The sequence below is a fragment of the Pollicipes pollicipes genome, unplaced genomic scaffold, assembly GCF_011947565.3.
Source record: "Pollicipes pollicipes isolate AB1234 unplaced genomic scaffold, Ppol_2.1 Scaffold_312;HRSCAF=349_pilon_pilon_pilon, whole genome shotgun sequence".
NCBI lineage: Eukaryota > Metazoa > Arthropoda > Thecostraca > Pollicipedomorpha > Pollicipedidae > Pollicipes > Pollicipes pollicipes.
In genome coordinates this window covers 1-126,021 of record NW_023596233.1, presented here as the reverse complement: position 1 = coordinate 126,021, position 126,021 = coordinate 1, and the positions used below count along the sequence as shown (strand labels likewise).

Sequence of the window (126,021 nt, the reverse complement as noted above, 5' to 3'; positions counted from 1 at the left end):
GCTGGTACCGATCGGCCATATGTGTCGTCGCAACACTCGCCAGTCGTCATATCCAGTATCCTGGCCATCAGGACGGAACCCACCGGGCCGGTAGATTCCCCTGAGCCTGTAGTGCAGTCCGTGCCGTTGGGCTGGGCCTGCGGCTGGGCCGGACGGCCCGGACTGTCGTCACCGCTGTACCGGCACCTCGGCGTCGCCGGTGCGGCCGGCTGACCCGGGCGCGACCTGGGGCGGCGCCTCTGCGGTCCTTGCCGCTGGGCTGAGCTGGCGGCGGAGCCGGACGGCCCGGGCTGTCGTCACCGCTGTACCGGCACCTCGGCGCCGCCGGTGCGGCCGGCTGACCCGGGCGCGACCTGGGGCGGCGCCTCTGCGGTCCTTGCCGCTGGGCTGGGCTGGCGGCGGAGCCGGACGGCCCGGGCTGTCGTCACCGCTGTGCCGGCACCTCGGCGCGCCGGTGCGGCGGCTGACCCGGGCGCGACCTGGGGCGGCACCTCTGCGGCCGCCGCGCCGCCGGGTCACCGCTCGGCCGACGTCGCTTTCGCCGCGCCGCAGAGCTCGGCCGCCGGGGTCGGCGGGGCTGCCCAGCGGCGGCAGCTGGCGCTCGGCGTCCTGCAGCCAGCGACGGCCTGTTGGGAGCGGCGCGGTGTGGCGCCGCCCTCTTGATGCGTCTGGACCGGCCGCCAGCCGCGTCCTCATTCGGGATGAATTGGAAACCATCCGGTTTGTTTACCGGGCCTGTTGTTGCGTGAGAGTTCTTGCTGAGAATAAGTGCTCGAAGCGGGTGGCATTCATGCGATGCCGCCGTACCTATTGTGCTGTCAGAAACGATAATTGCCTTGTGTGAGACAAAAAGTGGAGCGTTCGGAAAATCTTGGGCCTCCAGTGCAATGACAAGCTCGAGCGTGTTGGTGCCGCACTGCTAACGTCGCGAGCACTTCATGGCTGGCGGTGCATTCTCTCCTCCCTCACCAGCCCGAACGGAGCGCCTGCATCGTGCTGGCGTGCGCCACCCCCCGGTCGTGATTTCCCACCCCGTGTCTGAGCGCTCTGCAAGTTTTCCGGCGTGCACCGGCAGCCCTGCCGCTGCACGCCGCGGCTCGCTGGGTCCCGGGTGTGACCTGCAGCGGCTTATGGTGTGCGGCACGGCTGTATGGTCGCCATGGGGGTAGCAGCTTCTCACGTTGTGATTGCCAAGGAGGTTCACAGGTCACCGGATGCTGCGAATTTCCGGTTTTGCAGATGCTGGCACGAAGGGACATGTCCGATTACGGTAGCCATGAGCATTTGTCTCCGTGAATGGTGCCTCCGTGAATAATGCTTCCTCCTGCTGCTTTGAAACGGCTTCCACCTGTGAATACAGGTTCAGTCTTATTGCCTGAATTATGCATAAATGTTGCCTGTCTGTGGACGAGAAGTTGTCGTGTGATGAAAGGTTGACTGATGGCTGCAGCATAGTGACCGCATCGAACGGTGCCAGCCTTCCTGTACTGGTGGCAGGCATTCCTTTTCCGACCGATCGGTACGGCCGCTGTGGGCGTGGTCGGGGGGAGAGGCTGACCTTTCACACTCAGCAGGGGTGTGCCTCTGCCAGGCGTTGGCGAGGATCCGATGAATGGAGCGTGGCCGTGCGGCCGTCACACGGCGAGGCGGGCCGCCGCGGCCGGTGTGGAGCGTGCTGGCCGGCGGGGGCGCCGACTACACCAGCCCACACGGGTGCCGACGCAGCACTCGGTCGAAACCGTGCTTTGGCTAGCGCACACGGCAGGTCGCGGTTTGCCGTGTGCCCGCTGCGTCCAGGCGCTAGGTGAACCACACTGAATTTGAGTGCTGTGTCGGCACCCGGTCCATGTGCTGGCAGGCAGGGAAAGCATGCTGGGCCCCGCGTGTTGCGGAAGTGTGCGCATAACAAATTACGGCTATGAAGGATCTTTTAGCACTTCTGCGTAACTGGTCAGAAAACGGTTAGAACAGAAGGCGCCGCCCTCGTTCGTATGGGATGCAGGGTAAAGATGAGGTGAGCTGTGTACCTGAAAGCGAGTTAGTACTGGATTCCTTGTTCCGGTGGCGGCGGCTGGCCGTGGGCCGGGTTGGTCTCCCTGACGGAGAGCTGACAACACGCCCGGCTCGGTCCGTCCCGAGAAACCAGGGCAGCATGCTCTCAGTGTGCTTCTCTGTAAGCGTTCGTTTTGGATGTGCGCATCTTTATGGACACGTAACAATGTTTAAAGGTCACTTGATTTCAGGACATTCATTCCTCTCCCCCCCCCCCCCCCCTGCTAATCTTTTACGCTCACTAAGTATGCAGTTTGTGGCAGCTGGTGGGCGGAAAACAAGACCGGCTCAGTAAAAGATGCCTTCAAATGTGTCAGTGGTGACAGGATATTGTCAAAAAAGCATGTTCTTAGATAAGCCGAGCTGACCTGTATTGTTTGACGCCTGACTTTTGTGCTTAATTACCCGTGCAGTCTGCATTGTCCGGACGGTGCGCTACCGTGTTCGTGCGATGCGACCGCCGGCGGGGAAGGGGAGGGTGTGAGTCCTGTGACGCTGCTGCCTGGTGTCGGACCCGGCTGGCAGGCCGTGAGGGGGGGGGGGGGGGGCGCTGCGCTGGTGCCCTGCCCGGGGTTTCGAGATGCGCTGGTAGGGAAGGGGCATGTCAGCTGTGAACACTCGGAACTTTGCAGCTGGGTAGGGTTGGCTATCAATAACAAGAATCACGCAAAAGGGAATTGGCTTCGCTTCCGCCCATGGAGCTGTGCAAGTGGGCGCTCGTGCGGTGGTCAGCCGATGACACCTGGTGCCCGGCTGAGGACGACCGATGAGGGGCGCCAGGTCCGTTTCCTCCGCTGCACCAGTGGCATCAGTCTCACCCTTCCGGTACCATTAGCAGCTGACTGAGAGAGCTGTTAAATCTTGGGAAGCGTCAGTGTAGGTCTCATGAATGTTCTCGCTCCACACGCAATCACGGTGCGCAAACCCCGCGCTATATCCGTGAGAAACGGACCGGATTCTCTCGGAATCTCCTTGGATGTACGCAAGTATTGCTAGCGCTCTGTGAGCTCCGTCAGTCAGCGGCGTTCTCAGCGGTTGTTGTATCTGCGAGACCGTCCGGTTTGGCCGCGCTTGTCCCGGCCGTCCCGATGGAGACCGACCTGCCCACTGTGGCCCGATGGCGGACCAGTCTCAGTCGGTGGTCGTCGGATGGGGCGTTCCGGCGGTATTTGACGGCGACGACCTTTTGTGGTGGAGCTCGGTCCAGAATGATAAGGTCGGGGTCGACCGGAGGTATTTCCAGAGCCGTAAAAGTGAGCTGCAGGGTGGACCGTGTTCATTATTTAAAAGGAGTGTCCCACATTGGTTTGAGGTTTTGGACTGAAATAACGGTCTTGAACACCTTTCGGTGCTGTTCACAATCCTGCCATTTTTTAAATCTAAGCCCTTCTAGTTTCTGTGCTACAGGCTCACGAAAAAGGGGAAAGGCATGTCGGGGATTGTATTTCAGTCACCTCGTCATTCATGACGTCATAATGCGTCATCCAAATCCTGCCATTCGATAAACCATGCGACTACCAAGGCCAAGAAAACTTTAATTGTCGAGGCGTTCGTATCTGGCGTTCGTGAGCGCGATTTCCAGATATAACGGCCGTCAATGAGCTCTCAATCAATGATGTGCAGGGCACGATGACGTGATCAAACCATGACGCATTGAGAAGCATGTTTACTAAACGGAAAATGGTGCTGTCTAGAGCAGTCTTTTCCACTTAAAAAGTAGATCAATAGTCATAAGTGAGCTTGTTTCAGCATATCTGATGCTTCATTATCTTCAAATGTGGAACATTGCCTTTAGCAGAACGCTTGTATGAAACGATCGGTTCGTTAAAATAAGTCCGCAGTTGTTTCTCCTCGTGTCTCCATGCCCGATCTCTACCGTCTGCCTGCTGTCACGGTCACGGCGCGTACCTGGCGGCTGGCTGACGCCATTGCCGACACAGGTTTCCCCGTGCGCCGGCCCTGGGTGGGCCGGCCGATGCCGAGCGCCGCGGCCTGTCTGTGAACGCGGGACCGGGTCCCGGCGCCTGCTCAGTGGGACGACAGGGCTGGGTGTGCTCGGCCGGGGCGTACGTCTCCGGAGCCGGCCAGCCCTGCTCGGCTGTCGCTGGAGAGCGCCCGGTGGGCCGTGTGGAGGGCCCGCCGTGTACGCGACGCTGGCGTCCGGCGGGCCCGCCTCGCCGCCGTCGCTCTCTGCCGACACGCCCCGGACGAGTGGGCCACGCCGGGCGTGACGCTCGTGCGCCCCATGCGCCAGAGCGTCCCGCCCGCTCACCTCCGTGTTAACGGGCGACAGAGCCATTCCACAACAGAGCCGGTCAGGGGCCGCGGCACGCGCACGCGCCTGGGCGGCCCACGCCGGCCCGGCAGCACCCTGGGCTGGACTGCGTGCTCTGCCGCCCTGACGTGACCACAGCCTCCAGCCCCGAGGCTGTCTGGAGCCGCTCCTCCGGCGGTCGTGTCGAAGGCACTGTGTGATCATCTCGTCCACCGCCGTGCTGAGGGGACACCTGACCCAGGGCGGTGACATACCGCCGTCTCTCCTCGACCCGTCGTGCGGTGCCACGCATCGGGCATCAGATGGCCCCGTCCGCTATGCAAACAGCGTTGTTGGCACGGACGCCGAGCGATTGTACGTCCAATGCCGGTTGGGCGGCGGTCCGGTCCTGCCCGAGCGGGGAGTCGGGCCGCTCAGCGGCTGGGCGTGACGAGCTGCGCCCGGTGGTGTCAACGGCGCGCCTTCACGCGCCGGCCTGCCGTGCCGTCTGCCATGTGGAGGCCCGCGACATGATCCGAGATGGGAGAAATGCGAATGCTCGCTCTTTCCTGCTCGCTTTCCTCTCGCTTTTCCTCTCATGTCTTCCCTTTCTGTTTCCCACGCCTTTCTTTTGTCGTCACTGCTCGTTGGCTTAAGTCCGTTTTGACCTCACAGCCCTACACTCGTTTACTAAATCAGCTCCATGCTTTTAACCGTGATGGCAAGGCGGGCCCTTTTGACCTTTCTGTGACATTGGTTTCCCTTTGTTATGCTCTAGTCGAATGGTCACCACCGATGAGTCACTGTGGTCGATACCCCCGGCGCGTGTCGTCCAATCCCCAGTACTGTAAGTGGAGAGGGACGGGCCGTAATTGCGTGCATCGGCCACTGACGGGTCGTATCTCTGACCCCGGCCGCCGCTGCCGCCGACCCTGGCCGCGGCGGCTCGGCCGGTCTCACCGTCGGAGGCCTGAAACAATGCGCTGATCGTGGGCCGGCAGCGTCGCCGCGCGCCGGCCCGGTCCGGGCCGGCGGCTACTGCGGGCCGCCGCGCGCCCGCTACTGACGGCTAGCTACTGCGTGCTTTAGCGCGCGCGGCTACTGACGGGCCGCACTGGTGCGGCGGCTCGCCTCCGTTGACACGAGTCAGGCTTGCTCGTCTGCTGTGGCCACGCAGATCGGGTATATCTGGAGACGAATGGGTCGGCAGAGCCGGCTTGGCTGATGACGGGTTTGGCTGATGCAGGTGGCGTGCCGTCGGCTCGGCCGTCCGGCCACACTTTCCGACGGGCCCGTACTGTGGGCTCGTCTGGCCAGTGACACTCTCCGGCCGGGCCCGCACTGTTGGCTCGGCTGGCCAGGAACACTCTCCGGCCGGGCCCGTACTGTGGGCTTGGCTGGCCAGGGACACTCTCCGGCCGGGCCCGCACCGTTGGCTCGGTTGGCCAGTGACACTCTCCGGCCGGGCCCGTACTGTGGGCTTGGCTGGCCAGGGACACTCTCCGGCCGGGCCCGTACTGTTGGCTCGGTTGGCCAGTGCACTCTCCGGCCGGGCCCGTACTGTTGGCTCGGCTGGCCAGTGACACTCTCCGGCCGGGCCCGCACTGTTGGCTCGGTTGGCCAGTGACACTCTCCGGCCGGGCCCGTACCGTTGGCTCGGCTGGCCAGTGACACTCTCCGGCCGGGCCCGCACTGTTGGCTCGGTTGGCCAGTGCACTCTCCGGCCGGGCCCGCACTGTGGGCTTGGCTGGCCAGTGACACTCTCCGGCCGGGCCCGCACTGTCGGTTCGGCTGGCCAGGGACACTCTCCGGCCGGGCCCGTACTGTGGGCTTGGCTGGCCAGGGACACTCTCCGGCCGGGCCCGTACTGTGGGCTCGGCTGGCCAGTGACACTCTCCGGCCGGGCCCGCACTGTTGGCTCGGCTGGCCAGGGACACTCTCCGGCCGGGCCCGCACTGTTGGCTCGGTTGGCCAGTGACACTCTCTGGCTGGGCCCGTGCTGTCGGCTCGGCTGGCCGGTGACACTTTCCGGCCGGCCCGTACTGTGGGATTGGCTGGCCAGTGATACTCCCCGGCCGGCCCGTACTGTGGGCTTGGCTGGCCAGTGATACTCCCCGGCCGGCCCGTACTGTGGGCTCGGCTGGCCAGTGATACTCCCCGGCCGGCCCGTACTGTGGGCTCGGCTGGTCAGTGACACTCCCCGGCCGGGCCCGCACTGTCGGTTCGGCTGGCCAGGGACACTCTCCGGCCGGCCCGTACTGTGGGCTCGGCTGGCCAGTGATACTCCCCGGCCGGCCCGTACTGTGGGCTCGGCTGGTCAGTGACACTCCCCGGCCGGGCCCGCACTGTCGGTTCGGCTGGCCAGGGACACTCTCTGGCCGGGCCCGTACTGTGGGCTCGGCTGGCCAGTGATTCTCCCCGGCCGGCCCGCACTGTGGGCTCGGCTGGCCAGTGACACTCCCCGGCCGGGCCCGTACTGTGGGCTCGGCTGGCCGATGACACTCCGTACCGTGGGCTCGGCTGGCCAGTGACACTCCCCGGCCGGGCCCGTACTGTGGGCTCGGCTGGCCAGGGACACTCTCTGGCCGGGCCCGCACTGTCGGCCCGGCCGTCCGTCGAGACGCCCCAGCCGGGCCCGATTGACCGACACTAGTATTCGCCGACAGCTGACAGAGGTCCCTCTGGTGCGGCGCATCGGGCCGTTCAAACGCGCCACTGGGTCAATGTAATGGGTGTGTCTGAGCAGCACATGGGCGCAGCACAGCCGGCTTCAATAGCAAGCAACTGACGCTTTATTGTGCGACACCACCCATCCTGCGTGCTCGCAAGATCACGTGATAATATCGCGAACCGTCGAGCGTCACGCCACTCATGCTGTGCGCCTCCTGCGGCGGGAAATTTGAAGCTAGCACAGGAAAACGACCGTTTGAGAGCCGTTGAATCCGACACCGGGTGCAACGGTGTGCCGTTGAGACTTTTAAACGTACGCCCACTTTGGTGCTGAGGGACAGGGTACGTTGATCAAGTCCGACCGGACAGCGTCCGGACACGGGTGTCAAGCGCGTCGTTTGCAAGGAACTGGTTGGTCGAAAGAGTCTCATGTCCTGAAGAGCCTGCGGCCAGACTTGACGCTGGTCAGGGACCGGTCGAACCAGGGAAACCCGCCTGGAGATCAGGGACCGGTCGGACCAGAGGGCCTCTGCTGGGAGAGCAGGGACCGGTCGGACTAGATTGCGTCCGCTTGGAGATCAGGGACCAGTCGGACCAGAGGGCTTCTGCTGGGAGATCAGGGACAGGTCGGACCAGATTGCGCCCGCTTGGAGAATCAGGGACCGGTCGGACCGGATTGCGCCCGCTTGGAGATCAGGGACCGGCCGGACCGGATTGCGCCCCGCTTGGAGATCAGGGACCGGTCGGACCAGATTGCGCCCGCTTGGAGATCAGGGACCGGTCGGACCAGATTGCGCCGCTTGGAGATCAGGGATCGGTCGGACCAGAGGGCTTCTGCTGGGAGATCAGGGACCGGTCGGACCAGATTGCGTCCGCTTGGAGATCAGGGACCGGTCGGACCAGATTGCGTCCGCTTGGAGATCAGGGACCGGTCGGACCCGATTGCGCCCGCTTGGAGATCAGGGACCGGTCGGACCAGAGGGCTTCTGCTGGGAGACCAGGGACCGGTCGGACCAAAGGGCACCCGTTGGGAAATCTTGGGTCTGCCTCAGATCTTCGACCGCCCCGGGTGCCTGCATTGATTCGACGCCCCCCCCCCCCCCTCCGCCTCCCCCGCTCATCCCTGTTAGCCCGTGCCGGCGCTGGTAGGTCTTAGGCGAGCTGTTAATTGGACCGTGTTCGCGGCGCCGGCCGTGCCGTCTGGGCCCGCCCGCGTGCGTGCTCATGCAGTGCCGAGCCGCTGGCGTCGGATGTGAAATCCAGCCGACGTTGGTCGTGTTTGTCCGGAAGTCGCCCTGTGTCGAAATGTGACCTACGGCTGTATGAGTACGCCTTCAGCATTATGTCACGTCACCGGCTGTTGTAATAAACTGATTATATTTCTTACTTTCCCGAGGGATCAATGTTTAAATGAGTTGACCAAAGACGGCAAGGTTCGCATGTCTTTCCACGCCACACGTCCGGCCCGGACGTTGGTCTGAGCTGATTCCGGCCGCGGTCGCTCTGTCGCGCCGCTGGACGCCGCCTGGTTGGCGTCCGGACCGGACTGCGGCGACTTGGTGTGGAGATGTGGCGGCGGCTGCGCTGCTAACGGGCCGCCGGGGGCCCATTGACGCCCGCCATCCCGCTGGCGGCGGAGGACCACTGACCGCATCGGCACCGGCGGCACTGTGCTGACCCGGTGCGGGCGACGGCCGGCCGGCGGCGCGGGCCCGGCCGTGCGGTGCGGAGGAGCGCGGCGGTCGGCCGCGCCGCCTCCGGATCGATAGCCTTGACCTTGCGGTGTCAGCGCTTCAGCCGCGGGCCAGCTGGCGGCCTGGGGCAGCGGGGCCGGCAGAGCAGACGGCGCGCCTGATGGTCCGCTAAACTGCCGGGCAGCCGGGCGACGTGATCAGCTGTTTATAGCGCCGGGAGCGAGTGGCCGTCGTAAAATGGGCGTTTCAGGTGATGCGATGCGCTCGGCTCGGGTCGCTGGAATGTAACCACTGGGTAACGAAGCCAGCCTGTTGCAGCGGGTTTCGGTGTCACAGACCGTTGGAACGTGGGCATCACGCATTGATCTCGTGCCTTTGAGCCGTCTTTTTCGGGGTGACAAAGAACATCGGTGGGTGCGCGGTCTGCGGGGGTGCCGGGTGGGGGAGGGGTCGCCGGCCGACGGACTCCGGTCTCGCCGTTAATGGGATTGAGTGCTGGCGCCTGGAATTACTGTCGTGTCGGCCCAGAGGCCGTCAGCGAGTGGGGGAGCCGTCACGGCGCCGGCTCGGGACGCCCGTCACGCCTCTGATGGCGGTGCTCACGAGTTTGCAGTGCCTGAGCGCCGGCTGAGCGTGCCCCACGCGATGTCTCCGATCACTCCCCGTTCACCTTTTGGGGGCGCTCTGGGTCGGTCGGTCGGACCAAGGGCGCCGTCGCTCGGCCGACACGGTCCGTACGGCGGTCGCGGCGGCGGCGGCGGCGGCGGCGGCTAACCCGGCTCGAAGAGGAGCGTGGCACACTACGGGGGGGGGGGGGGGGCGGCAGCCGGCCGCGGACAGACGGCCGGGCAGCCGAGCCATCTGCACCGGGTTCAGGGGCCACGCCAGGACTGAGTCGGTGATCAGACAGACCCATGGCTGCGCATGCAGAAATTGTGCGGCAATGACATAATCGAACATGCGGGAATGTTCTGGCTCGATTGGACCGTGGCCGTTTGAGCCAATTGCCGTGACCGGGGAGTCAATTAACTGAGTTCCATGACGGACGTGTGAGTTATGTCGGTGCTGGTATCATGATGTCTGGTTTGTGGAAACGTATCAAAATGGCTCAAGAATGCAGATGAGAAATGTCTTCATATGTGATTTAGGCGCTCGCTAAGCATCTGCAGGATCCGCAACAGCCCAGAAATGCATGGACGCTATATGACTGCGCAGTTGAAGAGCCTCGAAGCCCCTATTATGACTACAGGCTGTATAATCAGTGTGCGGAATAGCCTAGGATAGAGGGCTTCAGTCTAGACCGACATTTTGTGGACGGCTTGCCAGCCCTGCGTGGTGGCGACGGTGCCGTACCGTGCTTCTGATGCTGCTGGTCCGGCCCGGCCTGGCCCAGTGTTTGACACTGACCCTCCGCCCTTACGGCGTCCGCGTCTGCTGGTGCCGCTGGCTTGGTCTGGTCCGGCCCGGTGTGTGACACTGACGCTCCGCCCCGCAGGGCGCCCGCGTCTGGGTGCGGGACGCCACCACCGTGTGGAAGGCGGCCACTCTCAAGGCCGACTATGTGAAGGACCGGCTGACACTGGAGCTGGAGGACTCCGGGGAGGTGAGTGGGGCGGTGGCGGTGGACTGCCGACTGCGGCAGACTGCGGTGGCGGCGGTGGACCGTCCCGTCACACCCCGCCGCTCGGCCCAGAGCTGCACTAGATGACTCAGACTTGTGGTTTGACGTGTGCGGTACGTCAACATGGGCAAAAGCATATAGTGCTGTTTTTTGGCTAGAGTGTTCGTGCGATTTATGCCGTGATTTTCATGCGTTCAATTCATGGACTGTTGTTGCGATTTATTTACTTCTTTCTGCGTTGTTTTGGACGCGGTGTTGCGTCGAGTGGGCCGAGGGTCCACTACGTCCACTACAGAGGCGCCCGTGCCCCACTGCGTCCACGACTTGATGTGACCAGCATCGTAGCCCTGACCTGTGCGGCCGTGACCCCTCACCTGTCCCGCTTCGAATCGCCAGGAGCTGGAGCTGACCGTCAAGGACGACTCTGAACTGCCGCCGCTGCGGAATCCGGAGATCCTGATCGGCGAGAACGACCTGACCAGCCTGTCGTACCTGCACGAGCCGGCTGTGCTCTACAACCTGCGCGTGCGCTTCTGCGACCACGGCGCCATCTACACCTACTGCGGTCAGTTGGCGTGGCCTGTGAGGGCTGGAAGCGGGGCAGCAGACGGGCGGGCCCTGCGATCATCGCACCGGCAGCGCCCTCGGCCGGGTCTCTGTCCAGAGCGAGGCTGCGGAGACAGGTCCTCTCTGGTTGTGTTTGTCATCGGCTGTGGACGGCCAGCGCAGGTCGCTGAGATGACCCGAAAGCCCGCTGAGGTTGGGGATGCGCAGGCTGTTCCTCTGCCCCAGCCCTTGGTGGACAGTTTTCGTTAGCGAACCAGGATTCCCGCCGACGGTGTATGTGCCACGGCACTGCGGGGTATTTGGCTGGACTGCTTAGCTGGCTCTTTGTGATTACATGTGACGATTGTCCAGCAGACATTTAACATAGCAGCGGATTGTGTTCCGTCCCCGTCCCCGTCCCCCCCCCCTCTCCTCTCCAGGCGATGGCGCTTGACCATTGCTAATTCGTCTCATTGCTGTGGTAGCGCCCCACCCCTCTCGCCCAGCTGCCGGTCGCGGTGTCAGCGTTGGCTGCCGTTATCTGGCGGGATCGGAGAGGTCTGATTAGGCTGCTGCCGCCGCGACCCTGGTCAGCGAGCCGGCGAATGGCCGCCAGCGGCTGCCGTCGAGCCGCGAGGGCGTGGCGGCCTGCGGGACGAGTGGGTTTCCGGCTGTGGGTCCCCCTCCTCCCCTCCCTACCGGTCATTAGTATGCCGGAATGCCGGCCAGTCGGGGCGGTGGAGCTCCCGCCCGCCACGCCCTGACTTAAGAATGCTGCAGACACCGGGTCAGACGCGCTGCGCAGGCGGCGAGGAGATGGTCTGACGAGTCCCAAATGTTATGTGTTTTGTCCTCTGAATCACCCAACCGCGTTTTGTTTTGGCACGTGGTGATCACGTGACCGCGTTGCTTCTGTGGCACTCGCCACCGTGGCATTGCGTCAATATTGTGGGCTGTTTAGGCGACATTTAACCATGCATCATGCTTTTGATTCCCGGAGAGGTTTTGTTGTGATGAAGATGTGGTCTCCTTTTGAACAACTGTGCCTTGTTCTCTCACCTTTACACGTGCTCACAGAAAGGAAAGGTTGTGTGCCTTGTGCGCTGATAAAGGGTGGGCGAGCAATGGCACGCTTCTAATCTTGTGTTCACACGAGTATGAATCATTTCACCCGCAGCCCCCTATGAGTTGCTGTCGGTAGAATGTACAGAAGATTGTGGCACTGATATCGTAGTTGCTGGTCTTGGCCATTATCAGTCTATTTTAAACGTGGCTTGTGGGCGTCTGTGAGGCAAATGTGGCTACATAGGACGTTATGACCTCATAATAAAACAACAGCACAGACGACACTCACACAAAAAAGACGCGTTGTGGCCGCCCAACAAAGCCCGTGCCACGACCGGCGGGAGTCAGTAGACCAAGTCCCAGCTGGATGTCACGGGGCCGGATGATCCTGAATGGTGTGTGGCCCGCCGTGCTGCCGCCGTGGACGACTCTCGTGTGGCTGTGGCGCCACACTGGCGATGCAAACTGTTCCCCGCAACATGGAGATATTAAGGCCCAATGTCTGCACTGCGACTGCAACTGTGCGCGAAGCAGTCGGCCTTCGCGACATCCATAGCGGTGATGACTCTTAACGTGAGGCAGTAATTCGGAGCTGTAAACACCGCTTGTGAAAGCTTTTACGGGGCTCTTCTTTGTCGTGTAATTCATAAATCACGGGCTTTCACGCGTTTCCTCTTTGTTGTCTGATTCATAAATCTACATGAGCACGACCGGCTGCCTTGAGTTTGCGATGTCGTAGGATTTGGCAATAACCGACGTGCTTATTGTTGCCATCTGCGCGATATGAGCTCGGGATCAATGGCAGCAGGTCTGTGTTTGAATGACCGCGGTACCCTATGCTGGCGCGGCATTCTTACTGACCCAGCGACTGACCAAGGTCAGTTGCTGAAGTCTTACGCGACGCTCCTGAAATATCACGTATGCTGCTCCCGACCCCCCCCCCCCCCCTCCCCACATAGAATGATGCCGTGTGCGTTATCTTTGCCTGGCATTGATACGTTATGCAGACCATGCCAACGGTGTGGTACAGGCTTCGCCTGTTCTTTGCGGGTGGCGGTGCGACCGTGTGTTCAGTGATGCGTGGACTGTCGACGTTCGTCCGCGTGTGCGGGTGCGCGTCCCAGCTGTGCCGAGTGGGTGTGGGGGCGTTATGTGGCGGTTTATGTCGCTGTGTGCCCGATGCTGACCGACCTGTCGACGTTCGTCCGCGTGTGCGGGTGCGCGTCCCAGCTGTGCCGAGTGGGTGTGGGGGCGTTATGTGGCGGTTTATGTCGCTGTGTGCCCGATGCTGACCGGCCTGTCGGCGTTCGTCCGCGTGTGCGGGTGCGCGTCCCAGCTGTCTGCGAGTGGGCATGGGGGCGTTATGTGGCGGTTTATGTCGCTATGCGCCCGGTGCTGACCGGCCTGTCGGCGTCCGCAGGCATCGTGCTGGTGGCGATCAACCCGTACGAGGAGCTGCCGATCTACGGCCCAGAGACGATATGGACGTATCGCGGCAAGGCCATGGGTGACCTCGACCCGCACATATTCGCCGTCGCCGAGGAGGCCTACACCAAGATGGAGAGGTGAGCGGTGCCCTCGGGCCGCGCTTCGGTGCTGCATTGGCTGTCGGAATCTCACTTTGCTGGTTGTGTGCCATATGCACCGATCTACGCGAATTACAAAGGGTTTACGTTTTCAGTCGTTAAGCTGTTGAGCTGGGGAGCATTATGTATTCATGCGAAGGCGTAGTGACCTCTGTTGGCTCCTTGCACGATGGATGACGCCATAAACACGTTATCCCTCGGCAAGTAGGCTTTAAATCACACCATTGCTGTTCATTGCTATTCTTGACAGAGTTGTTACCATAAAGAGACGTTAAGTTGCCTTTCCTGTCCCGTGATGAATGCCCTGCTATAAACAACACAGCAGTAGTGTTTCTGTCTGTGGTATTGGCGCCCTTTTAACTAGCGTTGCAGCAATTGTACTTCTATGCGTTTCGTATGGTCTCGAGAAGCGTGTTTCCCGTCTTAAAACACGTACTTGAACACGTACGCACGTGTTTCTAGAAGCCATACTACATGCACACGGTTGGGCCTCTTTTCACCCGGAGCGGATGACATGTTGTTGGACTACGTGTCGGTCACCGGCGGTGGTGTTGACCCGCTGCCCGAGCCTGCTCTCCTTGCCCGCGGCTGTGCTCCCCCGGCGTGACTTGGGCGTGCCGTGGCCAGGGTGAACACGAACCAGGCCATCATCGTGTCCGGAGAGTCGGGCGCCGGCAAGACGGTGTCGGCCAAGTACGCCATGCGCTACTTCGCCACCGTGGGCGGGTCGGCCGTCGAAGAGACCCAGATCGAGCGCAAGGTGCTGGCCAGCAACCCCGTCATGGAGGCGATCGGCAACGCCAAGACCATCCGCAACGACAACAGCTCCCGCTTCGGTCAGCAGGCGCCTCCTCCCTCCCCCTCCCCTGGCGCCGAGGGCGGCTGTCCTCGTGCGCTCTAAATGATGAGAGCAACGACAACAGCTCCCGCTTCGGTCAGCAGGCGCCCCCCCCCCCCCCCTCCCCCTCCCCTGGCGCCGAGGGCGGCTGTCCTCGTGCGCTCTAAATGATGAGAGCAACGACAACAGCTCCCGCTTCGGTCAGCAGGCGCCCCCCCCCCATCCCCCCTCCCCCCCCCCCCCCTGGCGCCGCGGGCGGCTGTTCTCGTGCGCTCTAAATGATGAGAGCGACAACATCTCCCGCTTCGGTCAGCAGGCGCCCCCCCCCATCCCCCCTCCCCCCCCTGGCGCCGAGGGCGGCTGTTCTCGTGCGCTCTAAATGATGAGAGCAACGACAACATCTCCCGCTTCGGTCAGCAGGCGCCCCCCCCCCATCCCCCCTCCCCCCTCCCCTGGCGCCGAGGGCGGCTGTTCTCGTGCGCTCTAAATGATGAGAGCAACGACAACAGCTCCCGCTTCGGTCAGCAGGCGCCCCCCCCCCCATCCCCCCTCCCCCCCCCCCCCACTGGCGCCGCGGGCGGCTGTTCTCGTGCGCTCTAAATGATGAGAGCAACGACAACATCTCCCGCTTTGGTCAGCAGGCGCCCCCTGGCGCCGCGGGCGGCGGTCCTCGTGCGCTCTAAATGATGAGAGCAACGACAACAGCTCCCGCTTCGGTCAGCAGGCGCCCCCCCCCCCCATCCCCCCTCCCCCCCCCTGGCGCCGCGGTCGGCTGTTCTCGTGCGCTCTAAATGATGAGAGCAACGCGCGAACGCGAAGGAGGCTATTTTGGTGGGACGTGATGTTTTCGTGCTAGGATTTCGAATATTTGTTTGTATCAAATTGGCTGTGACTAATTCGCATCTGAAACAGCGCCAAGAAGCTCGGAATAGGATAGCCCGAATAACGTCATTTGGGGTCGATGCAATCGAATTTCAAGCTCTTGCATTAGTTGTATAACTGTTGTTATGTCCTGTTGTGTTGTTTAGAAATGTTGTAATGACAGCGCGAGCATTGCTCTGTTGATGTTTGTTGTCCTTGCAGGCAAGTTCATCGAGATTGACTTCAACAAGAACTTCAACATCCTAGCGGCCAACATGCGAACGTACTTGCTGGAGAAGTCGCGGGTTGTGTTCCAGGCGCAAGACGAGCGCAATTACCACGTCTTCTACCAGCTGTGCGCAGTGTCGGGCCGCGAGGAGTTCCAGGAGTTGGAGCTCGGTGCGTATCTCGGTCACGGCCAGCCGGGCTGGCTAGGGCTAGCGGTGCGGCTCATGTCTGGCGCCCGAGCCGCTGCCAGTGTGTCCAGTGTGGTGTGGGGACAGGTCGTTGGGAGGTGGCGTGCGGTGCGGGGGGATGGGCGGCAGGGAGACAGAGCTGCGTTGTCGGCCGCTGGTCTGAGACGAGTCGGTGGTGTCAGCGGCGACGGGCGGCCGGTTGGATCGCACGTGAAGCCGGCGGTCGTGAAGCCCGCTGTACCTCCAGCCTTTGGGGGACCTGGCTCCACCCGGGCCGGGCCGCATCTCTTACCGCACCGCCGCTGCGTCGCTGCGTGCTGATGCGGACCCGGCCCGACCCGACCAGACCCGACTTGATCCGACCTAACCCAACCCAACCTGACCTGGCTCTACGCGGGCCGGGCCGCGTCTCCGACCGCGCTGTCGCTGCGTGCTGATGCGGACCCGACCCGACCCGACCCGACCCGACCCGACCCGACCCACCCGACCCACCCGACCCGACCCGACCCGACCCGACCCGACCCGACCCGACCCAACCCGACCAGACCAGACCAGACCAGATCAGACCCGACCAGACCCGACCTGATCCGGCCCAGCCCAACCTGACCTGGCTCCACGCGGGCCGGGCCGCGTCTCTTTCCGCGCCGCCGCCGTGTGCTGATGCGGACTCGACCCGACCCGACCCGACCCAACCCAACCCAACCCAACCCAACCTGATCTTGCTCCACCCGGGCGAGGCCGCGTCTGTTTCCGCGCCGCCGCCGTGTGCTGACAAGGACCCGAACCGCGCTCCGGCAGGTCACCAGGATGGCTTCTTCTACCTGAACCAGGGCGAGTCGCCCACCATCAGCGGCGTAGACGACGCGCAGTGTTTTGAGCAGACGCGTGAGGCCCTGACGCTGCTGGCGCTGGACCGGCGGACGCAGACGGCCCTCTTCCGCACGCTGGCCGCCATCCTCCACCTGGGCAACGTCGAGTTCCGCGAGGAGATGAGCGGGGGCGAGGAGGCCTGCAGGGTCTCGGTAGGTCCCCCGGCCCCGCCGTCTGTCGAGTGTGAGGCGGCGACCGGGCGCCTGTGCGCGTTCTGGACAGGACCCACTGCGAGGGGATGTCGGTATGGGGAGACTGGTTGTAAATGGCGTGGCGGGTGAGGTCGCCTCTAATATCTCCTTCACGACCCCAGGCGGTTAGATCCTGGCAGTGGACGGTATGGCGAGTGACCTGGCTGCGTTTCCCGGTCGGCTTATGTAGCTCGGGTCTGTGGGCTGGGTCTGTGAACTGCGGTCTGTGCCTCTCGTCGCCAACTGACCTTACCTGACCCGCGCCCCTTCCGCCGCTCACAGAAGGGTGACAAGAGCCTTCCGGTCGTGGCGCGTCTTCTGAACGTGGACCACGAACAGATCCGGCACTGGCTCTGCAAGCGCAAAATCGTGTCCATGCGGGAGACCTTTACGAAGAGCATGAACCTCAAGGAGGTACGTGGTAGGCCATGCGCTGTGCACTGGCGCGGGCGGGGCTGGCCCGATCCGCCGGTAAATGCTGACGCGATCCTCCGGTGAAAGCTGGCCCGATCCGCTGGTGGGTTCTGGCCGATCCGCTGGTGGATGCCGGCCGATCCGCTGGTGAATGCTGGCCGATCCGCTGGTGAATGCTGGCCGATCCGCTGGGGAATGCTGACCCGATCCGCTGGTATATGCTGACCCGATCCGCTGGTGGATGCTGAGCCGATCCGCTGGTGGATGCTGAGCCGATCCGCTGGTATATGCTGAGCCGATCCGCTGGTGGATGCGACCTGATCCGATGGTGGATGCTGACCCGATCCGCTGGTATATGCTGAGCCGATCCGCTGGTGGATGCGCCGCTGAGCCGGTCGTCCTGCGTGGTCTGTGCGCACTACGACAGACTCGGGGCTGCGGCCCGGGCGTACAGAGAGTGTGCCTGCGAGCACCGCCGTCTCCAGGTGCGGCTCCCGGAGAGTGCACGGGGGCCGTGTATGTTGGCGGCTACACTGCTTGGGAACTAACCGTCCAGTCATTTGGCGAAGGGCTCTACCGCTGTGGTGGTGTGTAGCTGTGTTCGACGGAAGGGGATGGGGAAAAGTCTACAGCTGTGCGTGTAACCGACGGGCAGAATCTGCCTTCACAGAAGCGAAGTGCCGGCCGCCGCCAGCTGAGTGGGCCGTGGGGCGAGCGGCGCGCGGCCGGACTGTGACGGCCGTTACCCCGTCCTCCGGCAGGCCACCTCGTCGCGCGACGCGCTGGCCAAGCACATCTACGCTCAGGTGTTCGCCTGCATTGTGGCGCGCATCAACCAGTGTCTGGAGACCACCGAGAAGGTGTACCGGTTCATCGGGGTGCTCGACATCTACGGCTTCGAGACATTCGAAACCAACAGCTTCGAGCAGTTCTGCATCAACTACGCCAACGAGAAGCTACAGCAGCAGTTTAACCAGGTGACGGCCGCTGTCGCCGACTTCAGGGGACGCTTTTTGTGATGTTACTGGGGTGCCTTGGGGGTGGGACTCGTGCATTTGCGGTTTTGCGCTCGTAGGATATGTGTTACCAGTTGTTCATAGTTTTGAAAACTTTGCTGAGGGGTAGGCTGGCTTTGTGCTCCCATTCCAACATGGCCTTAATTTTGTCATGTTGTCACCTGGCCTGTCTGTTTCAAGTCTTTTTTCACGCCTTCGAACTAGGAAGGACTATTTAAACTGTGTGTCTGTTTCAGCACGTGTTCAAACTGGAGCAGGAGGAGTACGTTAAAGAGCAGATCGAGTGGACCTTTATCGACTTTTACGACAACCAGCCGTGTATCGACCTGATCGAGACCCGGCTGGGCGTCCTGGACCTGCTGGACGAGGAGTGCAGGGTAGGCCAGCAGACGGGCGTTAGTGGCGCGGTCTGCCACGCGAGTCGGGGTTCGCGCCGGAATGTGGGACAGGCCGGCCCCTGGGGGGGGGGGGGGGGGGGGGGGGGGGGGTATCAGTTTGACTCATGGTCTGGTTGTAAGCCAGTGCATTTTGGCTGCATGGTGTTGACCCATGAACAATTTTTGAAGACTGCTCCTGCATAACTACGTATTAGCGGAACTCTGAAATGGGCGTGTTTCAGCGCTTGCGAATTTTCAGTGCAGCGCTGTGTAACAAAGAAGCAAATCCGATACCAGTTTTTGGTGTGTAGGAGTGTCTGAGTGCCTCCAGAACACCAGTGAAGTGTGATGGCTGCGGGCTGCCTTATATCCAGCTGCGACCGACGTGTCGCGGTGCTGCAGCACCCTTCTTCGGCCGTTTGCGCCCCGCCGACGCGGCGGCGGCCTCTGACGACGGGTCTGCCGCGTCGCCAGATGCCGAAGGGTTCTGACCAGTCGTGGGTGGAGAAGTTGTACAGCAAGTGCGCCAAGTCGGGCCACTTCGAGAAGCCGCGGCTCTCCAACTCGGCGTATGTGATCGCCCACTTCGCCGACAAGGTGCAGTACGAGTCGGCCGGGTTCCTGGAGAAGAACCGCGACACCGTGCTGGAGGAGCAGATCAGCGTGCTACGGGCCAGCCTGGTGAGACGGGGGGAGGAGGGGTGGGGTGGGGGACACCGTGCTGGAGGAGCAGATCAGCGTTCTGCGGGCCAGGCTGGTGAGAGGGGGGAGGGGGAGGGGGGACGGCGACCGGGCGCGGAGGCAGAGTCACTGACTGAGGTTCGGGTGACAGAGCGAGCCGACCCGCCCGCTGAAATACAACAGCAAACGCTGATGACGGGAGGTAAAGAGAGGAATAAGGACCGTGTTTGAACCAGTGTGCTGTTTGCCGAACCTGTGTGCCGGTCCGAGCAGAGCAGTGTGTTGGTGTAACCTTCGCCGTCGGAGGAAACTCCTGTGTTACAATTCGCGCGTGTTTCCGTAGGATTCGGTTGTATCGGCGCTTTTCGCTGCTGAAAAGCCGACCGGCAAGACGTCGGCCAAGGCGCCGGCCGTCAAGGCTGGAGCTCAGAACAAGAAAACGGTAAGTTGCGGGCAGATCTCCCGGTGCGCGCCGGCGGGCAGACTAGCCGGCCGTGTGCGTGACATCGAATCCATCGGGCTCCGCGCACTCGCTCCATCACAGGCACTGGCTGCGGTGTGACGTTTTACATGGGCGGCCGTTGGGAAAGTTCGGTCACGCTCTCTATTCTGTTACTTGATGGAGATTTCCTGTTTGACGGAAACTCCTCGTCGCAGGTCGGCTGCCGTTCTCGGGCCTCTCCCAGCATACTGATCTCTCCCGCCCCCGGTCGCAGGTCGGCTCCCGTTGTGGGGCCTCCCCCAGCATGCTGACCTCTCCCGCCCCTGTCGCAGGTCGGCTCCCAGTTCCGGGATTCTCTCAGTATGCTGATGACCACGCTGAATTCGACCACCCCGCACTACGTGCGCTGCATCAAGCCCAACGACCAGAAGGAGGCGTTCGGCTTCGAGCCGCACCGAGCCGTGCAGCAGCTGCGCGCGTGCGGCGTGCTGGAGACTATCCGCATCAGCGCCGCCGGCTACCCCTCCAGGCGAGCAGCCGGCGAGGCCCAGCGTGGGCGACGGGGTTCGGAAGCTGTTTGTAGTTTAAGGGTGTCGGGGCGATGACGGACTGCCGTGGGGGTAAAATCAATCGCCCTCCATGCCCTCCAGAGAGGATAATTTTGCTAATTAACTTGCCTATCAGGGTTTGAAAAGGAGCTCACCATGTGGAGGGCGCGAGCTCGGCGCACGACTTTTGGTGCTACCTCTTCCACCAGCCAATCAGTATGATCTATGGCGTGATGTAATAATGCAACCGGGCGGTTGGGCCTCGCAAAGCAGCCGCTCACAAGATATTATATGCCTCCCAATGGCAATATCATCAAAGAACTGATGTGCGATACCCAGCCTGGGGTGTGTATATCTGGCCTGGGGAGTGTATATCTGGCCTGGGGTGTGTATTTGGCCTGGGGTGTGGGTACCTGGCCTGGTGTGTGTACCTGGTCTGGAGTGTGTTTCCGGCCTAGGGTGTGTGTATCCGGCCTGGAGTGTGTGTATCCGGCCTGGGGTGTGTGTATCTGGCTTGGGGTGTGTGTATTTGGCCTGGGGTGTGTATCCGGCCTGGAGTGTGTGTATCTGGCCTGGGGGTTGTATCTGGCCTGGGGTGTGTGTATCTGGCGTGGGGTGTGTGTATCTGGCCTGGGGTGTAGGGAACCGGCCCACTGTGTGGGATACCGAGAACAGTAGGCAGGGGCAGTTTGGTCACAGCTGTGGTGTATCCGCCTTCCAGTCAGGAGGGAGGGGAGGGGAGGGCGGGGGGGGGGGGGGGGGGATTATGCCCTCTGGGGCTCAGCATCCGTCCTGGGGCGCTGAGGCTTGTCATACTGGAGCGAGATATGGAGTATTACAACAGACGACCGACGACTGACGAGGCGACCATAGTGCCCTCCGATGATGGCCGATAATGACGTCCGAGCGTCATGCGTTGTGCCGTGACCCCGAGACCTGACCTGCTCCGTTAGGTGAGCTTGGACCGTGTCGTGCCATGACCCGAGGCCTGACCTGCTCCGTTAGGTGGGCTTGGACCGTGTTGTGCCGTGGTCCGGGACCTGACCTGCGCCGGTTGGGGTACTCGGGCCATGTTGTGCCGTGGTCCGGGACCTGACCTGCTCCATTGGGTGGGTTCGGGCCATGTTGTGCCGTGGTCCGGGACCTGACCTGCTCCATTGGGTGGGTTCGGGCCATGTTGTGCCGTGGTCCGGGACCTGACCTGCTCCATTGGGTGGGTTCGGGCCATGTTGTGCCGTGGTCCGGGACCTGACCTGCGCCGGTTGGGGTACTCGGGCCATGTTGTGCCGTGGTCCTGGACCTGACTGCTCCGTTGGGTGGGTTCGGGCCGTGTTGTGCCGTGGTCCGGGACTTGACTGCTCCGTTGGGTGGGTTCGGGCCGTGTTGTGCCGTGGTCCGGGACCTGACCTGCTCCGTTGGGTGGGCTCGGGCCGTCCCCTCCCGTTAACCGCTCGCACATGATCCGTCCTAGGGTGGCCGACGGCGTGTCATCGAAAGCGCCGACAAAAGGCGAGTGCAGACTCTGTCGGGCTGTTAATTGCTCTCGCCCTTTGACAGGTGGTTGTATCAGGAGTTCTTCTATCGGTATCGCGTGCTTTGCACCACCAAGGACATCAAGCGGAATGACATGAGGGCGACCTGCGAAAACATCCTCTCCAATCTCATCAAGGTACCTGACGCTTGTAGACAGCTGGTAGTTGATTACCTCGGTGAAAATGAGCTATCGTGTGACGCTCGCGTTTTCGCGTTTTGGCAGGCAACAGGATGTCCAAGATCATGGTTATTTGGAGAAAAGAATTTGGATCATTGTAATAAAACTGATGTGACCTGCTATATTTACGGATTCGGGCCACTGATGCTTTTAAGTCCGTGAGCAGCGCTTCTCAAAGTCGCCGTCATGTCCACCATGCAAAGGTGGGGTCGCTGTGCGCTGCTCCGCCGCTATCACCAGCGCTGACGCCGTTGCAGGACGAGGACAAGTTCAAGTTCGGTCGCACCAAGATCTTCTTCCGCGCCGGCCAGGTGGCCTACATGGAGAAGCTGCGCGGCGACCGGCTGCGCGCCTGTGGCATCATGATCCAGAAGCACGTGCGCGGCTGGCTGCTGCGCAAGCGCTACCGCACGGTGCGCGGCGCCACGTGCACGTTGCAGCGCTGGGTGCGCGGCTTCCTGGCGCGCAGGTCAGTGGAACCGCTGGCGAGCGGTCGTCCTCGCTGGGTCGGCGACAGGGTCCGCTCGCTCACCGGCAGTACCCGTTCACTGGTGTTGCGTCTCGCTCTCATGTCGGCGTCGCGGTGCCCAGCGCCAGGTGCGCCGTGTGGCGACTGCTGGCGCGGCGCGGTGCCCTGCGCTGGCGCCGCGCCCGCCGTGCGCCACCGACTGGCGCCTCTGACGCCTGTGCCGGCCGGCCGGCAGGCGGACCCGACACATGCGACGCACGCGCGCGGCCGTGCTGCTGCAGAGCCAGACGCGCGGTTTGCTGGCGCGCCGCCGCCACCAGCGGCTGCGCCGGCTGGCTGTGGGCCTGCAGGCGCGCGCCCGCGGCCTCTGGGCCCGGCAGCGGTACCAGCAGATGCGCAGAGAGCGGGCGGTGAGTGGCGCCGCCCACCGGGCGTGGCGCTGGCTGACGCTCCGGTCATTTAGCTGCGAAGCGGTCGGCAGGTGACCTCAAATGTCGTAACTTTGCCTCCCAGATGTGTTGCTCTGGTGATGTCTTTGTCGATGCAGTCCACCTTTCCCTCTGCCGAGCGGTGCTGTCCGGCGCCGGTGCACTTAACGTTCATCCTGCTTCGCACTGATGCGTTCCGACATTACGAGCGGTGTACCACCCTAGAAGGCGAAGCGCCAGAAAGCTTTAATACTGACCAGCTTTGACATGCTTTGTCTCGTGCGTGCCGACTAAGCCGGCCGCCTGCACAGCGTGCCTCCGCCTGACGCTCCTCGCCTGATGCTTTCCGCCTGACGCTCTCCACTCACCGCCGCCCGCAGCCCATCACCATCCAGCGCCAGGTGCTGACGCTCTCCGCCTGACGCTCTCCGCCTGACGTTCTCCGCTCCCCGCCGCCCGCAGGCCATCACGATCCAGCGCCATGCGCGTGGCCTGCTGGCGCGCCGCCGGTACGCCCACTCGCTGCGCGGTCTGGTGCTGCTGCAGTCGTGCGTGCGCAGGATGGTCGCCCGCCGCCAGCTGAAGGCGCTCAAGATCGAGGCGCGCTCCATCGATCACCAAAAGAAGCTCAACAAGGGCCTGGAAAACAAGATCATCTCGCTGCAGCAGCGCATCACCGAGCTGGTGAGGCGGAGCTGGCCGCCGGCTGCTGTCGGGGTCCGGCTGAAATGCCACCGACGCCAAAAGAGGGCCGAGAGACACGGGCTGTTCTGCGATGCTTGAGACGATTTTCGCTTTGGGGATCGTAATTCTAGACGATTGTCATCCCGGTGTTGTGTAAAAGACGAAGCTGTAGTAGGATATCGGATCCTTCTTTTCGACAGCCTCTTGAACATGGTGACATGAGCACGTGAACGCAAATGTTCATTCCGTAGTGTATATCAGATGCGTCGTGTGCAAATATGGCTGGTGTCCACCAGATCTTGTTGACCACGTAAGTGTTCATGTGAGCTGGACCCACAATTCCATCATGATTACTGCACTCAGTACCTTTGTGGCGAACTCAAAGGTGATTGCTGCTTCCGTTACTCCCGGCGGTGCGCTGACTGCCGGACGGGTTCCGGACCGTGGCGCCGCGCGCCTGCTCGTGCCTCATCCCCGGCGGGGCGGTGACTGTCGGACGTGGTCCGGACCGTGGCGCCACGCGCCTGCTCGTGCCTGACTCCCCGGCGGGGCGCTAACTGTCGGCCGTGGTCCGGACCGTGGCGCCACGTGCCTGCTCGTGCCTCACTCTCCGGCGGGACGCTGGCTGCCGGACGTGGTCCGGACCGTGGCGCCGCGCGCCTGCTCGTGCCTCGCTGTTACCTTACGCCACCTGCGGCGTCCGGCAGTCGGGGGAACACTCGAGCCTGAAGCAGCGCCAGCGCGAGTACGACCAGCTGGCGGCCGAGCATAAGAAGCTGAAGACCGAGTCGGTCGAGCTGCGCCGGCAGGCGGGCCGCCTGGCTGAGCTGGAGGCCGAGCTGGAGCAGCTCCGGCAGCAGCTGGAGCAGGAGCGCTGTGACAAGGTGAGGCCGAGCTGGAGCATCTCCGGCAGCAGCTGGAGCAGGAGCGCTGTGACCAGGCGGGGAAATACTCACTCGTTCTTGTCAGATGACGTCCTGCCCTGTTTGGCGTTGGATTCATGACGTGCACATTGTACAATTGGAGCGGCGTGTCCCCGTTAAGACGCGTGGCGCAGTTGCCATGTTCGTCGCTGACAGTTTACCGTTGTATGCGGCTTCAGGTGGACTTGGTGAACGAGAAGGATCGGATTGAGCGCGAGGGTCAGGATCGCATTCAGCGGGCTGAACGAGGAGAACGAGAAACTGCGGCAGCAGATTCTGCAAAACGAACAGGAGAAGCAGGCAAAAGAGAAGGAGTCGAAAGGTGCGAGTCCAGGGACAGGCGTACCTATACGTGTCCTCAAGTTTGTCACCAATGCTTTGTTGTTGTTGAGTGTTCTCGTTTGCTATGCTGGAAAAAAACCGATGTGCTTATTCCAGAGACATGCACAAGCCCTGCACATTGAAATCCGTCGCGGGCTGCTCCAGCTTGACCTCTCCCCTCCTCATCCGTCTTTCAGAGCTGCTGAAGACAAAGGTGGACTTGGAGAAGAGCGTGCTGAACGCCGAGCATGATCAGGAGCGCATCGCGTACCAGCGACTCGTGCAGGAGAACGCCCGGCTCGAGCAGCGCAACGAGACGTTGGAGCGTGATCTGCAGCGCGCCCGCGGCGGCAAGACGCACCAGGTGAGCCCGGCGGGCACGGGCCGCCGGCGGCAGTGGTGCACCAGGTGAGCCCGGCGGGCACCGGCCGCCCGCGGCAGTGATACACCAGGTGGGCCGCTGGACACCGGCCGCCGGCGGCAGTGGTGCGCCGCAGGCGCCGGACGCCCGCGGCGACGGCGTGCCTTGGCAAAGTCAACACCTGCTCCATTGATGCCGCTCCCAACGCGGTCTGGCTTCTCGCGGGATGTTCGGTGGTTGTCAGAGTCTGAGAGTCCCGAAGTATTTGATGTGGGTATATTGTCATAAATAAGTAAACGTATTGTTGTTGAGATACTATGCAGTCTGATGTCCCGCGCTGAGAGACTGCGCAGTCTGATGGCCCGCGTTGGGACTAAAGTCTGATGTCCCGCACTGAGAAACTGCGCAGTCTGATGGCCCGCGTTCAGCGCTGCCCTGCGCTCAGCCTCAACCCTCGGCCCTCGTGCCCCTTCCCGTCTTCGTCGGGCGCGTGTCGTCGCCGTGCGCACTGACCAGTGAGCGGCCGTGCCCGCGCTGCAGAGGTCGTCGAGCAACGTGAGCGGTGCGAGCGAGGCGACCACGGAGGCAGCCCGGGACGACGCTTCCGACCTGCCCAGCATCACCTCCGACCTGCACGACGAGCTCAGCGTGAGCTCCATCCCCAGTCGAGGGTGATCCTGCTTGACTGACCCCAGCAAAGCTTTGGCTGTTTGGTAAAGTCCTGCGCAAATGCCCTCCAAATGTAGCACTGTAGCGGACTCATGGTAGTAATGGTGGCGATGGTGCCATCGTGATGCTGGTGTTCATGACTGGATCGGTGTGGCCGGGACTTACATGTGTCAGCTGACACCTCTCTCGGTTCCGTGGCATTGTCAGTCTCCCGATGGCAGTGGCTGGCCCGGCCCGCTGTCCCGCGAGCTGACATTGACAGTGTACCGACACACCGTTAGCCCCGGAGCCGGCCTGCCAGACCGACGCCCCCTGTCCGCCGGCAGGACGTCGGCTACGGTTCGGTGCGGTCCCGCAGCAGCGAGCAGCCCGAGCGCAAGCTGGAGGCCATCGACTGGAGCAAGCACAACGGCAACCCGGACCTGGAGCGCACCATTGTGGTGCCGGAGCGCAAGGTGCGTTCCGTCTGCTGGCAACGACTCGTTAGGGGTGGCCACAGGCTGTACGTACTGTTGCTGATGAGGTCTTGCAATCTCCGTCAGTGCAGCGCCTCTGAATGTTTTGAAGCAAATGCTTCCATTTCATCCCGAGCGCGCAGATGCTTAGTGTCGTTTTTGCCTGGTCTTATAAGCATCTCCCGTTGCATCTTTATTTCCGACCCGCCTGGTCTTGACATGCCTGCCGTGGCAGACATAACGCGCTGTTCCCCGGCCGTGCTGTGGCGGACATCACACGCTGTCGTCCCCCGGCCGTGTTGTGGCGGACATCGCGCGCCGTCCCCCGGCCGCTCTCGGTAACCCCCCGTGCGCGAGCGCCACCCGATCGACACGGCCCGCGTGTGCACCAGGCCTCGCCGGACGTCAACCTGGTGCTGAAGCTGCAGCAGAAGCTGAAGGAGGTGGAGACGGAGCGCGAGCGGCTGGCCAAGCGACTGGAGCGTCTGGAGCAGGCCACGCCCGACAGCGAGAACAAGCAGGCGCATGACCAGATCCGGGTGGGTGGGGTTCCAGCCGCCGGCCGCACCAGCCGGAGCTGGCTGGCGCCGGTCGTCGTCTTGTTTTTGCCATTATGTCCTCCTTGAGTCTATTTGGTGAATGCGTTTGTGGGGATTGGTATGCGCCATCGGATGATGAAGTATCTGTGTAGCCATCCCAGTTTAGAAGTTCGTAGTTTCCATCTGGTCAGGGTGGCCAGCTGCGCGGTCTGTGACGTCAGCGCTCCAAAAGACCCGCGCACGCACGTCAGTGACTGACGTCCGTGCGCGGCGGGCTGCTGCGCGCTGCCACGTGACCTCCCCGCCCGGCTCGGCCCCAGCCGTGCCCGTGCGTGGTGGGCTGCTGCGCGCGGGCACGTGACCTCCCCGCCCGGCTCGGCCCCAGCCGTGCCCGTGCGTGGTGGGCTGCTGCGCGCGGGCACGTGACCTCCCCGCCCGGCTCGGCCCCAGCCGTGCCCGGGCGCGGCGGGCTGCTGCGCGCTGGCACGTGACCTCCCCCCGGCCCGCCCTCAGCTGCAGGATCTGGAGATGGAGAACGCCAAGCAGAAGGCCGACCTGCAGAAGCTGCGCCAGAGCATAGCCTCGGGCAGCGGCGATGACCCCGGCAACGATCTGATGCTGCAGTTCCACGCCATCCAGGTGCGTCGGCCGCGCACGGAGACACGCGCCGACGGCTGGGGTCAGCACAGATACCGCCCCGCTGACCGGCTCCGTGCCCGTCTGTTGAGAATGCCAGCGATAGACCGATGCTCAGCAGCGCGTTGAAATGGTGGGAAACATCCGGTCGTATTTGGGATCCGTGTGTTGCTTTGAACACCAGTGTTCGAAGTGATCGTTGCAGTTGCTGCGCTCATAATCATTAGGTCAGCACCAGCTTAACGCTAGTCGCACATCACTGAGCGTCCCACTCCTCTGGCCTGATCGACGCTGCTGTGACGGCGCTACCGCCGTCCCACTGTCCTGGCCTGATCGACGCTGCTGTAACGGCGCTACCGCCGTCCCACTGTCCTGGCCTGATCGACGCTGCTGTAACGGCGCTACCGCCGTCCCACTGTCCTGGCCTGATCGACGCTGCTGTGACGGCGCTACCGCCGTCCCACTGTCCTGGCCTGATCGACGCTGCTGTGACCGCGCCTTTATCGCCGTCCTACTCCCCCGGCCTGATCGACGCTGCTGTGACCGCGTCTTTACCGCCGTCCACTCTCCGCGCCCGTCTCGGCACTTATCGGCACCGCCTGACGCGTGCGTTGCGTGCATGCCGCAGGACGAAGTGGAGCGGCGGCGCGAGGAGTGCATCCAGCTGCGGACCGTGATCGCCAACAACGCCAGCCTCCCGCTGCGCCGGATGGAGGACCGCGACACGAGCGAGGAGGGCGAGGTGCTCATGGCCTTCGAGACGCAGAAGCAGATCAACAGGTGGGCGCCGACGTCCGTCTCCGCGGACGGTGGGGCTCGGCTGGCGTCCTCTGGCGCGTGGCAGGGTGCGGGGTGGGGCCGTGCGGCGTGCGGAGCCGAACGGTGCTGGCTAGCGATGGACGCTGTGCTACCGTTCACGTGGTGGATTGAGAACGGGCGGATACCAGTCTGCGGGTGCTGGTGGTGTCTGACTCGGCTTAGTGGAAGGAACTTTCGCGTTTGCTGGTCTAGCAATGTGGCGCAGGGGTCGGTCTGTCTGCCGAGAGCTGCTTTCGAGTGAGTGTAATGTAGAGTTCCCTGCAGCTGCGAAAGAGCTTGTGAAACAGCCCGCTCGCCGTCGGAGCCGGGCTCGTTTGGTAAGGGCCACGCAGAACTACGTCTGCGCTCTACTCCACACGTGCAGCCGACAACGCTTCCGTGTGAAGGGACAGGCTGCCACGGCTTGCGAAATCTTAAGGATGCTTAGAGGGATAGGTAGCTGCTGGTCCCATTGCTGTCAGTTGCCATAAACAAACAAAGAAAACGGACCAATTTGCCATGTTGCGATATATCATGACCGATTTAGTTTGGAGCATTCTAAGCAAGCTGACACCAGCTATCGGTGGGCCCGAAACGGCAGAACCTGTATGAAGAGACAAACAGGTGTACATATATATATATATATATATATATATATATATATATATATATATATAAAATGTATATTATTTATTTTTTGCAAACCAATAATGTAGTCCCAGTAGTCCCATGGTGTCGGCCTGTCTAAATGGAGGAAGACACCCATTTTATTGCAGCTTGGTAGCGAGCGTTGTTATGCACCAAAATGATGCGGGTTTCACGCGTCTCTCATTAAGCTCAACGTTTTATCCTGAACAACAGAGACGTCTGAGTCCATTATTAGGCTTCTTCCCCGCATCAAGGGATACTGTGACAGCTGGCGTGCACTCCGTCACGCCATCCTGAGGTTTTTCCCGTACTTCGCGTGACGGCCCACTGGGTCCTTCGACGGGAGACCCGAGAGAACGTGCCCGCCGCGCGAGACGCGCCCGCCTCGCGGCGCCCCTGGCCGGCGGCGGCGGCGGCGGCGGCGGCGGGGGGTCGCGCGCCGGCCGACCGCCGCGTCGTGCGGCTGCGGTGGCCGGCCGGCCGCGGCCGCGGTCGCCGCGACCCCGGCCGGGCCCATGGAGCGGCGCGCCGCCGCCGGCTCTCGACAGTCGCGGCGCCGCTCGGAGCCGCGCGCCGGCGGCGCTCGCCGTGCACGCCGCCGGTGAGTGTGGGGTCGTGACGTCACGCTCCTGGCCCGCTTCATCCCGCGATTGAAGGCCGCGATGTATCCCCGGCTGGCGTGCGAGGTATTTACGCCCCGTATGCCCTCCTGCACGAGCACTGGCGTCGCTGCTCAGAACGCGGGTGCTCCGCTGAGCCAGCGGCGCGCTGACCGGCGCCCGTTGTGTGGCGTCGCCTGCAGGCAGCTGGCGGAGGAGCTGCACCTGGAGAAGGAGGAGCGCGTGCGCCTGCTGCAGATGGAGGCCGAGTACCGCGAGGAGCTCAGTCATCTGAAGGCCGACAACGACCGCCAGCAGCGACTCATCAGCCAGAACCTGGGCCAGGCGCAGCCCGGCCAGAACGAAGCCATCATGCTGCACGAGATCACGCGGCTCACCTCCGAGAACCTGGTGAGTGGCACCGCCCGCCCGCTCTTACTGCTGTCGGCCCGCCCGCTCTGGCCGCTCTCGGGCCGCCCGCTCGGGCCGCTCTGGGGCTGCTCTCGGCCCGCCCTCTGAAGCCACTTTTGGCTCGCCCGGCGGCCGCTGCTGCTCGCCCCCGTCCGTTTGAGTGGGCCACGCTGGTAGGACAGGTGCGGTCCCTTCTGTGCGCTTTCTTGTCAGGCTGGACAGGCAGTGTAAGGCTGCAAGATAGGCGACCTTGATTCTGGTGAGAGGCAACACAAATAGGCTGCATGGTTAAGTAGTCCATGCTTTCGAACCATCCAGTCACCGATGTTATTTTAAACCAGTGCTTGATGTGAGGGTTGATTAGGAGCAGGTTCACGTACGGTATTTGTTGAATCCGGCTAGAACGGTCGGCAGTCAGCCGTCCAGTCCTGCCGTACGCCCCCCATGGCGGTGTGAGGTGCCCGACCACACAGCTGACGCCGTGCCGACGGTTGGCGTGAGCGACCGGCCCGTCTCGCACCACCAGGCGCCTTTTCTGAATTCATAGCTGGGACGTGGCAGACTTTCTCGTTAGAGTTGGCGCACGCGACCGACAGCCAATCCTGAGCCTGGAGCGACGCCGCCGCTCGTCTCTTCCGCCCGCTGGTGACGAGTCTCCGGTCCGTTCGGCCGCTGCCCTGTCATTAGCTGGGGCGATGACGCACATGTCGGTAGGGTGACTCATGGAGCGTGCGTCATTGGAATAGGTTCGTGTCTCCTTCACTTGTATTGGTTAGAGTGGTGGAAGTGACGGACAGCGCCTGGTCGCATTGTGATGAGCGGCTTGGCGGTGAAGCGCCTGGGCGCGGTGTCCTTCGTGGTCTGGACCCCACTCCAGTGATGGCGGGCGGGCGGCCAGTTCTCCGCGATCTCATCCCCTCCCCCCCCCCCCCCCCCACACACACACACTCCAGCTGGTGTCGGCCGGCGGCGGTCCTCCGCGGCTCGCACCCGTGCCAGCCGCCGCCCGTCAACCGCCCCTCCCCGGCAGCCGGACGGGACGCGCGCGCTGTAGTGGTGTGGCGTGACGGCACCGGCCGGGAGCGGCGCTGTGGCTTCCCGCCGGTGGTGCGTGCGGCCGTCTGTGACTCCGGTGCCGGGCTCGCCGTTGTGCGAAGGTCCGGCGGCGCTGTGGGCTCCCGCCGGTGGTGCGTGCGGCCGTCCGTCGCTACGGTGCCGGGCTGGCCGCTGTGCGAGTCCGGCGGCGCTGTGGGCTCCCGCCGGTGGTGCGTGAGGCCGTCTGTGGCTCCGGTGCCGGCCTGGCCACCCTGCGAAGGTCCGACGGCGCTGTGGGCTCCCGCCGGTGGTGCGTGAGGCCGTCTGTGGCTCCGGTGCCGGCCTGGCCACCCTGCGAAGGTCCGACGGCGCTGTGGGCTCCCGCCGGTGGTGCGTGAGGCCGTCTGTGGCTCCGGTGCCGGCCTGGCCACCCTGCGAAGGTCCGACGGCGCTGTGGGCTCCCGCCGGTGGTGCGTGAGGCCGGCTGTGGCTCCGGTGCCGGCCTGGCCACCGTGCGAAGGTCCGACGGCGCTGTGGGCTCCCGCCGGTGGTGCGTGAGGCCGGCTGTGGCTCCGGTGCCGGGCGGCCGCCCTGCGAAGGTCCGGCGGCGGCTTGTTCGGGATGATATGCGGCAGAGTGGCCTGGGCTGAACCGCGGTGCCAGAGAACCTTGAGACAGGTCTGCTCGCGGCGGTTCGTCCGTGTCGGGGTCTCGACGTGGGGAACGGACTAGCCTGTGATGTGTACGCAGATCCGCTGAGGGTTCTGCCTGTACAATGGAGGCTGCTGGACGGTTTGAGCTGGGTTTTTGGCCTTAACAAGGTAGGCCGAGCACATTTGTGCCTCATTTTGCCCGCATCTCCTCATACTGTCCTGCCAAATAGCACATGGCTCAGAATTGCGTTGAGCTTTCCATAAATTTTTATGTTGGTCAAGTCCCCGTTGTTTAACAAGTCCCCTTTGTTTAAACGATATTTCGGTAAAAATTCCTGAGGCCTTTTGTCAGGTCCGTAGAACGCTCCCGCGGCCAGTCCGGGAACCACGCGGCCCCGCATCCGCATCTGGCGCGGCAGAAAACCAGTCAGCACGCCGGCGTGGGGCGGGAGCCACCAATACCACCCGTCTCGGACGTGAAATGCCTTCGAAATTGTAATAAACCGATTTGTTAAAAACAGGTCCATGGAGCGCATTTCGTCAGAAACATAACATATTTGTGGTAAGCCTTTGGACATCGCGAACAGCCTGACGGCAATGGTGGCGGACTGATGGGCCGGAATTTGAGCCAATTTTTTTCAGGTATAAGTAGATCACAAGTTCGTTGGCTGTAATGATAACCGCTGTGTGTGCTCTTTCTTGCAGGACCTGCGGGAGAAGATTGATAATCTTGCGGAGCAGGTCAAGAAGTACAAGAAGCAGCTGAAGCTGTATGCCAAAAAGCTCAAGGACATGGGAGGTAGGTCAGCAGAGTCGCAACTTCCTGCGCCGCACGGGCGTCCGCGGGGCGACACTGTGGCCTGCCGCGCCGGACTGGCGTCCGTGGGGGCGGAGTGGGGGGGGGGGGGGGGGGGGCAATGTGCGGCCCGCTGCGCTGGGCAGGCGTCCGTGGGCGACGCTGTGCGGCCCGCTGCCCCGGACGGCACCGGACAGGCGTCCGTTGGGCGACGCTGTGCGGCCCGCTGAGCCGGAGAGGCGTCCGTGGAGCGACACCGTGTGTCGGGTTTCAACTCGAGCGGCCCGGTCGCGGCTTAACTCGGCCTGGTTGCGCCGCCGTGCGGTGGTCGTGACCCGCCAAGTCGGACGAGGGTCGGCACGGCACGTGGGAAAACAACACGTGCAGCTATATTTGCACTGCAGCTGGTGCAGATGTGCTCTGCACGTACGACCAGTATAAGTGCGGTATGCTCAACATTTCGTTTAAAGTCTCTGCTAGAATTAAAGCAGATCATGAAGCGCAAGCCATGATGACGGATCACATAGCAGATGCACATGGTTTCCATCTGGCGCAGTGCTGTTGTCTGAGGCTGCCAATTGTCATTCCGTACGGTGGGACCGATCTGGCTTTGCCAGGCTACAGGCCGGCCGCTGTTTATTTGTCCTTTGTAAATCCCATAACAACATTGGTATGAATCTCTGCAATCGTCACTGATTGGTCGACTGGTCTGCAGCCAGCCAACATAAGAGACAGTCTGGATATTACGGTAAGTACTGCAGCGCTTGTCTCTCGCAGGGCACGCCCTTCTCCCCGCATCGCACGGCAAAGAGCGGCAGGAGTGTCATTTCTTATCTGTGTCAGCTGTCTTAAGCAGGCACTAAAAATTTGACACCAAAATTATCGTACGAACAATTAGTTAAGTAATGGCAAGGCGCACAAAAGCCAGCACGATGGCGGGTTAGATCCGGCCGCTTTGGGGCCGTCAGTCATTTAGCGGATCCGTGGTATGCGTTACGCGCAGCGGCGCCATCAATGGTAGATTGTTTGATCAGTGGCTTCCGGCAGGGGTCATGCTCTTTGTGCATGCATATTTGTGACGGGTTGTGACGTTCATTCGAGTTTCATCTGACGTTTGTCTCTCATCTAACACGGCACTTGGGCGTGCTGTGTCGTGAACTTTATCTTGTTCGGATGGGGCGTGCTGTGTCGTCAACTTCGCCGTGTTCAAACGAGGGCTTGCTGTGTCGTTAATTTTGTCTTTTTTTAAATGATGCCGCAAGCAAGAGCGGAAGACGTGCCGTCCATCCCATATCTGAAACGGGAGCTTGGCCGCAAAGCATGCTGTCAGGGCAGTATCGCTTTGGAAGGGGTAGCTTGTTCTCGTGGCTGAAGGTGCTGGGAGCGGGTGCTGGATGCGGTAGTGAAGCACGACGCGGGGACTGATCCTGACCTGTGTGGTGCGCGGGACATGATGCCCTCGTCAGCGGGGGATTAGTGCCACTGACGGCACACGTGCGGTGCTGGTGACCCTGACGCAAGTTTGCATGAGGTCATCGACCGAAGGCGATGGGTGAGACGAGGAGGCGAAGACGATGGGTTCCTAACAGCGGTTTTGAAAAGGGTCGTAATCGAGACTGCGGTCGATAGCAAGGGCGTCCTCCTGCCAGTGTGGCGAGGTTATGCCCTCCCGCGAGATCCGGCCGTAGGGTTTCGGGCGCGTTCATCTCAGGAAAGGCTGGACGATCCCGTCACGGGGGGGGGGGGGGTGGGGGGACATTACTGGAGATCGGGGTCAGCGGGCCGCCGGGCGCCCGGCCGGCCAACGAACTGAGCGTAATTGGAGACCCCTCCGCCGGCCCGGAGGATTAGCGCCGACTGGCGTCCGATTGAAAAACAGGGCCGGCCGCGCGGCGGTGGCGGCGCGCCGCGCGGCCGGCGGCGCCGCCGCCACCACCGTAATTGATGTACGTGTTATTGGCGACAGTGAATGGCCGCGGCACCGCGGGGGCGGCCGCCTCGCCCGGGCCGTCCGGGTCCGGCCGGCGGCCGCCGTCGCGCCGGGCCGGGCGGCCGGGCTGCTGGCCCCGCGCCGGGCCGCGGGTCCCGGCGCTGACTGACCACGGGCCCCGGCTGCCCGACATGACGCAGAGGACGGCACGGGATATCAGCGATAGCGCAGAGCTGGTAGTTTGGGCGCTGCCTTACTCCGCTGTACCTCGAAAGTCGTACGTTCGAGCGTGAATGCTGGCCTAGCAGGGGCGTCACTGTGTTCTTTCGAAGGACTAACCCAAGAAGGCAGGCGCTCTAACCAACAGAACTGTCGGGATGAGCTATGGTGCGCTTCGGACGGAACGGTGTGAAGTCCATTTCCTCGGTATGTCTCTCACCTGGTTGCGCTACAGAAAATGATATCGACGGAAGTTATCGTCCCTTTGGAAGAAATCCTTTGGTAGTGCTGGCGGATTTTTTTCAAAGACATCTGACCAAGAGCACGGTTTTCAAACGTCAGTTTTTCTCAGTATGACGAATAATTTAGCAATAGCATCGTTTAACCACATCCTCCTGGTGTGCTAAAGGACAATTGTTTCCAGCACAGAAAGCTCATAACGTCAAAACACTGCTAGTTCAAGACATTTCTGGTTTATGCAACTTTCAACACGTGTCACAGCGTTGGTCCACTGCCTTGCCAACGGTCGCTGGTGACAGTCACCAGCTACCTTTACCTTGTATGTCTTTCCCATTATCCACATGTCGGTTGAGAAGCTGTTGCATTTCAGGTTTATTTTTTATATAGGTACGTTCTTACAGTGTACACAAGTCTGTTGTGTAGCCTCTATACTGGTCAGGTCACGCCATTCTGCATAAAGCATCTTTTTCTCGTCACCATTGATGAGTGCATAAAGGCACTTTTTCGGTGATCACTACAGCTGGTCGATTTACTAGGATTTTTATTTGGTTCTCGTCCCTTTCTAAGCTTTACATAAATGCAGCTTCACATCGCCTTGAAGTGGGAGGGATCAAACAAGTTTTGGAATCGACCAAATATTTGTTAAAAAGGCGCTTTGTATGTTGACATCGTGAACTTAGCTTAAAGGGGCCGAAATCTGGAGAGAGCTCATAATTTGGAGGTAGTTTAGGTCTACCATATCGGCTCAGCTACCCCTCCCCCTTAGACTGATTTAAAAAGTGACACTCCTGTGGCCTAGTGTTTCATCTACATTCGCGTCAATGGCCGCGCTCCGGCGTTGATTCGGATGTGTCGCTGAGAGACCCCGGGTCATGCGTTCCGGACGGCATCGGCTGGCATCCGTGGTCCTATGGTCCAGTACTGCGCGCCGCGCACCCGTCGGCTCCGCGGCACGTCTGCCGCCGCTGCGGTCGGTGGCGCGGCCGGCGCCCGTCGGCAGAGGTCGGCCGCCGCTGACCCCGGCCCCGGTCCCGGCCGGCCGTCGGTCCCCGAGCGCGCGGCCGCCGCCGGGGCGCGGCGAGAGCGCCATCGACGCCATGGCACGCCGGGGTCACATCGGTCGCCGGTTTGTCAGACGGCCGTCGCCAGCCGGCCGGGTCCCCGCGACGCTGTTGACCGCGATGGCCCACTTCATGTGCGCCGCCGATTCTCATGTAAATGACGGTTGGTGCGGCCGCGGCGGCCGCTCGGTTTTCGCCCGTGTTGGTTTTATTTCCCGGTCCAGCCCTTTATGATGATAATGCCGCTGGCCCCGGTGACCGGAGTACGTCTTGGGCGCCGGCCGCCGCCGCCGCCGCGCGTTCCGGCCGTCCGCCCGGCAGTCGCCGCGCTGCACGGGCCGCTCGCACACGCCACCGCGGTGCGCTTCAGACGCGGCGCCGCGCGCCAGGCGGCGGACCGAGCTCGGGTTGTGTGCCGAGGAGGGCGTTCGGCGCCGGCAGCTGATGTCCTGGTCTCCGGTGCCGTCGGTGACGGGTCAGATCGGCACTTCGTGCTAGTGTGTTGTGCGGTGGGAGACTGCGGGCGCGTGACTGCAGGAGGGACTTGGCGGACGCGCCGTGCGGGACTGCGGCGGCGTCCGGCGTTTTGTCGCGCTTCACGGCGGACAGTCGTGAGCTGATTGTGAATCGCAAGGTACGTACGAATGTGCCTTTGCTTTGTTCTGGGTGGGGCCCCACTCTGCATTTTGGAGCTGATTTTCCAGGGGATAGATCGAACCAATGTTGCCTTCGAGTGCGAAACGCCTGTTAGGTTATAAACGCCTGATGATCACTGGCTTCAAAACTCAACGCATTCCATTTCAGTTATGTTGTGTGATGGCTGGCCCCGTTTTGCGGACCTGGGCCGCTGTGGGCCGCCCTGGTGTGACGTACCAATAGCTATTCAGCTTGTCAGTCGGCTGTCACTCGAGGCGATCCCATGTCTCGCGGTTTCACGCGCTATATTTACATATTCTCTCCCGTCGCCTGTTTTCATTACTTGTGCCAAGACGTCGGCTATTGTAGGGACCGGTTGACGTTTGCCTGGGCCGGCGATACTGCTGTATTTTGTCCTGGTAACGCGTTCAATAACGCTAGGGATGATACCCTAAACCCGCGCCGTGTGTCGAGATATAGCCGGTGCGCGGGGGCGGGGGAATGTACTGTGCGCTGACCGGGGGGAGCGCGTGGCTGGCCATCTGTGGCCTCCCACCCATCCGCGGACCGTCCGTGGAGCCGACCGTCGAGCGTTACGCCTTGTTTGGCGCGGCGGCCGCTGCTCGGGAGACGCCGGCCCGACGGCTGCAGCGCGCACGGCACGGGGTCGCCCGGGCCGGGCGGGCCGCCCAGCAACGGCGGCACGCGACCGGCCGGCACCCGCCGGATCGGGCCGGGCCGCCCAAACACGGTGCGAGGAGCCGTGCTTCAGGTCGCAGTTTGCGTGCGAGATCGGTCGTCGGGACGCGCGTCTGAATTCCTTGCGAGCGCTGCGGGGGTAACTCTCCGCCGGTTAAATTGTCATCCGTTTGCTCGCATCCACAGCAACCAGCGCCGGCGGATGCTGCAGTGCGTATCCCTGTCGAGGGGGCACTGCGGCACTGCGCCGCCAGCCGGCTCCAGGGACTTAAGCGCGGGCGGCGCCGCTCGTGGAACTGGCGCTGTCGTCTGTGACGGGCCGGGCGAACGGCGCCGCTCGGCGCTCCGGCGCTCGGGCGGGCTGGCGGGCTGTGAGGCCGCGGCCCCGCTGCCCTCTCATTATCTGCTCTCCATTACCGTTTTTGTGCGTGACGGGCTCACGCATAGCGTGCCGGGATAGGAAACGAGGAGAGGGAGCAGAGCTGAACCAACACTGCGCGTCGTAGTTCAGAGCAGAGCAGAGCACGGGATGGGAAGAGGAAGTGACAGAGAGCGGAAAAAGAAGAGAGAATATGACAGGATAGCATAGCACCGCACAGCACACCACAGCACAACACATGGCAGGACAGGACAGGACAGGACAGCAGAAAGGGCAGGGCAGGGCAGGGCAGGGCAGGGCAGGGCAGGGCAGGGCAGGGCAGGGCAGGGCAGGGCAGGGCAGGGCTGGGCTGGGCTGGGCTGGGCTGGGCTGGGCTGGGCTGGGCTGGGCTGGGCTGGGCTGGGCTGGGCTGGGCTGGGCTGGGCTGGGCTGGGCTGGGCTGGGCTGGGCTGGGCTGGGCTGGGCTGGGCTGGGCTGGGCTGGGCTGGGCTGGGCTGGGCTGGGCAGGGTAGGGCAGGGCAGGGCAGGGCAGGGTAGGGTAGGGTAGGGTAGGGCAGGGCAGGGGAGGACAGGACGGGCAAGAAAAAGAAAAAGACAGGGATGTGAGAACAGAAGCGAAGATGAGGACATAAAAGAGACAGAGACAGACAGAGACATGCAGGCAATCAGACAGGCGCGCAGGACATGCGTGAGCTGTTAACGTTTCCGTGTTCGTGCGGATGATCGCGTGTCTGTCTGTTATTGGCCATTGAGAGCCATCAGCGGGCTGTTAGCATCAATCGACGGCTGGTCCGCATGCTGTACCTTCAGCTGCCTGGTGGGTTGTTCGATTGGGGCCTCTCGGCGGCATGATATCGCCCACCGGCCCATCCCCGCGTGTCGGCCGGCGCTGGGCCGGCAGCGCTTCTTGCGCGCCGCGCGACCTCCCGTGTCAGGCGCTGCGTCACCGGACGGCTCCCGCTGTCAGGCGCTGCGTCACCGGACGGCTCCCGCTGTCAGGCGCTGTGTCACCGGACGGCTCCCGCTGTCAGGCGCTGCGTCACCGGACGGCTCCCGCTGTCAGGCGCTGTGTCACCGGACGGCTCCCGCTGTCAGGCGCCGCGTCACCGGACGGCTCCCGGTCCGTGTCACGGCGGGGTCGTCACTCGCCTTGAGCAGGCCGGCGGGCAGAACGCACCAGAGGCACCGGATACCGCCACGCGCCGGTCCGCGGCCGCGCTTGGCTGCGACTCGCGCTTCCACCGGCGCCGCCCTCCCCACTCGCGGTCGACACGACCACGCCAGCTCGGCGGGACGCTCGTGACGAGCTGGGCTTGCGTGCCGGGCCGCGACGGCCCCATCCGATGTCTGCCGCCGCCGGCCGGCCGCTATCGGGGCTGGCGTTATCGGGCCGGGTCTCGGCCGATAGCCGGCGGCCGGGGCGCCGCTGCCGCAGCGGAGCTGCTGTGCGTGAGACGAGGCAGGTGCGACGCTGCCGGAGCGCGCGACGACGGACGGCGCGGCGAGCGTGACGCCCCGCCGGCGCCGACAGAAGGCGACCTGAGCTGTGTCGCGACGTGGCTGGGAGTGTTTCGTGGACGGCGGCGGCGACAGACGCGGCGTGGGGCTCCCGGCCCGCCTGCGGGACCGCCCGTCGCTCGGTCTGGCAGCGACTGTGACCGAACGGCGGTGACATCCGGTCCGGCGGCGCTGCTCAGCCGGCGGGCAGCGCTCAGCGGCCACCATGCTCGGCTTCGACCGCGCCATGGCCGACCCAGACATGGCCGAGGTGGTGGCTGAGTCGGAGCGCCTGGGCGGCGACGACGAGGGCGCGCTGGGCGAGCTGGTCAGCTCATGGCTAGGCCTGGGCGCCGGCGCGCCGGCCGTGCTGCAGCTGGATGACCAGGGCGTGGCTGCGGCCGACCCGCTGGACCCGGAGAGTGACGCTGCCCCGCCACCGCTCTCGGCGCCCAACCCCCGCCGACGGCGACGGTGACGGCGCGACGCCGTCGTCTCTGGCGGCCGCGCAAGTCGCATCTCCGGCCGCAGCGGCCGACTCTCCTGCCGCGGCGGACGGCTCTCCGGCCGCGGCGGACGGCTCTCCGGCGGTCGGCACGTTCCGTGAGCGGCTGGCCAGCCTGTTCAGCCGGTGGCAGTGGCAGGCAGCGGCCTCGCCTCCCGTCAGTGTGCTGCAGACGCCGCCGCCTCCCGCGCCGCGGCCGTCGGTCGCTCCGCCGCTGGAGCAGACCCGCTCGCCGGCCGCTGCCGCCGCTGCCGCCGCTGCCGGCGCCGGCCGGCCGGACCCGATCCTGCTCAACCCGGGCCTGCTGGAGGTGCTGGAGGGTCGCGCACTGCAGGAGCCGCCGCCTCCGCCGCCGCTGCTGGACCGTCGGCGTCGGTCGGGCGTGGCCGCGGTCGGCCGGCTGCTGCCGCTGCCGCTGCTGCAGCTGTCGCACAGTCAGTTGGCGCGGCGTCGCTCGGCCCCGGCCCGACGCAGTGACGCCGGTCGCTTCTGATGCGGTGGCCCGCTGGTGTGGTGGAGGTGGCCGTGGCGTCCGTGGGACTGACGCTCAGTGTCGGGACAATCAGTGGCTGGCCGCCGTGCTGCTTATGTGGCTGCTGGCTGGGGCTGGTATACTGGCAGGGATTTACAGTGTATAGATCCTGACCTTCCTATAGACTAATGCGTTGTGTTGTATATAGACCAGAACATGGGACAAAGTGAGACGGCGCGTGCCACGAGGTGGAGGTGGCGGGACTGCCGCCGCCGCCTGACTGGAGTGGGCGCGTCAGGCGCCGGTCACGCGGCAGTCAGTCCGGTGCGCCCAGGACAAGGCTGGTCCATAACCCGATCTGTGCGAGACCATGGCTGAACCTCGGCTGGCGCGCGCCCGAGCCTCTCTCCGTGCGAGCTGACTGACACTGGGGCGCGGCATCTGGCCTCTGGCCGCAGGGCTCCGAGTGGCTTCCGACCAAGTTCCTCAGCGGCGCCAGTATCCGCCGTCGGCGGTGAGATGATTTGAACAGCAACGTGGCTTATGGCACGGGCATGGGAACGGACAGGCTTCGGCAATCTTAGCTGGTGCCATATGATGTGTTTGTGGCGATGGTCGAACATCGCAAATTGCTACCGCTGCCGTCTGACCGGGGGTTTGCTGGTTTGCTGCCCGCCTCTCCGACCCCGCTGGTACGCCTCCGTTCTCGGCCGGCGCGCGCTGGACAGTGTTGGCTTGTGCCGCTTCCGTTGTATTTCCGGCCGTGTGACTCGGCTGCTGGTGATATCCCAGTCACAGCCGCGGTGTGACTGCGGACGGGTTTTCAGCCAGACCTGGGACGACTCCCTGCACACAGTCCTCCCCTCGATGGGCCGCCATTCGACGTTCTCTGGTCGCCGCCGTGGCGTGCTCTGCATCAGACGTTCTGTGGGTCAGCGGGCCCGTCAGGGAACCCGCATTTTAAAACCCCGGCGCGGGCTGCAAAGAAGAGGATCGAATTATTGCCTGCTGTGCGCGGTCTGTCCTCCCGGGCATCGAGGCGGCGCTAAGGTTCTGCTGGCTCGGCCTGGCCGCGGAGCCCGCCGTGGCCGTACTGCAGCGCGGCTTCGGGCAGCGGCGGGGTGGAAGGCCTCTGCCCGTGTCGGCCGGGCCCCGGCTCCGGCGGAAGCGTCTGTCCGGCGGCCCGGCCGGGCCGAGTTCCTGCCGCCGTCACCGGCAGCGGCTGGCTGTCCCAAGTGGCGGTCCGTTACCCGCGACCTGACCTCCGGCGGCGGGGTCACACGGCGCCGCCCGAACCCGCCCCGTCATCGGCGGCGGCGCTGGCGGTACCGCGCCGCGTCCGAGCCGCCGGCGGGCGGCCGAGTCGCGGCTCGAGCTGGCCGGTCTCACGCTCGTGGCGGGCTCGGCTGCGGTGGGCGGCGCGCGGGCTGGTGGAGGTCGGGGGCGAGCCCCGCGCCGAGACGTGTCGCCGGACTGCGGCCCCGCGCCGAGACGTGTCGCCGGACTGCGGCCCCGCGCCGAGACGTGTCGCCGGACTGCGGCCCCGCGCCGAGACGTGTCGCCGGACTGCGGCCCCGCGCCGAGACGTGTCGTCGGGCTGCGGCCCCGCGCCGAGACGTGTCGCCGGACTGCGGCCCCGCGCCGAGGCGGTGCGTGTCACCGGAGGGGAGGGACTCGGTCGTTAACAGGGGTTTGTGATTCGCCGTGCGTTCCGACGCAACCCTTCCCCCCCCCCCCCCCCCCCCGAGCTCTCCGCCAGCAAACAGGGTGCCCTGCGGAGCTCCCCGAGCACGACCATTCGGCGCTGGTTCGGTAGACGGCTGGTCACTGGCGCTGCACTTCCGCTGACCTGACCCCGACTGCTTTCGACGGAGTCGGCCGGTTACAGGCGACCTTGCTTCCGGTCGTTAGATGTCCTGTTATCCTGGGCGACACGCCGGTGATGCTACCTGCGTTGAGGTGGAGTCTGCCCATGGTGTTTCCTGCAAGTGCCATGACAAGGTGGCGAAAACCTTGCCTTAAGGCAATGGTTAGGTCAAACGGGGTCACGGCAGCCGAGGACCAGGACGGCCGAATCGTTGCATAAATGCAGCATGTACTATGCAAACGCGTTGCAGTCTCAGGAAGGCAGTGAACCGTGGTGGATTAGCATGTACTTGACCCATTTTGATAAGCTGCGGTGGTCTAAGGGTAGGGATAGGAGGGTTGTAACGTTCCGAAACATTTCAAGTGACTCTGCGTTCTGTGATAGCCCATTAATCATATAACTAGTCGTATCCTTTGCAACGGGAATCGCATGCATGTATGTGATCGTGCAGTCTTCTAATTTTCCCAGATCTAATGACTTGATTGGACTATGCGTTGGCGGGATGTGCCGTAGTTCAGCGGCGCGCGGCCCCATTCTTCAGGCTATTGCAAAGTAACGGACAATTTCCCCTAGTCATAGACACATTGACGAATGACCGGGGTTGAATGGCGGCGAAAGTCAACAGCACGGCCGAGCGTTGCGTGCTTTGGCGCTGCGGCCGGCTGATTGAAGGCCGGTGGTGCTGCAGTGGCGCGCCGCGGGCGGCGTGATGTGGCCATGTCATGGGCCGGCGCCCCGTCCGACCCCGGTCCAGGCTCGGTAACCTCACGCCTGCGCTCCGCTGCTTCGGAGCCCTGTGTCCCGAGTCCAGTCCGGAGCCCGAGCCCGAGCCCGAGCCCGAGCCTGAGCCCGAGCCCGAGCCCGAGCCCGAGCCCGAGCCGAGGCCGGCCCCGGTACCCCCCGTCCGCTTCTGCATGGCCGCTGCACGTTAGAAGGTGTCGTCCCATGCCGCGTGTCTCCTCCATGTTGTGTGCTGTATTTCTGTCCTGGTATCGTGACGGATAATGCTGGAGGACCAGATGGGAGACTGAGGGCTGTCATCTGAATACTCGTCGCATGCGCCTGCGGTCTGGTGAGATCAACTTTGCGCTCTGACGTTATTGTGTGACTGCAGGCCTGTGCTGTGTTCAGTCCTGTCCACGGTCAGCTGCCGGCTGTCTTCTCTCTCTCTCGCTCTCTCTCTTCATCCTCTCTCTCCTCTCGCCTGCTGTCTCTCTCTCCTCCTCTCTGCTCGTCTCTCTCTCCTCCTCTCTCTCCTCTCTCTCCTCTCTCTCCTCTCTCTCTCTCTCTCTCTCTCCTCCTCTCTCTCCTCTCTCGTCCTCTCTCCCTCTCTCTCCTCTCTCTCCTCTCTCTCTCTCTCTCTCTCTCTCTCTCTCTCTCTCTCTCCTCTCTCTCTCTCTCGCACGCACGCACCGCACGCACGCACGCACGCACGCACGCACGCACGCACGCACGCACGCACGCACGCACGCACGCACGCACGCACGCAACGCACGCACGCACGCACGCACGCACGCACGCACGCACGCACGCACGCACGCACGCACACACACACACACCACACACACACACAACACACACACACACATTCGACCTCACTCACTCACTCACTCACTCCTCTCTTTCTCTCCCTCTCACCACAGTGCGCCCTGTTCTCTTCTGACTATGTGTTCTGTCGACAGGCGACGAGTGACCTGTGCTGTTCTGTTCGGTGATCTGTCTGTCGTGCCGTTCTGAGCCGCGCTTTGTGGGCTGGGTGGGACGCTCTGACCGGCCGCCCTGCCCGCCGACAGGCGCCGAGCCCGGTGCTGAGCTGCTGGAGGGGCCGCAGCAGGAGGGCCCCGCCATGCCCGTCATCCGGCACAAGAGCGTCGACTACGTCGGCATGTTCGAGTACAAGAAGGAGGACGAGGAGGCCCTCATCCGCAGTCTCATCTTCGGTGAGGCACCACGCTCAGCGGTCCGCCCAGTCCACCGGGCCGGCTGCTTATGGGCAGTTTTCCCGCACTCGAGGAGATGCCATGTTTTAGTTCTGCTATACAGTTCGGTATGATTCAGTGGAATCTGCCTAACCTGTATTCGGCACTTACCGAGAACTGTTATGTATAAGCCTGTTTCGCTGCCGCAGACATCACGCGTGGCGCCTCTGTTGTGCTTGAAGCAGGACCAGAGTTATTTTCCCGGGCAGTGTCCATCTGTGCATGTGCCGACACCCTGCTGTGCATCCCACTCGCCACACTTGCGGCGCTGCTGTGGCCGGCCTCAGCCAACTGACCAGCCGGCCGGCTGGTCGGCCGGTCATGGCTGCTCTGTAGGGCTCTGTTGCCTGCGGCGCTGTGCTGAGGCGGTGTCCTGGGTCGTTGTGGTGTGGTGGGTCTGGCGGGACTTACTTCGTGTTGGTCTTATGAATGCTCTCACTTGACATATTCACTTGACCTATTTGCTTGAGTGGTGTGTTGAAGTCAGGTTCTTTCTTGAGCGTGCCTCGTTGTGTGGACCGCGTCTCGCAAGCTTTTCAGATGTTAGGATAGTTGTTTACCGAGCTTAAGAGTTCAGTGGTACCGAACTGTCCGTGCCAGGTCTGGCAACGATATGAAGATTGTGTTTTCGATGGAAGACAGTCGTCTGTTAGGGGATGAATTATGGCGTAGCTGCTCGGCGATAAGTCCTGCTGCTCACGTGCTGCGACTGTGACGGTTGCCGTGACTGTGACATGACCTGTCGGCATGAGTGTCGCGGTCACCGTCGCCGCGACTGGGAGCGGAGCCGGGCCGTGACTGGGAGCGGGGCTCAGGATCGGTGACTCGGGGGTTGAGCTCCTTCGCCAGACACACGGCTGGGCCGTCGTCGCGACCGTCACGTGTTTCCGCGACTGTAACCGCGACTGTTGCCGAGACTGTCTCGACGACCTGTGACCCGTGACCGATGTCGCAGCCGATGTTGTCGTGCTGGCGATGGCTGGTGAATTCACCCTCGGTCCGCCAGACCTGCGACCGAAGACGGCGGCCGTCCTGCTGCCCGGCCTGCCCGCCTACATCTTGTTCATGTGCATTCGACACACGGACCATGTCAACGACGACGAGAAGGTGCGCCGCCTGCTGACGGCCGCCATCAACGGCGTCAAGCGCGTGGTGAAGAAGCGACGCGACGACGCCGACTCGCTCGTCATGTGGCTGGCCAACGTGTGCCGCCTGCTGCACAACCTCAAACAGTACAGCGGCGACGTGGTGAGCGGGACGGGACGGGACGGGACGGGACGGGACGGGACGGGACGGGGACGGGACGGGACGGGACGGGACGGGACGGGACGGGACGGGACGGGACGGGACGGGACGGGATGGGACGGAACGGGACGCTTGATGGCATGTGTGAAGCTTACGTGGAAGTGAAGTGGTATCTGAGCATGGGAGGCAAGTATCCAAACGTTGGACGCGTGGACTAATGCTGTGCGAATGCCGGTTCAGTTATTTAATAAAGGCTGTGGTTGCGTTTTGTCTACTGAGGATTAATGTAACCCTGTACCGTGATCCTTATGAAAGGTATGCACACTTAGGCATTGCTTTCCCGACGTAATGTTGGTAGCGCGATTCCGCCCATCTGTCACATCATTCACGTTCAGTTTTGTTGCGTGCCAGGCGTTCCAGTCGGAGAACACTGAGAAGCAGAACGAGCAGTGTCTGAAGAGCTTCGACCTGTCCGAGTACCGCCAGGTGCTCTCCGACGTCGCAATGTGGATATACCAGGTACGCCGGTCTCCCGGCTCGGCCCGCTGCGAATGTGCCGGATATACCAGGTACGCCGGTCTCCCGGCTCGGCCCGCTGCGGATGTGCCGGGTGCGCTTGCCTTGACCCCTCGAAAGTGGCGTGCGAATGTGTCACGTATGCTGCCCCCGTCTGACGCAGCCGTGTGACTATACCTCGTGGACCCGACCAGGCCCTCTGAACCTACCTGGCCGCCGTGCGCGTCAGCAGGGGGTCAGGCGGCTGGGAGAGCGCATGCAGACGATGGTGATGAACTAACCCCGCCATCCTGTGCGGCAGCTGGTGATCAAGCTGCTGGAGGAGCGCGTGCAGCCGGTGGTGGTGCCGGCCGTGCTGGAGCACGAGGCCATCGCCGGCCTGACGGGTCGGCCGGCCGGTATCCGCGGTCGTGCCGGCTCCTCGTCCCGCCAGCTGGAGAGCCCCGTCAGCAGCGAGCACGCCCTGGACGCCCTGATGGCCAGCCTGCGCAAGATCTACCGCACGCTCTGCGAGCTCGGCGTCGACCCGGAGATCACGGCGCAGGTCTTCAAACAGGTCAGCGGGGGCCGCCACTGCACGCGGCGGCCGGGCCCCGGCGCTCATTGGGGAGGCGGCGGCTGCAGGCGGAACACGGCGTCACGTTGGGCCACGGACCGGTGCGGGCCGGCGGGAGGCAGTCAAACCCAGAACGTCCGGCTTCCGCGTCCAGCTGGGGAGGACTGCGGCATGCCTCGTCATGCAGTCTACGTGTGACTCGCGCGTGTCAATCGGCTTGGTTTCTAAGCAGACGCTGTGTAGTCTAGGAGTATTTGGTACCTGGAAAAGGTCGTGTATGCAGGTGGAAACGTCTGTTTGACATGCCCACAGCTGTCTTCAGTACTGGGAAGTTCCGTGTTTCTGCCTGTGATGTGACATATGGCGAGGATAGCTGAGCTGGCGCGTGCTCAGTAGCGGGCTGTCGAGCAGCGTCTGGCTGTCGGCCTGCCGACGCCGCACGCCTCTGATGCTGACTTTTCTCCGTCCCTCTCTCCAGCTGTTCTACTCGATATGCGCGCACTCGCTGAACAACCTGCTGCTGCGCAAGGAGCTGTGCCACTGGACCAAGGGCATGCAGATCCGCTACAACCTCTCGCACCTGGAGCAGTGGTGCAGGGACAACCGGCTCCACGTGAGGCGTGACCCCTGCCGTCCCTCTCCGGCGGCCGCAACGGCGAGGGGCAGGACTGTGGTCTCACTGGTGACGTCGCATTTTCCACCCCTGTCAATCCTCCGGCCAGGGGAATCGATATACGGTTTGGGGGCGGCACCTTTAGGCGCCGGGCACAGCCTAAACCGGGCGGCTTGAGCCTGCCCGGGCCCCGCCCGGGTACCTGTTATTCAGCGCATTATTGGCCTCCATTCGCCGGGAAAAACGCCAGTGGGATGGATGTTGCGACGAGGCTATCACGAGCTGAAGCATTGCGACACACATGCATTACGTCCTGATTTTTCCGTTGCCAATGCTTGGTCGGCACTGGTCGAACGTTTGCCGTTCGGTGGTGCCGTGCAGCCCATGATGTGTGACGCCACGCGGCCGGTCGCCGCTGACGGCCCGCCCTCGCCGCCGGCAGCAGGACCAGGAGACGGGCGTCATGGACACGCTGCAGCCCATCATTCAGGCGTCGCAGCTGCTGCAGGCGCGCAAAAACCGAGGAGGACGTGTCGCGTGTTTGCGACATGTGCGACAAGCTCACCTCTCCCCAGGTGGGTGGCGGGTCCGCCGCGCCGCCGACACCCGCTCTGACGGGCCGGACGTGGCCCGGCCTGGCGCGCGCCGCCGGCTGGCGGTGTGTTCAGCGTGAGAGTGGGGTCGCGCCGACAGACGGACGGTCTGTGACGGCCCTCGCTGGCCGGGGCCTGGGCCGCGCGCGGATTGGCTGTCGGCGTCAGCTGAGCCCACTAACGGGCCTCCCGGTGCCGCAGATCATCAAGATCCTGAACCTGTACACGCCGGACGAATACGAGGAGCGCGTACCGATCAGCTTCATTCGCAAGGTTCAGGACCATCTGCAGAAGCACCGCGAGCCGGACACGGACAGCTCGGTCAGTGGCGGGCTGCGTCAGGCGCCACCGCCTCCACTCGGCTGGTGGTGACCTCTGCTGCATCTGTCGCGATGATAGATGTGATAGTGGGAAGTGGGTTGTGGTGGGAGGGGGAGATAGAATGCAAGGTTGCAATGTTCTGTTGGGTGCTTGACTGCGGTGTTACTAGATTGTTGATGACTACTCGTATTTTGTGAGAAAATGCTCCCGCCAGTCTAGTGAAAATATCGTGTGCACCCAGTTTTGTCTTCAATGTAAACGTGGGTTTACAAAGTGGTTTCGGCTCCCAGCTGTCTATGGGCGATGACATCCTGTGGTAGATTGGTGCTGATTGCGCCGCTGTCTCAGTGGCGGGCCTGAGGACACTGTGTCGGGCTGTGGCACTGTTGGTGTGTAGGCACACCCACCGGCCGCCGCCCGCTCGTCTGACGTCACGGCTGACGTCACGGGCTCGTTGCAGGCGCGGCTGCTGATGGACACCAAGTTCGCCTTCCCCGTGCGGTTCCCGTTCAACCCCTCCAACATCCGGCTAGAGGACATCGAGATCCCGGACATCCTCAACTTGCCCATGCTGAAGAAGTTGTGAGCCGCTTACTGCGCCTACTGCGGTGGAGTCGGCTCCGGGACGGCGCCGACCGAGAGATGGCGCCGTCGGCCCGCCGCCGCCGCCCGGGCGGAGGGCACTGCGCCACGCACGAGCGCGACGGGCGGTCACCACGCCGGCCGGTGCTGACGGACGGCCGCGGCCCGGCTGGCCCGCGCCGATACGCCTGGGGTGTGTACCGAGGGGAAATTACGCCGGCCCCGGCGGCGGGCGCGCCAATCGGCTCGGGCAGGCAACTATTTATGTCTATTTATGTTCTTTGTTATCGATAGCTTTATCATGGTTTGTTGATTTTGCGGAGGATCAGCTTCAGGTCTGTGGCAATACTGTCGACGGCTGCTCTGCTCGCACGGGTGCTGTGCGAGTCGGCAGTGCGGCGCGTGTCTGGCCGGCGGTGCTCCGCAACGGGCAGCTAATTCACGGGATTCCACGACCCCGGCGGGCGTCAGCGATGTATGTTTCCCTCGTCTGCAACGGTCGACGATTCAGTTACGGTCACAATTGGAGCGCTTTATGATTGGCATGTGATTTGACTCGCCGCGTGGCGCGGTCCGCCGCGTCGGCGTCGTCTCGTGCCTCTCCCGGCACGTTCAACGTGACATTCCTTACGATGTGATAGCTGCTCTTTTAGAGATCCCGCCCTCGTTTCGTGTTGCCCGCGCGGTGTCTACTTAGGCCTGCGTCGTTCAGCTCGGTTGGCGCGCGGACGCCAGCGGTCGGCGCCGTTGTTTTGTAACTGCCGGTCGGTGCCGGGGCCCTCCGCGTTAGCCTGCCGCTATGTAGTGGAATATACATGTGCTGCGAGACCGGCCTGTGCAGGCGGCGCGCGGTCGGCAGCGAAGACGCCCAGGCGGCGGCCAGCAGCACAGGCGGGCATGGTAGCCCCGTGACGGGTACGTGAGCCGAGGTGGCCACTGCACTGGTGACTGCCCATTCCTGCCGCTCGGTGAAACGGGGAGCGGAGGGCATTCTGCGGCGCATGAAGGCAGGCGAGGGGATGGAACATGTGGCAGGGTGTGGGACGCAAGTTGTGGCAACTCCAATTTGTCCGTCTCATGCGCGTCTATCAAAGCGTGCCAAAATATCGGCCAGAACGGAGGATTACACCTTTCTGCGAGCTGTCTGCACGTGCCAGTGACTGTCCAGCCGCCACAGACGTCCGACGGTTCGGCGTCTGACCTGGCCAGCTGCTTAATGTGACCACGCGGCGCCTGACAGGTCACAAGCGAACGATGATGGGCGCGTCTCCCGCTCAGCTCGTCATGTGTCGCCACGCCTGCAGCCGCCGGCGAGACAGGGGGCGGCGCGAGTCTGTGTGCTCGGGCGGTGCCGGGGTGGGCACGTTCGCGGGCGTCCTGACGGGCCCCGCTGCCCACAGCCTCGTCAGTCCGGCCACCAGAATCACACACGCCAGACGTTCGCAGAGAGCTGTATTTGTTTGGCCGCGCGCACCACCTCAGCCGCTCGAGCACCGGTGTCGGGGGGAGAGCTTCTACCTCGCGCCGAGGTCGGTCGCGGTCCAATCAGGGCTCCAGCTCCTGCTGCCGCTCCTGCTAGCGGCGGCAGCTGGTGCGGCCGTTTAGGGTTCAGCCCGGGTCTCAGCCGCGCGGAACCTCGTCGCACAGTACTCTTCCTCTGAAAGGGAGCGGGCGGAACGGCAGATCAGATACGCAGACGTGATCTCGCGGGCGCGTCAGACAATGCTCAGTCAGGGCCGGCCGCCCAAAACTAGCGCTTCATTGGGCCCAACAGTTCTGCCTGTCGCCTCTGTAGGCTTCTGGTGTCGCAGAGATAGAGAGTTGCAGGGAACGCCGGCTGTTCCGCGTTTCGCCAACTGAAGCCGCGTCTTGTGACGATTAATCCCCGCCTGGACGGCATCACTCCTGATTTGAGAAACACGAAGATTTCGGAAATTGCGCGGCTGCAGTCGGGCACAAAGATGTCTCATCAGAAAGCAAGCATTCGTTCACTTGGCACCGGCCGACCAACCCGAGCTTGGGCCGGTGGGTGGCCGCGGCACTAACCTGTTTTGCAGCCGACGGTGTAGTAGTCTCCGATGTAACCGTGCCGACACATACACCGGTAGCTGCCGAACGTGTTCATGCAGAGCACGCGCTCGCTGCGGCACTCGTTTCGCTCCAGCCGGCACTCATTGACATCTGGAAAGGCACGCGTGGCCGAAATGGTGAAGCGGGTGAGCCGACCGGGGTGCGTGTCCTTGTAAACATGCATACGTGCTCTATGCTTCTACGTCGCTATGTGTCATTTCAGTGCAGGTACATGTCATCTCGGTAAAGGCAAGCACAGGAGGACGCATTTCCCATTTTGTGCCGAATGGAGCATCACCTGAGCTGAACTGTGTGCTGGTCAGCTCAGACGTTACTATTGGACCCAAGCTGGTGCGAAACTGACCTCCACAGCGGCGGCCATCCCACTGCCAGCCGACCGGACAGCGCAGCGTGGGCGGAGCGTACCCTGCGTCAGACGGCATAGGTCGGCATAGGTCAGACGGCATAGGTCACGACACGGGTGCACTACGGCACGGCGCGGTCTGATAGAGTGATCCGCGTTAGCATCAATAGGAATACCACACAAGTTTGTGTTAGACGCGAAATGATTTGTGCCAAGATATTAAATGCAATGATTTTAAAAAATTTTACCAATACTTACATAATTTGGCAACTAATAATATTTTTGATCGCCAATAACCACGTAAGGAGACCGACCAGAACCTTCGCCAGTGCAGGACAATCGAAAAACGCGCTGACGAAGTGCTGCTTTTGAGCAGTCATGGTTACAATAGTTGAAAAGAATGCGACGCAACGTTATGTAGCAGCGAATTTGAACCTCCCTGAAAAAAACGTCATATGATCAATCACGGCACAAGAATACCGCATCTGACGTCTATTTTACATCACCCTATCTCCGAGGCCAAATTATTAATTTTACTGTCATTTAAGGTCATATTCTAGTTCAAATGACAAAGCCCCACATCATCCAAACGTTGCCTGCTGATTTCGGACTTTTCAGCGTTAGACTATTCACCGGCGCAGGGAACTAGCATCCGTCAGAATTCCGACCTTTCCAGGTCACATTTTACGAGCGCGTAAGAGAACATAGCGTGTATTCGCCCGGACCCGTCCAAAAACCGACTGGCGCATGCGAGCGCCGGGTCCCTGCCGCCGCCTCAGCGGTCGACCCTTCACCCCCGGCGGATCGGGAGACCCGTGGTCAGGCGACGCCCCCCGGCACCCAGCCAGATGCAGAGCTCGGAAGACAGCGAGGGCGAGGGCGCACACCCGCACAATCACACCACACTTCCACCTGATCGCAAGCAATCATGCCACTCTACCAATGTACAACCACTCATAATCGTCAATGAGATCGGTAGGGGCACTGAAGCCGTACAACTCGGCTGGTTGCCGGCGAGCGCGAACCGCTCCTCAGCGGTTCTTGTGACCCTCTCTCCTTGTGGAGGATCCGACCGAGGCGGTGGTAGCGCCGCACCGTTGCTGAACACGAACAAGTCATGTTTCCGCACGCCGCACTCATCCAATTCATGCTCACCACAGCACAGTGATTGAGAATTCGTACTGCCGCTCGACACTTCAGCGCGATCGTTCCACGTTAGCAATGGACACTCAGCAGGTTACGCGAATGACGGGCTCGGTGGCAGCGGCAGGCGGATCTGAACCGCCCCCCCCCCCCGTGTGATCATGATTCGATAGAATGTTCGTCATCGGCAGCGTGCCTGTGTCGTCCCCAAACTCCTCACCCGCACCGGGCATTCGGCTCCCGTCCGAGCCTTTCTGCGGGTTCCGGCGCCGCAGGCACCGCACGTGCCAGGGCGTGCCGTCGGCCTCAACCACCTGGTCCGACACGACCCGCGTAACTACGCCCTGGCGCGACACATCGGTATACCGCGTGGCGGGCCCCCGGCGCCGCATCCACACCGCATCGCCGACGCGAAATGACGATGAGACGGGTTCCTGCATCAGCGGCGGCGCGGGTTCGGCAGCGCGCTGGGTATTCGGCAGGTCAGCACCGCCTGCGCGAAATACCCGCGCCATCGGCGTGCTTAGCGAGTTAGCGCCGTCCCGCGGAGTCGCATTATGCCGATGCACCGCTTCACTGACTGAGCACCGTTGCGGGCGACCATCACATTTATAGTTCGGTGGTGGCGCTCCACGATTTCGTTGCCGCCGGCCTCGTGCGCCGCGCGAAATCACAGCCGAAACCCCCACTTCGCGGCGAATACAGCCATTCGCCGGCTCCGAAATTCAGTGGCATTGACCAGCAAAAGCTCAGCCGGGGCGCCACGTTCTAGGAACCCTCGATGCAGATGATCCGTTACTTCCGCAGCGTCGGACCGTCGCAGTGCGCTCCAAATGCTGCACCGGGACGGCCCGCAGTCTACGATCGTGAGGTAGAGGCGACCTTGGCAATGGGTCACGTCGATCGCGAGTCGGGTCCATGTTGTCGGGACGCCGAGTGAGCCGGACAGCCAGCGAGTCGGCGCCGGGTCAATGGAACGGTACACATCGCACTGGCTGACGACGGCTCGCACGTCGGCCCGTGCCACGTGTCCGCCGAGGTCCCGCCTGGCGTACCACAGGGACCGGCGGATCCCCTGGTGCCACGTCCGTTCGTGTATGCTTTAATCCGGACACGAACGTCGCTTGCCATTAGCTCGTGAACGGCTTCTTGGTCCACCGGGGCACCGCAACTCTTCTTCCGGCCCGACAGTTGCGGACACCGAAGTCGCATCTCGCGAGGGTGCCGTGAAACATTTTGGCGTGGCGGCTGCTGCGGCTGAAGTCGCATCTCGGGGCTCGGCTCGCAGCCAGGTCTGGGAACTCGGGTGAGCGCGTCGGCAGGATTGTCTTGTGACCGCATCAGCTGGAGGGTCACCGAGAGCTGGAACTCGTCGACCAACTGTCGCATGAGGGCAATCCTGCGTCTGATCAGCATCAGCACTTTCGGCGCTCCAGACGCAGCTGCAAGCACGCTTTTCTCAGGGCGACCACGGCCAACCGGGCACCACGCTGGCGCCAGTGGCGCAACTGCTCGGCGCACACGTCAGCGTCCGCGGTGGGCGCGGTCACATGCCGGTTGAGTTCGCAGTAGTCCAACACCGGCCTGACCTTCCTCTTGTGCGGCTGTTGAACTGCCATCAAGGGAATCAGGCCCCGAGCCGGCCCGTCCTCTTGCTCGTCATAGGGCCGGAGCCATCCGTTCGTCATTCACTCAGCCAACTCGCGGTCGTAGGTCTCTCGTGCTTCAGCCGGCACAGCGTATTCACTCACGTCGTTTCCCCAGACGTTCGAGACCACGTCCATGCGCCCACTTCCACGCCACACTCCAGTGAGCGCCGTCGAACCGAGCCGTGAAATCCGCCGCTTTCCAACGCCAGTGAGCTTCGCGTGCCGCTGCCCGGCGCCGCCACGCCGCATGCCGGCTCGTCACTGGCCGACTCCGGCGCCTCCTGCGTTGCCCGCACCCAGCTGCACGTCAGTCGGGAGACCGAACACTGATGCCTCCTAACGCGGTGATGCCGGACATGCCGATCAGCACGTCCAACCCCAATGGACGATCTGGGACCACCAGCTTCGCGAGCATTACTCGCTTGCCTCTAGTCGAACGTCACCTGGGCGGTGCCCACGCAGCCGCAACATTCCATCGTTCACCGTTCGCATCTTGACCGCGCACGGGCGCCACGTGCGGTAGCAGCTCACTGCGAACCAGGGTGTCCGTACATCCCGTGTTGAACAGGGCACGCCGGGGGCGCTGGTCCGCCAGCAGTGTCCACGACTGGTAGAGCGCGCGCTACTGCTCGGAGGACTGCGCTGGCGCCAACGCAGCTCCCCTGCCCGCTTGGGCACCACACCACAGCGCCGGACACTGCCGTGTCGTCCCGGCTGGCGCCACACCACAGGGCCCTAGTTAAGTATAATACAATATTCAAGTTCATGCAATGAGAAAAAAAAACTGATCTAAAAAATCCGAAATCGGTCGGCCGGTAACTTTTGGGCGGGACGGAGATCTTTATCTAATCTTGAATTTGACCTTGAACGTTAGGTAATATTGCGAAATATGACTTCAGATTCGGTGTTCTCGTGCCATAAATGACCACTTTTCGCATTTCCGAGCGAAATCTGAAATTGTCGCTAAAAAGTCACTAGATATGTTGATAATTTCCCGGACATCGTGACGCTTCACTTCTCCAAATATCCTCCAGCCCGTAGACTGGCCAGCTGGTGCGGCGGCCGTCTGTGCTGTACCTGGCGGCCGGAACCTGGGCATGGGCACACCGAGCGGCGTCATCTCCTCGGCGAGCGGCCCGTCGTGGCTCACCAGCCAGCCGGAGGTCTGCTGGTCCTGCTGGGCGGCAGTCGCGGCCGCCAGCAGCGGCAGCCACAGCAGGGTCGCCGCCTGTCAACAGCGCCGGACACTGCCGTGTCGTCCCGGCTGGCGCCACACCAGTGGTCGCCCCGGCCTGATGGCTGGGGGGGGGGGGGGGTATGGCAGCCCGACCAACAGGCTGGAGAAAGGCAGTCTCTAGATGACTTGTTTCTCGTAGATTGAGCAAACTCCTCCGTGTCCCCCCCCCCTCGCTCCCTCCCTCCGTCCAGCATGGGGGCCGCCGTTTCCAACTGACCGGCACACGCAATATCATTTTCTGCACTCTGTTTTGCATCGCCATTGTAGTCATATAGTCGTGCGTGTTTCGTTATAAAAGTGCTCCGTGGATGGCAACAATTAGAAACCGACAGCGCGTTTGTAAAGGGATCGTGGCAATCAGGCTTCCGCGGGCGAACGTCCGACGCTGTAAATTCTGCGGAGAATGGGCCCGAGCTGTCAACGGACGGGTGGTGCCGTTTTTGTTTGTCCCCTACTACGGCGCACATCCGGGGCCGTTCATTCCGACTCACCTGTCGCCGCCTGCTGAGGGTCATGGCGGGCGCTGCTAAGCCGACAGAGGATCCACCGGCGCACGGCCCCGGAGGCGCAGACGGATGCCACTCGCCAGCAGCAGCACGCGTTGTCGGCCGGCTGCCGGACCGAAGCGCTCTGCGCGCTTCGTGCCAGCCGCGGCTGACCGCCGGCCGTGGCCCTGGGGCGAGACGCCGGTCAAAGGGCAGTCGCCGCCGGCCCGCGACAGGAGCGTGCGGCGCGAGGGAAGTCGGACGGGATGCCGAGCTGGGGCGAGAAGCGGTCCTGAATCTGGCCCCTACGAATGCGCAGTTTTCTGCACCATGAGCGTGGCAAAAAGCAGTGGTGTTAAAATAAGCGTGTAGTAACGCGCGAGCAAGCTAGATGCTTGGGGAATCAGTTTTGTTAGGACAATGTCCTATTGCATGTTAGCATGAGCACCCAGTAAAACAAATATCACATTCCAGCGCTCAGCAATGAGGCCGTTGATTGGCATGTGCTGCTTCCCTCACTAGCGATTGCCTGCTAGCTGGTGTGTTCTCACCCAGCGCAGCACCAGCAGGGCGCCCATCTAGCACGGTCATGTTTCAAATGGTACCGAATATTGGTGCCAGGTGTTGCCTAATGAGTACAATCCACCTTGGCATAAAATCAATGTCCTCTGACTTACGGGATTAAGAGATATGCACCGATGGGTCTTCGTAGCTCGAGTTGTCATTGGTATGTTTTTGGCGTCGTATGACCCAAGATGATGCATGAAGTATTATCAAAGGCTACGCTTTCGGGATCACCAAGGCTCGTACAACGAAACTTGAACAAGGAATATTCACCTAGGTCGATGTGGAAAAGGTGACCTCTTGACACGGGTCATAGGTCAGCGTTTCAGCCTTGCATGGTTTCGCACCCAGTCTTATTATCTGATATCTCATGAAATTTTTATTCTGCACATAGCGCCTTTCGTATGTTGCCTATTCCTTCCCCCCCCCCCCGAAAACGCAAATATTCGAGCCTTCGATCAGTACCCTTTTCTTTTTTACCTTATTTTTAAAAGATCAACAACCTTTCATTAGCTTTAAACACGGTTCTTTTGATTTATTTTTGCATTCGGGCTGTCCACCATGGGCGTAGGAACAGGGGGGCCAGGGAGGCCATGGCCCCCACTTTTCAATGTGGAGGGCCAGCAGTGTTAACCGGCCCCCCACCTTTCAGATTAAGGTTGTGTTTAGCTTAATTTTGCACCACATTTAAATATACATGCCCATTTACGTAGCTCACTAGCCATCTTTTTCAAGATACGTCGCCTTTTTCGTTGACTTATTGGCAACCACTAAATGTCATAACCGCAGGCCGACGCCACGCGGCCTATGGAGACTGCAACGCCGGGCGTTTAGGCCGTTGTTGCTATGACTTGCGAGCGCGTATGTTCAAATCCGTATTATATAGTTTTTATCAGTAATCAATTCTGGCTGAATCCTGAACATTTTAAGACGAATACAGATTAGCCATGTTAATGCAAGCTTAAGACCCCGTTTGATCTACAAGTCTACGCTCAGGGATTCCTCAATATCTCTGAAGAAAACAGAACAACACGGAACTGGAACCTGTGTGACAATTATTGGACCACCTTTGGCGATCAGGGGTGTTTTTACGTCAATGAGGGTTCCTGTGCTGATCCGGGGCCAACTGAGTGGGTCAGAAGGCTTCCCTTGTCAGGGAGGGGACAATGTGATATGATAATCCTTCCAATGGCCCCCTGATCCACCAGGAGATCCCGCCCCGTGTCGCTAGAATGACAGCCAGAAGACGCTCCGCGATGGGACGGGAGTAGCCCCTTCAGCTTTTGACCGGAACCGGCTATGTGCCCTTGGTGTTCTACTCAAGGGGCCCCTTGCCCGGAAGGAAATAATGGGCCTTATTATTGTGAGTATAGTGGTCTCATTATTATTGAATAGAGTAGGTCGAAATGATTTTTAAAAAAAACAACAAGGCCATCTCATGTTTGCCTGAGACCGTTCATTTTTTTCCAGAATGGATAAGTGAAAAAGTGCATCAAAAGGTTTGAACATGCCCGCCCGCAACCTAGAGAGCAAGAACAGCGATCGTCCGGGTTGCAGCTTCCGTAAAACCGAACAGCGTTAACCACAGCAAGTGTCACCAGACGGCAGACGCCGTAGTAATCTGTCTTCTGGGCAGATTAGTTGTTACAGAAACACGAAAAATAGAGAATCTACCTTTACTCTTCCAGTTCCACCACCAGATTCCAGCACCACTGCGCGGAGTTTTACGGGCCAATTTGCTCTTATCATCAGTCTAAAAATCGCACACGTGAAACCTGCGCCCAGACTGCTTTGAGCATGTAACATTTGACGTCCTGAAGCGTTCAAAGGTACTTTTTTTAGACTCGTCTTCATTTTCGTCCATCCGTTGGCCAGGGCTCAATATCAGGTGTTCAGCCGACGCTGCGAGGCCTACGGAGACTGCAACGCATGGCGTCGAGGTTTTTTTAAAACAAGATTTGCTAGTACGCATGCTCAAAATTATGTCACATAGCCTTTATTAGTAACCAATTCAAGTGCCTGCAGGTAATTATTTCAGAATCGTTATCATTTTCGTCCACCGGTGGACCATGACGAAAAGTCAACCACTGAGCCAACGCTCTGCGGACCACGGAGACTGCAACGCCTGGTGTCGAGGTTTTTGTTGCTAAGATTTGCGAGCACGCATGCTAAAAAACACGTTCTTTAAGTTGTATCATTGATCGCTTCTGACTAAATATTTTACATTTCCAGACCAACATGGTTTGCCGATGTTAATACACATTGCTGACCACTCGATCTGCAAGCGAAATTTTCACCCTCAAATTTTGACAAAACATATCGATCTACAATCTACCTTCGCGATGTCCTCAATGTCTGTAGAGCGCAGATAAAACATTATGGAAAAGCTTCTGAGTTCTATCGGTTTAGAAGGGGTCCACTAAGCCATTGCAAATTAAGGACACCAGTGATGTATTCTATACGGTCGTTAAACGCCTGATTTCTGCATTTTATTAACCTTAACACGCGCTCGGGTGGGGGGTCAAACTGACTCGCCCCCGAAGGTTTTTCAGAATTGTTTCCGAACGGCCACGCAGCCACGCCATATATTGCACAGCTGTAGACGATTGAATAGTGGATCGCTTGGCATCAAAAGCTGAGATTTACTTACAAGGCCGCTGACCTATGGCAGGCCAAAATCAGGCCATGGTTTCAGCGAAGTCGACTTCTAGGGAGTCGTTCAATCTGATGCAACAATGGAATGTTAGACGAAGCCATACATCTCTGAGATGCTTTCTTAGGCAACACACATATTTCATGAACAAATTACGTTGACCTAAGGTCAGATATAAAGGTCAGACCAAGGTCAAAACCAACCTGTTCTATTACTTTAGGGCTTGCTGTATAGGATAGTCTCTGGTGCTCATTTCGAATCTATCGATTGCAGGAAACACATTATACATTTTCCATGGACTTCTTACAGGTCAGAATAGGTCATTGACCTAAAATGAACTAGGTCAACATTTTTAAAAAAAGAAAAATACCACCTAACGTAGTATTTCTCGCTTACTCCAATGCAAAACTCAGAACCGTCTTGTATGATTTTGGTCACCATGACCTTCAAAAGGTCAGACAACTTCACTGACCTTAACTGAGCATGTGAAGTTTTGCTTAGAGACAGTTATCTAGGTTATGGAAGCCCTTTGGAGACCAACCTGGAATTTGACCTTGTTTGACCTTATTCTATTCAAAAGTCATGGCCTAGGGACCCCAAATTTTGACCTAAGTGAGTTCACGTACAGGCCAATTGGTGTCTCTAGCTCTCTTAGTTCCTGAGATCTCAGGGATGCGAAACTGACCCCTACCTGAGCGAAGGGTATCTAGCCGGCCACCCGGGCGTGTGTTCAAAATGTAAACATAATTTATTTCACGGTAGCCTCTGGTTTCTGTTCCGGTTACCACGTACAAACAACAATGAAACGAAGAAAACCGTATCCCTTGTTAACAAGTAAACCATGTTCGGTGTATTTTTGTGGAGGGATCACCATAAACGTTTTTTTGTCAACCCTGTATTCCTCTTGGCAAGGCTTTGGTTACCCCTTGCCTACACACACACAAGCAGATCAAGTTATCTACGTTGGGCGGGTAATTAAATGGCCGTTGGGCCGTTTCATACCTAAAGTAGGCAGTTTCCCCGCGGCATTTGTCTGTTGCGATGTGTTGTGAGGGAAGATAATTAGGAAAAAGGTACTGTTGCAAGTGTCGCAATACATGTTTTACATCCCAGTTAGTAGCAATGCTGATTCAGAAATGTGCAACAAAGCAGTCATACCATCAGTTCGCCGTCAGTCATTCGGAGACAGCCGGACCAGGACAGCTGCCTCCGACGGCGGATGGGAGCAGGGCTCGGACAAGGAATATATGACAGAAGGGCCTCTATTTTGTAGCTTGGTTTTCAAAGGAGATTCTCCAGTTCTATGACTTTTATCACGTGATTTTTGGCAGTTTCAAGCTTCTAAATTTGTTTACGCCTAAAATGTGACAAGTCTTATCTCTTGAAAAGCAGCCAGCGAAAGGAGGGCGCATGCAAAATCTGTTGCACTGTGAGCTATCGATTCACTTCCAAAACTCTCACCAGCCTATGTTCAGGCCATATTTTGGCATCTACCATGTGACGACAGATGCCTCCTCAATGGCCCAAAATGCCTACCCGCTCGTGGAATTTCGGCTCCCCAGGAAAGACAACGTTGAAATGGATGAATAATCTTGGGAGGCTGGATAGCCTTATTTTCCGAATGGCATAGATGAAGCGGATGGGCAAGAGTGTGCACCGGTGAGAAACAGCTCTAAATGCATACCTAGAATAGCAGTCATTACGTTTGAATAAAGAGCGAAAACCTCCATCTCTACCCCCCACCCCCACCCCACCCCACCCGTTCATCCGGCTTGTTTTCCAGAAAAAGTTCCTGAAGTATGCCCTGAGCTTAGCCCCTCCCCCACTTTTTGAAACGTTCATACGCCTACGGACGTTACAAAAGTGCGAGGTTTGTCTACCAACTGTCATGCCGCTCTGACGCACTCCAATTGCTCAGATATCTTTACAGATTAGCACCAGCGGTATTTGGTTCATTGAATCCACATATATATATATATATATATATATATATATATATATATATATATACCCCTATGGACGTCACAAAGGTGTGTGTGTGTGTGTGTGTGTGTGTGTGTGTGTGTGTGTGTGTGTGTGTGTGTGGTGTGTGTGTGTGTGTGTGTGTGTGTGTGTGTGTGTGTGTGTGTGTGTGTGGTGTGTGTGTGTGTGTGTGTGGTGTGTGTGTGTGTGTGTGTGTGTGTGTGTGTGTGTGTGTGTGTGTGCGTGTGTGTGTGTGTGTGTGTGTGTGTGTGAGTGTGTGTGTCTACAAACACATAACCGCGTGATGATTGCTAACCCAGGCTACGTCATGTGTTGAAAACCGTTTGGTCTGCTGAAATACAGATTAAGTCGGAGCTATGAGGTGGGAAAAAAGCTAAGCACCTGAACTGAGGTACAAGTCATGTCAGATCACGAGCTGCATCTCATGCAAGCAATGACAATGATACATCCCCAGGAAGGAAATGTAATGCCGAGTTCATTGGTGCCATCTGCTTCGTCGGATGATGCCTAGCCCAAAACTTATGCACACAAATGATTGGATATGATCAGTTTCTGTCGCAATGCATTATTTTCTGGTCATTTTAACATGGGACCCAACGATCTAAAAATCTTGAGCCGTTTCATTTTCTTTCAAAACGCTACAAACGTAGCAGAGCCTAGATAGGGGGGGGGGGGGGAGGATATGCCTCTGCTTTTCACGGTGCATAAAAAATGTTGACCTCCGTAGGTCACCGCATGTCAGATCGATATTTGTTGTGTGCGTATGTAATGCGTGATGATAGCTTAGCAAGGCAAACTAATGTACTACAACCGATATCAGTCTGCTTTATTCGAATGTGCGCACCACGTAGTCAAAACCTTAAGCTGAAAAAGTTAAGACACCTAAACAGCTAAACTAAAAAAAGACAGCTAACCTGCAGTACAGGTCATGTCCGGTGACGTGATGACTTCACGCAAACAATTTTGAAACACACATCTTTAGAAAGGAGATGTGGTGTCGAGTTGAGTGGTGCCATTTGCTTGATCGAATAATACCCAATTGTATCAATATCCGGTTATGACCAGTTTCTGCCGCAATGCATTATTTCCTGGTGACTGTAATATGGGACTCATGGGGGCTTCCATATTACACGGGGCATGACAAACTTTGACCTGTAGAGGTCATCCCATGTCAGATCGATATTTGTTGTGTGCATATGTAACGCGTGATAATTGCCTAACGTGATGACACCTAGCCTTCCGAAACCCATTTCCAGGTCATGGGCCCTCGCCTCTGTAAGAGAAGTGCTACAGCACTATCTACTGGATGCATGAATGCAGCCCAGCTCCGTCGCAAGTGCTATTGTTTTTAACATATACCTCAGTACTGAAATATGCGCATGGCTTACACTGCTTGTTCACGGTTGTGGCCGGTTCGTTTCGCATGGCCTTCAGTCGAATGAGACGGGGCCGTTTCCTAATGACGTCACACCTACGCGAAATGGTAACACCAACAATTATTTTCGATGCCCCATATTTTTGCCAACCTTGGCAAAACTTGTCAGCGTGGGAGCGAGGCGCGAGGATCCCGGGACCGGCGCGTGCTCCGTGCTATCTAGGATAGGTGTGGTTGCTCGTCCGGGTTGGTTGATTGGCGGGTATTGGAGGGTTGTTGGCCGCTGTCAAAAGGAGATCATTTTGTTACAAGTAAGTGAGAAGTGCAAGGGCCGCACAAGGGTGCTTTTCTGTCACTCGCCATGTTCTGTGGTCCCGGCGCGGACGCGTTTTTACCGTGTATGGCAGTTGACCGTGCGTTGCGCTTGATAGTGTTTGGTGTTGTCTGTGTGGGAACGGTCGCGACTGATGTTGGACTGAAAATTATGTGTATTATGCCAAAAATGTCGAAGTGGCAAAATTGCGCCAAGATTTTTGGCGCGTATACTCCGTACATCCCGGAGTAAATCCAAGTGCCCGAAGATTTGCGCTATGCTGCCACTAATTCAGCCTATGGGAGGCCAGCGTGTCATGATAGGAGCAATATTGCTGTAGTAATTTCACGCACAAACCTCCCCTTTTTGTTAGTTCAATATTGCTTCGATTAGATAATTCAGTAATTCAGTCTTAACTGAGTTTGACGCACTTTTGCGCCAGGTTCGGCGCATCAGTATCGCTGGCGTTTGGCGCACTGGAGGGACTGTTTGTAAAATGCTTGTGATGTACATCCTCCTTGCATATGGTGCATGCTCCTTGTGTGAAGTGTACATTACAGAACAATATGGGATTTGTTATTTGGATATTCAAGGTTGAAGTATTGACACTAAGTGACCACACAGTTAAAGTGCCTGAAAGTTGAGGTGCTACTATTCATACTGTTGCTTCTAAGGGTTCAAGTACTGAAAAAGGTGTTTTGGGACTGCAGAATGTTATGGGAAACTTCTGAAGAAAAAAGTTTGACCTCTTTATTGTTTGATTTTGATGCTTTCAAGCTTTTTGGATGTGGTCTTTGATGTCTACCTTCCTGAATATTTCATGTAACTTGTTCCCTTATACTTATATTCTAGAAAATCTGTGCCTTTGAAAGGATTCCAATTAAACCACAAAATCAGACCCTACCCAAGCTTTTTCTGGGAGATAGGCTGGTGGATGTGTAGCAAAACATAAAGCTTCTGTGATACACCACATGTTTTCTGCATCTTCCTAGCAAGTATGACTAAAATCCAAGCATTCAAAATTAAGCTTTGACCAAACAGGTGGTTTGATGTGTCTGAAAAAATGTCTAAGAACAAAACAAATATGTTTGCATGTATCACTAAAACTTGCATTATACATATTTACACAGCTTGTGTGCACTCACACTTTCATGCTTAAATCCAAAAGATACTGATTTCATTTGGGACTGGGGCAGATGAGGTAGCTGTTTGCTCCTGACAGATCTGCAGGTGGTGTCAGTGGCCAAACATAAGATCAAATGATCTCAGAGGGCAGGACAAACTTTGCCAATCATTATGCCACCTTTAAGAGACTGTTCCACATTTGGAGATATTGTGACAAACATCAAATTTGAGTGCATCAGCCTGCACCAAATAGCAATTTTTCTTATCAGTAAATGTGCTACTCATGGTGTCATTGTGTGATTACATCATAGAGCATGTTCATGGCATTAGAGTTGCTGCTAGAGTTGCTGTGCCAGAGTTGCCAATGCAATGGATGGTGTGACTCACTCAAACTTCTTTGTGTGTGCAGTAAGGTGTCAGTGTTGGTTGTGCTGCGGTAGAGGCATGCAGTCATAGCAAAACCTGACTGATTGCTAATTTCCTTCTGTTGTCGGGACAATTTGTGCTGAAGCACCTAAGATATGAATGTGTTACTGTCTGTGCTTCTCTTAGCTATGAGCTGAGAACACCCAGTGAGGTAGAGTACCCGCATGACATTTGTCATGCTTTGTCATACATTATTTTTGACATAATGCATGTTTTGGTGATGTGCCTGTGAGCCGGATGTCATTCATTCTGTCATAGGCTGCACAAGTTAACATGTGTTAAGCTCAGAAACCAGAGTGTTTTAAGTCTTAAAAAACATGCCTGTGAACCTCAGGAAATGATCATGAAAATGGCTATATCAGCGCAGTACACAAATGTGTTTACACTATTTGCACACTTAGAAATGTTCAGTACACAATGTGCAATCCCCATACAATTGTGAAACAGCTCCTTAAAGGTTTCCCAAAAATGGATTCAGTTGAACCGAAATTTAACCATTGGATGGCGATGTCAGGGCTCACACAAGCTCTCCTTTACATTGGCTTTGGGTGGGTGCATGCATGTGTGCATGTGTACATACATGCATTCATGCATATGTCAGCTAAATCTAGAATTCCTGGCATTTTTCCTGAATATGTTTTGATGTTTCAGGTTGTTGTAGTGTGAGAGCCTGTTTTCATCACTTTATTAGGTAAGCACAGCCACCCCCTTATTCTTGTCCATAGAACAGCTCTGCCCATTGTCACATTGGCATTGGGTCCCCACTCTCAGAGCTCACATGTCATCTCCACAGTCACACAGGTCCATCTATCTGTGCAAACATATTGGGAGCTGTTGGCTATGCTTGGTGCATAACTATTTATTGCATAGTTTGTCATGTGTTAGTGCGCTCGGCGCACTGCGTGTGCCTGCGCGCATGGATGTGCACGGCCATGATAGCACAGATGAAAAGGTGGATCAACGCCGATCTTGTTTCCAGCCCGCGTCAGAGTCAACTCATCCTCAATCGAGCTTGCTCGGCCCTCTGGCCAGAAAGGTCGTGTCGCGCGTCAGAATCAACTCGTCCTCGATGGAGCCTGCTCGGCCCTCTGGCCATAGAAGTTGTGTCGTAATGCTTTTTCCGGGCGAGGAGTTTTGCCGAAAAGATGCTTACTGGCACGGTCTCAGTTTTCACAGCGGAGCTCACCGCTCTGTAGTCACTGGTTTGACACATTGGAGGTACGAGGCCGGTGGAGCGTAGATCAACGGTGTGCCCTCCCTGAGAACAACGTATTCCGCGACAACGCCCCTGCCGACGGATAACACCAGACACTGAGGTTCAGCACCAGTGCAGAAACGAACGGGCGCGAGGCCAATATCGGCATTTTGTAAATAGGTGGCATGCAACTGCCTTTCATTATCTCGGTGATATCTGGCCGTGCGTCGAACACCGCGTGAATTCGAGCCTTGTTGAGCTTTGCGTCTCGCCATCGGTGAAGCTGCCACTCGACAAGTGCCCCGAACAGGGGTACGCCGTCGGTGCAGCGACCACCTATAGTGGCTTGGTTGGGGTTTGTAGCGCCAGGAACGAACGTAGTGACATGTCAGAGGCATCGCTTGGCAAAGGACTTCTGTCAATACGAGTCCGACTGTGTGGACATGAGGTTGGAAGAGGAGCACCACATGAGGCTATGTAAGTCACGGCCGTCAGGTGGCCGCACACGGTCGTGCTCTTCACAGCGTTCAGAAGTTCAGCCTCAGACATGCTCACCGGCGGTGGAGGACAAGCTGGCATTGCCGCATCACACATGTTCACAGGTGGTTCTGGCGGACTGGATGACGTTCGTAGCCGCCTGCCGCAGGCCTCGCACTGAGTGTAGGGCGTCTTGGAGGAGTCTTCCACGCATTGGTGGCCACGCCACGATATTTGGGGTTTGACGAGACGGCGCTTCAGGTGACGCTATGGTACAGTTATGCCCTACCGCCCTGTGCATTATAAAAGATATGTTTTGTGGCGCAAGAGATCGCACGACTGTGTCGGAACCGCATCACGTATTTTCACTTATATGGTGGGACTAACTGTGCTTATACGCAGACATGTCGAAGACAGCAAACAGCCAGTACATACCGATACCGACATTGTCATTGGCGGCGTCCTGGTCGTAGAAAGAGGGAAAGGCGGGACGATGGGATATCGAAAGACGGGACGATGGGATATCGAAAGAGGGAAAGACGGGACGATGGGATATCGAAAGCTGGTCGAGATCGTCAGCACTCGCGTCCGCCGTGTTCGTGACGGCGGTCGGCTCGCTCAGGCGGCGCGTGACCTCATTGGCCCTCGTACCGTACACAACAGTCGCGTGGTGCATTGAGCAATCGTAAAGATGGTAACGGGCCTTACGTGAGGTGGGTGGTGGTAAGGTCCTACTCCGGACTTAATATCAAAATGTTGTAGCGACATGTTGGCCCGAGTCCAGCCTGCGTCTGCCCGATCGAGTGATATGTCCGGTCACCTTCCGGGGCAAGGTGTTCTCACATTCCTCGTGCTATCTGGTGTGTTTTTGATGGCGGCGTTGCTCGTCTGAGAGGCTGCGGGCGGGATGAGTGGCGGTGGTTGGCTTTGTGCTTTGAGCACCAAATGGCGGTGTGCATGCCACCCGGACGGTGGCCGCACGTGCCTGGGGTTGTTTGGTGTGGGCTTAGCGTTTCACCTATACAAAAGAGACCATCTATGGAGATGCATGCTGGGATCTTGTTTGTGGTCAGGTAAGGATCAGCAAATAGACAAACGCTCGCGTAGAAGTGGCCCGGAGTTTCTGATGGATGGTCACATCTGAACAACAGCTGTGGGTCATGATTCACTGGATGTTCGCCGCTGTTGATCACACCAGGTTTTGGTCTGATGCGTGGCCCGCAAAGTTTTGCATCTGTGCTCTCTAGTACGTTGTGGTTTTGTACGCTTTGCTTTTGCTTCTCCCGGTTGAAGCTGTTGATGAAAAGGCCGCTTCTCTGGGGCTGTTTGTGACATGAAAGGACGAATAGCCGTCAATTATTTATCGGCTAATGCAAAGGAGAATAACCAGCATTTCATAGATTCAACATTTACAAAGAATCACATCTCCACACCGCTCTCACACACACTTCTCCCCAGCTCGAGTATACACCCGTGGAGATGGTGTCTCTGCTCCCGATGTCCCCTTTCTCCCCTCACTACGATTTAAACCTGAGCTGAGCTGCAGAAGATAAAACAGGTCGCCTGCCATGAGGCAGGGGTTATGGCCGACTAGTTGGTGCGACAGCTGACACCCCTGTCGTGACAGATAGTCCCCGCTTCCCTTATCTCGGTGCCCTGTTTTTCCGTCATCTCGGGTTGCGCCTTTCGCCTGAAAATAACATAATGTGCCTGAGTAGCAGTATCCACTAACTGGCCGTCGGGTTTGTTCCCGGACAGGATAACGGATGCCTAGAGGGAGGCTAGAGCACGACCCGTTCTTCAGACTGAAACTGTCGTAGATGACGCATACGTCAGGACAGCAGTAGTCGAGAGTCGCCATCTGCGAGCTTACTCCGCGCTGGCGATGTACAGCCCTCCTGCCACGTCAGGGTGCCTCTGAAGGCCTCCTGTATGCTGCGCAGCGCGACATTGCTGACTGGCACGCAGGTCCATTGCCGCTTTCACATAATCGTAATCATGCCCATGTCCTGCACTCATGATGTGGTGGATCAGTCCAGAAGAGCGTATTATATATATATATATATATATATATATATATATATATATATATATCAGCCGTGACTTTTATGTGCACTCGTACGTAAAGGAAACGTTTGCGTTTGGTCAGCTTGATGTTTTGTTTTGCCTTATGTGCGTGTACTGAGGAAGGCCCGCGGGTGATATATATATATATATATATATATATATATATATATACATATATATATATACATATATATATATACACATATACATATGCGTATATACGTTTTGTCTTGTCTAATTCGTTCTTTTATGAGCATTACGTTATTCTTCCTCTCATCTACATTCATATTCATCATGTTGTTCATCCAAATAGCGTTATTTGATATTCTTATAATATTGCAAATTACATGGTCCATATGTTGCACTAAGTGAGAGAGCACCACGCTCAAGCTGAAGGCGCATCTGGTGTCGACATTGACTTTGCACATGGCGCTCGCTCCGGGCCTAGCCGGCAACTAGCCCTGGGTCTGACCAGCGTCTCGCTCCGAGCCTGGAGAACCTCTCGCTCCGGGCCTGGACGACAACTAGCCCTGGGTCTGACCAGCGTCGCGCTCCGGGCCTGGGCGGCATCTAGCCCTGGGTCTGACCAGCACCTCGCTCCGGGCCTGGACGGCAGCTAACCCTGGGTCTGACCAGCGTCTCGCTCCGGGCCTGGACGGCAACTAGCCCTGGGTCTGACCAGCGTCTCGCTCCGGGCCGGGACGGCAACTAGCCTTGGGTCTGACCAGCGTCTCGCTCCGGGCCTGGACGGCGACTAACCCTGGGTCTGACTAGCGTCTCGCTCCGGGTGGATGGTGTCTCGCTCCGGGCCTGGACGGCAACCAGCCTTGGGTCTGACCAGTGTCTCGCTCCGGGCCTGGACGGCGTCTCTCCGGGCCTGGACGGCGTTTCTCGTCGGGCCCGGACGTCGTCTCGCTTCGGACCTGGACGGCACCTCGCTCCGGGCCTAACCGGCGTCCCGCTCCGCACCTGGACGACATGACGGCATCTCGCTTGAGACGTGGACCGCGTCTCGCCCTGGCCCTGACCGGCGTCTCGCTCCGGATCTGGACTGCGTCTCGCCCCAGGCCTGGACTGCATCTCGCTCCAGGACAGGACGGCGTCTCGCTCCACACCTGGACGACAGGACGGCGTCTCGCTTCAGACCTGGACCGCGTCTCGCCCCGGGCCTGAGCGGCGTCTCGCTCCGGATCTGGACTGCGTCTCGGCTCGGGACAGGACGCCCGTCCTGCTGCCTGCCTACTCTCAGCTTGCAGGCACCCGAGCGCCCGCGAGCGCGCCCCGCCAGCTTGAACGCGTGTGCCACCGGCTGGAGGTGGCGGTCACCGGTCATCGCTCTGGACGAGAACTAGGAGCAAGCCTCCGGGAAGGAGTGGGTCTCCATCATTTCCTGGCGAAGGACTGGCTCCTGACTTGCACGATGTGTTTGGGTGCTGGCAGGCTTCCTGATCCGAACTGGAATCGTGGTATTATCACTTGTGAACATTTTTCTGTGCTTGCTCTTGCACAGATGGCAGCGATGGAAGGCTCATCTGATGTATGGCACCTAGATGGCCCGCAGTTAATGAGAGGGTGGAAGGCTTTCCACTCCGCACTCTTAGCTGTTTACGATACTCGCGCCTGATTGTGAATAGCCATCATAGCTGGTGGCCCTCATCGGGTATGGTTTCATCAGCCAGGTTAGCAATGAGTGAGCGGGATCGCGAAGCAGGAGGAGATTTACAGAAGAAGACCCACCGGTGACTGCTAGCGGGCCTTACCTTGCTTGCCAGGCCTTACCCCGCTTGCTAGGCCTCCTCTTACTTACTGGGCCCTACCTTACTTGCCGGGGCTTACCTTGCTTGCCAGGCCTCGTCTTACTTACCGGACCTTACCGTACTTGCCAGGCCTTACTATAAAGTGAGAAAACCGCAGCAGGAAGCATGTGCTTTGCTGTGACCTTTCCAACAGCCAAACAAGCAATATAGAAGCAACGGGATAGGCGTGAACATCACACTTGCCTGTTATATACCATGTAGCATGTATGAACATATGTATGTGAATGGGATGGCTACGTCCTAATCATGCGATCCGCTTACAACCTTATCAATTCTTACTGTTTGGAGGCCCTGGGTCACCATCTCTTTTATCTGTGCGTACGTGGTTTAATCGTATGAGCAAGTGTATGAGCAAATCGGGAGTTTCCAATGTGGGTTACCAGCACTGCCGGGAATGGCGATGAGGTGTCTGTAGGAAGCGCTAGTAAGGAAGCATCTGGTGCCCACAGTGAGGTGTATTACACGATCGCAGGCGAAGACGCGCTATGCTTCCATGGCGAGGTGTGTCCTACGGCCCCGCCGACGAGCATGCGCAATAAGTTCCCTTTGAGCCGCTGACTTCTGAGCCGCTGACTTCTGAGCCGAGGCTTTCGGTCGTCCCATGGCGGTGGCCTTGCCAGCGATAAACAAGCAATTGCCAGCAATGTTAACAGAAGACGGGCGGGACGAGGTGGGCGCGCTGTACGCTGCGTATTTCTTAAAACCGGGACGTAAAACATTTGGCGATCTTTCAGGAAAAGGGAGCGATATTATTTGTCTCAAGGTCTGCCCTCGAATTGGAGCACGCGGGGTCATAGAAAAGCACTACATTTCAAATTTGGATAAACGGCCTACGTAGTTCCCGGAATCGGACAACGAACAAATGGTAAGATTTTGCGATACCTTAGAACATTAGATCGCGAATGAATTATCCATAGTCCAGCATAGACTGATTTGTATTTTGTAAATGACATTTGGTACGTTACGAATACTGTATGACCTTTTCCACAAACCAAACTATTGAAACAATTATCGAAGCAATCATTCCGTCAACAAGGTTATGAATGTTAAGCTTTTGGCTCGGTTACGAAGTGTGCATATTAAAATAGGCATTGGAGGGCCTCTGGAAATTGCGGGCTGTGGAGGGAGGGAGGGAGGGGGGGGGGGTGGATCTCGTTCGTCCTACCGTCTCGAGAACCGAAAAGGATACAGTAACGAAACTGCGGGGATGGGTGGGTACCACACGGAGCTACGTTGTGTAAAAAATAATGACCCTGTACTGGTATCTACCGGGTCAAATGAGGTCAAACGTGTACAATTTTGATTGTTTTGTTTGACTCGACTCATCATCCTTGTAAATCGCTTCTACTTTGTTAAAAGGTACTGAAATGGGATTAAGACACGTTCTTGACCGATACTCGGTGCAATAAAAATGTAGCATTTGACCTCAGGTCACTTATATACCCACAAGTTATGATGTACGTCAAGGAATGCGTTTTCCGAGGGCGGAACCACAGGAGTGCTCACAAGTTTTGCAGGCAGTTGCTGACCATTGAGAACCGCGTGTGCATATTTGAAATAAGTAGCCATGCGGGGTCACCTGATATCCGTAATGCCGAATATTTGCACATGTAGCGGGCTTTTGTGGGCGATGCTCTTGGCTTTTATATGCTTCCCGCTGCATGCCAAGCGAAAACAGGCTGATTGGTAGCGTTTGTAATGCATTTCTTGTTTAGTCATCATCAGACACTGAAGCGAACTCTACGGTTCAGCACGCAGTGAGCGCGGAAGAGGACAATAACTGATGATGTTAGCCAAGAAGCTGGCACTTCTTCATGGCATGCAATGGTGGGCACCGCACCACCGTTTGCACCTACAGACTGCATGACTGCAGACTGCACTGCACCACAAGCCACAGACTATCATTACACACACTAAGCAAAGAGACTCGGTCAGACGCGCAGGCATCACCGGCCGTTCCGCACCAGTCTGAGTCGATGGCATGCCGACCGTCCGTACATCGACGCCATGTGGCGGGCACACACGTACCGGCTGCACGTCGTGCAGGTAGTCTTTGCTTTTTCAGCCTGCCTTTCTGAGCCTTGTAGCCGACCACTTCAGCGCCGCCACGCACACGCGGCAGCAGCCTGGGGTCGGCTGCTCGGCTGTCTATTGCAGGGGCCTCTCCTGCAGCAGGCACCGGTCCAGGGCGCACTCCAGAGCGGCACAGTCCGTCGGCTGTACACCCCTACTGTAGAGTACGTGGTGGCCCTCCCCGTCCATCTGCGGCCGGTGCAGAGCCAGGCCTGGGTCTCGCAGGAAAAGGCGTCGGCCGCCCTGGCGCGAGTTCAGTTTTTCTGATTGGAACGTCGGCGCTAAAGACGTGGTACGCGTTGAGGGCTGCCACGTTTACCATGAACAGCCAACACCGCTGTCGTCCGCCTCCCGGTGGGTAAGCTCATCGAACACGTACCCAGCATAACATCGCACAGGTCGACGCCGCCCTACGTTGCGCTGTAGGAGAGGATGACCTCTGACCTCCCCGTCATGTCCACCCGGGTGGCTTGCTGGAAGAAAGTTGAGGCCGCCAACACCACCTTGCCGGCCCTGGGTCCGTAGCAGACGAGCGTCACGCCATCAGACAGCAGGCCAGGGAAGACCGCGGCTGCCGGCCTCAGGTCATCCCCACCTCGGGCGGGATAAGACGGCGGTCGGCCTGCATGGTCTCCCGCCACCGACAGCTGGACATGTCGCAGCTCCTCCATCGCGTTGATGGAGGTCAAGCAGCGGCCCATCACCAGGTTTCGTCCCGTGTCGTTCAGGTCCTGCGTCAGGAGCTTTACCAGTTCCACCCCAGTTGTGAAGGTGGAGTTGGTTGGCGCGGGCTGTGGACTCGCTGGTTTACCGGGGTACGGCCAGAGCTCCAGATGTAGCGGCGCTCAGTGTCGGCCACCGACCGGAACAGCAAGCTGCACTTCCCTGACTTCATAGGCATGCACATCTTGAAGTCACAGCACCCCCTGATCCTGACGAGCGTCTCGTCAACACAGACGCCATCTGACGACTTCATGCGGCGCTGCAGATCCTCGTCGAATATAGTGAACATCCTGTGGAGCAGACGGAAGCTGTCTGCTTCCCGTCTAGCGGGTCGGCTGGTGATGTCTTAAAATTGCAGGCAGCGCAGGAGCTCGAGGCAGCGGCGGTGACTCGTCGTTGCTGAGAACGGAGCGGGCGTAAACACGCTCTGGAGAGGGTCCTTGGCTGTGGAGTTTGCGCCCACGCAGCCCCGTTGCAGAGGAGGGCCGACGAACGCTAGCAGCTCTAGCCGGGAGTCACTGGAGCGTGCTCGTGCAGATGAAACGAGTCCTTATCTTGTGCATTGCTGTCGTATTTGGCCTTCTCTTCCAGGAGCTTTCCGTTGGCGTATTTCAGCGTGAGGTCGATCACACTGTCTGGGAAGAATAGCATGAACACAGCCGGATCCGGTGTCATCATCGCGCCGATGAGGCCTGACCTCTGGTGCGTGATGTTCACTCGCAGGCGTCTGGAGCGCTGGGCAGACAGCTGGAGTGAGCACTCTGCCACCGACTTGTTGCAGGTGTCGCGCACGCGCCATGTGCCTGGTCCTGGCTGAATGCTGACGTATTCTCCTAGCATGCGGTTAGATGCTGTCAGCTTCTTCTGCAAGCCCCGAATGTTGAGTGGAAAGCAAAGTTCGTCCTGCTGTATGGAGGCAGCACCGGCCGCTTCGGCGGCGCCGGGGCTGGTCACGCCGGCCGCGGCAGTAGACATGCTGGCCGCACTGGCAGACGTGCTGGCCACGCCAGTCGCATTGGCAGGCGTGCTGGCCACGCCGGCCGCAGCGGCAGATGCTGGCCGCACTGGCAGACATGCTTGCCACGCCGGCAGACGTGCTGGCCACGCCTCCCGCGGCGGCAGACATGCTGGCCGTACTGGCAGACGTGCTGGCTTCACTGGCACACGTGCTGGCCGCACTGGCAGACGTGCTGGCCACGCTGGCAGACGTGCTGGCCACACTGGCAGACGTGCTGGCCACGCTGGCCGTAGCGGCAGGCGTGCTGGCCGCACTGGCAGACGTGCTGGCTTCACTGGCAGACGTGCTGGCACGCCGCCTGCAGCGGCAGACACGCTGGCCGCACTGGCAGACGTGCTGGCCACGCTAGCCGTAGCGGCAGACGTGCTGGCCGCACTGGCAGACGTGCTGGCTTCACTGACAGACGTGCTGGCCACGCCGCCTGCAGCGGCAGACATGCTGCCCGCACTGGCAGACGTGCTGGCTGCGTTGGAAGGCGTGCTGGCTGCCTCTGCCGCCGGGGTACATCTTTTTCGGCTGGGACGTAGGGAGAATCCCCGTCTTTGCTGTCTTTGTCGGAGAGCAATTAGGACTCCTCGTCGTCGTCGTCGTCGTCGACTCCTCGGCGAAAACCTCCTTGAGGACGCTGCCCATGAACTCAACCACACTTTCGACAGGGCACAGCAGCCACGCGCGGACGACCAGACTGACGAAAGGTTTGATCGAGCGACCACGTTTCCACAAAGCTTTCAAGAGAGCTTGGTTGAAACTAGTGCGTTCCTCACTACGCAGGATGCTGATTGCTTCGCGAACGCTGCAGCTCGGCGCCGCAGCCGATGGCGGGATCAGTTTGCCGGACACCAGATGTGTGATGGCTTCGGAGACTGTGCTCACCTGGGCGTCGACTGATTTTTTTGAGGTCTGGAAATCCTTTAGGTCACCAACCGACCGGACATAGAGCATGTTGTCCAAGAGCGTCTTGTTTGCTGCTCCTTTTCTTCCACCATCCGCGCCAACTCCCTCTCTCCTTGCCTTCAAGTTGCGGACCAGGGCGGCACAGAACGCCACCATAGGACGGACCTGTGGATTGCAGTTCGCTTGAGTCCGAGGGAGATCGAATCGCAAAGGGATAATTCGTTTCGAGCCAAGTTCAGAAGTCACCGGTGGTGTATCAGTTTTGTGCAGAAATTCGGCTGCTTGGCAATTGTCATTTTCGGGCGCGTTTGTCGGCCCAATAAGCTGAAGAATAAGCTGATTCATCAAAAACAACTAATTCTGCTCATTTTTGGGGTTGAATTTGTCTCTCCCACATGTGTTCTTTGTTTTATATGATGCAGTCTAATTTTAGTCAATGGTGGTAACCACACCAAGCTGAAGATAACTATGCACTAAACTGCCCATACAAACTAGGCAGTCATGATTTGTTACACTGTGTCCTCTGCCACCTAATCAGTGATTCCAGATTATTTCATTCACTGTGTTTTATGGGCATGTAGGTATGTTTGGTCAGGCCTATCTACGTTGGGTAAATATTAAACATTGGGTACCGTTCCGAATGGGCACTCATACTCACGTACTCAATTTAAGCTCTCACCTTGGAGCCAAGATTCCCACCTTCCACCTGCACCAAAACTTGAATTTTTGAGGACAATTGGCAACCCTTTGTGCTTAGTGTTCATGTGCCTCTTCAAGTTTCTTCTTTCCCCATTAAAATCTCAGTTCACGTGCCCACAGCGCACTTTCATACGTGATGGATGGTTACCTATGCCTGGCAACTGGACATACAGGCAAAGCTTCAACGCAGAAGGCCCGAGGCTATAAAGAGACAAACACAAATATCCCCAGCTAATCGAAAAGTGCGATATATATTTGTTAAAACACCCAAAACTACGCGTAACCAGCATGCACGTAGTGAACGCTCCCGACACAACAGATCGCGACGCCGACTAAGCACCAACGCGCGTCAGATATGTAACGCGGCGAATGGCGCTGAAAAAAGGACTGCTCAGGGAGACGGGCGGTAAAGGTTAAAATCGCTCCGAAACTTGTGCAAGACAGACCCTTATAGAAGTTAGCTCTCTCTCGCCGGGTGATACCTTCTGGCCACTAGTGTCTGTCCCCTTACTGATAAGGAAACCAATGCTAAATTCAACGTCGTCGTGTATGATGCTATTGTTGTCGTCTATAACTCCACAGCAAAATTGTTTTATCGTTGAAAAATGGAAAACTGGCTTAGCAAGAAAACAGTTGCAGTCTGTGCGGGTGGCTCCTGGGCAGTTTGATCCTCATATTTTCTGTCTCCCACCCTGGTAGTCAAGCGAGCAGGTTTTTTCACCTCCGAAACTCAGGGCTAAATGGCCCACAACATATACCAAATTCATCGACAGACAGTCAAATTATAGCAATGCCGTACCGACGTGCTCATTTAGTGTAATCCTTGAACACAACAATTTAAGGTCAACAATCCAGTTCACAAAATAATGTTTGTCAAACACCCAAGTGATGCACATGTGTGAGGTGAGAACAACTGAGTGTTATCCAGTGAAGTTCTTCTTTATGGACTTACCATCCTCATGTAAAGCCGCACCCATCCTCATGCAAAGCCGCACTTCATAGTATGCATTCACGGCCCTAAAAAGTGGTTGGGACGGAGCGGTGTATCACAAAATTGACACATGATTAACAAATTAATTTTTACCTACCTTCCAGCCATCCTTGCCAGCGATAAGGTTTCCTGCAGCGGCAGCTGTCACTAGCCTCCAAATACTCAAGCAAAGCCGCTAGCAGGACCGCACAATAACGTATGGCAAACTCAAAACGTTTTGCTCACCTTTTTCTACCCACCTTTACCCATCCTTTTACCCACCTTGCCCACCTACCTTATCCACTTAAAGCGTCTGTCGCAAACGCGCCATAATCATATCAAGGGCAGGGAAATCATGAACGTCTTGGTTTTTCTTTTATCTGCGCCCCATGTCGGCACCTACAGAGTGTATGAACCGTAACACGCCAGCTCGCCTCCCACGCCACCGCCTCTTCGCCTCCCGTCACGGCCACCGAGGCGTGTTGAACGGGAGCAAACAAGAAGGCTGGGTGCCAACGAACCGGCCGCCACTCGACTGCGCAACCGCCTCGCTGAAGACACAGCCCAGGCGCGCCGTCAGTAATTCGTGCAATTTACAAACGCTTTGCTTCATTGGAGCAAAAGACACGAGTTGTCCGTTCGTCTAGAAACGACTTAGTAAAGTGATGTGATTCGTACATCAGTATTTGTGCTTGTGACAAGCATGATGTTGACCTGGGTTGACCCCATTGGCCTATTATGAATTTGACGGGAGTTGACCTCGGTGACCCAATATGACCCTTGCATTACCAAGAAGTCGCCAGTGCTGTCGAAAACATTCCATTGCTGCAGATATGCCGAGGGCGCATCAACACCGATCCTCACGCGCGGACGCTGTTTGCGTTGTAGACTTTGTTAGCCTGTATGTGACTTCACAATTTATCGTTCGATTTTCTTTCTATTTGCTTTAAACGGTGCGCCAGGGTTTCATTTGCACGCGAAAAGCAAAACACGTACAGCATTCACTCCGGAGATATTCACTACAAACGGGATGGGTCGTATCCCCCCCCCCCCCCGCCCCTCTGCTGCCCGTGGTCAATGTGATGAGGATTAACCCCGATTATGTAATCAGATTGTCACAAGAAGGCATCCATCGCTGCCCGTTCCAACTTGTCAGCGAGCTGGAGCGATGCGTAAGAGGCGCGGTACATGTTAGCCAGATGTGCCTCGTGTGTTTGCTGTCGATGCGTATCAGAAACAAAGAATATGCTTTTATTTTCACTCCCTTTTGCTGGTCGCGTTGCCCATTGCTGTTGAGTTCATTTGGGCCCCGTTCTTGACACCTAGTGCGGTCCTAATGGAACGGTATGAGTCCCGAAATGTGTTTAGCAGATACAACTGCGATGTGCTGCTACATGGTCGCACTATCACTTCTGCGAAGGGCTGATCAATGTCCTGGAGACGTCTTGGCGTCAGCGTGGAAGCCGTCGCACAGAAGTCGCTAGCACATCGTCCAGAACTCGACAGAAAGAGGCATGGAAGTGGTACCGAGCTCGAGCCTACCGTTTTCGTTTTGGCCGTTAAGCTAAGCCTCAGAGTCGCGCTATCGTTATGGCATACGCTGAACGATGGTTTGGCCCGTTTTGGGCGCGTCTGCAGGTGGCTGGCCGAACGGTGTGTGGTACCTTAACTTGCCGCGCTGATTGGCCGAGCGATGCGGGGCCCTCGTATCTCGCCGCACTGCTTGGCTGCACGGCGTAAGGCCCAGTAACTCGTCGGGCTCATTGGCCAACCGGTGTGGGGCCCGTCGCGGTGGTTGGCCGAGTGGTGTGAGGACCCCGTAACTCCTTGCGCTTAGGGACGAGGTGATTGAGACCCCGCAACCCGCCGCGCTGATGGGCCGAACGGCGTGAGGCCTTGTTACTCGTCGCGAGGATTGACCGGGTGATGTGGGGATCCCGCAACTTGCCAGGCTGGTTTGGCAAGCGCCGTGTCGGCCGCCTACCACCCTTTGCTGATCGCCCTCCCGTTGGAAATGGCCGGATTCCACGATACCAAGAACCATTCAATATTATATGGTTGTGAGTGGATAACTTGGCTCCGCGGCGCTATGGCAGACAATAGTTTTACTGGCATGATCGGTCAGTGATGCTGGCTTCCCTTTGGCCGGCGTGATTTAAGTTAAACGGGATGCGTTCCCACCTCTGAAGAGGTCCAGTCACGTTTTACAAATAACTTTGAGGCAGCAATACAGCATTTGTCGACTTTTGTGCCTGCCAGTATTTCTGTACTCCGTTAGCTATCGTAAAAATGTATCGCACGTTGTCGTTGCCCCCCATTTCCCCGACACTCGTTGCTTGCACCTGGCTTGCACCGCGCCCTCTGCGATGCATTGTCACTGATCGCAGCGGTGCATTCGTGTGACAGGTTGTTTGAAATTAAGCTTCTCAGTTCAGATGAGCAAATTTGCGACAAAAGTTGCGCGGGAGCTTATACGAAAACTTGCTGTCGATATGGCATTGGTATTTGCAAGGGCCCTGTGTGTTGACCAATGATGACAAATGTCGCAGCCACCACCAAGCGGTGGTGTCGGTGGGACGCGTTCGTTTTGTTCCGGCGGGGCCAATTGTTGGTTACCAGTTTGTTGCAGGATCCCCACGCTGACGCTCAGGTCAGAGCTGAGTTGACTTGCCGAAGGAACCACCGGAGAATCGCCACTGCCGTTGTTCGCTGCTTGTGTGCAACAACTGGACGGATCAGTTAAAACTTTGCTTGCCAGCAGCAGGCATGACGGGTCTGCTTTGCGAAATACGTTCCTTTCTGAAAAAGTTTCTTGCTGCAATATCTGTCTCCTCCCCCATTGACATCCGTCCGTCACGTGCAGGCATTTTGGTCGTCTATTGTTGCGTCTGCGCTGGGCCCGGTTTTTCACGATCGTCTGTACTTGGGGTACATTCGCTAAGCTTGCTTTTGTGTTTTCAGAGATCGGCGTTGCAGTAGGCAGGCAGGCGGTTGCCGCGTTCCTTGCGATACCAAGCCGTTTCTAATGTAACCCGCTGACTCAGAAGTGTTTGCCACCAGCTAGCCGCCACCACATGCGAGATGCGCCTCTTTGCAGAGCGGCCGTTGCGTTGCGTGGCGGGGCTCGGCGTTGCTTGCTTTGTTTCGGGCTACCAGCCGCGGGGTGCTCGCTTGCGTTGCAGACTGCGTTTTCGGGGCTGGCGACTGACGGCCGGCGGCCGCTTTCTCTTTCTCGGCGGTAGGAGCGCACCATGGAGGATGAGATTCAGGCCGGCGAGGACGGCCTCTACTGCGTCGGCTTCAAAAACGTGTATGCGCTGACGCGCGATGAGATCTTGGAGGCGCTGTCGCAGTACGGCCGCACGCGCTCCGTGCGCGGCTCGTGCGACGGTCTCAAGCGCAGCTGGACGTTTGTGCGTTTCTCCAACCCGGAGGAGGCGGTGCGCGCCATCACGGGCCTTCGCTCCTCGCCGCACCTCTGTGACGTCAACTACGTGAAGTACGTGCAGGACCGGCTCCCGCCGGCCAGCCAGGCGGGCGTATCGCCGCTGGTGCGCGCCGAGCCGGTGCCGGAGCTCTCGCCGGTGCGGCCGCCGGCGCCGGCCGCGGCGCCGCCCACCGGCACCCGGCACGGCCACCACGAGGTTTTCATCGGCAACTGGCCGCACGACCTCGAGCGCGACGACGTGTTCCAGCTGTGCGCCAAGTACAACGTCGATGCGGTGGACGTGCGCCTCTACAAGAAGGAGTTGAAGTGGTGAGTGCAGCCGAGACTGCGGGCCAGGCGCGTCAGCCTGGGTCATCTGTGCCCGGCCGGCCCCGCCCCCGCGCGGAGCCACCGAGCACCGGAGCACTCGTGCCCTAGTGCAACTCGTGCCTGGTGTGAGATGTCCGTGTGACACGCGAACGGGTGGTGCGGCGTGCGTTGCCTGGACAGACTAATGCTGGTGACCTCAGCCCGCGGTGGCCGGTCGTGCCGACGCTGTAGCAGCTGGCAGACGGTGTGCCGCATTGTGTCGGACGGCCGTGACCCGTGCTGACCCGATGGACCCTGTGCGGCGGCAGCTATGCGTTCGTGGTGGTCTCCAGCGCCGAGGACGTGCGCCGAGCCATCGAGCTGCTCGACGGCGGCAAGGTGGCCGGACGGCAGATCGTGGTCAAGGATTCACGCAACAGCCTCGGTAAGCGGCGGCCGGCCGGCGGGCCAGCGCCCCATCCACCTGCTGCTCCCTGGCGTGAACACTGCCGGCTCCGTCCGCCCGGCGTACCAGACGCGCCAGGCAGGCGGCATACCAGCCGGCCCCGGATCTCAGGCCTAGCTTCCTGTTGTTTTTTTCTCTAAGTTATTTCTTTGTTTTTATTTTCAGTCACGTGTTCATGATTGTCGCTGACGTAAGCGTTTACGCATGAATGAGCCGAGCGTATGTATTCCTGACTCATAGTTGATTCTGAATATGAACGCACGTAAGAAGCTCGTTTGTGCTAGTTTTCTTGAGTGGTGTATTTTAACGCAGTAGGTTTGCTGGATGGTTTGGATACATGAACTGAACAAACGAAAACACCGAAATAACAAACGTCTTAAAAACTGCAAACTAGCTTCCGAGAAAGCTGCGATACTCCCTGACTAGCCCGCCACAAATCCGCCCTGAGCCAGCCTGTAGTGTTAGAGGCGCTAGGATGTCTGTCTATGCTATAGATTTTCCCTTGGATCGCGCAATTTTTCAAAAGAACTTAGCAACATTTACTCATGTGGCTTGGCTTGATTCTGGAGGTGGAGTTGATATGCCCTGTACATTTATGCTCGGATACTTTTGCATAATACCCATACTTCTGTGTAGCTTCCATATCACACGTCAGTGTCCAATCAGTCAGGTGGATACACATGTCCAGGACGAACCCGTTGGACCGTATATGAGCCAGCCTGACCTGGAATTGTAGTCGCGTCTGTGAAAAGTCGGTAAGAACGCATCTAGGCTGTAACGAACGCCCTAATGTACCCACTGCAGGTGCACTGAGTCGTCTGTGGCACTGTTGGTTGCATAGTCGCACACGGGCAGGATGATAACGGACGTGTAGTTTATACGAAATTTCGAGAGGGTGTAACATTCGACCCAATACGTGATGTCATTGACAGCCCACGTGGCAGTAACTCGTCGGGAATCAGGGCGTTACGATACATGGGCATATTTTACTGGTGGAATCAGTCCAATGGGCTGACAGGTTCGTGGTTATCTGATTCGCCTAGCTGTCGTCTGGAACTGAGACGCTTTATTCGCAATGTCCCCTCTTACAAGGTAGTTTGTTCTGTCTTGCAGCCGTTGATCGCGCAGGGAAACGATTGTATTCTGTTGGATCCCAAACCAGCCAAGCCAAGTTTAGGTCATTGCAGTCGTGGATTTGGAGTAAACACTGGTTCTGCGCTGGTCCTGGTCAATAATTTAACAAAGGCCTGAATGTCCGCCTAAAATACTGTTTTTTTTTTGGCTAAAAAATAGCTCGCCAACCTTGAAGCGAGCTCGGTGATTGTGGTCGCCGCCCATTTGGCTGCCGCCGTGATACGTCATGCGCACGTGTCTCACCCCACTCAGGGGTCGCATCAGCCACCGGCCGGCCGGCCGACCTGGCGCCGGAACCGCCGCTCTAATCGCCCGTCTCCCGCCCGCAGCCAAGCAGGAGCCGGCAGCGCAGCCACAGGAGCAGAAGCCGGTGCCGCGCCCGGCGCCGACCGGCGTGCGCCAGCGGCTGGGCGGCGCCGGCTGGCGGGGCGGCCGTGGCGCCGGCGCCGGCGGCCCGCCCTTCCCGCGACCCGCGCCCGCCGCCGCGGCCACAGCCCGCATCCCGCCGCTGGTGATGCCCGGCCCTGAACCGATGCCGCCGCCGCCGTCGCTGGACGGCCGGTATGCGGCCGGCCGCGGCGCCGGTGGCTTCCTGCGCGGCGGCTTCCGCGGGCCGGCCGGCGGCCAGTTTCGTCCGGGGCCCGCGCTGTTCCAGGGCGCCGGCCGCACCAACGGCGCCGGCGGCGAGTTTGACGGCGCGGCCGGCCACTTCGACGGACCGCCACCCCATTTCGAGGGCGCTCAGCACCACCAGCTGGACGGGCCGGTCGGCCAGTTTGATGGCGCCGATGGCCGATTTGGGGGCGCCAGAGGTCCGTTCCAGGGTGCCGCCGGGCCGCGCGGTCGCCCGGTCGGTCCCGGCGCACGGCGCAGCTTCAGCCAGCGGTGAGCGGGCGCGAGGGAAGCGGTCGGCCATCGTCGCCGTCCGTTCCCGGTGTACAGATGACTGTTCCGCTGCGTGTCTGCCGCAGCCCGCTCGATGCGAGTAGCGAGCCCAGTGCCGGCCTGTGTCATCCCATGTGACACAGCATCAGAGCGGAGTTACCGCTGAAGTCACCTCATGCCCGCCACACACGTCTCCGAGCATCCCCAGGCGCCGCGACACTGGTGGGCCGCATGTCCCGCGCGTCGCGGCCGCCTCGCTGACGCCCGGCCGCCGACAGGGCTGAGCTGGAGGGCGACTTTGACGAGCCGTTCGTCAAGCGCGGCCGGTTCGACGACGGCGAGCGGGCCGAGTTCCTGGCGGGCGCGGAGACGGGGGCTGACCTGCTGTCGGGCCCGCCGCCGCTGGCCGGCCTCAGTCGTACGGTCGCTCTGGCGCCGATGGGGCGCGGCGCATGTGAGTCCCATTGTCCGCCTCGCGCCGCGCTGGGTTGCTGGTGGGTCCACAGCTCCCTCCAGCTCTTCGTGGTTCAAGTGGGATTAACACCACTGGCTATGTTTTTCTCTATGTTTATGTTGTGTGTTTTCTCGATATTCTCTCTAAGTCAACTTACTCAATGGTTTGTGTCATGTCATTAATGTTCGCTGTATGTGCTGCTTCTGGCTGTACGTACTTCCGAGAGCTGTTTACGTTTTGGTCACCAGGTCATGCCGCCGGTTGCAGTGCTGCGCTGACGTACGTGTGCTTGGTGCGTGCGTGTCTCGATGGCCTGCGACACTGGCGTGCGGCTGCGACCCCAGTCGTCGCCGCGTCGCCGCGTCGCCTCGGTGTGGTGACGTGTCGTGGTTGACCCCAGTCGTCGCCTCGGTGTGGTGACGTGTCGTCGCCTGGTGTGGTGACGTGTCGTGGTTGACCCCAGTCGTCGCCTCGGTGTGGTGACGTGTCGTGGTTGACCCCAGTCGTCGCCTCGGTGTGGTGACGTGTCGTGGTTGACCCCGGTCGTCGCCTCGGTGTGGTGACGTGTCGTGGTTGACCCCAGTCGTCACCTCGGTGTGATGACGTGTCGTGGTTGACCCCAGTCGTCGCCGCGTCGCCGCGTCGCCTCGGTGTGGTGACGTATCGTGGTTGACTGCGGCCAGTGACGCCGGCCGGCCGCACGACGGGCGCCATCTCGGACCGCATCAAGAGTCGCCTGCACGCGCCCATGGACGTGGTGGTGGCCAACTTCCCGGTGGGCACCAACGAGCACGACCTGTTTGCCATGTTCCGCAAGTTCGAGCCGCTGAACGTGCGCATCATGGTGAACAATTCGAGCCAGCATCCGGACGACTTGTGAGTGGTCGGCACTGAGCCGGAGTTCCGCGCCCGTCCACGGCGGCCGATCGAGCGGCCGCCTCTCCCCGGCCGCCGCCACGGCAGCCGCCGGGCTCAGGCGCGCAGTATGCAGTTGACGGGTACCGGTGTGGTAACTGAGCTTTTGAGCTCAATCGGATTATAAAGAGTCCACCAGAACGTTGTGAGGTGAAGAGCGCTGTCGATTTATTTCGCGCAGTCGTGCAAAACAGTTGGTTATATTTAAAGCAGTTCTTCGGTGTATTGACAGTAAAAGACAGGTGGCATTGCGGGAGCTTCTGGCTTCCTTTCCGTAAATAGAGAAAAAATTAGATATCGGAAGAGAACATTCTTTAGTTAAGAAGTTGACCGTTTCCGGCCTTTTTGTGGGCCGTCCAGTATCAAAGAGCCCTTTGTCAACCCAGTGCCCTTCCCTCGCCAAGGCTGCGGCTACGCGCCTGTGCTGGACTCTGTGCTTGCCCGCCCTGAAGTGTGAGTTGCTCAGGATGCGAACTATCACGTACTGCAACGAAGCCTTGTCAGGCATAGTCAGGGGCAATGCCGAGCATGGGCTGCGAGCCGTGTCCAACGTCCCCTGTTCGTCCCACGTGTGGGGTCTCGTCGGCCGGCCACTGGTGCCCTGCCCACCCTTGACACCCTTGCCGTCTGTGTCCGCAGCACGTACGCCTACGTGACAGTGTCCAGCCGGATGGCGGCCGACGAGGCCGTCATGGAGATGGACGGCTTGACCTTCCAGGGTCGCCCGCTGGTGGTGGAGACCAGGAAGAACTAGCGGCCGCCGCGTCGCACCACAGCGGTCGCCGCGCCGCTCCCCATGGCAGCAGCGCCGTGGCCTCATCCCATGGCAGCGGCGCGCTCTCAGCCCGGCCGCCGTCGCTGCCGGATCCATCTCATTTATCTGACAAAGTGCCGGCCAGCCGGCGTCTGCCGCGATTTTCTGTTGTACGTACAGCTGGCCCACTGTCGCAGGAAGGTGGAGCGCGGGAGGAGCGCATTTTGGCCAGCTGTGCCCCGCTCTCAAACTTGGGACTGAATACACGGCATTGGCGTACGAGGTCCGTTGTTTCGCTGGAAGTCGGTTGCGGAGGGTCGGTCGGCGTGCATGATCACGCCAATACGGCGTGCAATGACACTAAAGACCGAGCACGCAACGTGAAATCCTGCCGATACTGCCGAAAGCATACTGCATGGTGTGAAATCAATGCAGTACCAAAACGACTTTGCTAGAAATTACCTCTAGTTGGAGGCTGGTCAAGATATGTCGAAGGCTAGTCGGGACTTGTTTATCAGATAGATTTCACGTGTTCGCATCAGGGGTGACAAAACTGTCATGGTTAGCCGTTACGCAGCCTCAGTTTTTGCGGTGGTGTGGTCCCCACGCTATGCTTCTTTCATGTCTGCAAGCAGATGACTTCGTGAAATTGAGCGTGCTGGCCGGCTACAGATCAGTAGACCGAGGCTTCGTCCCGCTCCGATGGACTTCGCACCAGTCTAGTTCACAGCACGTTGGGCTTATTTGTACTCTTGAGTTCGTACGCGGCGCTGTGCTGAAGCGACGCCTTACCCCTGATATGATGCGATGCAATACAACACAATATAGAAACGATGCTGAGGTGCTGAAGGCATCGAGCTAAACGTGATGAAGCCAAAGCTCCTCACTGGCCACGGATCTCGCACAGAAGCAGTCTTGCAGGATGTCAATTGGTCTCACGTGCGCCACACATGGCCTGTTGTGCGGTGGAAACAGACCTCACCGTCACGGTTGTGACGCGCCGTTGTGTGCCGCGTTGTTCACGCAGGATCGGAGTTCACCGAAAGTAGCGGTTTCCTCATTTTGGACGAGATACCTCATTTCTTGAAAATTCTGATATCATTGGCGGCGATTCTTGCGTACCAGGGGTCAGCTGGTAGTATTGCTGGTAGACATCGTATTTAACTATAACCATATTTATCAATTACTCACACACCGTGCTGGTTATTCGACACTGCGCGCTCATATTTTCACCAATTAGTTAGGTTTTGCGCGCTTTAAGAAAAGAGAAAAAGTTGTCGCACTTAAAAGCCCGAATCACTACCACAAATGCACACAGCGCGGCAAATAGCACTTATGAAACGCTCAGGTATCTGATGTGTTGAAGACAGGTGAAAGCGTTCAGACTGGAGTGAACCGCTTACGGTTCATCACGTCATCCAGTCATGCCGCCACCTCGGTGACGAGCGGCCGCATCATTTCGGGCAGCACGCCCCGCCACTGAGGTGCCGTGTTGAGGGATTTTCGGGCGTGACAACACGGACAAATTTTTCGCACTCCTCAAGCCAATAGGAGCCTAGGAGCCAAGGAGCCCTAGGAGCCTCAAGCCAACAGGTAGATCTGCATATATATATATATATATATATATATATATATATATGCATGTATATATATGCATTTACTTATTCATTTATATAATAAATACGGAAACCCATTTTACCGTGCACAGCCTTGTAAAGCTACGCGTGCTACGCATGCATACACCTAAAACTCACTCATTTTCAACACGCCACGTCAAGTGCTGTGATTTTGACGCTAAGTGTTTCGAAACAACAGACAAAATAGACTTGAGTTGACTGCTAACAAGCACCAAAACGAAGTATGGGCTTAATTCCTAATTTATGTATTTACGGCCAGCCGGCTGTGCGATGTAATCAGCTGATGGCTGATGACTAATGCATAATTTTCCTTTGTTATAAAGGAGTACAACATATCCTAGCACTTAAAATATGTTAAGAACGTGATGCACTAGTATAGTAAGTGTAGCACAATCAATAGCCAATGGAAATGATACATACGACGTCGGCGGCACGTCAAATTACGTTCGGCAACTGCGCGCAAAAACTCATCGGCGCATATCCGACTGCTGCTCTAAGGCGAGGGCACCAGGGCAAATACGGACGGAATCTGAGCGATCATGGGTGCCGCAGGAGGCTAACAAAGTGGCTCTCGTCAACAAGTATAGGGTCCTCAGAGCAAGTGAAAGAGTCCCAAGATCAACGTGGTGGCCCCTAAACAATGGTTAGTGCCTTGGCAGGCTGACATATAGGCCCCGGCCATAGCGCAGGGCCCTTTGAGCAAATGGGAACTATCGAAGATAATAAATTAATACCCCTGTGCGATCAAGAGTGCACGGGCTGGTTAACAAGATTAGCCTCGGTAGGAGTGAAGAGTCCTCCGCAAATGAGACCAAAGAGAGCCCTCAATCAAAATAGAGGGTCCCTGGGCTTCGATTGTCTCCCTGCCTTACCTTATAGGAGCCCTAGCAACAGCACAAGGCCCTCCAAGCAAGTCGAAAAACCCGAGACTTTTATGAAGGGCCCTTAAGCAGCTGAGTGTACCCTGGCTATGGGGCCCGGAAAAAAGTGTATGGAGCCTTTCGGGCGAATGGGAAGAATCCGTGGAGGAAAACCTGATCGATGAACAGTGCTCAGGCATGGAGGCAAATAGCGTCCCAACAGCACATTGGGCCCTATGGGAAAATGCAGAGATCAAGGGCACCGTGGAGAGCTCATTAGCGATCAGATCGACCCGGCGAGTGGACAAATAAGGCCAGGCAACAACGGCGTAATGTCTCTAGACAGCGTTATGAGCCACACAATTTCCCCAAACGCTTTTTCGATCAGCGAAGAATAAATTTTGTTTGCTTATTTGCTAACAGTGGTTCTTGGTCGTCTGTGGGCTCAAAGGCATCTAATTTTGTTGTGTTTTTGTTGTAAGAAAACTGCATCCGTCCGGCCGGTTATAGACCCCTTCGGAGCCTTTAGGTCACCTCGGCATGGTCCATGGGCATAGTCTCGTGTCCCCCCCCCCCCTCCTCCCACCCCCGACTCTCTGCATCTGCCGCCGGCTCGAGCAGCTAAATAGACGCGGCTCGCCAAGAAAATAGGGTCATTCATTCAAATAAGACATACTCACAACGCAATGTATAGGGGCTCTGAACGATAGAGTGCGCCCGAGCAGGTTAACATATAGGGCCTCCGTCAAGAGCGTAGGGCCCCCATTCAGATGGGAAGTACCCAAGACCCAATGTAGAGGGCCCCCGAATGATCGAGTGTGCCCGAACAGGTTAACAGATAAGGTTCCCAAAAAGGGCACAGGGTCTTCCATTCAAATAGGAAGTATTCAATATCTAATGCAGAGGACCCCCGAATGACTCAGTGCGTCATAGCAGGTCAACATGTAGGGCCCCCGTTAAGAGCGTAGTGCCCTATATTCAAATGGGAAGTACCCAAGACCCAATGTAGGGGGCCCCCGAGTGATCGAGTTTGCCCGAGGAGGTTAACAAATAGAGCTACCAACAAGAGCGCAGGGCCTTCCATTCGAATGAGAAGCACCGAAGACCCTATGTCAATGCCCTCAGCATGATGGAATGTGCCCGAGCAGCTTATCAGAAGGGGCCCGACAAGAGCGTAGGGCCCTCCATTGAAATAAGAAGTACCCAAAACCCTGTGCGGAGGGCCCCCGAAAGATGGAGTATACCCGAGCAGATTATCAGTTGGCCCAGACAGGGGTGTAGGGCCCTAAATTCAAATACTAAGACCTAATATATAGGGCCCCCGAACAATCCAGTATGGCTGAAGCGGTGAATAGATGGGGTCCCGATAAGTGCTTAGGGCGCTCCATTAAGATGAGAAGTACCCAAGACACAATGTGGGGCCCACCGGATATTTGAGCGGGCCCGAGCAGATTAACAAATGGGGGCCCGGCAAGGGCGTAGGGCTTTCCGCTCAAATATGAAATGCTCACGACACGATGTAGAGAGCCCCGAATAATCCAGTGCCCCAGAGCAGGTTGACAGATAAGGCGGAGGGCCCTACATTCGAAAAGGACGTGTCCAAAACCAGATTTATAAGAAGAGGCCCCAACAGGAGCGTGAGGCCCCCCATTCAAATAAGAGGCACACAAAACCAGATGCGGAGAGCCCCCGAAAGATGGAGTGTATCCGAACAGGTCATCAGATGACCCCGGTAGGAGCAGAGGGCCCTAAATTCAAACACTAAGAACCAATGTGCAGGGCCCCCCCGAGCAATCCAGTGTGGCCGAGGAGGCGAACAGAAGCGGTCCCCCTGCAAGTGCGTAGGGCGTAGGGTCCCATTTAAATAGCACGTGCCCAACGTCCAATGTAGAGGGCCCCGAACGATCGAATGTGCCCGAGCAGGTCATCAGATAGGCCCTCACAAGAGCGTAGGGCCCTCCATTTAGAAAATAAGTACCCAAGACCCAGTGTGGAGGGTCCCCGAACGACTGAGTCTGCCCGAGCACGCCGTCAGATGGGCCCCCAACGAGAGTGTATGGCCCTTAGGAAGCAAGTGACAAAGAATTGGAAACGTCCTAGATCAATGTGGAAGGCTCACCAGCATACTGCAAGTGTGTCGGCAGGTTAGCCGGGACCCACGTAAAGGGCCACTGAGCAACCGAGAATATCCCGGCAGGTTAAGATATGAGACCCCAGCTGTAGCTTACAGAGCTTTTCTGGCGAATGGAAAGAATCCGTGGAAGGGCCCGTGATTGACAAGAGTGCCCCGGCACGCTAACAGGAAGGGACCCAACAATAGCGCAGGGCCCTCGGAGCAAATGCAAAGAAATAAAGGACAACGTGGAATGCTCCTTAACGATCGCATTAATCTTGCAAGTGGGCGCATGGGTCCCCCGGAAACAGCATGGGGGGCCCCTAGACAGCGTAGTGAGGCTTAAAATTTCCAATTCACAACTTTTCCGATCATCGAATGATTTTTTTGCGACTTCTCATATGCCCTTCACTTCCGCTAACAACTGTTCTTAGTCGCCTGGAAGTCCAGAGACAGCCAGTTTTGTTGCGCTTTGTGTTTAAAAATCTGCACCTGTTCGGCCGGTGCTATGGGGTTCTCCTCGGAGCCAGTGGGCCCCTTCGGGGCCCAGGGGGGGGGGGGGCGTAGCCCCGTGGCCCTCCCCCTCTGGATCCGCCCCTGCTGGTAAGCGTTTTACATGCAAGTTGGCACCATTCCTGAACCACTCGACCTATAAGGCAGCGTTTCAAGACTGCAGTGACCTTTCTACGGGAGCACGCCAGCAGTATGGAGTCCTTTTTTTGTGTGTAAGAACAATCCTTGCTCTGCGAAATCAGTACAGCCATGCGGAGTTTTAATAGTATAGGTATACATTGGTACCTAATGTTAAAAATAGCATTGCTGATCAGTCGTCGTTTTTAAGGAAGAACATATCGCAAACAATCATAAAACGGGTACATCCATACCGTTGCCTTCGAACTTTAATCATCGCGATAGCGAACGTCCGAGCGCTGCAAACACACGACAACCGCGTCCCCTGGCGCCATTGCTACGTTATTGGTGCGTGATCACAACATTGCTGCACATCAATAATTATACAGCTTTACGGAGCCAAGGTAATAACTCTAATCCGACCTAAGCTAGCCCAACGCCAGTATTGCGTGCGGGTAAGTTTATGAAACCATAATAGGGTAGAACAGACCAGAATGGACCAGAACCATTTGCCTGCCATGTCGACCAATCCACAAACAGTGTGGAAAAGTGACCAATGTGTGACCAATTTAAGAATTCAGCGTTAGGTACCAATGTGAACAATCACAAATCACAGGATTCCACCTCAGGCTGATCCCTATATGGGAGCTACTCGAGCCGAAAGCGGGCGTATCGCTGTGCGGCATTACGGAACAGGACATACGCCCAGGTCACTTCCGAACCAAGGCTCTAGAACTCATTGGCTCATGTTCAGAGCATCTACTGACACGGATGGTTCTAAAGTCTGCTGTCTGGTCGGCATTTTTATATGACACCGCAGTTGAGATCTCATTACCAACACGCGCTTCGGCGTACACAACGAAACTGGCTGCTGCCATCAAGGCGCCCTCCTCTATTGAGGTCGGTGACAAGGCACAACACTTAATTTCATTTGACTTTAAAAAGCTGTTGGGTGCTCTAGAGGTTTTATTGGCCAAGTGTCTCCTTACAGGATATTCTAATGCGCCTTATTGACCTTGATGGAAAAACGATTGTGCTCTCTGGATCCCCAGTCACGCGAGTATTAAAGACAACGAGCTTGCCGAGAAGGCGGCGAAACGGGTGGTACACGCAACATGAAGACGATCTCTACCTCTGTCGAAAATAAATTTGTACCCACTCAAAACGGCTTACGTTAAAAGCAAATGGCAGCTTTGATGGAATGTCGAGGGAAATAACAGCATGACAGATGCATGACACGGTGCGGGCGCAGAGTGACTGCTGAAGTCGACGCGCACCCGAAACCCAGTTATCATCGACCACTAACAAACGGTATATTTGGGATGCACGTATCCATATCCACTTGAAGTGCGGCATGTCAAGCTTGTCTGCGTGCCCTGACTGGACATAGTTGTACCGTTGTATGCTTCAAGAGACCGTGTGGTAGATTTCATCTCTTCATTGGTGCACAGACTAACAGTACGTACAAATAAGTAGCGTATATATATATATATATATATATATATATATATATATACATATCTGTGCCAGCGTAGTCATGTGAAAGCCTGGCCAAAACATGTGGAAACACAAAAACAGGTCGGTAGAAAAAACACAACAGGCTGTCACACAATTAGTAGACACAATGCCTGAACACGAGCAAGTACCACTAACGTCTCGCGCCACAGAACAGGTTATGTACGCAACTCTAACAGCTGAGGGCCTTTCAGCCGTCAACCAGGAGCGCTAAAAACAGCACACGGGGAGGTAAAAGGGGCGAAAGCTCTGGAGCATTTTGGCGAAACGCAAAGTTTATTTTCACCATCTTCCTTCTCATTTGTGGTTGGAAAACTGTTACCACAGTATTTAAGATCTACTCCGGTGCATTATAAATTCCTTTTGCAGGTTCTGTGATTGCTGCTCTCTGAGCAGCATCACTGGTGTTAGCCAAGCAATGCTATGTATGAGATGATACTTGCATGCCTTTTTATGCACACCTTAGTGTATAGGTATAAATATAAGGTAAAATAATGACATGCATATTGCAATAAATTAGTTGCTCGGGATTAATGGCGGATCAGCATTGTAGCATAGGTTTTTCTTTGCGGGCTGGGTCACTAGCTAGGCAGAGCGGGCTTGAGTGTGGGCTGATATTTTGGAAAAAGTTGCGTCTCTAATTCCCACACACCGCGGTCACAAATCGCGGCTACTACTGCCCGCGCGAACATCGCACGCGGCGCTGCGGCTTCGGGCGCCCAGCGTCCTGGTCTGAGGTACCTGACGCTCAAGCTCCTCCAGACACCGCAGCACCTACCCCATGACTGTGCCTTCAGTGACACTCCCCTGGCGCTCAGAAGAATCCTGAATGCCCTTATTCCGAGCGATATTTCTGACTTTGTCCACAGCCGAACATGAAGACGAGCTGAACCTCAGAAGACAGCCGCCTCCGCCATCCGTTGCCAATCGCCAGTATGAAACTCGAACCACCTCGGATCTTTATTATTTCTAATTTGTTTAGTTACCAACCTTGGCTTTTCTTGTTATTAGCACGGCAGCTGTTAGCACACACTATTTACACGACAGAGATTTCATTTTTCTGCACCCTTGCGGGAGTCTTGACCACGCGCTTCATGTCAGACATCCCAGGTGGCACCACTGGCGCGCACCCGGGGCTATCACCGGGCCCGCTCTGGCGTGCCCGGTGAATCAGAGGACTGCTCCAGTGACATGAAGTGAGGCTGTGCCCTCGGGACATGCACCAGACAGAAGAATGCCTAAGAACGCCCTCTCTCAATGCCGCGGTGCTGGTCGGAACAGCATAGTTTTCATGACAAAGCGAGCACTCACCAGTTGCTGTCATCTCCTGGATAGAAGCCGGTCGAGGTTAATCCAGCCGCGTGTCACTACTGAACCAAAGAACTCCAACGAAACAGTGACGCCCGACTTTGCCAATCGCCCAATCGACTATTCCACCGGGGTGGTCCAGCCACCTTGGATCCGACTGCTCCACCGGGGTGGTCCAGCCACCTTGAGTCCGACTGCTCTACTGGGGTGGTCCAGCCACGTGGGATCCGACTGCTCCACTGGGGTGGTCCAGCCACCTTGGATCCGACTGCTCCACTGGGGTGGTCCAGTCACGTTGGATCCGACTGCTCCACTGGGGTGATCCAGCCACCTTGGATCGGTGCCATATCAGTGAAGCATTACAGAAGGACGCCGTGGCTTACACTATCGAAGGCACGAATCAGGTCATTCGAGGTGACGGCGGCGCAATGCATGGTGCATTCCATTTTGAAGGTAGCAAGGGTAGTAGTGCGATAAAAGTACGCTGTTTTCTGGTTATGGGTGGTGTTACGGGCTGCGCAGGAGCCGTCTTATGTTGGCAGCTTTATCTTGATCGGCGGGTAAGAATTTCAGTGAACGTCCGATATGAACCACGCGTCTTGCGTCACGCGTCGGGCGGCGCATCACTGACAGGCGTGTGCATGACAGCAGATGGTGATTGATGATTTAGGAGAGGCGGAGAGCAGCCTCTCAGTGTTGGGCCAGCCGAGTGGCGCCGACCGTGACGAGTGCACGACGGTCTCGTTCGTGCGCGAGATTCTGCACGAGAGAGACGCATGTTAACTCTTGTTAGCAGAGGTCGTCCTGAGGCGGCCACACTCCATGAAAATGCACCAATGAAGGCCGTGATACATTATTGAATGCATACGAAAATCGCAGCCCAGAACTTTCACGCTAATGTGGCTTTCTGCGCTGTCACCGGCGAAATTGCACTAAAAAGCCTAATAACATTAGCGGTCATAGCTATAATAACTGTTGTTGCCCAGCAAATAAGGTGAAGCGAGCCGGTCTCTGCCTTATAAATTAAAGAAAGCGCGTCGCATCCGGCCAGTGCGCGAAAATAATGCACTGACAAAACATATTTTTCAAAAGAGAACCACTCTTCCCTGCGATGCTGCCCAATGCGTACCAGCAAGCATATGTAGTTGATTAACACGCGTTTGGGTAGAGCAGGTCAAGTTTACCCCAATCCGAAGGTTTTCCAGAAAGATTTCAGAACGGTTCACTCTGCACAACTGTAGGCACTGAACAACGAATCTTCTGGTTTACAAAATTAGGTATACCTTGTAAGGCTGCTGACCTATTGCAAGTCAAATTCAGAACATGGCTGTCAGCGAATGCATCTAGGGAATCTTTAATTCCGACTCGACAGCAGGGTGTTAGATGAAGCCATGCATCTCTGAGATAGTTGCTTAGGCAATACAAAATTCAAATTAGACTCACAACAAATTTCGTTGATTTTAGGTCAGGTATGTAGGTCATCCCTAAGTCAAAACTAAGCTGCTTTTTTCCTCCAAAACTACTGCAAAGGATAGTTTCTGGTGGTCATTTAGAATATATTAATAACAGGGATCACAACAGACATGTTTCATAACCTTCTTAAGTCAAAGTAGGTCGCCAACCTAAACGATCCAGGCCAGCATTTTGCTTTTTTTAGAAACATACCGCCTAGCGTTATTTCTGTTGTTTATTCAAATGAAAAATATAAATAATCTTATAGGTTTTGAATCACCTTAACCTTCAACAGATAAAAAGGCTACTGAACTTAAATGAAGGCAGTGAGTTTTTGCCTGGAATAATTGTCTAGGTTCAAAGCGGTTGCATGGGAGGTCCAGGGGCACTTTGGACACCAACCTGGAGTGTAACCTCATTTGACCTTATTTAACCCCAATGACACGTCTTAGCAGACAACATTTTGAGACAAGTTAGTCCGCATCCAGTGTAACCCATCCTGTGAATAAGGTTCATCTAGCTCTCCTAGTCTTTGACATCTTAGGGGTCAACCTGACCCTCCAATAGAGCGAGAGACACTTAACCGGCTACCCGGGCGCATGTTAAAACCAGAAACGGGCAGAGCTATGTTCAAAACCAAACCGGAAGCAGCCCTCTTTCACCGAAGTGAGGACATTCGAAACTTATCACGTTTTTGACAACTGAACCAGATTATGGGCGTGAGCACGTGCACGTGCGTTTAGAGTAGGCGAGCCAACTCATGATTTTAGGGAATAGTTTTGATGGATATTAGATATTACGAATTACCATGGAGCTTTTCGTCACACCATTTTCACAGCACGTGTCACACATTTGTGTTGTGCATTATAAAGTTAAGTCATATTAGAAAGCAACACTTATCATGGCCGGGCTGAATTGCCACAAAACAATGACAAAAAACGCAGCCTAACACAAAAATCGACACTTTGTTACGCACTCAGACCAACAAGCCGAGCTCGGGCATTTTGAGTAGGGCTATCCCAGCCCAGCAACGTAGGCGTGTTGTTAAAATTCAACTTCGTTTGTCACAATTTCCCGTCCACCTGTTGCACACAGCACAGCGCAAACACATCCTAGCACTACCACACCGCATCAAATGCCGCGTGACCCTCGAAAGCCTTTAACCACTTCCATAATATGCCCAGTAGACCACATTGAAGGTAGCAAACAAGCAGGCGTAACAGCGAATGGACCACTTCTCAATGTTCCTGGCCAGTCTCTGGCTGTCCCAGGAGCAGGGCCTGACGCTCTGGCCCAGCGGCTGGACCTTGACCCCCCTGACACCGGTGGTGCTGGCACGGGCGGGCGCGGACGGAACTGCGAAACTCCCTTTCAGCTTCTCCTCCTGGCTCAGCCCCAGTCTGCGGTCCAGGGCATAACTCAGGCCCATTGGTGACACACTGCAAATGGGAGTCTAACCAGGGAAGCTTACAGATGATGAACAGCATATCTGGATATGTCTACCCTAGTGGCCCTCAAGCAGTGGACCGCCATCCAGGCTCGGGTTGTTTGGCGTCTTTAGTGCGGCCGCGCGGGATTTAAACACATTACAGGAACAGCCATGGCAAAATGGTGTGTGCTATTGGCCTTTACAATGAAGTTTCCTGCTTCGCAACTTGCTCGGAAGGGTGTGCACCGCGGAGAATCGAACACCGTGCCTTCGGTTCACGGGTGTCAATTTCTCAAAATGAGTGGGGCACACCTGCTGTCGGGTCGTCAGCACACCTGCTGTCGGGTCGTCTGCACACCTGCTGTCGGGTTGTCTGTACACACGCCGTCGGGTCGTCTGTACACCTGCTGTCTGGTCGTCTGTACACCTGCTGTCTGTTCGTCTGTACACCTGCTGTCGGGTCGTCTGTACACCTGCTGTCTGGCCGTCTTTACACCTGCTGTCTGGTCGTCTTTACACCTGCTGTCTGGTCGTCTGTACACCTGCTGTCGGGTCGTCTGTACACCTGCTGTCTGGTCGTCTGTACACCTGCTGTCTGGTCGTCTGTACACCTGCTGTCGGGTCGTCTGTACACCTGCTGTCTGGTCGTCTGTACACCCGCTGTCGGGTCGTCTGGACACCTGCTGTCGGGTCGTCCGTACACACACTGTCGGGTCTTCTGTGTGCCCGCTGCCGATAATCTGCACGTTTGTTGCTTGCGTCGCACCTGATGACCAAGGCGTATTCCACGGTGCTGTAGAAGCAGAACACCATGCAGCCGATCATCCACACATCCATGGCCTTGATGTAGCTAACGCGAGGGCCCGCCTGCCTGAAAACACGCCGCGTAACATGAGTTTTATGGAACCTCCAGTTGTGTTGCCCCTGCTCTGTCAACGAGTGTGAGCTGATGCGATCAGTTCAGGTGTGATATGTGAGCATAACGCATGTCCTTCAGGGCCTCAGGCTTGTGGCGCAGGATGGCTACAAAGTCACGTAGGTTCAGGGAGTGCGAAGGTAAGTTAACGCGCAAAGATGACTGCGTTTTAAATCACGTCTAGTTCCACACGACATGCTCGCAAGACGCTCAGTTAGAAGGACGATCACCACCCGGTTGCTAACGGGTGCACAAAAATGACCTTGATGTCTCCCCGTTGTGAGTGACGGGAGAAAGGCCTGTGCCACTGCCCAGAACAGCCAGAACAGTATTGGGCACAACGGACAACAGCAAAATCTACATATCTCCACTGCAGACGACAGTCATGGAAAACGTCACAACAGCCCATGGCACCGTGTTTCGTCTGTTTGATTGGAAATGGTATGCTGAAAACGCTTGAGGCCTCGCATGTGGGAAAACATGATTTAAAGACCGAGAGCCTTAAAGCATAACTCATTGGAATCCTGGAATACCATTAAGTCCGAATAATGATTGACGCAACTGCTATCAGATAATTCACCGCCACTAATCCTTTGGATATGCATTGCAGCGGGTGGCCGAATTTGACCTTCAATATGTATTATACTTCCCTATTATGTTTTAACACCTGCGTTAACGTCCTCCTACCCGAATTATTTTCTGCCCTGGCTCAACACAACTGCTGCTAATTAGCATCGATTAAAAGGACACATGAATTGTGTACGTTTGCAGATCGAGTGTTTTCCTGCCCTAGCACTTGAAATACGAGGGAATGTCTACTGTTACCATTACGGCTTTAAATCAAAGGCCGCATGCAACGCCAGTGTCCATAATTTATGACAATCGCCAGTCAGAAATGCGGAACAGCGGCTGAAATCCACTTACTGAGCCACACTGCCAGGTACGATTGCTTTCTGATTATGTAAAAGGGCCCCGCTTCTGCACGCTAGTTTAAGTAAAAAGGAATCGTAACAGAATGCATTAGATGACTGGCGCAGAAATTACATAGAGCAGGATGGAAACACTATCAGACAGCGTCGTTAGAACATCTGTATCCATGTATCACAACGGAATATCAAGAAATCATGAATGATCGTTTTATTGAAGGAAATGTTCCAATAGTTGAAGATATAGAAACAAACAATGTGATGTAATAACCTCAGTTATAACCAGTGGTTAACTATTTAGCTATTTTACTGACGTTTTCAGTTAAAAACCCAAACCACTATGGAACAATCTCTTTAACACATGTGGTCCTGTACCTCTCGGCGGCGAACATGGTGGTGACGGCGAGCAGGGTGGTGATACAGAGCACCATACGGCCAGGCACTGCTGACGCCGGCACCAGGAACGACACGCCGGCCACAGCCACGAGCAGCGCCGACGGCAAGTACGTCTGCAGCAGGTAGAACTGCACCTTGCGCTGCAGATTAAGCCGGAATCCGACCGCCGCGTACGTGCCTGCAACAAGGTCGGACACGGGACGATCAATGCCTCATGTTCGGGAGCAACAACACGACGCTGAGCATGCGTGGCGAGAGGGTGAGTCATGTGTAAACATTTCGTTGTCGTAAGTAAACGGACAAAGCTTTAGTCCCGCCTCGTCCGCTCCATCGTCCGCGTATGGCTTAATATTCATGTCAAAGTCAGCCAACGCCTACTTGACGACGTTGCCTATCATGGCTGACGCACAGATCCATCGAAAATGTTTGATTTTGAACTGGCCGCCGCAGAGAATGAGCTGGAGTATTCGCTTATGTGAGCCAAACGATGGGCCTCGGTCGTAACAAAGAGAGTGAGCTGGAATATCCGTGTCCGCCCATGTGAGCCAAACGGTGGACCGCGGTCATAACATCCGGACATGAGATCATACCGACGGATGTCTTCAGAGGCTTCGCTAACATCAGATGATCTCCCAGATGCCCAAATGAGGCTATGGTAACACCAAGGCTCAACGAAAATGAAGACCTTCACGATATCAAAGGGAGTTTTCTTATTTATATGGGGTTTTGAAATGAAACAGCCGTCTTAAAAATCATTTGCTGCAGATCACAGCCCTGCCCCTCTTAAAACCTAAACCACTCTAGTGTTCAGTTACACGACCGCGAACATGTGCTGACTATTTTGGGAGACTATTTCAGGGTCAGCCAGGCATCTATGACGCCATAATAACGTCATTCAAACTCTGAAATTTCATAAGCCTTGTGGCGACCATGGCCAAGAGAAATATAAGTGTTACTCGTTCATATCTGGCGTTCGTAAGCACGATTTCCAAACATAATGGCCGTCAATTAACTCTCAATCAATGTCGTGCAGGGTGCGATGACATAGCCAAGCAATGCTATATTGAAGAGCCCAGCCACAAAACGAAGAAATTTTGATGTCTGAAGCATCTTTTCAACTAAAAGTATATCAATAATTGTAAGTGAGCTTATTTCATCATATCTGACGCTTGTGTCAATATCTTCAAAGGCAGAACATTGCCTTTATGTGTCAAACCACGCATACTGTCGTTAAGCCCGCAAACGAACTAAGTGCTTAGCTAAGTGAAGTGAGCGCCGTCCAATGTTCGCTTAAAGTAGTGCATTCCCGAGTGTGTGGGCCTTGCTGTGCTCACCACACACACACACGGCGCGTGATTACTCAGTGAGTGTCAAAAGCCAGTGGGCGAGGGCGACCGAGTCGCAGCCTTACAGCAGCTTTCGCGCACGGCATAGACAAGAACAGATTGCAATCACCAAGGGTCCATGGCAAAGGTGGCTTTAGGCCTGGAACATCATGATCATATAACGCAGCAACTGGAAAGGCCTGGACATTGCCTCCGCCAAACGCGCCGTACACACGATGAATACGAGCACACATAAAACACTTCAGTGACACCTAGAAAATATTGCACTGTTACGGCTGACGCAAAATGACGGATTATGCGAATCAATATTGGAACGGCTGAACATTGCGACTCTGCCACTACGCAGTTGGCTTGCAGCCCACCGGCGCCGGCTAGAGCGCCAGGCTGCGATGAATGGTGCGTTTGCCGCATATTGTGGTCAAGTTCTGTTGTAATGGCATTGCAATGCACTGGTGGACTTGGGACCACCTGTCGCGAAACATGCCGCGCAACGCACACAGTATTCTACTAGTTCAGTCGCTTGCTCCCTTCCGAAATGATTGGTAACAGCAGAGCTGTGGTCAAGGTGGCACCTACTGCGAACGATGTTGGCGCAAAATTTGGTGATGTTTTTGCACTTGTAGGATTTAAGCAGAACTGCAGAACACATTTTTATTCATTAATTCTAGCGTTTTCGCAGAAAAGGTGTCGGGCGAGACTGAGAGCGATAAGAATGTCTGCGCAATTTGTAGTCGTGAGATCTGTGGTGTCACTTTCTTTAATTGGTAAGGGGGGGGGGGGGAACTAAACTGAGACGTCGACCTAGCTTACCCCCGCAACCTAATTCATCCCGGATTTCGGCCGCCCTAATTTGCATCCTAAATGTAAATATCATTAAAACAAGCATTTGGTCGATTCTAAGATCGTTATGCTATTGAAAGCTTCCGTTTTAGGCCAATGGAAAGATGCATTAAGTGAAGGCTTATGATGGTGCATAATCACAGAAAAAAACGTCTTGGCAAATCGGCTGGCTGTGATCAGAGAAACGATAGTGTTTTTCATTCAATAATGGCGGCCAGAGGCGCAGAAAGGATGGTTTTATGCAGAATGACGTAACCTGGCCGTACATACTACGCACTATAGTAAACATTTCGTGAACACCACCAGGATGTTCTTATATATAAAGTAAAAGTGAGCTTCCCTAAACCGACACAGAGCTATTCGCTATTGATGATTCCTAACCGACACAGACGACCTCATCGACTGAGGGGTCCAATGGGCGTAAAAGCTCCTCGATTGGCCTTGGAAGGCCCGATACCGCGAGCAGGGCGGCCCCTTACTACAACCTCCTGTCACCCTTTCGGGCCCTCAGGAACACTGCCCCTGGCCGACTCGGGGCTAATGCCAACACAGGACCCCTGTCAGGCACGATCAACAGAGGAGGTGTCTCATTGCCTCATTGGTCCTGACCACCGTAGATCGTGGGCTTCTTCCTTGCCCATACTTGTGAAATGGGCCTCAACACGCGGCCGGGTGACCGGCTAAATACCCTTTGCTCGGGTGGGGGGGGGGGGTCAGTTATACCCCCCTCAGGTCTCGGTGTACGTGAACTCACTTAGGTCAAAGTTTGAGATCACTAAGTCAGGACCTTTGGGTCAAATAAGGTCAAACAAGGTCAAATTTCAGGTCGGTCTCCAAAGTGACTCCAGAACCCAGATAGCTGCTTCTTAGCAGGTCACAAGCTCATTTAATGTCAGTGACCTTTCTTGACTTTTTGAAGGTCATGGTGACCAAAATCATGCTAGACCGCTCTGAGTTTTGCATTTGAATAAGGGACAAAGATTACGCTCGGCAGTATGCTCTTTAAAAATGTTAACCTGGGTCATCTTAGGTCAATGACCTATTATGACATGTAAGAAGTCAACTGAATTTGTATAATCCGGTTCCTGCCATCAATGAATTCAAAATGAGCACCGGAAAATATCCCATACAGCAAGCCCCAGAGCAATAAAACATGTTGGTTTTGACCTTGGCCTGACCTTCATACCTGACCTTAGGTCAACTTACGTTGCTCATTCAATGCTTGTGTTGCCTAATAAAGCATCTCAAAGATGTATAGCTTCGTCAAACACTCTGTTGTTGCATCAGATTGAACGATTCCTTAGAAATTGACTTTGCTGGAACCATGACCTGACTTTGACCTGCCATAGATCAGTGACCTTACAAGGTACACCTAAATTTATTACACCAAACGATCTGCTATTCAATTGTACATAGCTATGCAAACGTTGGTGCGGCTACACCGCACCATTCGGAAACCATTCTGGAAAAACTTTCGGGGGGGGGGTCCCCCACCCGAGCGCGCGTTAAGGCCCAGACCGACAGGAGCCGCTGGTCCGTGGTAGTGGTGCCTGACCGACAAAGACGCCCTCCCCGGCTCAGGTGGGCCCGGTTGGAAATGTCCCTGCGTTTGGTACTGGTAATGTCTGGCCAAGATAGAGGCCCTCATCGACTCAGGGCCCTGTCGGCGCAAAATGCCCTCTGTTAGGCATTTCAGGGTCAGGCCCCGCGGACCGGAGCCTCCTAATACGACCTCCGATCAGCCCTGCGGGCCCTTAAATCGGGCTCTTGATCGTCTTTCGTGCGGGACCGTTCAAAACCCTCGCGAACTGAGGGAAGGGGGCACTGCTCCTTGTGCCCCTCCCCCTGCCTGCGCCACTGGCTCAGAGACTTACATCACAACCGCTCTGATGACTCTCTGGACGGCCCCGAACCGACTCGACGCGATCGAACGGGACGGAGTGTGATTCCCGCAGAACGGGGTGACGTCACACACGGCACGGGCCGCATTGAATTGGTTGGAGGAGTATTCCCTTCGAATGCACGTGAGCATAAGACTGCCGTGTTTGGCTTCTCACTCACCCGGCCTGTCGCCTCTGGGTTTAATGTTGCTAGGGTAACCTAAAAACCCCGTCCACGTGGATAAACCAGCGAGCCTTCAAGAGCTCAAGACCATCTTCTTCAGACTTGAGATGGGAGTCTCATCTTATCATGCCTCATCTCCCACGTGGTGCTTTTGTGTCTATCACTAGAGCTTGCCGTTTTGTCATGTTGTCGTGTGGGTTTTTGTCATTTGAACAGGTAGCCATTTTTCCACTGTCGCCATTCATTCAATCAAGCCCCTGAAACAGATCTCCGTTTAGCCGTTCATCAATTTGGCAGGTCGAATTTGTTATGTATCGCCATGCTGCAGTTCACCACGTAGCCGTTCAACGTTTCGGCATGTCGGCCTTTGGAATATGGCCATTTTGCAATTCACCTTTCAGCTGTTTGCCACTCGTCCATGTCACCATTTTGCAGTTCGCCACTGGCCGATTCGACTGCTCCGGCCGGCACGCCAACTTTTTTACACGTCGCCAATGTGGAAGTTGTCAAACAGCAGTCGACAAAAAGGCATTTGACAAAATGGGAGTCGACTTTTTGGCCGGGCATCTTCCGAGACCATTGATCTTCTTGGTGGCACCTGAATTACTTGTGCTACAATCGCACGGATACCGAACACATCACTCCATCGAGACAGCCCCTAGCACCGTCACTGGTCACGTCCTCAGTAAAACATGTACGGGATGTTGGCTCTTCTGAACCTTTCGTAATGTGTCAACGCCGTGCCTCATGACGACCGCGGTCAGACTGTGTAGTATTGATACCGCCTGGTTTGCTGGCTGTTTGGCAGGACACAGGCAACAGGTGCCAGTGCTAGGTGCTGATATTCCACACATTTTGTCTCGGCCGAAGGTGTGAAAAACTTCGCGATATTTCGAAGAGGGAGCCTGGACTGCATATTGTACGTGCTGTTTGTGAGCGACCCGAGTTTCCACAAGCCCGATGGCGTTCCATTGGTCAGTTGGCTGACGACACTCAGACTTGGTAACTGGTGAACAGCAGATAAGGACAAATATACATCTTATGATAATAGAGCAGAATTTCCTCCCCAATGGTTTCGCACAACGAAACGAAGGTCAGCATCACAGCAATCAAATGCTGGTACTTGACGCGCTAGCTATGTTGAGAGGCCTCCCCCCCCCCCCCTCCCGCACTGTAACTTTTGTGGCACCGGGCCGCAGATTCCCAAGATGGCCAAGATTAAAGCCCTCCAAATGGATCGCCACCTCCATTACCAGTACACATTGATTTCGTCCAGTGCAGTGTCGCCTCTCAGATTTGATCAAGGAGAGGGGCACACCATGTTGTGCCCTCCCCCCCCCCCCCGCCACCGCCACTGCCTGGAATTCGGGATCCCACAAAAATCATCCTACTGTGACCATTCAACTTCAAGATTCTTATGTATGGTATTTGTGATACCGAAACCTACCTTCCTGTGCGCAGCCCAAGAAAACCATGCATGCTACGTATGTACAAGCATGGGGCATGCTCATTTTTTCCAGATGATGGCGGTTCCCGTCATTTTGTCCCGTCCCGTCCCGTCAATTCACTTCTGCTATTTTTTCGATAAAGGCATGTTGCCGAAATATCAACCCAAGTTTATCTCCATTCTCCTAGTTTTTCTCCGAGGAATAAGGCTGACACTACTGTCTTATCTATGTCAATGACGTAGGCCCTTTCATATAAGGGAAAAGTAAATACTAATGGGGACGACACCTGAGCGATCGAGGGCGCCGCGGAAGACCAACAAAGAAGCTTCTGTGAACAGTGCAAGTTTTCAGTTAGCAATTGTTGGTCATTGGGTTTTAGGGGCGCGTCAACTGCATTGGTTATTTGTGCCAACGGCAAGTTTCTCACAGCAAGCGGGAAGAGCACGAGACCAGTTTAGTGGGTCCCTGAAACGATTGGGAGTTTAATAAGTGATAGGAGGTTTTTTAGGGTCCTAGATCAATGATCAAATGCCCACGGGCACATTGCGAGTGTAAGGGAAGGTTGACCGAGACCAATGTGAAAGGCCCCTGAGCGACCGTGATCATCCTGGCAGCCCCCGGGGCCCCGGGTTCAGCGTATAGGGCCTCTCGGACGAGGGGGAAAAATCCGTGGATGACCTCTGGTCGATAAGTGTCCCAGTAGCAGCGTTAGGCCTCTAGACAGTTAAATGGGCCTTAAAACCTCCCCAATCACCACCCTAACAATCAGCGAAAAATTGTTTTTGTCTGTTCATGTGACCTTTACCTGCGTTTGTGACTGTTCTTGGTCGTCTGGAGGCTCAAAGACGTCCAATGTGGTGGCATTTTGTGTAAAAAACTGCGTCTTTTCAGCCGGCTTTTGACCCCATCGGAGCCTACTATGGCCCCCTTCGGGACCCAAGGGGAGCCATGGCCCCGTGGTCAGGGCTCACACAACAAACACTTCTTAGTGTGAGCTCTGATCTTAGAAGTCCATCCGTCAAAAAGGGTGCGGAAAAAACTCTTTGAAAACCTTTTCTAAGTATGCGTTGAAGAAATTTATCATTCTGCCTGACACCATTAAGGTAGGGTGCGTTTCGGCTCGGCCGCCTTAGTTTTCCCCTTGCCTTCGCCTTCGAAACTGTGTGGAAACACACCCTTTAGCTATTGGTATAGCTGAGGCGTGTTTCCACGCAGTTCAGACGAGCCGGGACTCATGCTGTTGTTCACAATGTCAAGAAGGGTGGTCGAAGCCGAGGTGGATTTTTTGCAGCTTTGTTATACTCATTGCCATCTCACGCCGTTGGATACCGATGGCTTTATGCTAAGCAGTCACATAAAAATTGACATTATCTGTTGACTGGATCTCAAAAAAGCACGTGGATACTGGTGGCGGCCTGACTGCAACAGGTGCTATTGGCGCCGGTATTCTGGAGACCATGATTGATCCTGTAATGACGCGTTAGTCACGAAGTGCATCAGGTGGAACTCCCCCTGGTGACCAGGCGCCATACCCCGCTCCCCTGGTGAGCAGGCGCCATATTCAGCTCCCATGGTGAGCAGGCGCCATATTCAGCTCCCATGGTGAGCAGGCGCCATGGTCAGCTCTCCTGGTGAACAGACGTCCTGGCCGCTCCCCTGGTGACCAGGCGCCATAATCCGCTCCCCTGGTGAGCAGGCGCCATATTCAGCTCCCATGGTGAGCAGGCGCCATATTCAGCTCCCATGGTGAGCGGGCGTCATGGCCAGCTCTCCTGGTGAACAGACGTCCTGGCCGCTCCCCCTGGTGATCAGGCGCCATAGTCAGCTCCCCTGGTGAGCAGGCGCCATATTCAGCTCCCATGGTGATCAGGCGCCATGGTCAGCTCCCCTGGTGAACAGACGTCCTGGCCGCTCCCCTGGTGGTCAGGCGCGATAGTCCGTGCCAGTGGCCGCCCGGCACAGCCGTTTTAACGCTTTGATACACGTCGCGTGACTCGCAAGCTAGCGTTTTGCGGCGGCTCCGCCGTAGTTCGCGTGTGTTAGCCGATACATGAGGTGCCGTTAGATGTCCAGCCGCCATTCGACCCCCAGACGCAACAGTTCCAAATCGGCAGTCTGACCGTTGGTGTTGCATGTGCCTTTGACCTGACTGCGGATCCCTGAAGCCATACCGCAATAAACATGCCGATAGGCACGGTACCACGCCAAACATGTTGATGTTGCCATGGCGATCCGACCAGGGGAGGGGGCGTATAAGCGAAGCCCCGTCAAAGGGAGTGGTTAGAGCATCGAAGCCCAGTAGCGCGTGCATTTGTGTCCGACGCATGGAACGGGGCTCCGGCGAGTCTCGCGATCAATCTTGCTGGCGTCGGCTGCAGAACTGGCTTAGTAACGTCGCTCGCGCGAGTTTTAAATAAGGTCCAAGGAAACCGCTGTTCCTTGTTATCAACAGCATGAACATCTGGACCTCTTGAGAAGAACCTGACGGTGACCGGCCACAGAATCAGATGTAACCATCAGGTGTGATTTTGTCAGGACTTGACAAGTCATTACGAAGCTTACTGAAAAATCCTCGTCCGTGAGGTATGAATAATTAACAGTACATCACTGTTTGCCGTCTCGCCAGTGTGGCAGCGATCAGTGAATTCTAATACGAACACTAACGGCGTGACAGCGATGACGAACGATACCCAACTGGTAACTGCAGAGACAGATCCAGCATGCCGTCAAGGGAGGGGCTACGCTTCATTGTGGTGCCGCCTGAAACTTGATGCACACCACAAAAAGTCCACGAATTTCAGCTCATTTACTGATAAATTTCCATTGTAAATCGGTCAACTATCTTCCGCTGGAATGGTCCGCCGGATTTGGCCCCTTTAGTCTTAAAAGGTGAGTTTCCTTTTATATTTACGTTGCACTTCTTTAACTGAAAGAGAAGCCAGACTAAAGCTACTAAAATATATCGCTAATCGCGTATCAAGAAGGAAATAAAATGAGATTAAGCAAGAATTAAATGATTGCATCAAGTAAACAGTGGACGTTATTCACCTTACAGTGGTTCATTCGTGCCTTTCTGTCAACAATCATAGGCAGGGGCGCTGCTGGATTCTCTCTGGGTTTTCCAAAAATGTTGGGCGAGGGACGAAGGGGATGGATTATATGGATTAAATATATATATAATAGGTGAATATATTGGATAAATTATATGGATTAAACTCCAGCATGCATAGAAACAGGGGTCAAAGATGTTTGTTTAATATGCCCATCCCCATTTTGCCTGGGGAAGTTCATCCTTTCTTTAGAATGCTTCAGCGAACAAAAATATACCAGTACCCAAAAAGCTCGAAAACGGCATGTGTGAAACCATTTCTGAAGCCAGGTGATCCAGCTGTACCGTCCAATAAAACGCCCATATCCCTGCTCAGTGTGCTCCCTCAGATGTTAGAAAGTTAGCCTGCACACAGCTAACGGAATATTTGAACGCGACAGAGCTGTCTCATCCATCCTAGTGCGCCTGTAAGCCGCACCACTTCAACCGAGGATGCCGTGCTCGCCGCTGTCGAACACCTGGTCACCAACACGACGACGGTCTTTTATCGTCCGTGACGACGATCGATTTGTCGAAGGCGTTTGATAGCGTTGACCTAACAGCCTCCTCACCAAACTGTCTGGGTATGACGTTACCTATGCGGGATGGTTTAGGAGTTATTTGAGTGGTTGAGGCCACGTGGTGCATGAAGGCCGGCTCACTCTCCCCATGTCATGCCGTGTGCCCCACGGCTGGACCATCCGTCCTTTTTTGATCATTCTGTTTACCAACATTTTGTACGGATACTTGACTCATGGTTGCCTCATCCCCTACGCTGACGAACATCGCGCACGGGGCTGTGTCTCGCCGACGTCAAAACCCGACTGGCGCTTACTATACGTGAGATTCAGGGCTGGTTCGGTGGCGATTTCGCTCCAAATGAACGAACCAAAAAACCCGACTGGCGCTTGCTATACGTGAGGATTCAGGGCTGGTTCAGTGGCGACTCTCCCCAAATGAACCTAACCAAAAAACCCGACTGGCGCTTGCTATACGTGAGATTCAGGGCTGGTTCAGCGGCGATTCGCTCCAAATGAACGAAACCAAAAAACCCGACTGGCGCTTGCTATACGTGAGATTCAGGGCTGGTTCAGTGGCGATTCTCCCCAAATGAACGAACCAAAAAACCCGACTGGCGCTTACTATACGTGAGATTCAGGGCTGGTTCAGTGGCGATTCTCCCCAAATGAACGAACCAAAAACTGCTTTAAGCTCGTTGGGTCAAAGTATAATTTAACAAGTCATTTGACTTCCACTTTGGAATAGCGGTTCGATTGTGTATGCCTAAAGCGACATCAAAAATTATTGGCGCCATGGTTGATTCCATTCTGCTCTGGCGTGCCCATGACTCAACCGTCGTGAAAAAGTGCAGTGGTATCCTCGTTTCTTTGCACAAAATTCGTCATTGCTTCACTTCAGGTCTCCTCAAGCTCATCCAGGCGTATGTTTTCCTTCATTTCACGCACTGTTCGTACGTGTGGGGTGGGTGACCGATAGCCAACCACGCAAAGTTAAAACAGCAATCAGCTTTCCTGCTTAGGTTATTACCGGCCCTAAAAAGCACCATCACATAACTCCGGCACTAAATTCCCTTGGGTTGCCGAGGGTCAAGGTCGCGGTGGCGCACCGCGACGTAATTAAAGTGTTTGATAAAGTGTGTAAACATTAAACGTAATTTAAGTGTTATGACGCTGAGGGAAGCAGGCGCGCCTCACGAGGTACGCACGCTTTTTTGCCCCACGCGCCGCTATTTCGACCCGTGAACGCGCGCCTCGGACAGAGGCAGTCTGCACCTGCGCAAACACCGATTGACCGCCACGCAGCAGACGTTATCGCTTCGGGCCGCAGCTGTCTGGAGCCGTCTGGGCATCGCACGTCTGTGATGCCATAACAATGAGGGGCGTTTAGCACCATACGTGATGTGATTTTGACCACTGACTACTGACTACTGACCACTGACCACTGACATTGACCACTGAACACTGACCGCTGGCCGCTGACCACTAACTAATGACCACTGACCACTGACCACTGACCACCACTGACCACTGTCTAATGACCACTGACCACTGACCATTGACCACCACTGACCACTGACCGCTGACCGCTGACTAATGACCACTGACCACTGACCACTGACCGCTGATATGATCCGACCCATAGTGCATAGATAGGCCTGTATTAACTCTTTTACCATTGTTCGTGCCATTTCATTGCATACTTTTGGTATGTACCCTAGTACACTGCACCTTTCTTGTGGATGGTTTTCAGTATACCGATACTGATACTGATGCTTTTACGCATGTGCGCCCGCCGTAGAAGGAACATCGATGCTCGGCGTTGCAATCTCCATGGGCCGCGCGGCGTCGGCCACATAGCCACACCTGGCGGCCGTCAGTGAACGGACGACAATGACAACGCATCGGAGCGTGGTACTTTTCAAAGCTCTTTGAAATCCATTGCGATGCGTGTAGAAGAAAAAAAGAAGAAGGTACCCCGGTCCGCGCTTTTCACCTGTGTGGCCTTCAGACTGACACTCGGGAGGATTACCACGTACAACACCACGAACTCATCACGCAATGGCGTAATGTTTCATGCTCGTGTTACTGCAACTGCTAATTCCGTTCAGAGTATCAACTTCGAAATCACGTCGGCAACACGCTCTGGCCTGGAGCTGAAGTGCGTTTGTCTTATCCCGGGATCCCCAGAGACTATCATCCTCGCGGGACGGGAACAGCGGCCCCCTGATCGGTTTGGAGACTCTCAGAGGGATGCATCTCACACCGGCCCTCTCCCTGATGTGGCAGGCCCTCTGCCTTGGACATATAGCGCCTGATCGACGCAAAGGCCCTCACTGAAGCCGAAGGATCCCTCACTGGCGCGGGGAGTCCAATGATTAGTGCTGAGACACCAACTCGGCTCATCGGCCCCTGGGTGTAACGGTGCCGAAAGCCCTTGTCCAATACTGGTGCCCTCTGACTGACGCGGGGCCTTCCCGCCGTCTCATTGTGAATGTGAGCCCTCGCATCGTCATTTCCTTTCCCGTCATTGTCAAGAGGGCCCCGACCTGCGCAACAGGCCCTTCGACATTTGGGATCCCATATCTGTCCCTATTCTGCAAATGTGCTCCTAGACAACCTGGGGCTCATTGCCGACACAGGGTCCCCTGTCAGGTACTGCGGCCCTCGACCGGCACATGGGGTCGTTCACTGTTTCAGGGGCCCCTGCCAATACAAGAGGCCTTCTGCTTGAGCTTTGCATGCCCCAGCTTCGCCCCTGCTTGGGAAAGAGGCCTCCTAGGGCCCAGACCGGCACGGAACGGTTGGCCCCAAGGGGCCCAAAGTACCACTCAGGACCTTAGGGCCTAAGGGACGGAGAGGAGACGGGGCTTGTGTGCCCCTGTGCCCCCGCCCCCCCCCCCCCCCCCCTCTACGTGCGCCAGTTATGGTGACGCCCCTTGAAATTTTGTTCCTTGTGAAAGAAATATATTGAGGGTCATTTCGGGTTGCCCCGGAATTTACAGCTTTTTAAATCAAGGTTTGGGAGTTAAAAACGGTACCCGCCCTGCACAACATGTAATTTGTTGCCGCCTGAAAACCGAGATTATGACGCCCCGAAATGAAGTTTTTTGTGCCCTATTACCCCAGGATCCGATCCAGGACTTCATCATTATGAAAAGATTTCATTTCGAATGTATACAAATCAAAGTTTGTGTAGCGTCATGCTGCCAATAATGGCCTTTATAAAATTTTTGCATGACATGCTGTATTAAAATGTCAATAAATCACAAATTCACGAAGGCACATGCCACTTAAGAGTACCTGATTAGAAAGCGTGGAATGTGTTGTTGCTTTAGGCAGGGCATGCTGAGATTCTAAGAACCCCGACGATCAACAAAGAAGCCGTCACTGGCTCCCCCGGCGAAATGAGACGTCAAGCGGCCAGCCCGAAACCTCCAAAGACACCTCCAAAATGTCCCCATCTGTGCAAAATGGACTCGTCCAAGCGATCTGACGGCAGTGGTTGAGCTAAACAATCAATGAGCGAGCTCTGATAGCTTCTCAATACTGGAAAAATTCATGATTTGGGAGCTACAACATAGATGTGCTGCTAAATTGATGTCCATTAAAAATGAAGGCTCGGAACCGTCTTTGTACTCTCCAGTATTAGGTGCTTGTTGAAAATAAGGATGTGGCCCCCCGAAATAAAGAGTTTGGTGCTACCTCGTCGAATAGGACAGATCCAGGACTTCGTCACCATACATGGCACGGACGTTGTGGGCTTCTAAGACTTGGTGAGTCAGAAATGAGGATTTGGGGCCATTTGTAGTGTCCCTTAGATTTAATGCCTCATGAAAATAAAGGTTATGTAGTTCCTAAATGAAGGTTTTAGCGTCCCTTACCCTTGGTGCTTATTCCTGCCACCATATCCCCATGGGGCCCAAATGGGAGGGAAGGCCCCTTGTCTCCCCTCTGGATCCACCCCTGTTTTTGGTGCCTCTGGAGTTGGGCCTCCCGGAAAATAAATGTTTGTTACGCCCTGAAATGAACGCCTTGGTGGCCTTTCCGGTAACGGGCCGATCTGCAATGTCATCGGGTTAAAAGGCATAGAAATTGTGGTGCCCCTGGATTTTGGTCCCCTATAAAGATCAAGGCTTTTGGCCTTTTGAATGACCCGTTAGGATACGGTGTCTCTTCAAAGTAAAGCTTCCGGTGCGCCAATATGAAGGTTTTTCGCCGCTCCTTAGCCCAGTGGAGCTGATTCAGGATTTGGTCAGGATGGGAGACACAACATTGTCTGCGAGATATAATGCCTGTTGAGGATAAAGGTGTGAAGCCATCGTGGTGCCCTGGACTTCGGTGCCTCTCAAAAATAAGGATTTAGGCCATTTGTGATGGCCTGAAATTTTAGGGCTCTAAGAGATGAAAGTTATGTAGATCCAAAAGAAGGACTTCGGTGTCCCTTCGCCCTGAGATTTTGGAGCCCCTTTTGCCCAAGGCGAGGGCATGCCCCCATGCCGCACTTTTGATTCCGCCACTAAGTAAGTGGCACGCTGCTGAAAACAGGCACTTGATAGACAATTATTCGCAAAGTACACAACTCCTCGCGTTTACTAGCATTTCCGTATGGATATCCTGAGCTCAATTATCCTCTTCGTAGACAAAGAAACGGAAAAATCGAAAACTGAGCGGGTAACGCAGAGAAAACAAGACAAAATAAGGCGACCCTGTGAAATGAGCGCTATGTAATGATATCAAATGAGAAAACTTTGGAGAGAGTAGTACACTAGCTAGCCAAGTCAGGAGGCTGTTTTAAGGCTCAGCGGGCGACAGCAGCCGCTTCAGCGGTATGGGCTAGTGGGTCCGCAGCGCTGACAGGCGGTCGACGGCCGACTGCGGGCCCGCGGCCCCGTACTGACGGGTATGCCGTCTGGCTGTTGTAGCCGCTGCTGACCGACACCGCGAACTGATGCTGATGGAAGTCAGACGGCAGACGCACGCCGGCCGGGTGCCAGCTGACGTTGAGCCGCTCGGACGGGTAGCCGCCTGAGGGTCAGCGGATGGCCGGCTCTGTCACACACCGCCCGTGCCCGTGCGGCCCGCTCCGCTGCAGTTTAGTACGGCGATGGCACGACCCTTCCTTGTACTGCCCCGCTCGCTAGTGCACTACTCTGGACATCACTTTGTGAGCGGGGAACAGAAGCAGGAGGTGTGGAGCAGGGGCGCTCGTCCTCCATTTTCTTTTGAACTGGAGGGTACTGCCCTCCTCTCCGCAACTTTGACGGGATCAACCTTAAGGATGAGATGTTTAAAAAGGTGATCGTCTGAGTCCTCGCGAACGTTACGAGTGAGCCGAGAGATCTCCTGGAGGGGGACTCAGAAGGAAAACTTGTGCCGAATGTTATGACTAGCCGTTTCACGATCGATTAATACGCTGAAAAGTTTTTAGCATGCTTTTTATACAGGGAGCTAGAATCGCTTTTGAACTATTGTGGGAGTGAAAAATTTCCCCTAAAAAAGACCGTGCAGGAGCGAAAGAATGAAACCACAAAAGATGCATCTAGGAGCCTGTGATTGATGCTTCGGCAAACAAAGGCATTTATTTCAAGTTGGCATGGATGTAATATCCTAAACCTGACACAACTGTTTTATTTCTTAACATCTTAGGCGATTAAAGTGAAACAATACATACACGCATAACAATTTCATGACAGTGTAATGGGCATAAAAATTATTTAACACCAATAATTGATGCTGCACTTTGCACTTCCATTCCACAGCATTTTTAACACAAAACAAAGCAAAGGAATTCGACAACAGAATAACAACAGGAGATTCAAAAAGCATGAAACACTCAAAAAAAAAAACATTGAACTCCTACACATCAGCATATCACCAAGTCAAACACAATAGACACACATCTGGCTTCTGTTAAGATGGAGTCAAGGAAAACAAGCATTTTGTCATTGTTTCTTCCAAAATACCAATGTTTATTTTCATGAAAGTAGCACTTTGAAAACACTTTCAATTACTTTGAACAACTTATTTTGATTGTCATGGTTTAACCTATGTCAATGGCAAAAATGTGTAGAATATGCTCAACAATATGTTCCACAAAACAATCTGTCTTCTCCAAAAGTAACATAACCTTTGAATGACCATGCCAGTATTGCTGCTTGCCTTTTCAGCTGCAGCGAAGGCATCTATTTAGGCCTTGTGGCATCATAATTTGTACTATGCCGAGAATCGATGGGTTAAGACAGAAAATGGATAACTCTGGTCATAAATAATGTGCTGAAGTAGGTAAGGTAAGCAATTACTTGCTCCATAAAATACTTACTGGCTTTTTTCAGGGCACACTTCTTCTTCCTCCCCCAAAACGAAGTCAGTACCTTTCGCACAGTTTTGCTGACAGACAGTCATCCCACTCACCCCCAAATATAAATATCAATCATGTCTACCAACCTACGAGATTAAAATGCGAAACAAGTAAGAGGTGTGCATGATAAACATTTCCGGGGGACAGAATTTTGCCATCAAACATTTCTGTAGTAGCTGCGTCAGGTCTGTCCCAAAGCTCTATATGGCAGCATGAGGACAGCCTTGTCAGGTAGCCTGGTGAGTTAGACACCCGGAAGGCTAGATTTATAAATATCAAGCACCGCCATGAACCAAGAAAACGACTAACCGAGGGCTTAACAGGGCAAAAAATGCGGTAAAAGTAAGTTCCGTGGTTCAAATTGTCTTCTTCATTTCCTGTAAATTGTTCACCACCTTGGGTGCATTTCAAACATTTTTGGGCGGTTGGCGAATTGATCCAATTCATGTATGAAATACGTGCAAGTCTGCCGTTGGAACATCTTGCACAGAAATTGGTCCACATTTTAAGCAACAAATGGTACTCTAAAGGGGATGGGAAAGGAAGGAAGAATAAAGTGGTATCACACTCGTATGATACCAAGAAAAACAAAACTTGTTAAATAAATATATAAACTCATACTTTTTGGAAACACTTTGTTATTAGCTGGTTTGACTTAAAATCTATTAACATGAGTGCTCAAAATCGGGATATTCATCTTTTAAACTTCATTTAGAAGACATTTCTTGAATTTTTCACTCCTACACTTCGGGAGTGATGCAATTTAGTGGTCAAGTTTCCTCAGGAAGAAGAAATACGTGGAGCAAAATTATCTAATAAGCCTTCCTGGTGTTTGCACCAGGCTCCGCTTTCGTGGTGTGGTGGTGAGACAAAAAAAAAAAAAAATATATGGGATGCGGGAAAACCTTGCATTTGGCATACAGCTGCCCATTGTGATGCATTTTGTAAACAAGCAAAACTTAATGCGTCCAAGCGGCTGGAGTCGCTGGGGTTCTTGGGCTTGAGAGGGACCTGGCGCCCTTGCTCTGTTGTAGGTGAGGCAGGACATAGCCCTAGGTGTCCAGGTTCTGTGGAGCCTCGTTTATTCTTGGTGGTTTCAAGTAAGCTAGGTTTTGGATGACATCTTGAAAACCTCAGAAAGGGAAATAGGGGTTTGACATGTGTGATTAGGCAATGTCAGGCAGAAGTGAAAAAATCACATCAAATATGGGGAAAAGGAGTGAAAAGTTCCTCCTCACAGGGTATTGCTTTGCACCCAAAGTTGTAATATGTTTTATGAAGTTTTAGTGGATGATAAACACTCCGACAAGGGATCGTTGTTCTCATGCAGTTCCATTAGCATGCAATAGATAATCCATTAGGCAACCCACGCATATCCAACCAAGAACAAGCTTGTGGCATTAGGAAATACCGTTGTAACAGCTCTTCAGCCCATGCCTTTAGTTCAACCAAATTGTAGGAAAATACTAGGCATGGTAATCAGCAATGTTCATCGGTCGAGGGCGCTGAATGCTGGCTGCACCATTATTGTTTACATCGGTACTGTACGCAGCGAGGCAGCTTAAGTGGGTTTTGAAATATTTCAGCAGGGAGAGGCCTTTCATCATACCTATCCACACAAGCCGGACCTTGCTTACAGACAGCCAACCGGAATTTTATCAAGTTATGCGTCTTTATAAACATGTTTTTAAGTATCTGCTACACATTTCTAGCCGAAAATCGCTTATAAGAAGCGTGCGGTAAAACAGAAACGACGAAAGTGTTTTTAAAAAGCTTTGAAAAGTTTTGCGCGGTAATTTTTCGTGTAAACTGCCATTACAACTAGGTTGTGAAATTTGCTAACATCCGCATTGTGTTCTAAAGTGACACCAGTCACGCATAAGTAATATGGCTGGTAAAGCTATCGAACATAATTTAATGTACCGTGCTGCCGGCGTGCACAATTATCTTAGGCATTGGGCTTTACAGGGAGTCATCGGAATATACGACTGATGCTGTGTGCAGCAACACGGCCAAGACGAAAACACAAACCGTTGTAAAAATTATCGGACTGTTGTAATTGCATCCATTTATTCAGGCTCCTACCAGCCGAAAATATCGGGTGGCACCTGTAGTTGGATACATGTCTGTTTGTGTTGTTTGTCTCAACTTTGTCATTGTTTAAAATATTTGTTAGCAAGTGTGTTTGTACAAGATGGTGATGAAGAACGGCAAACGGGCTCCGTTTCTCGACCGCAAACCCCACTGCATACAGTTTGTCTGCGCAGGAAACAAAGCAGGAAACCCACACGTCATCTGTATGGTACTAACCTCCCGGTTAGCGACGCCACGAGCGCTCCAATAGCGAGCCGCCCCTGGATCTGAGGCGTAAGGGACTTGCTTTGAATCCCGCGGTCAAAGTAGCGCAGGCCCTGACTGACCCTCGGCATGACGCGTCGTTCCCGCGTTCGCTCATTCGCTCCTTTTTGTGAGCGGAAGCGCTGATCGTGGCCGATATGTCTGCGCATGAGAGACTGGCTGCGGGAGACTGACGTATGACGACATTGTCGCCGATTAGCATCAAACATCGTGGAAACTCGCACGGTCAGCGGACAACCTCAACCCACGCCAGTACAACATATCATCCGCACCCGAGGTGGAATTTGTGCAGCACGCCGCGGAACGAATCTCCTTGTGCGACGGCTCTCTGAAGATTTTCACGGATGTTTCGAATGTCACTGCTGGGACTGGGTGCGCTTGCGTCTCTAGTGACGTCACTCAGAAACTTTGTCTACATACTTTAATGACTGTGATTTCGACTTGGCTGTTTGCAATTCTTGCAGTGTTACAGTTCTTGCAATGTGGTTGCAAAAACCCTCTGATCCAACCTGGCTCCATGACCTCAGCACATTATCTCTACACCCATTCCTCGAGTCAAGCGGCCACTCCCATCTGGTCTGTCCAGCCTGGGACGAGTTCCGACTTGCGAGCGATCGCGGTATTTGTGTTACGTTTATGTGAATTGCCATTCATGCTGGAATTTCCATTCAGTTCCCGAAACGAAAGCGCAGCCGCGGTAGCAAAGGTGACGGCTCGCCACGGCTGCCCTCTTCCTATCGAAACACAAGCCCGTGGCTTCCAGCAAGCCCTTCAGAGTGTGCGCGTAGAGGACGACAGAGGCGAAGCTCTATAAGACGGAGGAGATGGGATGCCATGAATAGCTCTTTCGTCGAGCTGAAACGTCCCATTTGTAAGTGAAAGGTGTTACAGCGTAAGGACAGGTGGGAAGATGCTGCTGTTCGGATGCTACGACTGGGTCATACGCACGCAACCCACTCGTTTCTCCTGGCTGCCCAGCGTGCCTCAGCGTGTAATGAGTGCGGAAAGAGCTGACGGTCGAGCCCATACTGGTTCAAGCTTATTTGTTGTGAATACGATGAAATTGGAATTACATGCTTCCAGGCAGCGACCTTTCCACAGCTGGTTGGAGAAACTCAATGCTGCCAAGAGCAACGTCTCATAGCATTTCTAGTCAGCGTTGACTTCCTCTTGACTTACAGGCATCCAGCATCATTGTCCCCATAATTTCATATGCGTGTAGCTGCATTCCCGCATTAGAGCGCTTAATTATTATCTCAATCGTACTTGTTATTTATCACACTAACGTGACTTAACTTTATCGCGTGATTTTACTCACAGTATGTTGACTATTTCTTGATGACGCAAAAGGATCAGTATAGTCGACTATCCTTACGTCACGAATTCCAATAAATAAAAAAAATGGCAGGCAGCGTGGACGCAGCGCCGAATGGAACCCGCACCCGTTGTCTTCAACATGTACGGCTTTACCACCGCACTGCAAGCGCCCAGTATCCTGGCATTAGGGGCAATATCGCTAAGTGGCCGGAGCACTAAGCTGGCGCGACGCTCCAAGGCATGTCTTACGGTGTTACATTTGGATGCAAGGCATGCGAATGCAGCGAATGAATGGGCAGGTAATGGGCGTGTGCTGTCATTTCATTTCATTTCAAGCCTCTCAGGGGTCTCTATGTTGAAGAGTCTCTATACAGTGAAATATTGATAAGATTACACTTGGTCTTTGTTGCCTACTCAGTCTAAGCACTGCATGCCACTCACGTGTCCGCGCAGGCCCGACAGCTTACTGAAATTGTTAGGTCTTGGTGCATAGTATATTGACTTCACAGGTGAACACGTCACACACTCACTGCTCTCCATGAAGACGTCGCAGGATTGCCGGTCCAGAGGATAGGACATGTACTTCATAGGGCAAGTATACTCCACCAGCATCCTGGAAGCAGACCCCAACAAGTCAGGGACACTGCAGGTGTGGTGTCAAGTACACATTGATGTAGGTGGTGATGCACCAGTAATTAAGGTGCACACAGCGCATTGGTAAACAATTTTCAGCGGTTTGGTGCACGCAGCAACTCACTTTCACCCCTAGCATACAGGCAACTAGCATACAGGACATCACGTCTCACGTCTCAAAACCGATAAGGGTAATTTGGAAATGCTCAGACCATTATAAATTGTAACCCTACATCTCGAAGACATTTCGAAGCTTCTACTTTACGTAGAGGGCCAAGATCAAGTGAGTGGTCGGGGAAACTCATATGCTTCGGCTATTCAGAGCGCCAAGCAACATAGCATTCGAAAGCGAGGCGGCCTGACGCGTCGCACGAGCTTGACCTACAGCGAGGACAGAAAGACGGTGTTGTTGGCGTAGATTTGCAGAGCCTCGCTGGGGGTGTACAGCTGCAGCTGGCGGATGGAGGTGGCGTGGACGAAGAGTAGGTCGGGCACCCATAGTCGCTCACGCAGCAGTGGCGAGAACGAGAGGTGCGCGTCCCCCGCCATGCCTGCGATCCAGTCACTGTTAGTGGCTGGTTGTCCCTCGCGGTGCACGGGCGAGACCAACCCGTGCTAACTCTATTTGGAAAAGGCAAGAGCTGTCGGTTTCTCAGGCTGTAATTATCATTTATTATATAATCTCATCCCAATTTAATATCAACGCGTCGTCATGGCACCGCAGAAGGATTGCCGTATCCCTGGTGCATGCGACTTCCCCTAGCTGTTCGACCCGCCATTTCCTCTCAGCGTTTGCACGCCGTGTTGCAGCATTTTTGAAACGTCAGAATGTCGTGGCGCGAAAACTGAAGCCGCACTGTGCTGGTGTAAAGAATTTCCGCATGGAGGCGAGGTTAGCTTCCAGTCCTGCGTCAAGGTATAGTTAGGGCAGCATTATCGTTAACCGGCATTTTAACTAAAGGTCTCCGGGTTGTTTCTACCGCGGGGAGAAACAACCAGGTCTCCTGGTTGCTTCTACCACCAGAACTTAAGGTCTCTTGGTTGTTTCTACCACCAGAACTAAAGGTCTCCTGGTTGTTTCTCCCCACGGGGAGTTCACGCTGATGGTGTGCTAATGCATACACACGCCTGATGAGCACGACCATGACTAACCTTTGGGCAATAAGATGCGGGGATCCGTCCAAATTGAACGTATCAGGAGAGACATGTGAATAGACTGAAAAAGAAACGTCATGCATTACGATGCCACACGAGCATGAACCCGAACTCCCATGTGCGCACCTTCAAAATCGCTGTAGTGGGGAAGGCGCTTAAAAATATAATTCCATATGTCATCGCACAACTCCATGAGGTAAGGAGCTTGACGCCCCACCTGGTTGCGTGTCTTCCCCAAACGGCGTAAAGTCAAAATGTTCAGGTCACCTCACATTCCATGTTCAATAGAACAGTCACAAGTTACGGTGGGACAAGCAAAATGTTGAGGAGAAGTTGTAACCCCTAACCTCCCCCCCCTCACCAACCCGCCTCCCTGAACTGTTAAAAACCGCTCTGTGGGGAAACCGTATACCAGTCAGAAAAGAAACCATCAGCAAGTTATCAATTTAAAGAGACCATTTACACACTTCGCTGCCTTGTATGCGCAAGCTGCCAGTCGCCCGGTGCTATAATAGTCCCGTCATTTACCATCCGAACACTTGCTTCAGTTTTGTTAACGACTATAAACTATATGGTGTTTATGTACCAGCTGTGACGCGGACTCAACACGAAACGCTCTTCGCCTATGAATACCTGGGGTCCGTTCAGGATGGCAATACACTCACCGACTTTTCCTCGTCGATCGTAGAGATGCTCACGATGGTGAGGTAGACCTTGATGTCCAGCGTGCCCTCGTAGCCTGGGAACACGAACACCAGGTCAGTTGGTCCGGAATGTCGCGCCGAGGCCGCACCGCGCTACAGTTTTGTTACAGGGCCTTTCGATGGCTTATGTCAGCTGTGTGTTGTCTCAGTGCGTGATAACCTTTGATCACTTAAGTCAGTGCATGTCATTTTCCAAAAAGACTAACCAAGGTTTCCAAAAAGCAATTAAAATGTACCTCCCAAAAAACATTGCAATTATATTTTTCTTTGAACAAGAAAACGTCATGATTCCCAAAGATGAACGTCTGGAGTGCCGTCAGTTCCAGCGTTATCTTTAGCCGGAGCGAAATTGTCTAAAAGGGTATCACCAGTTGGTACTCGCCTCCCACCACGCACGGGCAAACACCGAAAGTTACAAAATTATCGCTGAGCAAGGACAAAACTCGTCACAAAGTAAATGTGTCATCGCAATGACACATTTACCAAGCGCAATGAAATGTTGAGAATTTCAGCTGCCCATGTTTTCAGTTGCAGGGCACGATCCTTTAAAACTTCACAGACTGACTCAAGCATTGTCTATATAAGTTCTGATCCCTCGATTAGCCGATTCATACGTGACCCTACACAAAACACCTTGACTTCAGACTCCTACAGACCAAAATGATGTCACCTTTATCTTGGACGACAATACGTCGTTGGGTGAACACCAACTGCCGATCGGGTCTATGAGACACATCATAAATCGCGACCGCGGCGTAAATTATGTAAACATCATCAACAACAGAGCCTATGTTGACTGTGGACGTTAAGAAATGCTTAAATACACACTACACAAGATCACGGAACATTTGTGGACATTAGAAAAAATACTCAACTCCATACTACATCACAGCACAGAACAGTTATGATGGCCAGACTGAGAGATAATCAACTGGCTATGTTCCTTAGAAAGTCAGGCCCTGAGTGGAATGCCCTTGAGTGCGCTGTCCCTAAGCATTTTCCCCACTGCTTTGCCGGACTGTGTTGGAGTAAAGCTTTTATGGGTAGCCGTCGTTGCGAAATGTATGAATGATGCTGCTGATGCGTGTGTCTGCTTGCAGTGCAAATGAGAAGTGAGAGGCTCGACGGAGTTGGTTTCTGAGTTTTCTTTCGTGAGGCGAGGATGGACGGACTGAAACTGCATTTCATGCCCCAGCGTGTGTGTCTTTTGCGCGCAGGTCTGTACTGTAAACGCTGTTTGGTGAGTTAAAAGTCCAGAAAGGGAATGAAACCGTAGCCGTCTTGCAGTGCCACAGGAACATCTCACAGGGGCTAACGAACCAACCCGACGACCAAGTTCTTTTTACAAGCATTGGCTGCATTGATAGCGGGGTGTTCGGCAGCTGATGTCCGTACTGAGGTACCGTAGTTCACTGGTCCAGGGATGCAACTCTCGGAGAACTTAGAGGGAAGGACGTACTGAGGATGCTCACCAACACTGGTCCAGGGGTGGAATTCTCAGTATAAGTTAGAGGGAAGGACGTACTGAGGATGCTCACCAACACTGGTCCAGGGGTGGAATTCTCAGTATAAGTTAGAGGGAAGGACGTACTGAGGATGCTCACCAACACTAGTCCAGGGGTAGAACTCTCAGGATAAGTTAGAGGGAAGGACGCACTGAGGCTGCTCACCTTGACTGGTCCAGGGTGGAACTCTCGGGAGAAGTTAGAGGGAAGGACGCACTGAGGTGCTCACCTTGACTGGTCCAGGGGTGGAGCTCTCGGGAGAAGTTAGAGGGAAGGGCGTACTGAGGATGCTCACCAACACTGATCCAGGGGTGGAACTCCCAGGATTAGTTAGAGGGAAGGACGCACTGACGATCCTCACTTTCACTGGTCCACAGATAGAACTCTCGGGAATAGTTAGAGGGAAGGACGCACTGACGATCCTCACCTTCACTGTTCCAGGGGTAGAACTCCCGGGAATAGTTAGGTGGAAGGACGCACTGATAGGACGCACTGAAGGACGCACTGAAGGACGCACTGATGATACTTACATTGACTAGTCCAGGGGTGGAACTCTCGGAATAATTGGCAGGAAGCACATCGAGCTCCTCGTCATAGAGTGCCCAGGCAACGTGCATAAACCTGAAAAACACAGCTTGAGTCACATGAATGTTCACAATGGAGGTGAGTGAATGCAGAAATATCTAAACCCTGGATGGAAAACATGTGAAATGGCGTCTCTCGGCTGCAGTCACAAATAGGTATGCGTGCAAATTGACACCAGCTCTCACCAGAATTCTCCACAATGTCTTCACTTTTGAACAAAACACGCTACCTTGGCGTGCACTTAAGTTCGCAAAAGTAAAAAAAATGTAGAGTGCATACCGTGTGAATACGGTCGTTCTGCATAAACAGAATTTTAAATTCGTGACAGATCCAATTGTGGAGAAAGTAAATTGGCATGGTGAAGAAGTGGGTTTATGTAGATGCTTCACCACTGACATGACAAAAAATAAATATTCTATAATAAATCGCGCTACGTGGTTTACCAAACTACTGGCTCACCTAAAGAAATCCCACCAAAGCAGTGTTAGCACTCCCAAGCCAAACGATTTCCCGCCTGTGGTACCTTCTGATAATGCCGTATTCCTGTTCGTTAGAGCTAAAAGTCTTATGTACGCATGCATTCAAACGCCTAAAGTTCTTTCTCTTTAGCACGAATGACTGCCTTTTGTTCTAACATTTGAGCAAGAGCTCCGTTCGTGAAATTATAGCCACGGCCATGTTGCTCGCGCGGCCAGTACGCAGAATGGTTATACTTGAACGCAAAATATAACCATTCTGCGCAGAATGGTCATATAATGACCAGTAATTGAATGGTAATATCGCGGTTGTACTTTGCACTGTGCAAAGGTTGACTGCGATATGCGTTCCCACTGGGTAGAGAAGCCCTAAGCCCGGTGTCCGGCCGGCCGTAGCCGGAACACCAATGAAAAGACACCGTCTGCAGCCGGGCCACCAGGAGGGCAGACCGGTCCGCCCCTCGGCTGCGGGGCGGCCACATGGACTCACACATCAGATAGAGGCGCTCGCGCCGGGCAGAGAGCCATACAGACCAGCACGTGTCACTGACGGTTGACACAATCAAACACAAAAGGCGCTTATCAGTCAAGTGTCTTATTTCAATACAGGGTGCTCGGTGACAAACTTCCCTTTCTTCAGTTCAGTCCAAACATTTTTTGTTCTTAAAGATGTTGACTTTCAGTCACTTTCACACTACACTAGTAAAATAAAAACACCGTTATTGGCGAAAAATGAGCAATGTACTTGACGCACCAGAAAACACCCATGAACAGCAACAACGACCCGCGCATCACATAAGTAATGAGGCAAGTCACCACAGCACTCAAAAGCTTATTCACAGCCAGTCACGTTCATGCAAAATGCGAAACATACGATGCGAAGTCATCGTTCGTGCGAAACATAAGCCAAATGCTTCCCAAATAGTCTGGAGAAGAGGCGCTTCGGTCGTTATAATATTGGACTCGGCACATCCTCCAGACGTCCAAGCATGGTCTGCACATGTCGTGTTGGTCTTTAAACGTTATTTACTTGCATAGCCCCGCTCATATCATGACCGGGTATGAATCGTTACCAGCCTGATGGCCGGCCTCGAAGCGTTGAATTCTCTCAATGTTGTCAATGCAAGATAGACGGCCTGGACCGACCGGGCAGACGCTTTATATCTGGAAATGCAGGGGCTTGGCAGGGGCCCAATTACCAAGGAAGAAGAAGGCAGGGGCTGGCGATTACATTGGTTGGGTCCCTTATGTCGGTTATGTCGGCCAGGAGCCTAGAGTACCAACAGGGGATCCTGCGTTAGCAAAAAGCTTCAAGTCAGCGAGGGCCAACGTCCGAGGAGACATAAAGAGGGACCCGAAGGACGTTTGGGAACGACGACCTGGGGTTCGATTCGAAGGCTGAAGGGCCTAAAGTTCCGGCAGTGGGTCACATTAAGGTAAGTGGCCCGTAGAGCCATAACCTCGAATACCTGTCAGATGGCCTCTTGCACTTATTAAGAACCACCGGGAAAATGCGAACCTCCATCCAGGTCAGAGACCACCGACATGGCGCAGTTGGCTCCGTGCCGGTCTGAGCCCTGATGGCCCATTTCCCAAGTAGGGACGAAGCTTGGGCCGGCGACTGACGCTGGTCCCGGCCCCTTTGTACGATGGGGGCCTGCGTGAGGTACGAGACCACATTGCCTAACAAGAAGTTCCTCTGTCGGTAAAGGATCCCGATACATTCAGGAACACACTTCCTGAACATGAGGAGCTAGTGGACGCGAATGAACAGAAGGGCCTCTGGTATTTCCCGGGGCATCAGTCAATGAAAGGCGATATGAGAGCTTGTGATGACGGTCCGCAAAAGGCAATGGAGGGGTCAGAGGAAGGGGTGTCAGTCAGAGCCTCGAGGCCCGGGTTCAGGGTACTCTTGGGCCCGAGTCAAACTAAGGGCCAATTCATCCGAACTGGGAAAACCTGTGCCCAATTAGTAGACCGGCGATATGAGATCTTTTTGCGTCATTGAGGGCCCCTGCGTCTCTCTGCAGCATGCCCGGTCAGGGAGCTTGCCCATCAGGGAAAGGACCACTGCATGATGCATCCATGTGAGGACCTTCGGATCGACCAGGAGATCTCGCTCCCTGTCGCCAGACCGGCGGTCGGTACGTACCCTGCGCTGCGACAAAAATGGCCTTTGAATTGAACATGCGACCACGCATGACCCTTGAGTCTGAGCTTGCGGCGCGCGTATTCAGCATTATGCTTTTATGTGTTTACAGTAATCGCTCGGACGTAGGGTGAGCATCCTAGACGAATGTGGGGTTGGGCCATGCTGATGCAATTTCCTATGCCTGATTTCGATCTAAGGCCAACGTTCACGGGGTCTGTCTGTCCTCAATGTCTGTAAAACCCAGAACAATATCTGGAAAAGCCTCTGGGTTTGTATCTGTTAAGTAAAAGTCCATTTTAACAATGTATAATTAATAGCACCGTCGGTTTAATACATGCAGCCATTTAACAAACCGTTTGCTAATGCTATTGACTTCAAAATACAAACATAACGCATCTTCCCCTTGCTTCTCTGGCTTCTGTTTCAATCAAAGAAGCCATGAATAACAACATAGCGGAGAAAACCGTGTCCCTCGTCGAAATCAAATCGGTCAAGCCGATGATCTTTTCGAGGGAGGGGGAGCTTTCACCACCAGTTGGCATCATCATCATCATCATCGTCGTCGTCGTCGTCGTCGTCGTCGTCATCATCATGATTTTAAACACAGCACGTGCAATAGAAAGATAGCGTAAATCAGAAGGCGCAAAGCAAAGCTTAAATCGCACCACCTTATCTAAGGCACACACAAATAAATGTTAAATTGTGACCGTCGCCACAGTACAGGCTTACTCCGCCACTTAATTAGGCTGGATTGATCAGCCATCACACGCCTCATCAGGGATATCACGTCCATATAGTAAGTGAGAGGAATAACTAACAGCACTAAAGGTCGATAAATCGTCTAGATTTGGGCAGAAAAGTTCGTAAATGGTGAACCACAACTGGACCATCGTCGTCACTGAGATCTGCGCCATGTAATAGAGTTTTTAGCTGATGTGAGGTAACTACAAGCGATGTGTAACGTTTGAGATATGCTGTCAAACAGATCGTGTCATGTTCTACGTACCTTTGGCACAGAGCACAAATGGCAAATGCTTTCAATTTGGTATCCACACTAGCGCGCCGACGAGGCTATTTTTTGAACAAGAAATAAATGAGAATTCCAGTGGGACATGTCCATTCTTAGTCTGGCATGTAAAACGTTTGCTGCATCTTGATCGCACCACGTAGCAGCGGGGTGGATCGAGCAAAGCTGTCGCTCGCAAAAGCTGTTGAAGGCGGAGTCGCTGAGAGTGTCGTGTGTGTCGTGCAGTCCATTCCATTGCCGTACTTGTTCTTGGATTAAATGATTTTGTGGTACGATAATGCACGATTGGTGGTTGTCGTGTGCTTGCTCGCATTTATGACATCTCCGTTTGTGTTTTGAGTGGCGGGCATTAGGCATGATTGCTGTGATATTGTTCAGTGGACGTTGCCCAAGGTTGTTGAGCTCATGATAGAGCGTCAGTCGGTGTATGTGTCGCTTCGTTGTTAGTCTATCCCACGTCAAGCCAGCTCGCAGTTTATATCCGATGGTGTTCTGAATGGTGCCCCCGGTCACCAGCTTCACGACTGTTTTGTTGTGTCTCATGTCCGATAGTGTTGTATTGTGATGCGTCCGTCGTAAATGGCGTCGCGGTGCTCAAACGATATTTGATGTACACTGTAGATTTGGTCGAGAATGGGTCTGCTGTGCTATCTGATGCAGAGATCTGAGGGTTTTGTTCATTTTTTGGCATGTTTTGTTTATGTGTTGGTGAAAACAAAGATCTTTGGAAAATGTCATGCCAACGTGTGTGTGTGTGTGTGTGTGTGTGTGTGTGTGTGTGTGTGTGTGTGTGGTGTGTTGTGTGTGTGTGTGTGTGGGTGTGTTGTGGTGTGTGTGTGTGTGTGTGTGTGTGTGTGTGTGTGTGTGTGTGTGTGTGTGTGTGTGTGTGTGTGTGTGTGTGTGGTGTGGGGTGTGTGTGTGTGTGTGTGTGTGTGTGTGTGTGTTGTGTGTGCGTGTGCGTATGCGTGTGTGCGCGTGTGTGTGTGTGGCGTGGATTGGTATTATTGGGTCACCTCCGAATGTAAGCGCTGGTGACAGATGTTTGCGTTTATATGAGAATGTATGTTGGATCGTTTTTGTGAAATTGAATGCGTTGGCCCCTTCTCGACCATGTTTGTGTATTTCGTCGAGGTCGTGTTGGAGTGAACGTTCGGTCGCGCGTAAGCCAGCCGTTGTGTGCGGGGTGTAGAGAGGTGTCGTTAGCGAAGAAAACAGCATCATTCTGTGTCCGATTTGAGAGTCCGTCGAGATAGGTGAGTGCTAGTTAAGGTCCGAGTACAGAGCTCTGCGGACAGCCCGCGTTTATGGTTTGGGTCGTCGAAAAAGTGTTACGCATCCGTGCTCTCTGTCGTCTGTCTTGTAAGTACGATTTAAGTCAGTCTAGAAGTCGTCTTGTGATTCCAAACTCGC

The 126,021-nt window shown here is 56.0% G+C and overlaps 3 protein-coding genes across 3 annotated transcripts; 2 read left to right on the top strand and 1 right to left on the bottom strand.

Moving 5' to 3' along the window:
• Positions 1–10,724: 10,724 nt before the first annotated feature.
• On the top strand, positions 10,725–48,327 carry LOC119090863 (unconventional myosin-Vb-like). Its single transcript, XM_037213601.1, is given in 36 exon segments — positions 10,725–10,856; positions 13,323–13,467; positions 14,116–14,324; positions 15,410–15,586; positions 16,402–16,625; positions 16,947–17,078; positions 17,840–18,055; positions 18,331–18,471; positions 18,946–19,152; positions 19,496–19,594; positions 19,927–20,123; positions 21,700–21,811; positions 22,111–22,322; positions 22,558–22,732; positions 23,213–23,434; positions 24,142–24,318; positions 24,537–24,596; positions 24,598–24,679; positions 24,876–25,042; positions 25,580–25,687; positions 26,035–26,163; positions 26,556–26,702; positions 27,216–27,341; positions 27,967–28,118; positions 29,587–29,794; positions 32,188–32,281; positions 32,994–33,026; positions 43,577–43,723; positions 44,769–45,010; positions 45,419–45,526; positions 45,825–46,079; positions 46,558–46,692; positions 47,138–47,206; positions 47,208–47,267; positions 47,487–47,606; positions 48,067–48,327. Coding segments are annotated over 35 exon segments (5,130 nt in total). The 5' UTR covers positions 10,725–10,856; positions 13,323–13,405; the 3' UTR covers positions 48,193–48,327.
• Positions 48,328–49,632: 1,305 nt separating this feature from the next.
• On the bottom strand, positions 49,633–55,252 carry LOC119090865 (nidogen-2). Its single transcript, XM_037213603.1, has 5 exons — positions 55,143–55,252; positions 54,492–54,642; positions 50,623–50,685; positions 50,235–50,369; positions 49,633–49,845 (listed from the first exon to the last, which is right to left on the bottom strand). The coding sequence occupies exons 1-5, from the start codon at positions 55,164–55,166 to the stop codon at positions 49,790–49,792; spliced, it is 429 nt and encodes a 142-aa protein (XP_037069498.1). The 5' UTR covers positions 55,167–55,252; the 3' UTR covers positions 49,633–49,789.
• A 6,635-nt stretch (positions 55,253–61,887) lies between these two features.
• Positions 61,888–83,852, top strand: LOC119090864 (uncharacterized). Its single transcript, XM_037213602.1, has 7 exons — positions 61,888–62,022; positions 78,751–79,265; positions 79,574–79,689; positions 81,174–81,210; positions 82,008–82,066; positions 82,867–83,059; positions 83,738–83,852. The coding sequence occupies exons 2-7, from the start codon at positions 78,760–78,762 to the stop codon at positions 83,850–83,852; spliced, it is 1,026 nt and encodes a 341-aa protein (XP_037069497.1). The 5' UTR covers positions 61,888–62,022; positions 78,751–78,759.
• Positions 83,853–126,021: the final 42,169 nt, after the last annotated feature.

Bases quoted from the DNA above. Each gene is read 5' to 3' on its own strand.
- LOC119090865 (XM_037213603.1), bottom strand. From the start codon at position 55,166: ATGACCCTCAGCAGGCGGCGACAG. The intron at 50,686-54,491 runs GTACAGCACAGA...CGTCTGACGCAG, and splicing joins GCCCAGGTTCCGGCCGCCAG to GGTACGCTCCGCCCACGCTG. The intron at 49,846-50,234 runs GTTAGTGCCGCG...GCTCCCTTTCAG, and splicing joins CACCGTCGGCTGCAAAACAG to AGGAAGAGTACTGTGCGACG.
- LOC119090864 (XM_037213602.1), top strand. From the start codon at position 78,760: ATGGAGGATGAGATTCAGGCCGGCGAGGACGGCCTCTACTGCGTCGGC. The intron at 79,266-79,573 runs GTGAGTGCAGCC...GTGCGGCGGCAG, and splicing joins TACAAGAAGGAGTTGAAGTG to CTATGCGTTCGTGGTGGTCT. The intron at 82,067-82,866 runs GCGAGCGGGCCG...GACTGCGGCCAG, and splicing joins GCGCGGCCGGTTCGACGACG to TGACGCCGGCCGGCCGCACG.